Source organism: Onychostoma macrolepis, chromosome 04 (assembly GCF_012432095.1).
Source record: "Onychostoma macrolepis isolate SWU-2019 chromosome 04, ASM1243209v1, whole genome shotgun sequence".
Classification (NCBI taxonomy): Eukaryota; Metazoa; Chordata; class Actinopteri; order Cypriniformes; family Cyprinidae; genus Onychostoma; species Onychostoma macrolepis.
The window spans coordinates 10872064-11016242 of NC_081158.1; the positions used below are offsets into that span (position 1 = coordinate 10872064).

The window sequence follows — 144179 nt, forward strand, 5'->3', positions numbered from 1 at the left end:
GCTTGTATAGAAGTACAAATTTACTGTCCTCTAAATATAACTCAACATATAGCCATTATTGTCCAAATAACTGGCAACAAAAATGAGTACACCCTAAGTGAACATGTCAAAACGGTGTCCAAAGTGTCAATATTTTGTAGGGGCACCATTGTTATCTAGCACTGCCTTAATCCTCCTGGGCTTGGAGTTCACCAGAGCTGTACAGGTTGTTGCTGGCATCCTCTTCCACTCCTCCACAATGACATCACGGAGCTGCTGGATGTTAGACTGAAGAGAATAACTGTTGTGAGAGCGACTTAAGCAAGGTCAGAATAATTGAAAATTTTAACAGAAAACAGAAATTTTCGGTTGTCATTGGTAGCTTCACTGCTTTGTTGTATTCTTTTCCCTAACAGACATCTTTGCAGCTTAGTTCATTATTTGGTTGGTACATCAGAACGTTATTACGTCGAAAATAAAACATCGATTCAACGTCGAAACCACGTTGGCTTATCAACCGACAGCCAATGCATCTGATCGAAATCATAACGTCTGATACAGGTAGAAACTTGGTTATAGGAATTCATTTATATAAATATTTGTAAGATATAATCAGCATATTTTCTTAACTTGTTTTGTATCTTAATTATTTAATCCATGAATTAAAACAAGTTTTTATAATGACATAATCTTGATCAACAACAACTAATGATAAATTTGTAGCGGCATCGGTCCATTATCATTTTAAAACTCAAATAGCTTCAGTTTTAAGTTATAACTGCATCTGTCTCTGGTGTAGACTGGTGAATTATGTTAATAAACCTATAAATGTGTTCTAGTAGGCCTACTGGCCCATATTCAGATGTTTGAATGGAGTGTAGGATGCATGACGGGGCGGCCGCAAGATCACTTGCATTTTTTTTTTTTCCTGATAATGAAACAACATCAGTTCGAAACTCATAATAGGTCTAATTCATATTAATAAATAATTAAAATGTCTGCTTTTTTCCCCGACACATTCATAATCATTTGGCGACTTTTTCCTGTGCTTTGTGGCAAACTTTATGCGTGTGCTTGAGCGCAGAATATATTAAGGCTCACTGTGGATTATAAACTTTGGATAAACATGCGATTAGGCCTAGCTGGCTTAAATGAACAAAGTTGTTTTATATGCGTTTCCATAGTCAGATTAGAACTTTTAGAACTGTCAAGTCCGTAACAGAGAGATCACGTTGACTAGGGCCCATGGATCGCGGAAGCGGGGGGGCCGCCTGGGCCTGGGCCCGGGTAACTTTTGAGGTCTGGTACAAATTATGACATACAAAAATACATAGGCTACAGGCTCATATGGATTACTCATTAAAAGATCGCGATCTCGATTCAAACACAATCAATCTTATTGCTATGTTGATGAGATCATGTCTATTAAACCATTGAAATCACATCGGAATATTTAAACCTGCTTTCGCGCAGCCGCTGATCCAGAGAGAGCAGCGCTCATTATAAACTTTATGTTTGAAACAGCTTTACAAACAGTCTACACAGTAGGCTACATTTCTGTGTTGCAAACATTAAATAATAAAGCTTGCTGCAAAGCACCGGCAAAAGTAATAATTATGAATGCATCGGGGGAAAACGAAGACATTTTAATTATTTATTACTAAACTAGTGCTTTCTCAGTTAGGGTCGGCTGCAAACGCCGGCGCTGACTCTCCATCTCCACAGCAGCAGGCACATTTTCATACGGACTACATAATTAGAGAAGATTTGTTTTTTATTTGAATTAGTTCGTAGTAGACATTTCAAGCTTTCTATAGATTTGTTTCAGTTTAGTTTATGTCTGTGAACCGGTTCATTGTTGCGACGCGCTCCATCCACAGAGACTGCATGAGACGACAGAAAGCACATTTTAGATCTCGTTTCCAGAATCACACATTTAAATTTCCTCTACTGAAAGAAAGACAGGCTAACAAATAAAAGTGTAGTCTGCACAAAATTGTATTTGTTATTTTATTCGTCTTTTTTATTGACAGCAAAACATTTTGCTGCCAACACAGTAGGAAAAAAAAGTGTCACAGAGAAAATAAAAAAGTACAAAAATAGTATTCCTTATTTTTATTCGTCTTGTCAGGATACAATTCGTTTAACCTTTACAACACAATAGGAACAAGTGTCGCAGAGGGAAAAAAATGTAGGTTGTACAAAAACGGGCTATTATAATTTTATTCATCTTGTCAAAATACTAAATTCGTTTAACATCTTGCTGTAAACACAGTAGCCTAGGAAAGGTGTCGGGTAAGAAAAATAAATAAATTCTTACCACTTATCATATAATTCAATAAATCATATTTTTAAACTTTATATTGTTTATCCTTTGCATCATTAATGTAAGTAGAAAAATATGCAAGCAAAAACTATGTCCCCAAAACACTACTTGTATACAGACAGCTGGCCAATTTACACTCAACCCTCCAAGACCATGCTGATGAACCAGCATCACCAGCTCCATTTTGCTTGAGAACAGCATGGATATACTGGTCCACCAGCACTAACCAGCCTGAACCAACACTAACCAGCATCAACCAGCTTGGACCAGCACTATACCAGCACTATACCAGCATCAACCTGCCTGGACCAGCACTAACCAGCATAAAGCAGCATGGAGCAGCTTGGAATCCACGCTGGTTTATGCTGGATTTTCCAGCAGGGTGATCTGTAAGTGTGATGGCAAAAATTTTTAATACATTGACTACAATTGAATGTCTTCCAAAATGAATGTGCAGATGATTGTAGAAATTACTCCTTTATCTAAACCTTGTCACTCTGAGGAAAATGGCAATTTCTTCCCAGAATGAGTTTTCAAATGACGTGTCATGTTGCTTTGACTTGACTTTGAAACTCTTCTCACACTGAAGACACTTGTAAGTCTTCTCTCCAGTGTGAACTACCTTGTGAATCTGAAGGTTTCCTTTAGTCCTGAAACTCTTTCCACACGGTTCACAGGTGAAAGGTTTCTCTTCAGTGTGAATTCTCAAGTGAACCTTGAGGTGTCCTCCTTTTGAGCAACTCTTTCCACAGTAATGGCACATGAAAGGCTTTTCTCCAATGTGAATTTTAACATGATTCTTAAGATGTTTCCTGTCTGTGAAACTCCTTTCGCACTGATGACATTTAAAACTCTTCACTCTTGAGTGAGTCTTCATGTGATTATTAAGGTTTTCTTTATATCCGTAACTCTTTCCACACTGATCACATGAGAATGGATTCTCTCCAGTGTGACTTCTTATATGAGTCTTTAGGGTTCCTTTGTGCCTGAAGCTCTTTCCACACTGAGGGCAGGTGTGAACTCTCAAGTGGGCATTAATGTTTTTTTTCTGTAAAAAACACTTTCCACACTGAGAGCATATTAATGACTTCTTTTCAATGTGAATTATCATGTGAGTCATAAGATTTCCATTTCGTGTGAAACTCTTCTCACACAGACTTTAAGGAATCCTTTTTGATTGAACATTTCTCCGCACTGTTGGCGGGTGTAAGGTCTCTCTCCAGTATGAATTCTCATTTGGGAATTAAGGTTTTGTGTTTTTTTTAGCTTTTTTTGGTGAGGAAGTCTTTTCAGTCAGTGAGCAACTAATTGATTTTTCTTCAGTTTTGAAATCATGATGTTCCTCATTCTGATCTTTCTCTTCCGTTTCATTCTGATCTTGATTCTCCTCTTTCAGTGCCATCAGGTCTGAGGTGAAGAGATACAAATACAAGTTAACACCAGTTTAATGGCATGAAGCAACAAACATCAAAACATTTAGACATGAAAAGCATCAAATCCAAACACGCATCCTGGATCCTATACCTACTAAACTACTGAAAGAGGTGTAACCTGTAATTTCAAAACCTCTTGTTGATATTGTTAATCCTTTGCTTTCTTTAGGCATCCCTAATTCTTATCCCTAATGCATCCCCATTCTTTAGGACCTCCGCTCATCTAGATCTTGATGGAGGGAATGTACCATTACATTGTTTTCCACAATTTATGGACCGTAATGCATTATATTACTTTTGCATTACTTTTCAAATCTGGGCTGGGTTTGCTTGTTTGTTTTTAATATAAAAAGTTTATTTTTGGCAAATGAAAAAGCCCTTTCACACTAAAAAGTGAAATGAATAAGCCTCAGGCTGAAGGAAAAGTAAATTCATGCAGGAGAAGAAAGTTCAACACTCAACACAGCAATAAAAAATAAGCACAAATGTTAGTTTATCTAAAGGAATTTTTGCTTATTAGTATGACTGAATTTGATAATCGAAGCTCAGAAGCAAAGACATTGGTTAATAAAATGGGATTAAATACATAAAAGACATTCGAGTTATTTACCACTTAATTATTGCAGATTTGCATCATCTTCTGAGTTTGCATTTCACTGTTCTTTATTCATTTGGAGGAAAACTGAACCTATTTTTGTGAAAGTGAGATCAGTAAATGCAAGTTCACATTTAGCCAAGAACTAACTATACACGGGACACACAATGAGTGCTCTGTACTTACTCCTGATTTCTCTTAACATGTGGACAGGAGAGCTGTCAGTCAGTAAATGGAAAACAAAGTAACTGACCTTATTTGAAAAAGTAACTCAGATATTTTCATGTAAATTAAAAAGTAATGTGTTAATTTACTAGTTACTTTACTAGTTTATGCATTACGTAACTCACATTACTTATAATGCATTACCCCCAACACGGCTGACCACTGACTGTATTATTCACTTACTGAAGATTTTTAAATGAAGAACAAAGATAAACAGCCTGCAGTGACTCGACCGAGCTGTGTCAGCTCGAGAAATGATTTATTTTATAAGTAGGCTGGTATTTCTGACATATGATTTTATTGCTTGCTGTAATGAACATTTACTGCGAGTTACGTTCAGGTATGTATATGTTAGTACGGCACTTTTGGGGACGAGTTGAAAAAAATAATAATTTACTCAACAAATGTTAAGATAAAAACTCAAGTTATTCTTAAATACTGTTTTCATTTTTTTCTACTCGGAAGTAGATATGTTTAATGATACACAAAATAATTGTTTTGGCTACTTCTGTAATATTTTCATATCTGTAATTCTGTATTTTAATAAGGATAAAATGAGTATCTCAGTATCTTCATGTTTGACTCTGAATGCTTCTTCAATCTTCATGTCTTCACTCTCCTCTTTAATAAACGCCATCTTTATAATAGTGTCACGTGGATCTCAGTCGCTTCAGCAGGAGTTTTTCTGTGTGTTTGGACACTTTCTCCTGTTTAAGATGAGAATAATTAAGAGAAGGAAAAAGAAGCCTAAACTCAGTCAGTCAGTCAGAGTGAGAGTTAATGGCCTTAATAAAAGGACTCAAATTATACACAAGGTTCATATTTGTATTGAGTATTTGCTGATTTGTAGATTATATTTAATATATTCCACTTTCATGAAAACATTTGCAGTTGTTTTGTAAAAGTTACACATGTTAGTGTTTGTTGTTCTTGTTGCATTTACACTGTTTTGAGCAGCAGGTGATTCGAGCGATTCAAAACAGTGAATAAATTATGCATGAATATTTCCAAACACTATGACAGTGCGATCTCTGTGTGAGTTATGTGATTGTTGTCATATTTCAATAAAAATCTAAAATACACGTTTGTATTAAAGTAGAAATGGATGACAAATACTTTAACACTTTGAGTGTCTTGTTCATCATATTCATATTAAAGCAACAGAACTGAAATTATATCATGTTTATCAGCAGCACAGCATATGAGTGAGAATAAGGCGATATCTGCCTTTGATCTCGTAGGTATCTGTTCCACTCCGAGAGCTCAGAACTGTCCGTCTTGACTGCTCTTATTTCACTCCTCCCCTCACTGCAGCCGCCTGCTCTCACCTACATTTCAGGCGAGGCGCATCTCAAACAAGCCTAATATAAATTTACATTAGAAAACGAATATAATTCCTAGTACATAGGATGAATTGAAGGGTTGAACTGCAGAGCTAAAAAGTCCAAAGCTATTGATACTAATTATATCTAATTTTATATCTAATATATCGTATTATATATATATATATATATATATATATATATATATATATATATATATATATATATATATATATATATATATAATTTCTGTCCCCCTCACTTCTGAAATGATGGCTACGCCCCTGGAGATGAGAATGAGGAAAATTATTTTTATTATTATATTTAATTAATAGGAGATAGACAATAGACAGGGTGTGTTATAATTGCTTTCCAATGTTGTGTTACTCATGTTGTGAAGATATAATCACATCATGTAATTGTACATATTTTTTATGTACAATACAGACTTTAAACGTTTGGGATCAGTAAGATGTTCTGATGTTTTTAAAAGAAGTCTCTTACGCTCACCTAGGCTGCATTTATTTAAAATTCAGTAAAAAGAGTATTATTGTGAAATATTATTACAAATATAAATTACAGTTTTCTATTTTAATTTATTTTAAAAGGCAAATTATCCTGTGATGGCAACGCAAAATTTTCAGCAGCTATTACTCTAGTCTTTAGTGTCACATGATCCTTCAGAAATCATTCTAATATGTTGAATTGCTGCTCATCATAGATAAACCTGGTTTTTAGAATGTTATGCAGTAAATATAATGTAAAAGGGCAAACTCACACACGATATATCATGGTATATCTCACCTATAGTCAAGGCTATCTGATCTGCCAGTGAGGGTCCTTCAGGAACGTGGAGCTTACTAATGTCCTCAGAAGACAGCACACTCTGAATCAGAGAACAGATCAGCAGTCAGAGGTTACAGAAGGTGTGGAAGAAATGCACATTTCTGAAAATGCCAGTGAAGGGCATGTACCTGTTTTTTGCTGCTGTTATGAGCAATTACATACAAAGCAACATCCTTCACCAACTGCTGAAATTTCTCATTCCTCGCCACAAAAAATCTGTCTCACAGTTCACCTGAAAAGAAAAACATAGATTTTATCACACTGCATAATTTTGGCGACCAAATTATACATTGTGTGGTAAGACTGACAAGCAACATACCTCAACCATGACAGCTGCATTGTCACCCAAAAGGACACCAATCAGCCCTTCCTTGGCTTTTTGACCTTCCAGTTTACTCGCTTTCCTCCAGCCCTCTTTTTTTGGCTTGTTCATGCAGCCAGCTTTCTGCCTACAGACATCAAATTTTGCAAATCATAATTAGCTCATCCTTACCATGTACAGTTTTGTACATGCACACCCTTACTTTATGCACATCTAAACGGCATGATTATATATAAAAAAAGACGACAACAACTATGACAAAGATGTGAGTTTACTATTTGTGCCTGACTAATCAGATGACTTGTAATTAATACATAGCAACTTGTTAGAAACTATTTAGTTACAATGGGTTTAAAATTCAAGTAGTGAAATTAAAATGTATATATGGGTAGTTGACGTATTAATGTGTCCTATGGTGTGATGGAAAAATGTTAAAAAAATAAATAATAATAATAAAAAAAATAAGATTGAAGATAAACCTCTCTCATGCTATTTATAACTCTAAGAATGAAGATACATTTTTCTCATATTATTTGTATGTTAAGTTTTTTTTCTACATTTTTGCTGTCACACCATAGGTATGGAATGCCAGTCCTGCCATAATTAGAAATAAATAAATAAATAAATGTACAAAGAAATGTAAAAAAAAAAGCAAAAATAAATAATTATGCTTTTATTTCCTTATTTAAGTATTTTTGAATTTTTTATACATTTATTTATTTCCACTTTTATTTATTTTCACATATATGTATGTATTTATTTATTTCCACATTCATTTATTTCTACATTTCTTTGTAGGGTAATGAGGAGGGCGTGTTTTACGGCAGGAAAAGCAATCGAGCCAAAGTAGTCGAGGGGTAAGCTTGAGGCCACAGTGACACCTTGTGGTGCCCAAACGAAGTACCTAAAGCTGTGTCTACACCAAGAGAACCCATTATAATCAGTTGATGTGGTGACTGTCCCCACGGGAAGTGGCGCGAGGCGACAAATCTTCTACAGTAACCTTCTTCTATTCCGAATCTTGGAAACATGCGTTGGATGCGTTGTAAGTGAAACCTAAAAAAACAGCGCACATAAGAGAGCGATTGCACGCTTTCGCAAGCTTCAGCAAATGAACGCGATCACAGATTGCACGCTTCCTAGCCAAAACACCCCCCCCACATAGAACTGAAATAATAACCGTAATAAGATTTTGGCTATATCGCCCATCTAAGTCATTCATCCCACACTATCAACAGGCGCGTCATGTAGGCTACACTTCTTGTATTTCGTTTGGGCACATCAAGCTTACTCCTCGACTTACCTGGCCTCCTCATTACCCTACAGACAAAGAAACGTAGAAATAAATAAATAAATTAGTGCTGTCAAACGATTAATCGCATCCAGAATAAAAGTTTTTGTTTACATAATATACAGTGGTGTGATAAAGTGTTGGCCCCCTTCCTGATTTTTAAGTTTTTTTGCATATTTGTCACACTTAAAAGATTCAGATCATCAAACATTTTTAAATGATGATTTCATTTATTAAGGGAAAAAAGCTGTCCAAACCTACCTGGCCCTACGTGAAAAATTAATTGCCCCCTCCTATTAAATCATGAAAGAACTGTGATTAACCACATTATTTTAGAAAGCTGAGTTAAATTTCACTTGCCAAACCCAATCCTGATTACTGCCAGATCTGTTGAATCAAGAAATCACTTAAATAGAACCTGTCTGACAAAGTGAAGCATGTTTAAAGAGCAACACATCATTCCGCAATCTAAAGAAATTTTTTGCAGCTTCAGAACCTGGATGACTTGCCATAATTGATGGAACCATGAATTCTGCACTCTATCAGAAAATCCTGAAGGAGAATGTCTGGCCATCTGTTCGCGACCTCAAGCTGAAGCGAACTTGGGTTCTGCAGCAGGACAATGATCCAAAACACACCAGCAAGTCCACCTCTGAATGGCTGAAGAAAAACAAAATGAAGACTTTGGAGTGGCCTAGTCAAAGTCCTGACCTGAATCCTATTGAGATGCTGTGGCATGACCTTAAAAAGACAGTTCATGCTCGAAAACCCTCCAATGTGGCTGAATTACAACAATTCTGCAAAGAAGAGTGGGCCAAAATTCCTCCACAGCGCTGTAACAGACTCATTGCATGTTATCGCAAACGCTTGATTGCAGTTGTTGCTGCAAAGGGTGGCCCAACCAGTTATTAGGTTTATGGGGCAAGCACTTTTTCACACAGGGCCATGTGGGTTTGGATTTTGTTTTCCCTTCATAATAAACAACTTCATTTAAAACTGCATGTTGTGTTTACGTGTGTTATCTTTGATTGATATTTAAATTTGTTTGATGATCTGAAACATTTAAAATGTTTTGCATGTGTGACAAACATGCAAAAAAAAAAAAAAAAAAACATCAGGAAGAGGGCCAACACTTTTTCACACCACTGTATGTGTGCAGAAAGTGCATATTTTTTATGTATATATAAATACACACACATGCATGTATATATTTCAGAAAATTTTATTTTTATATATTAAATATATTTATTAATAATAATATATAAATTAAATTAATATAAATATAGACATGTAAATACTTTCAAAATATATACTGTATCTGTGTGTGTTTATATATACATAATAAATATACACAGAACACACACACATATTATGCAAACAAAAACTTTTATTTTGAATGTGATTAATCGCGATTAATCATTTGACAGCACTAAAATAAATACATAAATGTGAAAATGTATAAATAAAAAAATGTAGGAAAAAATGAAAAATACATAAATAAGGAAATAAAATTATAAATAATTATTTATTTTTGCTTTTTTACATTTCTTTGTACATTTATATATTTATTTCAAATTATGGCAGGATTGGCATTCCATACATAGGACACAGTCCAATTTTTTTTTGTCAACTACCCATAAGATCTTTTGCATAAGATCCTCCATTCTTTTTACAGCAATGTTTCAAAAATACTGACCCACACCTGTGTAACGTCGTTGAATTTCTGCAGTGCTTTTTTGCAGTTGATGAAGGTATAGATTTACGTAATTTGAGGAGAAGTGCTTTATCTGCTGCTAAACTCGGGCAACTGGTGTAGAGAGACTGAACGTGCTGCGTGAGACATCCCTATGAACAACACATTATAAATATGACACATGATTTAATGATGCTACAGTACATTACACAGCCGTATGGAAACCGAAAAACAAATACTGTCATCTGTTATTTAAAACACGCCTTTATTTGAATAACAAGCCAAAAAATTCATATCAAAGCAGACTGTCACGCAAAGAGCATCATAACTTCTAAAGCATCCAGTCAAAAACATTAAAAGATTAGAGTGTGAATTATGACAAACGAGACAAAGCCCACCTTGACTACTTCTGTCCTGACAGATCGAAATAAAGAATATGAAGCCATTTCTATACCTTCCTCAGGACTAACACTAGCTACACTGGAACACATCAGTAACAGGAATGTCATTGAAGCACACTTTCTACAGAGAGAGAGAAAGGTCAAACAGAAGAGAATTCAGGAGTCACGTATAGCGCCATCTACTGCACAGGAATTTACACTACCGCTTACTGAAGAACAGAAGGAACAGTTTAATTCATTGTGAAAATGAAAATAACAGTGGCTAACGAAACTGGTATAAAATTATTGTATTAATGGTATACAAAAAATGCATAAACCTGCTCAAATAATAATAATAATAGTATTTTATTGTTGTTGTTTGGGTATACCAGGGGCCTGTTTCATAAAACAAGTTTACCAAACAAGCCAGGCTTATTTCAGTTAGTCTTTATTTATTGTCAGTTTATTTGGTTCAAAATAAGTCTGACTAACTGAAATAAGCTTGGCTTTTTTGGTAAATTTGTTTTATGAAACAGGCCCCAGTCCTAATGAGATAATCTACACATGATAATAGCAACAGCAATGTTTATTTATGAACCACATTTGTGACTGTGGAGCACAAAACCAGTCTTAAGTCGCACAGGTATATTTGTAGCAATAGCCAGCAATATGTTGTATGAGTCAAAATTATTGATTTTTCTGTTATGCCAAAAATCATTAGGATATTAAGTAAAGATCATGTTCCATGAAGATATTTCGTACATTTCCTACTGTAAATATATTAAAATTTCATTTCTGATTAGTAAGGCGATAAAATTTGATTTAAAAAATCGGATTTTTAAATTTGATAAAATCTGATTTAAAAGGCGATTTTAAATATTTTGATTTCTTTTTTTCTTTTTCTTTTTCGCACCCTCAGATTTCAGATTTCAAATAGTTGTATCTCAGCCAAATATTGTCCTATCCATCAATACATCAATGGAAAGCTTATGTATGTAGCTTTCAAATGATGTATAAATGTCAATAATTTGACCCTTATGACTGGTTTTGTGGTCCAGGGTCACATTTAAAAACAACTTGAATTGATTCAAAGTGCTGTACAATATGGGGAAAAACAACTCTACAATTCAAAATAGACACAGGAAGGGCTTGCAATACAAAGTTTCAGGCATTGTTCAGAGTAAATACTAGCTAGACAGGGAGAGGTTAAGGAAAGAAAGCAAAGGTTGTTTTTTTTTCACCAGGTGTTTACCAGTTCTGGACCAGCTGACTGAAAAAGAGGAATAGAGATTCATTCATTTTATTTTATTTTATTTTGTGATTACAAACTTCCTCTTTGTAATAATTTCATCATTCCCAAAATTGCCTTTTTACTCACAGCAACACAGCAAAACATTTGAACCGAGTCACCTTGTGATGTATTATTAAATATTAGTAGTTATTATCACAACAGAATGCATGGGAGGAGTTCCTTAAGCTTTATTGAACTGAGATGGTATAAAAACCGAACTGAGTCTTAATCTGTAGTTTGTGTGTCTAGATCGTCTGAAGTCCATCATGAAGATCATCCTCTTTCTCACCATCACCCTGATCTCTCAGGGCTACAGTGGTAAGTTAATACCTTCAATTTCCATCCTGATTGTTCGTTCAGTTAAACTGAACATGTTCATGTAAGCTACCTTTTGTTCTTGTACAGCATAGTTAGAGTCCTAATGCAAATAGTGTTCCTTCTCTCTCCTTGTCTGGACTTCTGATTTATACCCAAATCTCCTTAATCAAATCCTGTGCCTTACGTCTAATTGTACTTTACTGAGTTCATACTATTGCGCTCTACTAGTACAAATAATAGGTTACTGACATGCCTCTGGGTGGTAGATCTTTTCTTTCACATAAAATGACGCTTTAGCAGTCAGCATGTGAAATATATCTCACCTCCTTCAAGGCTCACTTTCTTGTAAAGGAAGATGTGGAGAGCCCTACAATGCTTCGAACGACTGCCACTGCGATTCACTGCGATGACTATAAAAAGCAGTGTGGTCGTTTAATCGCGAGTCGTCAGCGATGTAACAATTAACTGTGAGCCGGTTGAAAATCGATTCAAATATGTGACGATTCAAATCGGTTGAGATGCTAAACAAATCTCGATTCAGTTAGGGGTAGGAGTTTATATGAATGTATATCTGAGGGGAACTTACTGTCTTTAGAAAGGTTTAGATGGTATTTTTTCTTTTCATCTTGCCTCTTTATATTAAAGTTCAAAGTGCAGCTTAAAGCGCCACCTGCTGGCAGAGACTGAATCTGCGTCTCATTCAGCTCGTCTGCTGTTTCTGTTTCATGCTGATATTTTTTATGTATACAGTAGTTTCACAAAACTGAAGTCAGCCCATTCTGTTTTTGCTTCAAATTTTGAAATTATACAATCTAATTTAGATTAAAAACTGCTGGTGTTGCATGTATGCAGCATCTTTGTTTGGATCATGATTAAAATGCAGTGGTTGCCTCTAATTTTAAATGGAAAGAGCACAGACAAAGCCTTTTTTTGTTTATATGAAGAGATTTCTTTTATTTGTGTTACTTAGTTGATTTGGAGCTTGTTTTAACATTTCAATTTAGTTTTGTTATTTACATTTACATACAACAAAAGAGCAATAATATGCAAGTGCTATATTAGTATAGTGTTATATTTCAATTTCACAAAGAAACGTGCTGCATTTTGTCCAAGCAATAATAAAAGGACACATTTAATTCATAATTTGTCTTAAATCTCATTTTGTAAAAAAAATAAAATAAAAATCGTGACTCGAATCGAATCGTGAGTTGAGTGAATCGTTAAATCCCTGGTGGTCGTCGAGGTGAGCTTCAACATCCGTGATTCTGTAAAACAAAATCACTCTCATAAGAAAAGTACAAAGCTGTCGTTAGGGTGGTACCAGTATAAAGGCAAAATGGTAAATCTTTGTACCTTTTCTGAGAGTGTATAGGTTTAAAAAAAAAAAAAAATGTTTAGTAGCTGGTCTGGTCTTGCACGTTAAAGCTGTAAAACTAATTTTGCTGTTCTGTCAAGTCAAGCTGGACTGAAGTTTGTAGTTTTATGAATAGTTTAATACTCTTTGTCTGTGTTCAATTAGACAAAAGGCACAAACGAATAATGAATCATTCAAAGTAATTCTAAACAAACACAGGTTTTATTTGTCTCTTAAATACAGTACAATGCTCAAGCTCTGTCGAGTCGTGTGGGGCGTATTATAACAGGCATAAAAATAAGAGAAGGATTTAGTTCTAAATATTAGGGGGTTATCTGTGTAAAGTTACTCTTTGATCCTGAGTCCTGTTTATTTTGGATCCCAGAAGTGGCATGAAACTCAGCTGTGCCTACTTCTATAGTTTCACACACTTTCATTAGAAACTGCTAAACACCATATTTCCTATTGTGTAATTAATCAGTTTCATGTTAGTTATTTAATACTATTCAATACTATTCAGACAAAAGGAACTGTCATGATTTATTTATTTTCCTAAAACATAATTTATTTATTATTATTTTACATTATTTTCAGTCTACAAATGCTACTACAGGTTCAGGTAATTGCTGTTACGGTTGTAGCTGTCAACAGCACAAATCTGCACAACACCCAGGATTGTGTCACACAAACTTATAAAAACAAAAACAATAATAAACTTGAATCTAGTTAGATTTACAGTTATGAACACTGAACATGTGCAGACTTTTGACTGATAATTAACATTGTTTTCTTGACTACTAAGACAACAGATTTCCAATTTTAGAAATTGAATGTTGAAATTTGCTCAGGCTTCGTCAGGGTTTTGTTTCCACTTCAGGCGCTAACTCTTTCTTTATCCTTTTCCCATCCCAACCTTCAGCCAGAGTCTCTGACGCTGAGATCAAGTCTCTGTCTGAGACGCTGTTCAAGTTAGACCATAACAGGGCCACAGCCACAGAGCTGGTCATTGATCCTCAGACACTGATCTCTTCATCTGAGACCGGCTCCGAGGATGACCACTCATCTCGCCCGTAAGACACAGACTGCACACACAGATATCCACATTCAGTATTTACATGTATGTTATAATTCCAGTGCTCTCTTTCTCTCTTAGATTGTTCAAGCAAGTGAGTAGTACTTTGCTCTCCAAGCCCACGTATCAAGCTCTGCTGAATCTATTAGACAACTATAGAAGGGTGTCAGGGGAAGCGGAGGATGTGACCTCACAGGAAGAGCAGGAGCAGGACACTTTCCTCCAAGAGACCATGAACACTGATGTGGGCAGGGAGCTTTACAATTTCCTCCACTCTAAAGGTACAGTATATGTGACCACAAAACCCTTTTTCTGAATTTTAGTGACCTCAATGTAATAAAAAATAATGTGATTTTACATATTTTAGTATTTATTAAATAATATTTAAAGAATTACCATTCAAAGGTTTGGGGTCAGTATAATTTTGAGTTTTATCTAGAAAGGATACAATTCTTTGCTCAAAAGACACAGTAATGACATTTATAACGTTGAAAGATTTGTTTCAAATATATATTTTTTTTTCAACAGGAGCTAATTAGCATATTAGAATGATTTCTGAAAGATCATGTGACACTGAAGACTGGAGTAATGTCTGCTAAAACATCAGCTTTGCCATCACAGGAATAAATTATATTTTAAAATATATTAAAATAGGAAAGCGCTTTTGAATTGTAATAATATTCCACAATATTACTGTTTTTTTAAATCAAATAAATGTAGCCATTGTGAGCATGACAATCTTCTTTTAAAACATCTTACCAATCCCAAACTTCTGAACAGTGGTGTACATTTTTTTTTTATATGTAGTATTAATATTTTACTAATATTCGAAATTCTTTACTAGAAGAAAAGAGTTTACTGAGTACTATAATTTGCACCACAAAGTTATTAAAACATAATTTAAATAGATTATGCAAAATATTTGAATTTAAACCGCTGGTTTTCAGGTATATACTCATCACAGAGCGAGTTTATCCAGGATCTGAAGATGATGTGGTTTGGTCTTTACTCTCGATCTAAAGGCAAAAAACTGGACTCCAGCGGGTTTGAGCACACTTTTGCAGGTCAGTCTGTGTGTGTGTGTGTGTGTGTGTGTGTGACCACGTGTGATTCGCTGTCAAACTGCTTTTTATCTCTCTTTGGCTGACATGTATTGTGTCAAAAGGGGAAATTAAGAAAGGAAAGGTGTCTGGTTTCCACAACTGGCTGCAGTTTTATCTGAATGAGAAAGAGGGCCTCCTGAATTACTACAGCCATAGTTTTAATGGCCCTGTGAGTACTACTGAGCGTGTGAATCAGAACAAACCAGTGCTAGTACATGCATTTTAAAAGTCTGGATGTCTACTTGTATTACACGTGTTGATATAGTAAAAGCCAAGTTTCTCCTCTCTCTCAGTGGACCGCATATCCTGATGTATTGGGAATGCAGTTTGAATGGGATGGCTATTTCAAAGAGGTTGGTTCTGCCTTTATTGGCTCTAGTCCTGAATTTGATCTGGCTATCTACAGTCTCTGCTACATCACCCGTCCTGGCAAGAAGTAAGTTGTCGGTTTTTGTTGTCGGCCTATGCATATTTATTCCTCCATCCGGCCATTCATTAAATTAATCTCATTTTGTTTATATGAGTAAATCAAATGTATATACTCATGTGTTTATCTGTATTCTCAGGTGTTATGTGAGTCTGGGAGGAAACACTCTGGGCATTCAGACCTATACATGGGAAAACAGTAGCTATGGGGATGGAAAGAAGTACATTGCCTCCGCTTACCCTGCCACACCACGATCATCTGCCATCTGAACATCAGTATCAACAGACTCACAACCAAAACAACTCATATGTAGTCTTCATTTTTTCTTGGTTGTTCGAGGTTGATGTTGGACCAAATAAAACACAAGAATAGAAAAACACCCTTCCTGTCTGTATTTTTACTAACACATAATATTATTTCACACTCTCATCAGCTACAACTGTCAAAAGTGAACACATCTATTAGTCTGTTATTAAGCAAACTTGTTGGTCACATATGTTGTTTTTTTTTTCTTCACATTTTTAAATTTGATTTAGAACTATTTTCCAGTAATTCGGGATAGAATCACATTCTGTAATTATACAAAAAAATAAAAACATAAATAAAAAACAACGAACTCTTACAAATGGCTTTATTTTCATAAAATTTCCAGTGTATGACAGTGAAAGACCTGATAGAACTATGTGGTGAGCGAGTGACCTCTGGTGGTGAGTGAATGGAAGTTCATAGACCGGATTCGTGACAGTATGACAGTGATAGACCTGATGTTTGAGGTTATGGATCAGCGTCAGCAGCGCAGCGGAAGCCCAGGTTAGAGGCAGAACTGTCCGGAGTATTTTGACTAGCAGTAAGACTACAGAGAGAGAGAAAAATGTGTTAACATGCATGTAAACAAGTTGTATAAAAGCTTACAGATGAAGGTTGTATTTTCCTCTTAGGTGCATATATATATGTGGTGTATGTATTAGGCGTATGTAATATGTGCATACTAGCTTTACACTACTGTTCAAAACTTTGGGGTTGGCAAGACAGTTTTTTTTTTAAGTCTCATGTTCACCAATACTGCTTTTATTTGATCAAAATTACAGCAAATAACTTTTTTCTATTTTAATAGATTTTAAAATGCAATTTCTTTCTGATGGCAAAGCTGAATTTTCAGCAGCCGTTACTCCAGTCTTCAGTGTCACATGATCTTCAAAAATCATTGTATTAAAATTAAGGCCCTAGTCCGGCCCTGGCCCAAGACGCTCAGGCCCTAGCCTGGCCCGTGTCCGACAGCTCATTTTATTAAGTTAATTTAGAAAAATGTTTGGAGCATTTTTTTTTATTCGTTATATGTAAGTTTTTGTTTTTTAAAGTAACAACCAAGCGGCCAGCGACAGACAGCAAGTTGATCATAGCCTATCCTATGTTTGATCAATTTAGCCTTCTCAAATCATCATGACTTCTCTAAAATTAAATCTATAATTATAAAACAGCTCCACAATGTTAGTTTAAAATCTTGACCTAGATAAATGTGCACTGATGCATATCCAGTAGTTTGTGTGGAGAGTGGAAGCTGAAGCGCGCTTTACAGGACATATCACTTGCATTGGAAACATTTAAAAATACGCTTATCATTTTTGCTCATAAAGGTAAGAGTAATAGGCTACGTTGTTCGGAACTGTAAAGTGTCTACTTTTATTTGTGTGCACTCACAATATCAACAAAACGTGCTTTTATAAAATAAAAAGAAGAAAAAAAAGCGGAGCGCTTCTGAAAACCGAAACACAGCATATAGCCTACTTGCCTAACATACTGTATAAAAAAAAAAAGCTTTACATTATTCTGGGGACAATGATGTTCATACCTCAAATGAAATGTTCACAAAAAGTACCTAAGTTGGGAAATTAAGTCCTGCTTTGAGCTCTTCTGAATCACGAGTCAAATGTCAGTTGGTGAGCTGACACACACACACACACACACACACACACACACACTCACACACTCACTCTGTGAACATTGTTAACTGTTAACATTTATTTAGCTCTTACAAGTAACCTTTTGGTAAGGAGACTCTGAAACCAGAATGAAAGATTTTTGTGGCTTCTGATCTCACACAGTTCACCGAAACAACCTGACCTGTGTTGCTGTGACCTTGTTTTGTTCTCAGAGGTTTGCACTTCTCCAATATGACGTAAAAAGACTTCCTTAACTTCTGAATATTGACGTAACTATAAATATACAGAAGGTGAGTCTTCATCTTACTGGTTTCTGCATAAAGTGAACTTTAGCTCCATTAGCCAGAAGTGTGCTGTATAATATTACCCTTCTGTCATGGTCTTGGTCCTCTGCTCATTTAAAAGAAATCATCTCTCATTTTCAAACCACATCCTGTAACAAGCAGACTATACAAAGCTACACGGCACTTTCGAAACAAAACGGTGTTATGTACACATAGCAGTGGCATGTACGAACATCTGCTGGGGCAGGACCAGATGGACAAAAAAAGGGCAAATCAGTCCATCCATCTACATACCCAATTATTTTGATTTAAGTGCATTCAGTGATGACAACTTAGCAATTTAGCAACTTTTCAGACTACCCTAGCAGCTTATTTTCTCAAAAGCACCTACTGCATTTTTAAAATATATTCAACAACTTTTTCAACACATTTTCCCTCTAAATGACACGCACACAAAAACAAATCTAAACGAACACATTTCATGTTCACCGAGATGGCCATTCAATTTGAATAATGAAATAATTTAGCAGCAAATCAACCCCTATATCAGCTTTCAATGACACAACTGGATGCATTTCATTTAAATCTCATTTTACATTTATTCATTCAGCAGATGCTTTTATCCATAGCGACTTACAATTGAGTAATACAAGTGATTCATCATAAAGAGTCAAATAAACACAGGAAGTGATCTTAATACATAGTTTTAGGTATTGTTCAGATCAGTACAAGCTCGACAGGGGGGAGGAGAAAGGAAAGAGAAAGCATTTTTTTAAAAGATGAAATCGAATAGCAGAGGTGGATAAAGTACACAACATTACTTGAGTGAAAGTACAGATACTGCTGGTCAAATATTACTCCATTACAAGTAAAAGTTGTGAAGACAGATTTTACTTAAGTAAAAGTACAGAAGTACCAAAAGTAAATTTCCTTTTCTATGTCAATGCAATGTTTTTGTATTGTTGTACGTAATACTTGCAATACCTCTGAAGCAACTTACAATACACCTACTGAATACACTGACTAGCTTGTAGTATCTTTGGAATAAAGAGCTTTTAGAATGTTAAAACATTTTTTTAATCTAACACCCCTACAGCTCTGACGGTGTGTGCACACGTCTGTGTGTAGCCATTCATCCACATCTGAACAGAGTGGACAGTGAAATCCTGCAAGTACAGAGTGATAAGGAAGAAGAAAAAAATCTAATCTGCTTTAAAACCCAGCAACACTGCTTTAAGAATAAAGCAAAACAGCAAGACTTATTTGACATCAAAAAAAAATTTCAAAAATGCTGTCTAATCTCTCTCGTTGTCACACACAGAACGGTCTGCAGTGCTGCTTCAAGTTCAACACCTGTGTTTTATTAGGACACGCACAACAGTTCTTCTGTGGCTTTATGTGCATAGTATGAATGTATTAATACAGTCATGACAGCAAAATGAATACATCTACGGTTTTCTGCTGCAAAATCAGTAATTTACATATTTATAAAGAACTTGTGTATAAATAAGCACAGAAACAGAAAGATAACTTGAGTATTGTTGTGCGAGTGTAACGAATGGCCTCATTTTATTCAAGGAGAAAAATGTCCAACACACTTTTCTGAAAATCTGAACGAAGGCAATGTCATGTAATACTCAAAGTACTGATTATATGAGTTCCTTAAACCACACAAAGAGTGACTGGATCCATATATAGATTATTTGCAAACAGATAAATGTCATTGCTGGATTTTCAGTAACATTTTAGGGGATATCATGCATAAAACCTGTTAGAAGAGTAACAGGACATTTCAAAGGAGCTTCTCAGCTGAATTTGCTCTCCTGATCTGTCAAACTCTTCTTCTGGATCTGATGTCATAAATCAGCACAGTAACGGTAGCCACGCCCACCAGAACTGAGATGACCAATCGGATCAATGCTTCAGATGAACCGTGGACAGAGTCTAAATAAGAAGACATTTATTCAAAATCTACTTATTATTCTTTTCTTTAACAATAAAACAAACAATCAAACAAAAAAATGACAAAACTATGTCAGCGTTGGGAAGTGAGAATTTGGTTGTTATTCAATACCAGTTCCATAAACAAAGAAAGGAAAAACTAGAAGTGAATCATTTTACTTTCTGTCAGTGACTTATGACTTTCAGTTCTGTTAATGGTTCTCGACATGTGCGCTGTCTTTTTGATGTGGACACTGTATTAATATACTCTGCTTTCTCTCTGGTTGCACACAACAATGACATTCAGACCGATGTGTACGTGAATGATTCTTATGAGCCGACAAGAGGATTTATGTCAGAGCAATACATTCAATAAGCATTGTTTTCCAAATATTTATTCTCATAATTAAAATAAACATTAATGGAATCATGAAGGAACCTGAATCAATAAATGGAAAAAGTATTGGGACCAGAATCAACAAAGTCCTTTTGATTCCTCATCTGTGTTTTACTGGGATCTGACTTCAGTTGTCTCTAGAAACCAACAGACAATCTGGGAAGGAAACAAGTAATCGTTTATACTCACAAATACAGGAACTTTCCTCTGGCTGACAGAAATCAGAGATGTTGAGATGTCTGGACCGGTGACTGATGGGATTGTTGAGCACACAGCTGTAGGTGTTATTATCCTCATATTCCACCTCCAGATGTAGAGAGATGGTGGTGTTGAGCTCCGGGACACTGATGGAGGAGAGTAAACAGTTTCCCTCGAACCAGGACAGAGTCACCTGTGTCACATTCACCACTGAACACAGCAGCACACATCTGGAGCTTGGAGATCTTTCAGATGATGAGGGATTTAATGGAGAGTAACTGCTGATGACAGGAATGGAAAGCTCATATTACTGCTTTTGCAGGTATTTAGTGCAATAGTTTAATACTATTTAAGAAGAACAGGACAAATGACAGTGTACTGCTCTGCTTACCGTAGACTGTAACGCTGAAAGTCTTGATTGAGACCCTGTTTTCAGTGACGATTTCTATTTTATAAGGTCCAGAGTGCTCTGTGCTGGTGTTTGTGATGGTGAGCGATCCGGTCTGATTGTCCAAGTGCAGTCTGTCTCTGAATCTCCCATCAACACCGTCATGAAAGATCTCATTGTGTGCTTTATTGATTTTAGCTATGTGTGTGTCTTTAGGTCCAAATGTCCAGAGAATCAGATCATCACCCTGTATTTCAGTCAGATCAGTGTGTAGAGTGACAGAATCTCCCTCCATCACTTCTGCTGACTTCGTTTTATCTGTCTCAACACCAGACACACCTGAGAACACACAGGAACACATAGTTAGTATACATATTTTTAGTTATTATAGAATAATTTTATAGTTATCATTAGCCGAGTTCCCATCCCAAGTTGCGAATTTAACTTGTGTGCAAAATTGGAATATCGCATTAAATATTTGTGAATAAGCACCGTTTCCATCCAACGAGTTACAGAGAACAAAATCGTCACTTCCTGATAAACTGGCACTAAATATCACTAAGAAAAGTAGGAGAAGCCACTGATTATAATAATTATCAAATATAATAAATGACTTGCACTTCGAGAGCGCAAATTTCTTTTCGAAATTTGGCATTTCCATCACTTGTTTCTGATGCGATACTTAAAAATGTTCATAAAAAGAGGCTGATGGAAACATAGCTACTGTGTATTTATTTAGTTAGATATTCCACTTTAGTTGTTGTTGAACTAATTAATAATTAATGTGAATAAAAATTAGTACAATAATTGAACTAAAAAAAAACAACAACTTACCAACAAGGTACCACAAAAACAGACATAAAAACTAAAGTGTGAGACATTTTCTTCACCGAGATAACAACGCTCCACGAGTGTGAAAATGCAGCTCTGTGAGGTTAATGCAGTTACACGTCTCTCTAAACAAGCACAGCTGCGGTTCCTTGTTTGGTAGTTAGGTTGTGCATAGTAACAGCGTGCGGACATGAAGTACTCTAGTCTGAGCACCTCAGTCAGTGTGTGTTTCACACTTTTAACAATCTTCTGTGAGAAACAGGACCCCTTCAAAGCTGCATGCGTCACGAGACAGAATAATAAATAACATTACATAATCATTCTGGCCTGCGTTTCCTGGAGGTAGTTGATTCAACTCAAAGTTGATTGTGGAGACTATTGGTGGCAATGGGTCTACGATCTACTTAAGTTTACGATGCTTTTGGGAAACGCAGCCCTGTTCAAAACTTGACAAATAGTGTGCCGTCTCTGAGCATCTCCCATACAGAAGTCACATAGATTGAAATATATTTTTAATAAATATATTTTGATATATTTAAATATCTTAAATTCAAATAGAAGAAAATATATTTTATACAATATATGTAAATATATTTTGAAATATATATTAAAAATATATTTAAATATTTGATTTTGGCCGCTTTTTAATATTTTTCACATATATTAAATATGTAAATATATTTTTATCGGAAATTTTCCGCTAACAGCGGGAGCCACAACGGTACGCACAATAGGTCAATATTCACTATTAATGAAACACTTTACACCTGTCTCAACATCTCTCACTCCGATTGACGTGAGTAAACAGACAGTGCAATTCTACACTTATTACAGTACATTTTATTCCTTTCTACACCTGCCTCAATATTTAAAAAAAAAAAAACTGTGCCAATCTATATTTATTTACCCATTTCCACCTACTGTATATATATATATATATATATTATTTCATATTTTAATCCGTTATGGAGCACATGTCCCATGGCACCAAAGCGTCGTGCAAGTCTCAAGATCTCACACTGTGTACAGCCACCCGACACTGCGATTGATGCACATGATTTTTAATATTAATTCACTTTGTCTGTGGCATGTTCTGTGACAGCTCGATCGTTGGTGTGTAGACTCATCTTGGGCAGGCAGAGGAGTAGCAGCATTTTCTGTTTTGTTACGTGCATCAATTGGAGTGTAAACAGACTGAGAGATCTTGAGGCAGGTGCTCTAATAGGTGGCAAATAGGTAAATACGTGCAGATTTGCACTGTCTGTTTGCTTATGTGCCTCAATCGGAGTGCAAACAGTAAAAGATCTTGAGGCAGGTGACGCGCTATATTACTACAGAAGTTCTAAGCAGCCATGCATTTCTTTTTTCCCTTCTTGTTTTCTCGTGATCTCGACATAACAAAAGTTGTTTTCTAGTTATCATGACTTATTTTTCTTATAAACTCAACATAGCAAAAGTTGTTCTCTAAGTTACACAACTGCGCCAGTAGGTGGCAGTATAGAACTACTGATGGGGAGTTGATACTGTATCAACTAAATTTTACTGTACGCGTTTGGGAAAGAGGACCTTCGTGATCGCTATAATTTATGCAGTTCATTACTGACATTTAATTAAACTTATAAATGTTAAATAAATATGATCATTTTGCTTGAAATTGTATATGTTTTTGTTACGTTATTACTGCTGCATGACTCATCACAGTTTCTCATTTGTGACCCTGGACCACAAAACCAGTCATAAGGATACATTTTTTTTTTTAAATTGACATTTATACATCATTGATGTATGGTTTGTTAGGATAGGACAATATTTGGCAGAGATACAAAGTTTTGATGTATTTACAGTAGGAAATTTACAAAATATCTTCATGGAACATGATCTCTACTTAATGTCCTAATAATTTTTGGCATAAAATAAAAATCAATCATTTTGGCTATTGCTATAAATATACCCCAGCGACTTAAGACTGGTTTTGTGATCTAGGGTCACATTTACAACGATGTATTTGTAAAGTGCATCTTTCTTATTTTTAATCTTTATTGTTAATAAATATATATTAATAATAAATGTGATTTGCATATGGGTATAATTTAGTCCAGTAATGTTATATTATATAGCCTAATCCTTTGTATTTTCTACATTTGTAGGAAACCATAACTGTAGAATTGCACTGTCTGTTTACTCATTTGCGTCAATCGGAGTGAGAGAAGCAGTGAGAGATGTTGAGACAGGTGTAAAGCATTTCGTTAATAGTAAATATTGACCTATTGTGCGAAAAAAAATTCTTACCCCATTGGCAGATTATTTTGCTTGTTTCAAGCAAAAACTCACTTCATTTTGACATGTTTTTTCTGAAAACAAGACAATAATTTTTACTTCTCTAGAAAATCCTTCTTGATTTAAGAATTTTTAGATACTTTGGCTGGAAACAAGACTAAAAATCTAAGTAAGAAAAGCATTTTTTGCAGTGTACAACTTGTTTACGTGCATGTTAATGTCATGTGACTCTCATTGTCTGCTATAAGTAGCCATCTTGTTGTCATTGTTCCTTGTCGTGTATTAATGTTGTAACCCGCTGTCGGTGAGTCTAGTCTGTTCATGCCATGCCAAGTCTGTTTCATGTCAAGCCTGTTCATGTCAAGTCAAGTCAAGTCTCGGATTATGTTTGGATTTTGGATTTCACCTTTGTAAATAAACTGCACATGGGTTCTTCACTACGCTTGCATTCAGTGGACTCCTCGTGACAGCGGGATGCGGGAGAATAAAATGACTCGCGGGACTCCTGCAAAATAAAAATATGTAAACATGAAATATCTAAAAACATATAAATTGTTATCCATCTATTTAACAAAAGCAAAAAGAACAACTAATATAACAAAACTGATTAATGTGCAAGCATAGACAGTTTTGATTTATAACACGCGTTTGCAGCGTTGAGCAATGTAGCCAATCACAGACATATCTGTTGATTTCAGGAACGCAATGGCCAATCAAAGGCCAAAGATTAGAATCCACCCACCGCTCAAAAGTTCTTGCGCAGTGCTGAAAATTGCTTGCTCACGAATCCTCTCATTATAACACACGAAGTGTAGACACTATGGGAGATTCATTGTGCATATATTCATTGTGTTATAACATAGCTTTATGAGATTGCGATGAACTGAGATGTCAGCTTTTTAGTGATAATAAAGGGAGCTCTGCTCGCATTCTGCCATGCCAAACCATGCGTGCAGCAGCCCATGCTTGCTTTTCTGTTAAAAATAACAGTGATTTGTGAATGTTTGCTTAGCTTAAATAATTTTATCGGCAGCGTTCATGTAAGCGCTGCAGCAGTCTTTAGGCTCACCCCAAACGCTCTCATTGGTTGAGACGCGTGATAACGCCCGTCCCAAGACAGTACTGTTCAACATCCCACCCCTCCTGTGACCCATGGTTTGTCTGTATGTGTATTCAGAGCCAGTAAGCAACGGACTTTCAAAATAAAAATGATTAAAAAAAAAAAAACTGCGTTAATGCACGATAAAATAATTGTCAGCATTAATTAATGCGTTAACACAATAACAACACATTAACTTGCCCAGCCGTAATATCCATACTTCATATAAACATGCATAGCTAAAATCATCCAAATAGGATTTTAAACATCGAATAAATAAAATCAAAATGATTTAAAGTTTAAGGCCATTTATGGGAATACCAAAGCTGTCAACTGTGATTGGACAGCGGAAAAATTGGGCTAGATTTCATTCCTTTTGAACGGGGTTTGAATCGGCTTTTGGCTGGACATTTTTCTGGGACATGTTGCACAACCTGATTTTGCTGAGTTCGATGTGTTCCTAGGTCAACATCTTTGTTGACCCTGGAACAACGTTGTGATTAGCCAATCAGATTTGAAGAAACAGTTTATAGTTTAGGCTTACAATCAGTGTTTGGTGCTTGGACATCATCTATCATTAAATCTGATTTTAGGTATTACTCACGGGTAAGGTTAGGTTTAGGTGTAGAGATATGGTCAAGACTAAATTTTTGGATTAAAATGTTGTTCCAGGGTCAACATATTTTGTTAGGAACACATCGAACTCAGCAAAATCAGGACGTGCGGCATGGCAACCCTGCCTGTTTTACGTCACTCAAACACAGAACCAGGAAACTAAAAAGAGGAACCAGGAAGGAGAAACTAACTTTAGCTGAGCTGTTGTGTGTTTTTGTCTCCATGCAATAAAATGGCAGAAGCCAGAATTTCAGTGGATCAGGATGAATTCATCTGTCCAGTGTGTCTGGATCTGCTAAAGGATCCAGTGGCTATTCCCTGTGGACACAGTTACTGTAAGAGCTGTATTACAGGCTGCTGGGATCGGGAGGATCATAAGAGAGTCTACAGCTGCCCTCAGTGCAGACAGACCTTCAGTCCAAGACCTGCTTTAGCTAAAAACACTATGCTGGCTGAAGTGGTGGAGAAACTGAAGACGACTAAACTTCCTGCTGACTGTTACGCTGGAGCTGGAGATGTGCAGTGTGATGTCTGTACTGGACAAAAACACAAAGCCGTCAAGTCCTGTCTGCTGTGTCTGAACTCTTACTGTCAAACTCACCTTGAACAACATGAGAATTTCTTTAAAGGAAAGACACACAAATTAACTGAAGCCACTGGACGACTGCAGGGGATGATCTGCCAGAAACATAACAAGCGCCTTGAAGTTTTCTGTCACACTGATCAGAAATGTATATGTGTGCTGTGTACGATGGATGAACATAAAAACCACAATACTGTATCAGCTGCAGCACAGAGGACAGTGAAACAGGTATGAACTTAAAGCAGTAGTTTATCCAAAAAATGAACATCCTGATTTATTCTTCCTTGTGTCATGCCAAATTTCTATGGCTTTCTTTTGCCTGAGAAAGATATTTTGAAGAATGTCCATCTTTCAATACACTGAACATCAATAGGGTTCAAAAGATTAATTCTACAAAAAGGACTTTAGGGTAGCACAAGTGATTTATACAACTCCAAGTATTCTGAAGTGATTTCGTCATTTCTTTTTTTTTTTTCATAAATCAATACTATTGAAAAACTAATTAAATGATGCTTGGTCAATCGCGCAGTAAAGTGTAAAACAATCATCTGGCCGTTGGCACCCTCTGCTGGCATTTGTTATAATGTGCAATGTACGTTAGCTCTATTGTTCATAATACATTTTGTATTTTAACAATTTTGTTCAATAAAACCAAATGATTACTTGCTTTTGATACTTTATTTGAACTAATTATTATTGCCTCATTGCTATTATATATGTATTTTAAGTAATTTTAAAGGCTTTTCGCTTTTTATTGCCACAAAAAAAAATATTATAATTATAAGGCCCTATGAAATCTTGAAATTGAAAATGAATTTTTTCTCCTAAATAATATTTCTGGTACTCCTTAAATATAATGTTTTAATTATAATTTTATTTGTAGTAGTAGTACTACCATTACATTAAGTATTATGTTTCTGATTTCTGTCGCAGTTTCTTTGTTAACCTGAACTTTTATTTTGATGGGTTGCTGTAAAGACCTTCAAGTTTCTGTTTGTAGCCCAGTGCCGGCCCGTCCAACAGGCTGTACAGGCGGTTGCCTGGGGCCCCGCAGCCCCGAGGTTGTCAATTAAATTTCAAGGTGTGTTCGACTTGAAGCAGCGCTGTGCAGACAGATCGGTGGTTGACATCGAAGTACCGCGAGAGTTATATTCTAATGGACAGCTCTGCATGCTTTCATATCCTATTGCGGTACTTTGATGTCAAACACCGATAGATCTGCGCAGCATTCCTTTAAGTCAACACACATACAGATGACGCACCAGGGCTGTACAGTGCATTTAAAAACATTTATTGACATTTTTGCTCAAAATTCATTTCATAACATCAGTCGAGTTTGAAGTAACTTCCTTTTGTGATCTGATGTGGTTTCATATTACAGAATGAGGCAAAATAATTTTATAATATTCTATACAGTGATAAAGGCTATGTCAATTAACATTGCATTATAAATATACATTATTCATATAAAAAAATACCCGAGATGGCTTGAAGAACAGAGATACACCATTTAGTCACAATCGTATGTTTATTGTCTTCATTCTTCATCAGTTAAAATGTCCTATATGCGTTTTAATCAGCAACTGCAGCAATAGCAAATGCCTTTGTCCCCATATTAGGGATTTCCGTGAGTATTTCATTTTATGATTTTTTTTCACTTATGTTTTACTGTACGAGGGCACCCTCCAGCTACCAGTATGAATGAAACAGCTCCAGCTACCTTATTTTGGGCAAAAATAGGGAAAATAATACTTCTTTCTCCAGTGTAGAGGAGTTTCTCTCTCTCTCAGTGGATGCCAAAAGTTTCCTGACAAAAATTAAGAAATTACTGTTAATGATTTTTAATCATAATCATTTATAATAAATCCTTAGACTTTCCTAAACAATTATAGTTATAGGCCTCCTGCAGTTTTCTGTAAAATATATTAATAATAATCATTATCAATAATTATTACTTTGTTTAATGTTTTATTTAGTTATAACTATAATCAGAATTATTAGTACTCGTATTGATATATAAAAAAAAACTTTTTTGGCCAATTATGCAGATCTACAAACAGGCACAGCAAACTTGGTGTTCTTTATAATTTCTGGCAAATAAATAAAAAGTTTATCTGAAAACTTTTCAAGTTACAGTTCAGATTTTGGAATTGGAATGAAAGAATGATAGAGGGATTAAAGTGAAATTGTAGTAGAAATGGAATCCAAACTTATCTTTATGGAGCCGAAAAACAAAGGATGTTCTGAATGCTATACATAATATTTATTGCTGTAGTGTTAATATTTGTTTTATAAATACAATGATGCCCACAATCACAGACAGATTTGTCATATGAGGGAAAATTGAGCATGTTACTTTGACTAATTACAGACCTGGCTCCAGAATCAAATCACTGAGGTTGCTTCTGAAATTAGTGAGGGTGATCTAACCTTATTATTATATATATGACCCAGAGGTCGCGTTAACCGAAAATTCTCCGTCATTGACAGAATTTTTTTTAGCAGTGACGGTAAAATCTGAAGGCCGTCCGTCACTTTGGCAGATTACACAAACTGAGGGTGATCTATTGTAATTTATAACTGTAATTCCCACCCCTGTCCAGTTGGTGGCGAGTGCGCTCCAGTGAGGCAGCAGAGCGCGCGATCGTCTCCAGAACAAAAATAAAGGTCTTTTGTTTTGTCAAATGTCTTTGATTCCGCACAGGTGAGTATAGTAAAGCGAATCGCTTGATCTGAGGTGTCTACACCACGGTATTTATTGCTTGAATTTCCTAATAAAATGGACAGAATTTGAAACCTGAGACTGCGTTTCATATCAAATGTAACAACGCACAAAGCTTAGCTGATTGCCTAACATTACTGTGCATTCATCAAGTGAAAACAGCATCGATTGGGAGTTAAGAAACGATATTGGTTCATAAAAATAAAAATCTATTAAAACAGAGAAATCGGTTTTATTTTATTTTTAATTTTTTTATCCAGCACTAGCATATTTTGTTGTTTTAAGCTATCTGTATATATTTCTCATGTATGTGAGGCACCCCAATTTGATGTTATTTCATTATTAGGAAAAAATTCAAGTGACCACGCGGGCGCCTCCCTGTCATGCATGCGCATTTACTTTTCCGCACAAACATTTAAATATGAATAGGAATAGAGCACATTTATTTTAGGTCAGCGCTACAGTATGGGATCTGCATTAAAATAAATCTAAAGTCTACATCCGAGACAGTTGCAGTTATAACCTGATCCGATCCTCTATGGAGGAGTGCGGTGGGGTATGTACCTGGAATGGTCCGGGTGCATTTTCTGTCCCGTTTATATGTCCGTCTACACCCGCTATCCGCTATGGAGAAGGCCTAATGGGACGCACAGAGAAACGGCGGAGAAGGAGAGGAAAAAGGGCAGGGCGGCAGGTGTATTTTAAAAGACTCCTGAAGTTGGGTCTCTTTTGTGATGGCTCCAGACCGTTGTATCTTCGCTCTGTTTTACCGGACGTCCCCAGGGTTTTGATCCCTCTGCCCCGGAGAAAACTTACATTTGGTCACGGAGTATGCACTGAACACCTGAGGGCGCTGCCGCGAGCCTTGCCTTCTTCATCAGGTGTGGTTTCTGCACCGCTCAGGATGGCTTTGATTAACGCCAGTTCAATTTCAAACAAGTCATTTTTTCTCAGTGAATTATTTACTTCCAAAAACCTGGATTTTTTGTTACTGACATGGCAAAGGAGTATGGAGTACTGTCATCTGATCGAGGTCTGTCCTGTGGATTGTTCTTTTATCAGCACGCCTAGACTCACGGGCCACGGTGGAGGACTTGCTGTGGTTTTTAAAAAGCATTTAATTATTTGCCAGTCAATGACTGCTGGTGGTACGTACTCTTCATTTGAATTACAGATGACTAAGGTTGGTCGCTCAAACTCATTTTATTGTTTTTTAGTTTATCGGCCACCTGGACCAACGGCCTCTTTTTTTGAGAGAAATTAATGACTTCTTATCGTCCATTATTAAATTGGACAGTGATTTATTGTTGGTGATTTTAATGTCCACGTGGATGATGATGCTTGTAACGCTGCTTCTTAATTTTTAAATATTATGGAATCTTTTAACTTTATTCAACATGTCTCTGGTTCTATGCATAATAAGGGTCATACGCTCGATTTAAGCCTAGTTCACACTACACAACTTTGCAGATCGCTGTGGTGTTCACACTACGTGACTCTGTGTAAATGATCCGCAACCAGGGGTTACACACTACACGAGCTGACAACAACTCTGTCACCCAACGATTTGGTCCCTAAACCACGTTTTGTCATGAAAACACGCAAGAATTGACTGTTAGCAAAGAGCTTGATTGACATGCGATCTGACCAATCAGAAGGCGTATATTATGTGCAGCCGCTGCGGCCAGTCTTCATGGTTAAAACGGGGTAAAAAATATCGACTGAATTGAAACTTTGTCAATATAACTAAATATAAATATGTGCGGAGGGTTAAGCTGTGCTGTTGTTGGCTGCCATGGTAACGGCAATAAGCTAAGGTATTCCTTTAAAGTACTTGTTTTGCACACCAGAAAATCTGTCATGTCCGGCGCTGTATGCATGGATGCAGCGCTTAAGTTAAAATACTGAGTGAGAAATAATAAAATAATATGTTTAAACGTGTGCTCTTATCATCCTGTGGACAAAATCCCATGAACTTCGCCCCGAATGGGAGCTTTATATGCACATGTGCGCTCATCTGTTTTCAATGCAGGTTAACCGCGACGCTTCATGTCATCTTCCTACTCATTAAACTATGACAGGTCCTTTATTGCAAAAAGACGGTCACTGCGACACTCTAAAGTGATGAAACTACGACGCCATGTGCTTTTAAAAACCATTTTTATAGGTTTCGCGTTATATTGTTGGCTCGGAAAATATGTAAATGCACATGCCCAGTAGCCGCAGCTGTATCCCTTCTAGCCTTAACCACAAATCAGACAGAAGAGCAGATTAACTTCGGTGGACTTCAATTTGAAAAATGGTGTGTTTCGCGGTTGAAATAAAACACTTTCTGATGTTTATTCATATTCATTTTGTGCATTAAGTAAATATGAAAAGACAATCGGTTCAAGTGTTTGAACTGAGGCAATACAGTGATCTGTCACGACACATTGAACGCCACAAAACAGTATTTATTGTTTGAATTTCTTTCAAAATAACAATTTAAAAGCTGAGAGTCCTGAGATCTTGTTTCATATCAGAAGTAACCTGCTCGGTCTTCTCTGTCGGTGTGTTGTCAGTTTCCTCTTTGATCTGCGATGTATTTTTCACTGTGTGAGAACACGTGTGTAGTGTGAGAGCTGCATTGTTTGTCAGTCATGGCAACAGTAACTAGGGTGGGTGGGTTTTGCGAACGGTCTGCCTTGCTCTTTCATTGGCTGTAGCTCGTCACGACACCTGACACCTGACACCACGTGATTTCGAGTCGGCCGACCGGTCTAGATATTTGGCATGCTAGATATTTGTTTTGCGTCGGCGACGAGTCAGCGAGTGTCTTTGATGCATCGTTGTGTAGTTCACACATAAAGATTGTGGAGCGCCGATCACCCACTGATTTTCCCCCGATTACAGCCCGACCTGTCGGCGAGCTCCTTAATTTGCAAATCGGGCTTAAAATCCTGTAGTGTGAACTAGCCTTTAGTTTTCTCTCACGGTCTAAAAATTGCCACTATTTGCATTGAAGATGTATTTGTTAGTGATCATAAATGCATTTTATTTGATCTTGCTTTTAATGAGGATCCTCTGCCTGTTAAGCAAGCATCTTGTTCTCGCATGATTAACCAGTTTGCTGTTGAGAATTTCTCAGCAACTTTTCATTCAAGCTCAGTTCTTATCTCAAATGACATTGACGCTACTGTACAGTCGTTTAATGAACATTGCACCCTGCTACTGGACAGAGTGGCTCCTTTTAAAACTCGACAAACCCCTATTGTTAATATCACTCCATGGATAATGATGCCATTCACAGTTTTAGACGTGTTTGTTGGAAGACTGAGCGTCTATGGAAAGCGACTCAGCGCGAAGTCCATCGCCTGCATCTTTGTCAGATCTAAATGAGATGATCAAAGATGCTAGAGCATCTTATTTTATGGAACTGATATGTGCCTGCAAAAGGAATCCTAAAACTGTTAACAATATTGTTTCTCCTACTACATCCTTGTACCTGTGTTTTCCAATAATGACTGCAATCATTTTTTGTCTCATTTTGTTGACAAGGTTATGGCTGTTAGGGCAAACACTGGATCATCAGCAAATCCTTTTACAGTTACCCGACAAAGACTGTCAGTTTTGGACTCCTTTAGTCCTATTTCCTTAAATGACATCATTAAGTTAGTGGGTATGATGAAGCCTTCTCAAAGCTCTGTGGATATTTTAGCTACATCTCTGTTTACAAAATCTATTACATATATTGGCCCGTGTTTGGTTTCAATTATAAACCTATCTCTTAGGCTGGGCCAGATTCCTAGGTGTTTTAAACATGCTGTTGTTCAGCCTCTCTTGAAAAAGAGTAGCCTTGATGCAACATCATTTAACAACTACAGGCCTATTTCTAAATTGCCTTTCATCTCAAAATTTTTAGAAAAAGTAGTGGCAATGCAGTTAAATACGGTAAATACCTCCTTAGGGTCTCAAATGACCCTGTGAAATGTGTTGTGGCTCCAAGGCTTTGGATCTCTATCCCCTTGAATCTTTTAAAAGACACCTAAAGACATATCTTTTTGGACAAGCCTTTCTTTAATTAGCAATATGGTCTGGAAGCAAATTTTTTGTGATATTTGGTGGTATTTGTACAGCTGGTACTTTAACTTTTTTTATTTAAATTTTTATTGTAAAGCACTTTGTGACTCTTTGTCTGCTATATAAATGCTATATAAATACAGTTTACTTACATACTGTAAATTGAAGGCTAATAGATGTTTTAAAATGATCTAATGGGTGATGCCGCTCCAATTCGTTGATCATTAGTGTTCTTGATCAAGATTAAATGGATGTCGCAGTCATAAACATGTTTTAATGACTCTCATAAAATTGTTGTAGGCTTTGGCTGATCAGGTGAGTGGCAGGGCGATCTGGACACAGGTGGAGAGGGAAAAACACCAAAAGCCAATGCAAGTCCGCACAGATTTAGTGAGCTAAAATATTTGGGCTATGTGTTGCATGGTTAACTGGCATGATCAGTTAGTGACGCAAACTAAACGCTTAAATATTGTGGCTGATAAGGCAGGAGTGGATAATTGGTGTGAGTGAGGACCTGAAAACTATGAGTAACACTGTTGATGGGTGATAACCTAGGGGGTCATTTAATGACTTAGGCTATTTGGTTTATCAACGTTATTACCAAGTATTTTCTGATGGTTCAAACTCCAGGCACACAAAAACAACCAAAACAACAGTACCAAAATTAATAAAACAGAAAGTTCAAACCTAGAAAGAGATAGTGGGAAATCAAGGGCTTACTACCACCTCTAGGGGCTGTGACAAGGACTGCAGAGCGGGGCTCTCCGGGGTTGTACTGCCTAGGGAGGTGATGAGAGCGAAAGTCCTCTTCAAGTTTCATATTGAGTGAATGGCTATATCTTAGGTGTTGTTAGGCTTTGTTTGTGAGCTGAGGTCACCCGGGTGAACCCCAATGGTTGGGTCATCTCCCTTGACTCTCCCGAGCATGCAACTGCAGGGGCTCCTGATCACTCGCACCCATGGCACCCGGTGGCAACCACTCAAACAGCAATGACTTTTGGCACAATGTTGCGTCACTCAAATGAGGGAGCCATAATTGGGTTTCGCCTGTGGGTCCCAAGTTACATATAAAAATATTTATGTGTGCTGCCGATCTGGGGTTTCTTCGCCAGATATATGGGACTTATGCGGTTGTTGCAACAATTACTTGATCAAGATTTTAAGACTCCCAGTTATCAATCCGACACTGACCTGCAGTATTCTAAGATAAATTTTGCCCCGTGAGCATGCATTAGTTAGCTACGCTAATGGTTAAACCCACAGGAGTAATAGTCTAGTTGTATGGCATCGGAACACCAATGGCATCAATCTAGCTCGCTCGCTATCTTCTTCGTGCTAAAAGAGGGTTTCTTCGCTCAATTTAGGGCGGTTAAAATAGCATTAAGACACACTATAAAAGGTTTAGTCGTTTTATAGGGTCAAATTTATGAACTACAATTAACTTAAGTCATTAACAGAGGCTAGTTTCTCAGCAAGAAACTCGAGAACTGTTAAGGCACAGAAAGTGGGCGTGTAGCCTACATTCATTCACAAAAAGACGCGGTTGGATAGTAGTCTTGGTTTAAACAAACACATAAGAAACACAGCATTGTTACTGAGTCTGCTCACAGAACTAGGTTTAAAACGTTGCCCGCATTCTCCACCATCTGTAGCAAATTTGCTCTAAGTGAGATGAACATAATTAATCTGATGGTTCTTAACATGTTGTAGTTAGCTGATGTGTAAATCCTGCCATTACAGTCTCTCTTGCATGTGAGCGCTCCCCCCCTCCCTCTCTCCCCCTCTCTCCATGCCTTCCTTGCGTTGGCATTGTAACAAATTAGCTTAAAAAGGGAATTATTTATAATTAATTATAACTGGTTATAATTAATAATAAATATTTAGATTAGATCTTAGAATTAACTGTAGCAGAATCGATATTACAATTATTTGATCTGTCCGTCCACCGAGCAGACAATATAATTATTTATCAATTCTAGGAAGATTACTTTCCTGGCCAAGGAACAATAGCCTTCCTACTTATACAGTGCTAGCAGTAGTTTAGCATGTAGCAAGGAGCAACATTCAGTGACTTTGAATTGTGAGCGGAACACAGAGACAATCAATTGTGAATATAAGGGATTTAATAAATGAAACTATAACTAACATACAAACAAACTAAGCAAAACATATATATATATATATATATATATATATATATATATATATATATATATATAGAATGAAGGAAAGTAAGGAAAAGAGAGAGAAGAGCAAAGAATGGCAGTATTTCACATCAATTAACCACAACCTAAATGAGAATCATCAGAGACACAATTCACCTTAAAAGGGGTTCAAACTTAAACACGCATCTAATCAGTTGTAAATGGTTACTTGCATTGGTTTGTTGCTGAATAAGAGTCTTGATGCAGTAGACGAGGTTCTTGATGATTTCTTTAGGAGTGAGCTGAAGAAGTCCACAAAGTTACTTGAAGGTAAACACTGCCAGAAGGTTAAACTCAAGAGGAGAGTTTTGGAGTGTGTTCGTCTCAAGAAGAAGAGTTTTTGAGCCTTGATTAGTCTGTGTTCGGAACTTCTGATAGTTCATTGCCGCACCCATTTTGTGGGTGGAGTGGCCAGTCAGAGGCATGCATTTTGAGCGGGAGAAGCTTCCTTTGTCTCCGTTTATGTGCCATTTACATTTTATTGCTGATCTGGAACGTTAGTGCAGCTTTTAATTCAAAACATAGTAAGAATTGTTTGATGTATTTCACGATCACATAGTGTACATCATTGTGTGAGAAATAAAGAGGAGATCATTTTGATACCAAGAAAGTAACCTCCAGACGATATTAAAGCAGAGATACACTCATACACTTGAATATAGGCATTTAATGTCTAACTAATACAAGTAAAGGGTTTTAACTAAGTTAATACAATAAGGGAATATACATACAACACATGCATATAGCAGATACATTTATAACTGCTTAATTATGGCCTAAATAGAGAAAATGTCTTTAGGTGTGTGTGTGACGTGTATTGTAAATTGTGGAGACAGACAACTGGTCTAGTGCCTGGCGCGGGGGTCATTCCCTCCTCTGTGGAATGTGTTTGAAGCTTGATAGAAACACCTGTTTTAGCATCCTTTTGATAGTAATAAAGACCATCTGCAATTTAGCACCCATATAAATGTAAACGGTTAGGCCAGGTCAGTAATTTATATGCAAATGTCAAAAGGCTAAAAGGGTTTTTTAAAACAAAGTGTAATCAGCCATCACTGATCCTACACAGACGTTACACCCCCGAGCATGTAACAAGACCGGACGATAAAGTGACCTCGTTCTGAGGGCAGCAGACACAGACAACCAAGTGTGAATACATATGGATGTTTATTGAACTACATTACAGGGGAACATGCAACATCGGACTAGACACAGACGTACACACATTAAACATAGATGCCAAGCCAAGAAAGGTATGGAGAGAGAGTGAGAGAGAGAGAGGGAGTGTAATGGCTGGATTTACACATCAGCTAACTATAACCTGTTAAGAACCATCAGAGAATCATATCACCTTAATTAAAAGGTGTCGAGGCCTAGAAGCGCAGCTAAACAGTTACAAAGCAGATACTTGCATTGGTTTTTGGTTGGTGCTGAGTAAAGTGTCCTGGTGCGTGTTCAATACGTAGATTCTGATGAATTCCTTTGGGAGTAGAAGCTTCGTCATTCCAGCCATGGGTTGATTGGTCCGAAGTGAATCGACAAAGTTGCTGAACTTAAAACTGCGTCACAAGATTTCCGAGGTAAGATGTGTGTCTCCCGGGAATCGAAAGTAAAAAGAGCGAGGCGGACCTGTGCGTGATCCCTTCAAGGTCTGAGAAGAGTCACGCCTTTCAGGATGGGCTTGTCCAATGAGAAAGGCTGAATTCCCAAGCGGGAGGTTGGAATTACTGGGGGGTTTTATGACCCTTTGTCTGAGAGCATGGTATTTTGCCCATGTAATTCGCTTGGATGTGTTGATGCAAAACTACAAAAGATTCTTAGAACACTATTATGTTGCATAGGTATCAACATGTAATATACACTCTCGCTTAGATTATCCAAAGACGAATTCATAGATACTGAACAGGGTATAGGTAGGTTACATGAAAGAGTGGTTCTATCATAAGCATGCATAAACAGTACACAATACAAAAGACAATATACAAGAACAGTAACAATATACACAATGACCTGAAGGATATGCGTGTTCATTCACAGAAAGGTTTTTCTATTAATTAATTGGAGGAGAGTCCATTTTTATGGGCATTATGTCTCCCCTAAGGAGAAATGAGAGTTTCTCTGTACGCATTCTTTTGAGCAATAAACTGGTTCCATGGCAACCAATCTGGTAACACTAGAGTCATGTTCTCTTTGGAATGTGTTTGAAGTCCGATGGAGAGAACAGAGAGTCGATCTGTTCAGCATCTTTTTGACAGTGGCGAGACAACTATTGGCGATTTAGCACCCATATAAAGGTAGAATGTGGGGCCAGGCTGTGAATTATATGCAAATGTCAAAAGGCTAAAAGGGTCTCTTAACCCTTTCACACGTGAGTTTAAAATATTCTAGCTGAGCCCCCAGCGTGAGTTTTTTTTAGGCGACCGTTATTTTAGAATGTATAGCCTTATTGTTTCCATGGCAACGCACCATGCTTGTCATGTGACACACCGCAGCCCTAATAGCGCTGTATGACACATGGATGGCTTTTATTTCCTTTTTCCTTTTTTGATTATTAATATTCACAAACATACTCACTATATTATGAAATATCTGATATTCCGATTCTGAAATATGTGCAAGTAAATGTATTTGGTTGTTTAAACACTTTTATAATGATCGTGTTAGTTGATCTATACCGGGTGATGGGCGCCGCCATGTTTGTTCGCGCTGAATCCAGCTGTGGTATTAACAACAAGAAGAGCAGAGTAAACTTTAAAGTTATCTACACAATCTGTATATGATATCAATAAAACATGTCATCAGATTATATTTGTACGGATCGTTATTGCTGCTTCCGTGTATTTTACAAACTATAAATGTATGGTTTTGCTAGTACTTATGTGTATTTAAATGTCTGAAACCTAAAATAAGCATTATATGGTTGAAAACACTGAATTGTGATAATATGACAAGCGCTCGCGCGTCTGATCTGGCTCCGCGCCAGAAAGCAGATTTGAATTTCAGCAGTTGATGACGTGACGCACTGAAAGGTTCTAATCACACCGGTGTGATCGTACGCGTTAAAGGGTTAAGACAAAAAGTCCCAACGACCATCAAGGATCATAAGCAGATGTTACATTGTTTTAATAAATCACTTATATTTATAAATCATTTAATAAAGCGCTCAAAAGCTGCAAATGCATTTTGCAGACGCGGCGGCGGTGCTCACGGCGGTAAAAAGCACGTTCTGGTTGGCCACCTAATGTAACCACTACAACACACCACTTCACAGATATTGGATTCATTCAAATAGTTTTAAGTAGCATGTTTTATGTTTCCTGTTATTTGTTTGTCCTCCAGAACCAGCTGAAGGAGATGCAGAGAAGCTGCCAGCAGAGAATTCAGCAGAGAGAGAAGGATTTTAAGCAGCTGAAAGAGGCGGTGGAGTCTCATAAGGTGAGTCTGGAGAAGAGAAGTTTGTCTCAGTCTCAGTTTGGACTCTCTTCTTTCAGTCCCACATAAGTCCACTGTGTGACTGTAATGTGTGTCTTACAGCACTCTGCACAGACAGCAGTGCATGACAGTGAGAGGATCTTCACTGAGCTTATCCGCTCCATTAAGAGAACCCGCTCTGAGCTGATTCGGCTGATCAGAGATCAGGAAAAGACTGCAGTGAGTCGAACTGAAGGACGATTGGAGCAACTGAAACAGGAGATCAGTGATCTGAGGAGAAGAGACACTGAGCTGGAACAGCTTTCGCAAACACAGGATCACATCCATTTCCTGCAGGTAAGAGAGATCTAGAAGAACAGGATCATAGTGAACTTGAGCAAGATCCCGCTGTGACAGGAGACTCAGAGAAACATTTCATGAGAGCAGGATGAGCCGTTGACTGCAATGTGGTCAGAAATTCTTTCAGTTGATGTCAAGTGTTACGTTATTAAATAATCAGACCATCGTTAAATCTAAATGTATTTGATATCTGTAAAGCTCTTATACACTCACAAACATTTTCATCTCTTTCACATGTAAAATATATTTGCCAGTAATGACAGGATTAAAAGTAGCATACTCATCATATCCTGTCAATTATATCACAACAAAATACAGCCCCATACGCAAATGTAATATATAATGTGCATATATTTCATATATTGATAATTCATTTATGCTCATATAAAGTAAAAACATAGGTTTCATATATTGCTGTGCATATATGTACATATATTAATTTTTTTTTTATAATTTCATATATTGACACACTTACACAAAATAATATATATGGTTATGTATAAATATTTTGACACATCTCATATCTGCTCATATGGAATAAGAACATAAATGTATTAGTACAGACATATATGAAAACTATTAGAAATTGGAACAAACATATATATTATATGGTATAAATCTATATGTATGTATAATACATATTTTGACATAGGTCTCATATATAATTAATAATACACAAAACACGTATGTCTTTGTATGTGTCATATACAAATTACACATACAGATGTTACTCATCCAGAATAATACTTCTACCGCCGCCGTTCCCGCGGCGGTAACATTTAAAAAGTGTATTTGCTGCCTTTTACCGCTAAGTGGCGCTTTAACCACAGACTTTGAAAAGTAAGAATTTGAACGCGTTGGAGCACATTCCCTCGCGTTTTGCATAGCACTCTGCCGAAATTGGTTGCAGTTGGTCTATAATCTAAGATAAACTAGTTAAAATAATTCATATTCACAGAAGCAAATTTAGTACTTTGTTATTCAGAACGAACTCAAGCAGCATAGTAAATGTCAGTGTCACATTACTTAATATTTCTCACAAATACAAATGTTTAAAATCTACATTTAATTCGTACAATAAACGTTACGGTTTCTACATGTCACGAACCTACTTTGTTATCTGTCCTTATGTGGCATGCGTTATGGTTTCGGGTCGTGACGTCAGTAATTAGCGCCGTGTTATGCACGTATATAAGCGTCACATTATATAAGTGGAATGCTCTGTCGAGCGTTGGTTTTCATCTGACCGCCTTGAGTCTGGAGTGTTACATTGTCCATCGAGGCCTCCGGGACATTGGGGGTGGCGGTGTGGTTGAGCCTTGCAGGGCATTTGTTTGTTTAATTTGGTTTATATATTGATATTTGATTTATTTTTGTTTTTCTAAGTTGTTAATCGGTTTTTTCCCTTTTGGTAATCTATTCTTTGTTTTTTGTTGTGCTTGAAATATTATTTGCCGTGGCGGATTTTTCAACGGGTTTTGTAACCTTATGTCAAGTAATTTTGGTTTGTTGATTTAATTTGAGGTGGATGTTGATTGTTTTAGTTTAATTTGAATTTTTCCTGTGTTATAGCCTACTTAATTGTTTGGTTGTAAAATCCAATTTTATTGATTACTAATTATTTATTTTCCTTTTGCGTGTGTGTGTGTGTGTGTTTTCCCAGGAGCTGCAGGTTTACTCGGGACGAGAGTGTGTGGCTAGCCTCTTTTGCGGTGGTGGTGTTTCTCACGGATTGCAGTGCTTTGCCGTGTGCACAGGGTTGTGCGTGTGTATGAATAGGAATTGATCTTTGGCCTAGTCTATCCCGAAGTAAGACTGCAGCCCTGTGGGTTGTCTGTGTGTGTGCTCCAGCTTGAGGGCAATTTGTCTTAAAATAAAATTTAGTAATTTTGTACGGAAGCCTGTGTCTCCCATTACTAGTAACTGCCTTGGGTGGGGAACCTGTGTGTTGCCTTGGGGAATAATTCCTTGGGTGAAACTCCCGAGGTGGCGTAGTCGGTATTTTGGTTGGGTTAATTAGAGTCAGAGTGGGTCGCTACACTTATTTAACAGGAACTAGCTACATTAGACAACTCCTGCACATGACATGCCCGAATTAGGAAATCGTAGAATTTTTTTCTTTTTATTAATTCCTTCCTTAATTTTAGTGAAAATGTGAGCACATTGTATTATTTAATTACCATTATTAAACAAGAAACGAATAAATAAAACCTGGCCAGGATTTAGCCAAAACAATTAAACAAAATAGCCTATACCGGACAAATTAATAAAACGTCTGTAATTTTAAACTCACAAGTTCTTTCATTATTCAACAAATACATTATATAACGAAATAGTATTTGTAATATAAAAACTAATAAAATTGTATTTATTTTTATTCGTCAGGATACAATTAGTTTTTAACAACGAATTTTCGTTTTTAACAAAACATTTACAACACAATAGGAAAAAGTGTCGCAGAGAGAGAAAAAAAGTAAGTTGTACAAAAAAGCCTGTTAGCTATTTTTATTCGTCTTGTCAAAATACTATAAATTCATTTGACATTTTTCTGTTAATACAGTAGGAAAAGTGTCGCAGAGAAAAATAAATAAATAGGACATCTGTCATTTAAAATTATAGGTTAAGCAAAATATAAACAAAACGCATCATCCACACTTTGCTCCATCCTTATTCTGCTGTCACTGATCGACAACATTCCTGTTCTGTCTGAGGGCCGTATATCACCATCGGTAGCCTGCTCTGAGCATCACTGCGCACAGACCCCGCAAACAAAATACATGTTACCGACCGCTACCGCGTTATTCCCGCGGCGCAAGAAATCTGGTCGGTCCCGCAGTTACTGCGTTAATGCAGATAAGATCTACTTTGCAGCCCCTACTTCGGAGCTCAACTCTCCCAAACCCCAACCTTCAACTGGAATTACACAAATGAAAATTCAGTCACACTGCTGGAGGCTATTTCTTTTTGTTTTTTTTTTGCTTAACATAATATAGACATGTTCTATCTAAAATAAAAATAATTATAATGTGTAACATTAAGCAGTGTGTTTTCAGCTGCAGAATACACACACATTTCTGATAAAGATCTTATTTCAAGTTTTTCCGTGCCAGTGATCCTGCTGACCACAACTGGATGAATTAACTTTGGTTTTGTGTCCGCAAAGCAAGAGAATGGTTAGTCATTAATTTCACTTCATAATAATAAAGGCATAATGCACCTCAAAAAATTAAGTTTATGTATATGTAACCATAACAATTACTGTGTATAACATTAAATCAATGTTTAATTTGTTAACCCGCACCTGGACGCCAACGCACTGAACGCTCTCTGTTTGCACACGTCATTGTTTACGAACAGATTAAATGAAACGTGACAAGTCAGTGAGCAGTAATGGCGTCGGCGCGACGCAGTGCGTGCCGCGTGGGGGATGGGAAATGCTGAATGAATTTTCGCGGGATCCACCCTGCTTGCAGCTCGAGGCAGGGCTGCATCTCGCGGTAGTTTGATGTCGTGGGGGATGGGATCTCGTGAGAAAGTTGTTCATGGGTTCACCCATGTGGGCCCCAGATAAAATGCCTATTTTGAGCCCATGCCCACTCTGTACCCCTTTAGCCCATGTGAAACCAAGGTGAATCCAAGGTGTTCAGTGCTTGATAATTACAGACCGGTGTGTTGGAGCAGGTCTATAAAATGCCGCTTGCTACCCGACTCCCGTGACAAACTTTCTCTCTCTCTCTTCTCCTTTACACAGTTGCTGTTGCAGCCATTAAAAAAAAGTTCAGTTTTGGTTTTTAATGGCAAAGTGATTATATTTCGTTTCGTTTCTTTATTAAGTTAATTTAGAAACATGATTGGAACATTTTATGTTTGTTAATTTCAAGTTTTTATTATCTATTTATTATCTTTTTAAATACTATGCGGCCAGTGCCAGACAGTGAGTTGAGCATATGTTTGATCAGTTTAGCCTTCTCAAATAAACAAGATATGGGACATAAAAAAAACGTTATGCATTTCACAATATACATTTAAAAATGTCAGATAAATGTGTGATAAATATAAAATCGTTTGTGCTAAAGGTGGAAGCTGAAGTGCGCTTTGAAGGACATGGAGGCGGTAGCGAGATCACTTGTGTTTTGTTTTTCTTAAGAATGGAAAATTAAAATGCGCTGTAATTTTACATCATTAGAAGCCGCAAATAGTTTTATTTGTGTGCACTCACAATATTAAAAAAATGTGTTGCTTTTTAAAATAAAGAAAACAAACAAGCTCTTGATCTTGAGCAGGAACACTTCACAAATATTGAACCGAAACTCAGCAAATACTTGCCTCACTGACATCATAAATATATTTATAGAATGCTATAAAATACTACTTTACAACGAAATAATTCAAATCGAAAATTAAAAAGTCTTTCATTAGCCTATGTAATCCATGAAGAAGCATTTCTCTCTAAAGGCGCGTCCAGTGAGGAGATATGGGGAGTAAGTGTGGAGCAAAGTGTGGATCTGTCCTTGATCAACTCGGTTTTGTTTAACCTATCATTTTAAATGACAGATGTCCTATTTATTTATTTTCTCTGCGACACTTTTCCTACCATGTTAACGGAAAAATGTCAAACGAATTTAGTATTTTGACAAGATTAATAAAAGGCTATTTTTAACTTTTTTTGTACAAACTTTTTTTCTCTTTCTGCGACACTTTTTCCTATTGTGTTGTAAATATTAAACGAATGACAAGACGAATAAAATAACAAATACAATTTTGTGCAGGCTACGCTTGTATTCTTTCAGTAGCGGAAATTTAAATGTGAGATTCTGGAAACGAGATCTAAATTTAGTGAGAACGGTCGGGTCAGGAAGAAATTATTCTAATTAAGCGGACAGCGGGTGAACAAAGAGGGAATAGCGGGAGCGGGTGGGTGAAGGACAAAAAAACCCCAGCATGTCAACCGTCCCTTTGCGGCACCTGGTGGTGATTTCGCGAACGACTTTCACATCGGAGTAATTTGTATTTGCCGCTGCGGCATTATCGCGGCGGTAATAGGCATTCTGGTTGACTACCTACTGTACATGTGGCACATGTGTCATTAATATATGTGTCAGAGTCTTGGTATGAATTTAACACATGAAAAATTAAATGCATGTTCAAAAATAAACAAATACAAAAATTACACCCATGGGGAAAAATACAGTGCAAACAGGCAGTGGCAGGACTGGAACTCGCATGGCATGACGAGACCATACATAGCAACACCTATCAGAAAACCATCCACAATAAACTAGCTCAGGACTGAGAACACAAGGGTAAAAAATGGGAGCAGGTGGAGCAAATCAACCAATACAGGTAACAAGAAAAGCAGGGTTAAGACAATGGATAGAGGAGCACATGGCACATATAAACAAAACCATGTGTTCACACAAAACATGACACCCAAAAAAGTCGGACCCAGCAGCGCTTTTCCACTCAAAAAAATCCTTTGCCTCCGCTGGTCCCGTCCAGCCCTTCTTCGTCTCCTGTTCCCCCGTCTGGCCCAGAGAGGGTCTCAGATCCCGAGTCTAGCCCAGAGAGGGCTCCTGTTTCCATGTCCAGTCCAGAGGGGGCTGTTGTTCCCACATTTGGCCCAGGGAGGGCTTCAAATCCCAAGTCAAGCCCAGGGAGGCCTCCTGTTTCCATGTCCACCCCAGAGAGGGCTGTTGTTCCCACCTTTGGCCAAGGGAGGACCTCAGATCCCAAGTCAAGCCCAGGGAGGGCTCCTGTTTCCACATCAAGCCCAGGGAGGCCTCCTGTCCCCATGTCCAGCCCAGAGAGGGCTGTTGTTCCCACGTTTGGCCCAGGGAGGGCCTCAAATCCCAAGTCAAGCCCAGGGAGGGCTCCTGTTTCCACGTCCAGCCCAGAGAGGGCTGTTGTTCCCACGTTTGGCCCAGGGAGGGCCTCAAATCCCGAGTCAAGCTCAGGCAGAGCTCCTGTCCCCACGTCCAACCCAGAGAGGGCTGTTGTTTCCATGTCTGGCCCAGGGAGGGCCTCAGATCCCGAGTCAAGCCCAGGGAGGGCTCCTGTTCCCATGTCAGGCCCAGAGTAGGCTTCTGTTCCTGAGTTTAGCCCAGAGAGGGCTTCTGTTCCCGAATGCAGCCCAGAGTGGACTTCTGAGCCCAGCCCAGAACCAGTTCCAGCCAGGGGATCCGGAGTGTTCCCCAAGAAAGTTTTTGTGGGGCTATACGTCTCCGGCCGTAGGGACCACGGCCACGGAGGCCATTCCGCCATGGCACCCTGAACTACCCGCTCCGCCATGGCCCCCGAACTACCTGTTTCACCATGGCCCCTAAACTGCCTGTTCCGCCATGGCCCCCTAAACTGCCTGTTCGGCCATGGCCCCCTGAACTGCCTGCTCCGCTATGGTTCCCAGAACCGGTACCGCTCGGGAAGGGGAGGTAATTGAACCATTGGTTGGTGCCCACCCCCCCTCCTTCCGGGAGGGGAGGTAATGTTAGAGTGGTGTTCCTGTTTTGTTGTTTTCTGTCACCATTTGCTCCCATGACCCAGTTTCTCTCTCTTGTTGATTAGTCATTTGGTTCAGGTGTGTACTGTCAATTATGCTTGTTTAGTCCTGTAATTAAAGTGTTGTTTGCCCTATGTTCCCTTGTCCGATGTTAAACGTCTAGTGGTGCTACATGTCTCCTGCCTCCCTGTGTTTCCCCTTGGATGTTTATTAAAGACTGTTATTTGAGATTATCCCTCGTCTCCACGTTCCTTGCTCCTTGCTCCTCACAGTACGCAACCGTGACAGTTATATTTTACAGTTTGCTAACTGATGCAAGATTTTGTAGGCTTTGCATACAAATGTGCACCCCTCAAAAACCGAATGAAACCACAGTGCCCCCAATTTAACCCCCGATTAAATGTCTGTAGTAGGATATTTCTATATATTACTATATAGACCTATTTGAAAAACTTGTGGCAGCTTCTAGTTTTAAGGAAAAAGACTGTTTGCGAACATCTTTGCGGGTCAAAAACAGTAAATGTTTTTCTTTCTTTTTGTGGAAAAAATAAAAATCCTTAGCGTTTAACCCTGAAGCCCATGTCCACACAGTGGGAAAAAAAAAATCTTATTTTATGTATATAATAATTATTACTAATTATTGCTTTTTACTGTGGTAAATATAATTATATGCAGGTGTGGCTCATCTATATAGGCAGGCAAGAAAAAGCCCTACCAAAATATTTATCAGTTTGAAAACATAGATTCATACAATAAACTACCATTATACTATGGGGCTATTAAGTGCTTGAATCTGATTGGTTGATGAACATTCAAAGGTGTGCAAGGCAGTTCTTAACCGCATTACATGTCCATACCACTTTGCCAAATGATTTCCGTTATTTCAAAGGTCCTTACAGCTGACTCTGAACTATGTCTCAATACATAAATGAAGTCAGCCATAATTTCTGTCACTTTAAGTTTGCTGAGCAGAACACAAATTATGAGATGATGTGAAATCAAAATGGCAAGATGCAATACAGTTTTTCTTTTGTTACATTTAAATTGACATTGTCTTCTAGTTGTAAAGATTAAAACAAGGTTAAGATACTGACAAACAGTTTCATTGGACTCGACTCAGACCTTTTGGACTCGAACTTCAGTCCTACTCGGCCCATTTTGGACTCGGACTTGATTGGTTAAAGACTCGGACTCAACTCGGACACAACTTAGGTGGACTTGAACCCAATGCTACGAATCGCAATCGTGATTTGAGACGTTGCGATTTGCTAATTGCAAAGCCTGCGATGTGGACGTGATATGACTCAAATACATGACTGAAAGCCTTCAGTGGCAGTCTTACTAACCAACTGAGTGAACGCACCTCCATTCTCCCCAATCAGCAGTGCTCTAGCCAACTGCATAAACACCCACCATTAAAAACCCCCAAAAACAAACAGAAAGCGAAGAGAGAGTTGGGTTATACTACTGGGTCAGATCGATAGTCAGGCAAATTAATACTAAAGAAAAACTTGTGTAATATGAGATTACTTTGGCTTCGAAATGACAGACACCGAACAAAAAAAGGTTATTTGCAAGAGCTGTGTCACGTATCAAGAGCTCCCTTATCAGTTCTGCTCTCTGATAAGGGAAGTCCGCTTTTAGCTATTTTGCCGCCCGCAGTTGGAACCAACTTCCAGAAGAGATCAGATGTGCTAAAACATTAGCCACATTTAAATCCAGACTCAAAACTCATCTGTTTAACTGTGCATTTGTTGAATGAGCACTGTTCTATGTCCGAACTGATTGCACTACGTATAATCATTTTCTATTCTTAAATGTTTCAAATTATTTTTCAATCAATTTTTAAATCACTTTGTTTTTATTGTTGTGATTATTATTATTTTTAATTCCTTGTTATTATTAATGACTCTTTCACTTCCTTTTATGTAAAGCACTTTGAATTACCACTGTGTATGAAATGTGCTATATAAATAAACTTGCCTTGCCTTGCCTCAGTACTGGAGAATAAAAGATACATTTTTAGATATTTTTATTAGTACACGAATGTTATCTTACAGATTTTATCTCCCCAACCGATTCTAATTTGAAATAAGTTTATAATGCATGTTCGCTAGACCACACACACAGCCTGTGTCTCTGAATGCTTCTCTGCCTCACGCGGCACGTATCCCGTGTCTCATGGACGAGCCATTTACACTTGCCACACATACATACTCCCCACCGCAAGTCTCTATAGCGCATCTGGCAATATGGACAAGTCTTGACGCACATGCGCAACCTGTGTCAACTCGCGCCTGGCTCAGCTTTTAAAACAAATGTAAATTCAGTCAAACTGCTTTGCTAATTTCACTTGGATGAAATGAAACATTCAGCACATTTTCCACTTGTTCTTAAAACTTAATACTTAAATACTTGAAACTTAATACTTAAAAATGAATAAATCAGTCTATGTAACCTACAGTATGTAAAACTTTAATCATTGACTAAATACAGTTCTTTATTTACAAAAAATAAACAAATCTTTCCTGTGAAATTCAGTAATTAAGTAAAGTCTGTAAAATTAGTAATACCCTTATAAATGTAGTCCGGGGTTAATGTGAAACAGTCTGTGCAATGTGAGAGTCAATGTGATGGAGGAGTGACCTCTGGTGGCGAGCGAATGGAAGTCCATGGACCGGATTCATGACAGCTGCACACTTTTATTGAGCTGAAGCTTGACTTTACAAATTAGAATCACAAATCAAATCGCAATATCTGTCAAAAAAAAATAAAAAAAAATAAATCTTGCTACTGTTACGAACCCCATTTATGAAATGCTCGTTGAGGAAGGGGTTAAGTAACATAGAAAGGACACGAGAGGCAAAACATCAATTTCACCATTTATTAATGGTCAAACAGCTCACGAGTCACATTCAATCAGCCGGCAACAAATATAATAAGGAATTAAATCAACTAAAACAAACAAAACATAGATCAACACACACACACAGACCAAACACAGAATAAGCACCGCTTCTCAGCGGCAGACTTGACCACAAAACGCGCACGAAGCTCACTGGCTGCACTCATCATCAACGCTGACTAGACGAAAGGAGCTTCTCAACGAGTGTGGGTCATGCTCAAAGAGCGTAGTAGTGACTGTGGCGGTACACGCGCTGAAGCGGGGAGAGCCGCCAACACAACCGCAACTTCCACCTTATATTCGGCCCAGGGCGTCGTTTGCCAAACAAGCCGCAGGTGTGCAGGGGTGGAGCTCAACCTCGGGGAAAGAGAACGAACCAAATCAATACAACAGTAAATTTAAAAAAAGAAATACCAATACCATTAAAATAAAGACTACAAACTTTGTCCGTAACACTACATGCTAAGCTACTGCTAGTACTGTATACAGTAGGAAAGCTATTCATTCTTAGCCAGCAGCAGAATTGCAGATCAATTCTGCCAAAACCAAATACTTTCATGTTTTTTAGGAGGAGAGGATGAATTTGTGTGTTGTAAATCCGGCAGCTCAATCAGCGCAAACTAACACGGCGGCACCCATTGCCCATTATAGATCAACTAACATGATCATTATAAAGGTGTAAACAACCAAATGCATTGTCTTGCACATAAATGAGAATCTGAATATTAGACATTTCAGAATATAGTTATAACTCATTTGGAAATATATTGAAACAAGAAAAATGAAATAAAACGATGCATCACACATACAGAGCTGTAGTGGCTGTGGTGTATCATGTGGCAAGCATGACACATGGCCAAGGAAGTCAACAAACCTTTAGTGGTAGTGCAGGAAATTAACTGAAGTGTGGATGTGATGATTTTTTTTCCTTTGTTTTCTGTAGAGTTTCCAGTCTCTCTCAGCACCTCCTGAATCTACAGACGTAACTGACAATCCCTTCAATTCTGTCTTCTCTTTTGATGGCATGAGAGAATCTGTCCTTAAGCTGAGAGAAAAATTAGAGGATTTCTGCAAAGAGGAGTTTAAAAAGATCTCTGACAAAGGTAAAATCCTGGAGATTCTCTGCTCTCAGAAATTAGCCCTCCATCATTTAATGTTTTGTAGAACATCATATTAGAACTGTATTGGGAATGGATGCAGAGAGCATTTTATACTGACAAATCAATAACACTTTTTTGTATGTGTTGATTTCCACAGTCACTTTTACCAACATTGTTCTCAGGACCAGGAATGACTTCCTACAATGTAAGTCACTAAGACAATAAGCAGAAAGGCATCTCAGGTTATGTATGTAACCCAGTTTGATGCTATGGGAATGCATTTGTGTGAGAATCTGCATGTGCGTAATCAGGCCTTGAGTGCATTATGCATTATAACTTTGACCAGTACAAGGGCAAAATCTAAGCAGAAAGAACTGAGAGAGTCTGCAAATCTTCTTTTGTTCAATGTTGTTCTTGTTGACTTTTAAGCAAAGTCAAATCCAGTAACAGAGCCACCTTAAGAATCAGAAAATACTGTGAGGCTGACTTCAAGGGCTCCAGCAGAGCCTGTAATAAACCTTCCAGGACTACAGAAAGATCCCAGGAAGGAACTTGCATTCTGCACATAGGCCTTAGCCATCTGGCATCACACAGAAAATGAGATGATAGGGAATGCTTTATCACAGGGAATGTTCCATTCACACAGAAGATTCATCAATGTGGACGTGCGATCCCCGACAGTGGCCACACAGTGGGTGGAACCTATAGTAAATATGGACTAGACCCAAGCATGATGTCCCACATCACCCCAAGAAAAGTTGTTCTCTGACTCAGAGACATTCTTTTTGTTGTGTAGTCTTAATTCTAAGCACTTTAGATGTGTGAGAACAATATTCTGATGGCGAACCGCTAACTTCTGCGATAGGACTAATATGATCCAGTCATCAATTTAACTGAGTACTACAAGAATGTCCTGGAGTCAAAATGAAGCCAATGTGGCATGCACTTCATTAAAGTGCAGGGTGACAAGGCCAGGCCGAAAGGGAGAACAGAATACTGGAAAGCTTTGTCCCTGAAAACAAACCTGAGAAACTTACTGTGTTGTGATGGAATTTCTACATGAAAATATGCATCCTATAAATCTACTGTAACAAAACAATCCTTAGATTGAATTTGAGATGCAATGAGTTTGAGCTTTAGCAATCTGAACCTGTAGGTCCCCAGAGTATGGTTCAGGGCCTGCAGATCTATGATCACAAACAACTCCCTGTCCTTATTTGGAATCAGAAAGTAGCAGCCATAAAAACCTAATTCTCTTGAGGGAAGAGGAACATGTTCCATGACCCCTTTTGCCAAACGAGAACACAATTCTTGAATCAGGAAAGGAAAATTCTGCTTCACGAGGGTGGGAAGCATGTCATTGAAGTGAGTATGTTGAAGGCCAAAAGGAATTCTCTAACTTTTCTGTAAGGTTATAAGGGGGAGGGAGTAAATATTCTGTTGCCCTGAAACAGCGCACTGGAACTCCTGAACTAATTTTTATTTGTGACTCATTGAGAAGGGAGTGTCCAACCTTTTCCAGGGGAGCAGACACCTTGTGGTATGGAGGAGTAATTCTGTGGCCCAGCAGATTTCCCGAACTAACTATCAAATACCTCGACAGCTGATCGAGCATGCTCTGCTCTTAAACACATAACACAAAGATTGCTTGTCATCTTTCATTAAGAAGTGAGGATGTGGCAGAACACACTTCTTATAATTCTTTTTGAAGAGAAAGGAGCTGTTGACATTTGTTTAAGTGCCTATTTATGGTCTCAGTGACACATTTATAGCCTCACCTGACCGCACATTTGGCCAACAGAATTAGCATGTTTTTGCACATGCTTCCGACATGAGCTCACCTAGAAGCATTCCCATAGTATCAATGTCATGATGCAACATTGATGTTCATGTTCTTCCTGTAGAAGGTGAAAGAAAACATAACAGTTTTAGATTTGATTATGTTAATGATTATTTGAACAGGATATCTGGTGAGCCATACTGAGACACTGCTAGTACTTTGAACACACTATGAAGACTTCAAATACATTAAAAGATCCAACAGATTCATAATTCATGATTGTCATTTGTTGTATCTCCATCAGATTCCTATCACCTCACTCTGGATCCAAACACAGTGAATAAACATTTGCGTCTGTCGAAGAAGAACAGAGTGATTACTGGTGCTCGCAATGTCCTGCTAAGTCCTGATCATCCAGACAGATTTGATAGATATATTCAGCAAGTGTTGTGTAGAGAGAGTGTGTGTGGACGCTGTTACTGGGAGATTGAGTGGAGTGGGATATTTGGTGTAGATATATCAGTGTCATATAAGAGCATCAGCAGAAAGGGAGGCAAAGAGTGTTTGTTTGGACATAATGATCAGTCCTGGAGTTTGTCCTGCTCTCCCTCGAGATACTCATTCTGGCACAATAACATAGTGACTGATCTGTCAGTAGTGTCCAGTTGTAGAACAGGAGTGTATGTGGATGAGAGTGCAGGAACTTTGTCCTTCTACAGCGTCTCTGACACAATGAACCTCATCCACGCAGTCCAGACCACATTCACTCAGCCGCTCTATCCTGGGTTTGGTGTTGGTAATAAATCATCAGTTAAACTATGTGACTTATCAAAAGTAGATTAGAGAGATTCAACCCATAATACTTTGAGCTGCATGATAAAACAGTAACAAGGTGAGTCAGATTTATTTATACAGTGCTTTATACAATACAGATTGCTTCAGCTTTACAGTAGTAAACAGAAATTCAGCAGCATCACAACTTCTGTTTAAACTGTACAGCAGCTCTGCAGAAGATGATATATCAGCATTATACAGATTCAGTTCAATTATTTGATTGTTTCAAGCATAGCTAGCATAGCTAAGGTGCAGTTTCTCTCTGTAGTATCAAAACAGTCTAACTGTTATTCTAATTTACTGCATAAGTCAATGTTTTTGTAAAAAGATATTAAAATGTAAAGCAACCCCTTCTCCTTGGAGACTGGCATGAAAATTAAAGGCTGAGATCACAGAATTAGGGATTGTAGTCTATGTAGCAGGCTGAAATCATGGAGGTTCAGACTGTAATACAACCAGCAAAAGTCTGGCTTATGGACAAGAGTGTCTGCATGATGATTTTGCACCTCCATGAAGTTGTAACCCCATAAAATGAAATAATCACCAAAACGATGCCATTCATTTGTACTATGTTGGGGAACTATTTTATTATTTTGTGACATTTATGTCACTTTCATTCACAAGTTAATTCCTTAATTCATAAATAATTCCTTTCTGTATATTATACTGCATAAACAGAACATACACATCTTATATGAACTATAATTCAAGTCTTTTGAAGTCATTCAGTTAGATTTAAGTCATGTCATCTGTCCTATATTTGCCATGTTCAGTTATTGCTATCCGTCTTTTAATTAGTGAATGTACTGTTCTTTCGAGCTGGATTTTTTTTATTCAGTTCACAACATTATTTCAGTAAGTCTTACTTAATGAGTGTGACTGATATATACATTGGAGATCAAAATGAAAGAACAACCTACAATTTCCTAAATTTCAAGGTCACTGCTTAGTAGGGTTGGGTATCGTTTGAATTTTATTGATTCCGATTCCGATTCCGCCTCTTTTCGATTCCCAGTTTCGATTCCAATGTGATTAAATAATGATATCAAACATTTATCCTGTGTCTCTTTTTTGCAAACCATTTATTGGAGCTGAATACCATGAACAAAAACAACAGGCTACATAAAAACTGGACTCTTTAAGAGCTGTTTGTGTTCAAAATAGAACTGCATGATTCCGGATAAAAAAAATTTTTTCCCACCAATGGAAGTTGTGGTTCTCCCATGATTCTGAAGAAAAAAATATTAGACAACTAAACAAAATCACATGTAATTTATGAATGACTCACTCAAGATGTACTTTCATTACTGGATGAATCAGCGTCCTTGAACGAATCTCTTGTATGTTTCAAAGACATTTTAACAGACCCTTTTCGCTACCTACTGGCATAACAATGTAATCGATAAATATTCATTTGAAGTGTCAAATTACTTTCCAAAGGAGATTTACTCTATTTTAATCGCTACCGTACATATCAGAGTTTATATCTGAACTATAAAATTTTATAACAGTGCTTCTGTGATTTGAATGTTTTAACACAGAAATAATGTGTGGTTGAAAAGACTGTGAATCTGTTTCATTCATGACAGCTGCTCTCTTTAGGGCAGCGGCAGCGCGAACGCAGATTTAAATGCTCAAATCACACTGGTGTAATTGTACGCTGCACGGACGAACCAAGTGATCACAACATTGTGATTGCACACGTCAAAGGTTGAGGAATGAAACAGATGAATCATTTTAATTTAGGAATAGAATCACGTTGGTGTTTGAATCATGTTCGCAATCTTTAACGATCTATTAAATTAATGTCATGATGGTGGTGACACCTCTCTTGCAACATGTTTAGCTATCACAGATATTATACTTAGCTTTTTTGGCTTCTGATCGCAAATGTAGCGAAACTTTGGAGCGCTTAGATTAGCGAGCAAGGTCCTGGGTGATCGTTAGGTCACACCGGTCTTCACAGATTAATTTTTAAAAAAGCGCATAGGAATTGATAGGCGGAATCGAAATTTTAATTTGACAAGTATCCGATTCCTGACCTTAAGTATCCTATTCTGGAATCGGAATCGATTTTCGATTCCCAACCCTACTGCTTAGTCACTTCTTCACTGCTTAACTTGAAGTTACACTAACAGGAGTAGAATGACAGTTTAAATCATATTTTATAAATTAATTGTATTATAAAGCACAGTATAAAAAAAAACTTAAATGAGATATTTAAAAAAATAACTGATCAAAATTAGAGAACACTTACAGATGGTGCTAATTTCCTTAATTATATGACAAACCCTATTTAACTGGCAGCATTCCTCTAATTTTCACTAAGGTTGCTAGATGGCAGGCTGCTCTAATGTGATTGAAATCCTGTGACAGGAGGCAGTCCAGATGAAGGCCAAAGGGTTTGCCCTTTCAGCCATTACAAGAGAAGTTGGTTGTTCCAAATCTGTGATTTCTAGAATATTGCAGCTTTACAGTGACACTAATTCATTCAAGTCCCCCAAAAAGGCTGTTCATGCACGTAAGACAAATGCAAGAGAAGGCAGTGTAATATGGACACTCTCAATGGGGAATCAGTTCAGTGCTGAAAAGGGTAAGGATCTATCTCAGCGAGTTTAAGAAAAGTTGGACTGAAAGCCCACTCTGCAGTGACGAAGCTTCTCATCAGCAAAACGAATCAGAAAGTTAGGCTCAATTTTGCTGAAGGGCATGTTGTGTGGAGAAAGGAGAACTGGTCCAAAGTTCACTTAGTGATGAGAGCAAGTGTAATTTATTTGGGTCAAATGGCAAACATTTTGTTCGCCATCAAACTGGGGAAAGACTGAAGCCCAAGTGTGTTAAGAAGTAAGTGAAAGGTGGAGGAGGACGTGTCATGTTTTGGGGGATGTTTTCTGCAGCAAGTGTTGGGCCTCTTATACAGCTACATGGCAGAGTGAATGCAAATGTTTATCAGAACCTCCTTCAGCAACATGCTGATCCTTCCCTGCAATCATCTCCCAATTAGCCTGCTAATTTTGTGCAAGACAATGCCCCTGTCACAGCAAAACAGGTAAAGCAGTTCCTTGAAGCTAAGAACATTGAAATAATGAAATGTCCAGCCCAGAGTCCTGATCTAAACCAGATTAAAAATCTCTGGAAAATCCTTGGCGAAAAAGTTATAGCTAAGAAACCCACTACAGAGAAGAGACTGGAAGAAGAGTGAACCAACATCACACCAGAACGGTGTGAGAGACTACACTGCAAAAAATGGCTTATCTTACTTAGTATTTTTGTCTTGTTTCTAATTAAAATATCAACAAAAAAAAAATCAAGATCAAAATCTTTTCCTAGATAAGCAAAATGACAAAATATTTAGTCTTGTTTCCAGGGGCAAAAGACTAAATTAAGTACATTTTGCTTAAAGAGTATTTTACTTACCCCACTGGCAGATAATTTTACTTGTTTTAAGCAAAATGCACTTAATTTAGTTTTTTTTCCCTCCTGGAAACAAGACTAAATATCTTATGTAATTTTGCTTATCTGGTAAAAGTATCTTGATTTAAGAATTTTCTGATATTTTGACTAGAAACAAGACAAAAATACTAAGTAAGATAAGCCATTTTTTGCAGTGTAGTGATGTCCTGCAGCCATCAGATATGCTGAAGTCATTCAAAGCGAGGACCTCTACACTTCCTACTAATTTCCGACAGCTGTAACCCTCCAAAATTTTAGTTGAAATCTTCTTTCGTGCTACAGTGGTTACTGTTCTCTAATTTTGATCACTGTGTTTTCCACAAAATGAAGGTTTTTGTTGAAATGCATTGGTTATTTTGTCAAACATGTTAGTGGAACAGTGATATACTTACAGCTAATATTCCTTCAAATTTTGAGCGATGAAGATTATCAATATTTCAGTAAAAATAAAGTATTTATAAATTGTTCTCTAATTTTGATCTCCACTGTATTGTTCTGCGTTCACTGACTTTTTAAGTAACTGAAAATATTGACAATTCAGTCACACAATGGAACACAATTTTTTTTTTTTTTTTTTGTCATTTTGGAGATTGGTGGGTTACTTTACATAACATCTTGCCTTCATTGGCATGAAAAGTACATTGCTGTGCATATTAATGTGTAATAATCTCATACCCTTATTAATGTGACCAATAAAGTATAATTTGGACATGATTATGTTTTTTTTTAAAGTATATTCTGTAAACTATCCTGACCTTCACATGCTTTTATGTATAACATATCTTTATTGAGTTTTTACAAAGTTTTCAAAAACACAACACCCTTCCCCAGAACATACCCCAGGCAGGATTTTAAAAAACAAATACACCCTTCTTACATTCCATAACTTCACACGTCTAACGATTCTTCTATATCTCCATTTTTAGCAAAGTCCAAAAACACCTCCCAAATCTAAAAAAATTCCAAAGGTTTCGTTTTTATTACATATGTAAGCTTTTCAAGAGACAAACATGATATTGTCTTTCATCCATAGACCAAGGGAAGGGCACTTGGTATTTTCCCAAAACAGGGCAATAATAGATACAAATCCACCAGCTTTCTTTCTTTAGTAGACAAAGAGCAATTGTCCACATACATACTCAGTACACACAATACAGGACATAAAGGAATTGAAGAGGAAGTAAATTGAGAAACATATTTAGTCACCCCAACCCAAAACTTCTGCACCTCCTCACATTCCCACACACAATGGAAAAATGTACCTTGAAGCTTATTTTTCATTTAAAACAAAGATCCGGGATATTAGGGTTAAATTTATTTAATCTGACAGGGGTTATATAAATTCTAATTACCCAGTTATATTGTAAGAGTCTCAATCGAGTGTTCATAGTTTGTGTTTGTGCATTTAAACAAATAGTATTCCAGTTATCTAATGAAATATCCATATTTACATCATGTATCCATGCTTGTCTTTTATTTTCAGAGCTTTCTTTATGTTTTTCTCTTAGTATGTTATATAGCTGGGTAATCTGCCCTCTAATGTAGCAGTCTTGCAGTGTGAGTGTTTCCAATATTGACACTGGGGGAGTTGCACAGAATTCTTTAAACATGAAAAAATAAAACTTTGCAGTTTCAGATACTTAAAAGTGTTTCTGAGGTATGTGAAACTTTGTTGCAAGATTAAAATATTATCTTCATACAAATCCTCTATCAATCTAACCATGACTTTATTCATCCACAATTTGAACCCCATATCATTTTTAGCTGAGCTGAAGTGATCATTGCCCCAGATTGGAGAAAAGCAAGATAACACTGGGAGGTCTCCAAAATATTTATGGGCTTCGTACCAGATTATTCTTTAACTCTTTCCCCGCCAGCGCTTTTTTAAAAAGTTGCCAGCCACTGCCAGCATTTTTGATGATTTTCACCTAAATTTGACGGCCCTCAGAATATTTTCTGCTATGAATATAAGAACATATTATATATCAAAATAAAGAACCAAGCTAAAACTATTATTATCTCTATAAAACTATTTTATTCTATCTTCATGTGTTCATGTTTTATCACCATTTGAATGCAGATAGGTTTAATCAAAAATACAACATTTTGGACAAAAAACTGAGAAAAATGCATTTTTATCAAAGTAGTGCATTTTCAAGCAAAATACATTCAGATGTCATATTCTTTCACCTGTAAATAATTATATGAATAATTTAAATTGCATTCAATAAACAGAACAAACAGACACACACACACACACACACACACACACACACAAACATATACATACATATGATTATACACACACACACACAGGCTGCATACATATACCGTGCACGCACACACACACACCACACACACACTCACACTCACTCACACACACATACATACATACACACATGCAGATAGATAGATATATAGATCGATCTATAGATAGATTGTGCCCACACACACACACACCCCTATTCAGATCGACGAATAGGTTACAACTACAGATGTTTCTGTGTCTGTAAATGTCTGTAAATCACTGACTACTTCATCCCGATCAGATTCAAAATGGTCAAAACATGATCTACATAGGCTATATGATCTATATATGATCTACATTTTCTCTAATCCTTCTATTTATGCCGATCGTCTTCTATTCTCACCCTAAAGACCCGGAAGTCCCGTAACTCATTCAGGACATGCGCTAGGGCTTTCCTTACCGTAATACACCTAGAACACGGATTGCCGTAAAAACTCGTCAATGGTGGGGAAGCGTTGTCTCTTAATTGACGAGATATCTCGTCAATGGCGGGGAAAGAGTTAAGGGGTGCTGAATATAAAAGCTGTCAAGTGTCAAGCCTTTTGCAGCTAACTTTTCAGCCTGTAATCATTGCAAATTGGCTTCACTAGAGAACCAGAACATTGCAGCCCTCAACTGAGCAGCCCAATAGTATCAAAATAAATTTGGTAGTTGGAGCACCTCCCCTTTCATAGGGCAGATATAGTAAAGAAAGTCTCAGTCGTGGCTTCCTATTACTCCAAATAAAATTAGAGAGAAGCTTTCTTATTCTTAGAAAAAATGAAGGGGGAGGAGGAAGAAGTATTAATTGAAAACGTAAAAATTTTGGCAAAATGTTAATCTTAATCACATTTATTCTTCCCATTAAAGAAAGAGGCAGTGTCATCCTGTAACAGGGCAAACAAGACGTGAGACGTGCGGATCCATTTGCAGGCTTTTATTAGACAGAGACGTGGTCATAAAAGGTGTAGTTCAAACAGTGGCAAACAGATATGTTGACGACAAGACACAAGAGAATTCCGAGGGCATATGTGGCTCGTAGATCGGCGAACAATATCCCAAAGGGTTTAGACAAGAGGGGTAATCTAATATACACAGGCAGGAGTCAGGGAACAGGAAACAAGGCAACACGAGATGACAAGACTAACATGAACAGGAGACTAGACTCAGTAAAGCAGTCTCTAGGTGAGTGATAAACGCAGAACAATACACTGAGCTAAACATGAACACGGAATGGCTCGGTAAGGCAGCTAACACTTGGAGAGTGCTAAATGCAGAACAATACTCGGCGATCTGACTGAGGAAGTCCATGGCTTAAGTAGAGCCTGTGATAGGAATCAGCTGTGTGATCGAGGATCGTGACGAGGATTGATAAGTGGATACCACTGACACCTCTGGAGGTTCTGCAGCAGTTGCCGCCACTTCTGGAGGTTCTACAGTGGTAAACTCAGGACACAGGAAGAGTTCAGTAACGGTCTCTTTGACCGCAACACGACAGGCTGAAAGTGCGTTGATGGAGCTGAAGTGAGCACCGCCGCTTTGGGAGGTTCTGCAGCATGTACCGCCACCTCTGGAGAAACTACAGCAGGCACTATCGCCTTGGGGAGCACAGCAGCGAAGCGCCACTACCTCAGGAGGTTCTGCAGCGTCAGTCGCCACCTCTAGAGACATCATAGTGGACACCGCCACTTCTGGGAGTTCTGTGGTGGTGTATGCAGCCCAAACACACTAAAAAGCGATCCCCATCATGGGAAGCACTTCAGACAGGGGAATCAGTTCAGGAACAGGAGGGCTAGAGTGAGTGGGTTCGGGGATGCCAGCTGCGCGTGTAGACACCAGCAGTGCATCCCTCACACTGGATACCAGACTAGGATAGTAAAGAACTGACCTTGCATCTCTGGGTGTGGCAGACAGGACGTGACAAGACTTTGGATGATCAGCTGAGACGTGACGAGACTCTGGATAAACAGCTGAGACGTGACGATCAGCTGAGACGTGACCAGACTCATGACGATCAACGGTGACTTGGCTTGACTCATGAAGATCAACTGTGACTTGGCTTGACTCATGAATGGCAGTAATAATGTGACAGGTTGCTGTGGCTGCCATTTTGTGAGTGCACTCTGGTGCAGCCACTATTTCAGTCATAGATGCGGTGTCGCGATCCTCATCCGCAACACCCACAGTAAACAAAGAGCCAGCACACAGCAAAGCATAGTCCATAAAATCTGTTAAACTACAATTAAACTTCCCCTCAGGTACACATGACTTAATGGGCTCACTTAATCCGAAATGGAAAATGTCTTTTAATACGACCTCATCAAATGGTATCCTATAAGCTAGCTCACAGAATTGAGTGACGTACTCTTCAATAGATGAACCCCCTTGTCGCAGATCGAGCAGCTGGTCGAATGGGTCCATACCTGGCCAGGGTTCTTTAGAAAAGCTGCTGTATCCTTGGGTGTCCGAGTATTCTGTAACGGGGCAAACAAGACGTAAGACGTGAGATGTGAGGATCCATTTGCAGGCTTTTATTAGGCAAGGCAAGGCAAGTTTATTTATATAGCACATTTCATACACAGTGGTAATTCAAAGTGCTTTACATAAAAGGACGTGAAATAGTCATTAAAAATAATAATCACAACAATAAAAACAAGAAATAAAAAAAAAATTATAATAATCACAACAATAAAAACAAAATGATATAAAAATCGATTTTAAAAGAATTTAAAACAGTTAAGAATAGAAAATGATTATACATGCAATCAGTTCGGACGTAGCACAGTGCTCATTTGACAAATGCACAGCTAAACAGATGAGTTTTGAGTCTGGATTTAAATGTGGCTAATGTTTTAGCACATCTGATCTCTTCTGGAAGCTGGTTCCAACTGCGGGCGATATAATAGCTAAAAGCGGACTCCCCTTGTTTTGTGTGAACCCTTGGTATTTCTAACTGACTCGATCCTAATGATCTGAGTGGTCTGTTAGGTTTATATTCAGTGAGCATATCTGCAATGTATTTAGGTCCTATGCCATTGAGTGATTTATAAACGAGTAAAAGTACTTTAAAATCAATCCTAAATGTAACTGGAAGCCAATGTAAGGACCTGAGGACTGGTGTGATATGCTCAGATTTTCTGGTTCTAGTCAGAATCCTGGCAGCAGCGTTCTGGATGAGCTGCAGCTGTCTAATGGTCTTCTTTGGAAGGCCGGTGAGGAGACTATTACAATAATCCACCCTGCTGGTGATAAAGGCATGAACAAGTTTCTCCAAGTCTTGACTGGAAACAAAACATCTAATTCTTGCAATGTTTTTGAGATGATAGTATGCTGATTTAGTTACTGCTTTGACATGACTACTAAAACTAAGGTCTGTCTCCAGAATCACCACAAGATTTTTGACTTGATTTTTAGTTGTTTGACCCCTAGAGTCAAGGTATGCATTCACCTTGAGAACTTCATCTTTGTTTCCAAATGCAATGACTTCAGTTTTCTCCTTGTTTAACTGAAGAAAGTTCTGGCACATCCAACTGATAATTTCATCAATGAATTGTCAGAGGGAGTCAATGGGGCTATAGTCATTTGGTGATAAGGCTAAGTAAATCTGGGTATCATCAGCATAGCTGTGATAGGCAATTTGGTTCTTTCTCATTATTTGACTTTGTTACGTCCTCCCCTTTCTCGTCTAGGGGTGAGGGAACGACAAACAATAAATATGTGGAGAGACCTTGAGGATCTCCCGCTCTCCAGGCCCAAAAATCACAAACAACCACAAATTTCAATTTGAAAATGGCTTGGGTGCCTTTTAATTTTTAACTCCATCAAAGAATTCAAAAACAGGAAAGAATACAATCAAAGAAACATTACCTCGGGAGGAGGGCCCAAACAAAGGAAAATCAAAACAATACCTCTACCTAAGAAAGGGAAAAATATTAAATTACCTATACATTAAAGAAAATAAACAAAACAACATAACTTCCCTCACTCCCTAACTAACCATTAAACAAGAGAAAACGTATGGGTATCCTCCACCCTACCTTCCCAATCACTTAACTAATTATTAATCAACTTATTAACTCAGAAATCATTATGACAACCCAACCAAGAGCACAATAAGCACTCAAATGCTGCGATGTCTCTCTCCTTCCTCCACGCTCCCTCTGCCCTTTTATACTGGAAGCCGCCGAACACGCACCAATTAGGGCGTGGACAGCGCACACAGGTGGATGAGCGCAGATGATCATCATTAGCCTATTAAGCACAAACACACAAAAAGAGAGAGAACGGGAGAGAACGAGGGCAGGAGTACAAACACCAACAACATTCTTTATATCAATAATAGATAAATACGTCTTTAGACGTAACACCCCCACCAATAAACTTTTCCCTATATTCCCCTTATTAAACCTTTATGGTTCCTCGCCCACTACCCTAGACAGTGCATCCACAACCACGTTATCAATGCCTTTCTGATGCCTAATATCCAAATTGTACTCTTGTACAATTAAAGCCCATCGCATCAATCGTTGGTTGGCATTACGCATACGGGATAGGAATATTAGAGGGTTATGGTCGGTAAATACTATAATGGGCACACTACTACCTCCCACATAAACTTCAAAGTGCTGGAGCGCTAGCATCGCCAGAGCTTCTTTCTCAATTGTGCTGTAATTACTTTGGCACTTTGTGAATTTTTTAGAAAAATAACACACGGGATAATCAATACCCATATTGTCCTCTTGTAGCAATACAGCTCCTGCTCCAACTGAACTCGCATCCACATGCAATTTGAAAGGACAATGAAAGTATGGAGCTTTAAGAATGGGAGCATGACACAGAAGATCTTTAGCGGACAAAAAAGCACGCTCACACTCAGTAGACCATATAAATTTCCTTTTATCACTGAGTAAATCAGTCAGTGTGGTTACAACACTAGAGAAATTGACAGAAATTTCTGTAATACCCACACATTCCAAGAAAACGTCTCAACTCTCGTTTGTTAGAAGGAGCCGAATAATCCATTATCGCAGAAACCTTCGCTTCTATAGGTCTTACACTTCCATGACCCACTTTCTTTCCCAAATAGGTTACCTCTGCCTTCGCAAATTCACATTTTGCGAGGTTTACAGTCAGTGAAGCGTCGGACAATCGGGTAAATAATCTGCACCCACCTGATCAATACAATCCTCGATACGAGGCAAAGGGAAGGAGTCAGGTTTGGAAAGACCATTAACCTTCCGATAGTCCGTATAAAAAGGATATGTGGAGTCTGATTTGGGAACTAGCAAACATGGAGAGCTCCATGGACTCTGACTTGGTACAGCTAATCCATGTTTTAACAGATATTCTATCTCGGCCTTCATAATCTCACGCTTTTCGGATTCACCCTATAAGGATGCTGCTTCACAGGGGATACACTTCCCACCTCAATATCATGACATAATACCGACGTTCTGCTAGGTACATCAGAAAACAGAGATTGAAAAGACTGGATCAAATTATACACATCCTCATACTGTTTTTCAGATAGATGTACAAGATAACTGCGTAAGGCACCCAAAATGCTAGAATTATTCAAATGAGGGTGGACATTTGAGCCTCACCATCATTTTTCAGCACAAGAAGTAGTTGCAGTGACTACAGGAAAAACTAATGGAGCATCTACAGACGGAGCAATTTTCGACTCTCTCTCCACATAAGTCTTCAGCATGTTCACATGACAAACTCTAGTTTTACGTCGACGATCAGGGGTTTGAATAACGTAATCAGTCTCACTGAGCTTTTGCTCAATGACAAATGGCCCTGAAAATTTTGCTTGTAAAGGAGCACCAGATACAGGCAAAAGCACAAGAACAAAATCACACAACTTGCAAATTCCTTTTCACACTCTTTTTATCAAACTGCTGCTTCATTTTCCCTGAGCGACAGATAGATGAGCCTTAGCTACTTCACACGCTTTTATGAAGTCGCTCTCTAAAGGAACTCACATAATCCAAGAGAGATACAGAGGATAGATTTTTCGTCAACAAATGTTCATACAGCAGTTTTAATGGACCCCTAACGGTGTGCCTGAAAACCAATTCCGCGGGACTAAATCCCAGGGACTCCTGAACTGCTTCTCTGGCCGCAAACACCAATAAAGGCAGCCCCTCCACCCAGTCCTTTCCTGTCTGCAAGCAGTATGCACGAATCATAGTTTTAAGGGTTTGATGGAATCTTTCCAGGGCTCCCTGTGATTCCGGATGGTAAGGACTAGAAACTCGATGCTCAATTCCTAATTCCTTCAAAACTTGCGCAAAAGTCTTGGAAGTAAAATTAGTTGAAGTGATCAGATAGTGCTACATCCTTAATAACAATGGATGAAATGTTTAGACCTCTACTGATGAGTAAATCTAAATGTGTTCACGATTGCAGGGTCCATGCACATGCTGAATCAGGTCAAAAGTGTTTAAACAACATAACTTCCTCACTCCCTAACTAACCATTAAACAAGAGAAAACGTATGGGTATCCTCCACCCTACCTTCCCAATCACTTAACTAATTATTAATCAACTTATTAACTCAGAAATCATTATGACAACCCAACCAAGAGCACAATAAGCACTCAAATGCTGCGATGTCTCTCTCCTTCCTCCACGCTCCCTCTGCCCTTTTATACTGGAAGCCGAACACGCACCAATTAGGGCGTGGACAGCGCACACAGGTGGATGAGCGCAGATGATCATCATTAGCCTATTAAGCACAAACACACAAAAAGAGAGAGAACGGGAGAGAACGAGGGCAGGAGTACAAACACCAACAACATTCTTTATATCAATAATAGATAAATACGTCTTTAGACGTAACACCCCCACCAATAAACTTTTCCCTATATTCCCCTTATTAAACCTTTATGGTTCCTCGCCCACTACCCTAGACAGTGCATCCACAACCACGTTATCAATGCCTTTCTGATGCCTAATATCCAAATTGTACTCTTGTACAATTAAAGCCCATCGCATCAATCGTTGGTTGGCATTACGCATACGGGATAGGAATATTAGAGGGTTATGGTCGGTAAATACTATAATGGGCACACTACTACCTCCCACATAAACTTCAAAGTGCTGGAGCGCTAGCATCGCCAGAGCTTCTTTCTCAATTGTGCTGTAATTACTTTGGCACTTTGTGAATTTTTTAGAAAAATAACACACGGGATAATCAATACCCATATTGTCCTCTTGTAGCAATACAGCTCCTGCTCCAACTGAACTCGCATCCACATGCAATTTGAAAGGACAATGAAAGTATGGAGCTTTAAGAATGGGAGCATGACACAGAAGATCTTTAGCGGACAAAAAAGCACGCTCACACTCAGTAGACCATATAAATTTCCTTTTATCACTGAGTAAATCAGTCAGTGTGGTTACAACACTAGAGAAATTGACAGAAATTTCTGTAATACCCACACATTCCAAGAAAACGTCTCAACTCTCGCTTTGTTAGAAGGAGCCGAATAATCCATTATCGCAGAAACCTTCGCTTCTATAGGTCTTACACTTCCATGACCCACTTTCTTTCCCAAATAGGTTACCTCTGCCTTCGCAAATTCACATTTTGCGAGGTTTACAGTCAGTGAAGCGTCGGACAATCGGGTAAATAATCTGCACCCACCTGATCAATACAATCCTCGATACGAGGCAAAGGGAAGGAGTCAGGTTTGGAAAGACCATTAACCTTCCGATAGTCCGTATAAAAGGATATGTGGAGTCTGATTTGGGAACTAGCAAACATGGAGAGCTCCATGGACTCTGACTTGGTACAGCTAATCCATGTTTTAACAGATATTCTATCTCGGCCTTCATAATCTCACGCTTTTCGGATTCACCCTATAAGGATGCTGCTTCACAGGGGATACACTTCCCACCTCAATATCATGACATAATACCGACGTTCTGCTAGGTACATCAGAAAACAGAGATTGAAAAGACTGGATCAAATTATACACATCCTCATACTGTTTTTCAGATAGATGTACAAGATAACTGCGTAAGGCACCCAAAATGCTAGAATTATTCAAATGAGGGGTGGACATTTGAGCCTCACCATCATTTTTTTCAGCACAAGAAGTAGTTGCAGTGACTACAGGAAAAACTAATGGAGCATCTACAGACGGAGCAATTTTCGACTCTCTCTCCACATAAGTCTTCAGCATGTTCACATGACAAACTCTAGTTTTACGTCGACGATCAGGGGTTTGAATAACGTAATCAGTCTCACTGAGCTTTTGCTCAATGACAAATGGCCCTGAAAATTTTGCTTGTAAAGGAGCACCAGATACAGGCAAAAGCACAAGAACAAAATCACACAACTTGCAAATTCCTTTTCACACTCTTTTTATCAAACTGCTGCTTCATTTTCCCCTGAGCGACAGATAGATGAGCCTTAGCTACTTCACACGCTTTATGAAGTCGCTCTCTAAAGGAACTCACATAATCCAAGAGAGATACAGAGGATAGATTTTTCGTCAACAAATGTTCATACAGCAGTTTTAATGGACCCCTAACGGTGTGCCTGAAAACCAATTCCGCGGGACTAAATCCCAGGGACTCCTGAACTGCTTCTCTGGCCGCAAACACCAATAAAGGCAGCCCCTCCACCCAGTCCTTTCCTGTCTGCAAGCAGTATGCACGAATCATAGTTTTAAGGGTTTGATGGAATCTTTCCAGGGCTCCCTGTGATTCCGGATGGTAAGGACTAGAAACTCGATGCTCAATTCCTAATTCCTTCAAAACTTGCGCAAAAGTCTTGGAAGTAAAATTAGTTGAAGTGATCAGATAGTGCTACATCCTTAATAACAATGGATGAAATGTTTAGACCTCTACTGATGAGTAAATCTAAATGTGTTCACGATTGCGTGTGGGTCCATGCACATGCTGAATCAGGTCAAAAGTGTTTAAAACAGTTATAATTTCTTTTGCAGTTTTGATTTCTGCATTATCTATGTGAATATTAAAATCCCCTGCAATAGTAAAACAGTCAAACTCTGAGGAAATCATTGATAACAGTTCTGTGAACTCTTCAACAAAGGCTGGAGAGTATTTTGGAGGCCTGTAAATAATGATAAACAGAATGCGTGGAGCACCTTTCAGCACAATACCTAGGTATTCAAAAGACAAATACTGACCAAATGACACTTGCTTGCATTGATAAACATCTTTAAATAGAGCAGCTACACCTCCACCTCTCCTAACAGTCCTGCATACACTTATGAAATTAAAGTTAGGAGGGGTTGTTTCATTTAAGACTGTTGCACTGCAGCTGTCTTCAAGCCATGTTTCATTTAGAAACATAAAATCTACGTTGTTTGTGGTTATTAAATCATTGATCAGAAATGATTTATTTTTTAGTGAGCAAATGTTTGACCCTCTGGGGTCTGAGGCAATTTTGGGGCCTTTGAGATGTTTTGACATGCCCTGATATTTGTGCTTATTTCAGCTACCTAAAACATAGTATTGACCAACATGTAATTTTTTTGTATTCAGCACAAACTGTTAGTAAATTTTGGGGCAATAAATGTAGCTGAAATAAGGCCATAAAACCCACACTAAATAGTTCTGAATAAGACTTTTGAGTAATCAGTCTTGTAGGCTAGAATATTTACTTCAAAATTATGTGAAAATAATTCTGCTTACTCGTTCACAGAAAACAATATATTGATTTAAATTTTTCAAGACATGTTTTGTGATCGAGGGTCTATATGCGAGGGAGTGGCAATGGCCATGAATATTAAGTGAGTCTCACCTGAGAGACAAAGGGCCCTCCCCTAATGGCCCATCAGTGTGACTGTGACTTTGAGGCAGGTAAGAGAGAATGTGAGGAGATTGAAAAAAAGTTTTTTTTTAAATTATTTGTATTTTATTGACAACACAGTATAATCAAAACATACATAATGAAGGTCAAAGACATTATTGTGCACACTGATCTACGCTGCAAAAAAATGCTTTTCTTACTTAGATTTTTTTGTCTCGTTCCAGCCAAAATATCTAAAAATTCCTAAATCAAGAAGGATTTTCTAGACAAGTAAAAATTATTGTCTTGTTTTCAGCAAAAACAAGTCAAAATTAAGTGAGTTTTTGCTCGAAACAAGCAAAATAATCTGCCAATGGTGTAAGCAAAATAAGATTATTTTAATAGATAGATTTGAATCTATTTTATTGTAATTGCTCTATGTTTAGGAACTAAATGTCTCACAGGACCAGTGCTACATACGTGAAAATATATGAAAAAATAAAACGAAGATATATAACCTATATAATTCTACATATACCTATATAATCTATATTGACATCCTATATATAACTGAATAATCTATATGAACTACATACGCATAGTATAAGTCAACTGACATACTTTACAAAATTAGTTTACATAAAAGTTTTAAGTAGTGGTACAGAAGACTGTTCAACTGAAGACATCGCACTGAAAACTGAACGACACCCGCGTTTCCCTTCGCGACGTGCTGATGAAGGCAAGCGTGATGCAGCCACATGCCTAAATAAATAAATAAATTTTTAAAATCTGTTAGCGTACTTTGTCCAAAGCACACCAATGGCCAATCTGCTGTTGGTCCATAGGACGGACAAATATCTGTTGATTGGCTGTAGACCACGCGTATTTACAACATTTCAAACATTTACACCTGAGACATATGTGAACGCCATCCACCGGACATATCTGCACGTAGCAAACATTTACACCTAAGAACAGATATTTGTAAGTTACGTTGAAACTACCCCAGACAGGGCGAAATACATTACAAACACAAATATATTCAGAGCAGATATTCCAAAACATATACATTAGGCATGATAGTGTTATAAGCTAGCCAAAACTGAACAGAATATATTATAAATTCATTTAGAAAGTCACATGGCTCCTCTATCATATGTTGCTGCCTTCATTACTGTGCTATACATTTAAAAAAAAAATGTTTTTTTTTTATTTGTAATATTTATAAATAAATACATTTACTTGTTTTCATTAATGTGTTTTACAACAATACAAAGAGCAATGTGTAACATTTTACCAGGTTTAGTCCTTCACATATTCACTTTTATTTGTTCCCCACTAAATAATATTATTTCACTAAATGTTTAGATTTGATCAAATTGTGCACTCATGATTTTTCTAGAATAACTTTTGCTGCTAAATTATCCATTAATCTAGTTTATAAAAGCCTAGTATTTTTGTCATATATTATGAATGGGCCTGTTTACACCTGGTCATTTCATGCGTTTTAGCTGATCAGATATCTAGGCTATCTGATTTGTTAAAACGTATTTACACTTGGCCACATAAATGTGTCGTTGCAAAACGGATATAAATCCGATCTTCAGTTCCCGCGCTATATTTAAATTTAACGAAGTTCACGTCAACGAAATCAAAAGCGCTGCATTTTATTAATTATCAGCTCATTTCGAGATCAAAGACTGCAACAGGAGAGCGCGTGACATCTGCACTGGAAAGTTTGCCTTACTACTTTTAATGAAGATGATTGTGTGTTGACCATCTGCATCTTACTTCTAAGTTTCTAAATCTAAATGATGTTTCATTAACAAAGTTCGGGAGGAGCAAGTCAGATACTTAGCTTAATTAGACACAAGTGGTACGCCATCAAGCTAATCAACACACGGGTATAAATACAGCTGACATACCTCTATTCATTTGACGCATTCATCAGCATCCCTCCACCACCCCTTCTCCACTATCATCACTAAAGTTCTCAACACACTAGGGGGGTACTCTGGGTTCGGGCAATTCCTGAGCTCGGAGCCCTTCCCCAGGACAGCATGCCAACAACGTATTACCATACTCGCCAAATACGCATTATGTTACTCGTGCTAAATATATGTAAGTGTGAACTTTCAGTTTCGCGGCAGTTTGCATGTCGGCTTTCTGATACTCAGCTACTCATCCGCTGTGATGCTTGTTGCATTAGCGCAGTCATATCTGACTATAATGTCATACCCTGTAACACAGTCTCACACATTTATTATTTTTTACAATGTGGGAGGAGTAAAATTTACATATGTGGTTTCAACAACCAGATGCATTTACACATGTCCAGTTTAATCTGAAATGCGGCCCAGACCACCTCCTGAAGTGGTTTGAGCAATTGGATTTATTTTACAAAATGAAGTGACAAGGTGTAAACAACCCCTTTATTTTTTGTAATTATTTTTCATTAAAATTAAGTTGTCTAGTAGATTGTGTTTAACACTCAAAAGAGTGACACACAGAAGTATAGAAATTCTACATTGATTGATTAAAAAAAAAAAAAACCTGCGCTGGTATTGGATCGGATCGGAATTGGCCGATACTCAGAATTTTCTGGATCGGATCGGATTTGAAAAAATGGTATCGTTGCATCCCTATGCTGGTCCAAGCTGGTTAGTGCTGGTGTAGCTGGTGGACCAGTATATCCATGCTGTTCTCAAGCAAAATGGAGCTGGTGATGCTGGTTCACCAGCATGGTCTTGCAGAGTTGAGCGTAAGTTGGCCAGCTGTCTGTATGCAAGAAGTGTTTTGGGGACATAGTTTCTGCTTGCATATTTTTCTCCTTAACACATTAATGATGCAAAGAAAAAACAATATAAAGTTTAAAAATATGATTTATTGAATTATATGATAAGTCGTAAGGACCAGCATAAAGCTGAGCGAGGGAAAGAGAGAGGACCAGTGGGAGAAGAGGCAGCGCAGACGGCAGAGAGTCAGTACCCACAGAAGCAGTCACAGGTAGAGGTCTGCAAGATTTCTTGCGACGCGGGATTAAATTCCCGAATAAAACGCGGTTGCGGTCGGTAACTCTGGTGCAATTTGAACGAGAGCGGGCGGTCTAACAATATCCCGTTCCCGACGTCTTTTCAGAACAACATGTCTGCACTCGACTGTTATGCACGTGCTGCACGCATGAACCAGTGCTTCGTTTTATTTGCGAGGTCTGTGTGCAGCATGTGCATAACGATGCTCAGAGCAGGCTAGCCTACCAGTGAATATACGGCCCGCAGACAGAACAGGCAGGTTGTTGATGAGTGACAGAGCAGAATAAAGATGGAGCAAAGTGTGGATACACTGTCCTTGAAGAACGCTCAACTCGGTTTTGTTTATATTTTGCTTAGCCTATAATTTTAAATGACAGATGTCGAATTTATTTTTCTTACGTGTCACTTTTCCTAGGCTACTGTGTTTACAGCAAGATGTTAAACGAATTTAGTATTTTGACAAGACGAATAAAATTATAATAGCCCGTTTTTGTACAGCCTACATTTTTTCCCCTCTACGACACTTGTTCCTATTGTGTTGTAAAGGTTAAACGAACTGTATCCTGACAAGACGAATAAAAATAAGGAATACTATTTCTGTACATTTTTATTTTGTCTGTGACAAAAAAAAATGTCGTTTAACATTTTGCTGTCAATAAAAAAGACGAATAAAATAACAAATACAATTTTGTGCAGACTACACTTTTATTTGTTAGCTTGTCTTTCTTTCAGTAGAGGAAATTTAAATGTGTGGTTCTGGAAACGAGATCTAAATTTAGCGGGAACGGTCGGGTCGGGAAGAAAATTATTCAAAGCGGACAGCGGGTGAACAAAGAGTGAATATATCGCGGGAGCGGGTGGGTGTGGGATATAACCTCGCGGGAGCGGGACTTAAAAAACGGTCCTGCGCAGACCTCTAGTCACAGGCTTCACCTGTAGTAACTGCAACAGAGTCTGCCGCTCTTGTATTGGACTGTTCAGCCACAGCAGGCACTGCAATTCCACAACAGATTGACTTGGGCGCAGATACATTGTCTCCCGAGACAGAAGGATGCCAATATTAATCAGTGTCACTGGTAAACTGGTAAAACATTTCAAAGCATCAATGGAATTGTCTCCTGTTTCAGAAGATCTGTACAAAAATGTGTACATTGGATAACAGGGTTTATGAGAAGAGCTTTTTCAATGGGACTTGATAATTTTCTCCAATTTATTTTTTATCCTGCTAAGCTACTAAAATTATCAAATTCCTTAATTATACTAGAGACTGAAACATCAAAGTGGTCTAAATATAGAATAATATCATCAGCGTATAACGAAATACTATGATTATGATCATGAATGGAGGAGATTCGACTCAGCATCACACACAGCAAGAAACTTTTGAACTGTAACGTCCTAATCTTCACGGAAACCTGGTTAAACAGCGGAATACCGGACACCGCTATTGAGCTAGCGGGACGCCACACACTCCGGGCTGATAGAACATTAGATGGCTCCGGTAAGACCAGAGGTGGTGGATTGTGCATTTACATTTACAAAGCTTGGTGCACAAACTCTGCTATTGTTGGGAGTCATTGTTCAGCTAACCTTGAGTTTCTCATGGTTAAATGTAGACCGTTTTATCTACCGCGGGAGTTCACTTCCACCATTATAACTGCAGCCTATATTCCCCCGGATGCTGATGCCAAGCTTGCTATGAAAGAACTTCACGCAGCCATCAGTAAACAACAGACTGATCACCCGGAAGTGGCTTTTATTGTTGCAGGTGACTTTAATCACTCAAACTTAAAGTCAGTGCTACCCAAGTTTCACCAGCATGTTTCCTGTCACACCAGAGGAAACAAAACCTTAGATCATGTTTACACAAACATGGCTGGAGCTTACGTTGCGACACCCCTCCCCCACCTGGGACAGTCAGATCACCTTTCTTTGTTCCTCACCCCCAAATATGCACCCCTCATCAACCATGTGAAGCCATCAGTGAAGACCATCCAGGTGTGGCCTGCGGGGGCAGATTCCACACTCCAGGAAAGGTTTCTACACACAGACTGGAGTATGTTTGCTTCTCAAGCCACCAGTGGCGCTCACACAGACATTGACTCTTACACCTCCTCTGTATTGGATCATATCAATATCACCATTGACAGTGTTACAACCCAGAAACAGATCACCACATATCCAAATCAGAAGCCTTGGATGAACAAGGAAGTGCGACTCCTGTTGAAGTCACGCAACACTGCCTTCAGATCAGGAGATGCACAAGCCTACAGCACATCCAGAGCAAACCTGAAGAGGGGCATCAAAAAGGCCAAGCACTGCTACAAGCTAAAGATAGAGGGACACTTTTCCAACTCTGACCCTCGACGCATGTGGCAGGGCATTCAGGCCATCAGTGACTACAAACCCACCCACTCCACCCCCGCAGCCACTGATGTCAACTTCCTGAACGAGCTAAATTACTTTTATGCTCGCTTTGAAAGAGACAACAGAGAAACTGCCACCAAGCTCAATCCCTCAGCTGACCACCCACCAATCATACTCTCCTCCACAGATGTCTGCAAGGCACTGAGCCGGATCAGCGCGCACAAGGCTGCTGGGCCAGACAACATCCCTGGTCGTGTTCTCAGGGCATGTGCGGTGCAGCTCGCTGGGGTTTTTACAGACATTTTCAACCTGTCTCTTGCCCAAGCAGCCGTACCAACATGCTTTAAATGCACTTCCATTGTGCCAGTGCCAAAACACTCTAGTCCGAGGTGCCCTAATGACTACCGCCCTGTAGCACTCACACCCATCGTCATGAAGTGCTTTGAGCGGCTGGTCCTGGAACACCTAAAAGACTCTCTACCATCCACATTGGACTCACACCAGTTTGCCTACCGTAGCAATAGGAGCACAGAGGACGCAGTTTCCATGGCACTGCACTCTGTGCTCACTCACCTGGACAATAAGAACACTTATGTACGTATGCTGTTTGTTGACTTCAGCTCAGCATTCAACACTGTCATCCCAACCAAGTTAATAGCCAAACTTGGAGACCTGGGCATCAATACCTCAATGTGTAACTGGATTTTGGACTTCCTGACCAACAGACCCCAGAATGTTCGATCAGGATTCACCTGCTCCACATCCATCACACTTAACACTGGTGTACCACAGGGCTGTGTGCTAAACCCGTTTCTCTACTCCCTCTTCACCTCCGACTGCAAGCCTGTGTATGGATCTAATTCCATCGTCAAGTTTGCAGACGACACCACGGTGATTGGCCTCATCAGTAACAACGATGAGACTGCCTATAGGAGGAGATCCAGCACCTGGCCACATGGTGCACTGAAAATAACCTGCTCCTCAACACCACCAAAACGAAGGAGCTCATCGTGGACTTCAGGAAGGAGTCAAGAGGCACACGACACCATCCACATCAATGGAATGGCTGTTGAGCGTGTCTCCAGTTTCAAGTTCCTGGGGATCCACATCTCGGCGGACATGTTGTGGAAAACCAACACCTCCAGCCTGGTCAAGAAGGCTCACCAGCGCCTCTTCTTTCTGAGGACACTGAGGAAGAATCAGCTCTCCTCTGCTATCCTGGTGAACTTCTATCGCTGCGCAATAGAAAGCATCCTGACCAACTGTGTCACAGTATGGTATGGGAGCTGCTCTGTTGTGGAGCGCAAGGCACTGCAGCGGGTGGTGAAAACTGCCCAGCGCATCACAGGGACTCCACTACCTGCCATCGAACACATCCAGAGGAAACGCTGTCTGCATCGAGCTCGCAGCATCCTTAAGGACTCCTCTCACCCAGCCCACAGACTGTTTTCTCTCCTGCCCTCCGGCAGGCGTTTCAGGTGCCTCCGGACCAGGACCAGCAGACTAAAGAACAGTTTCTTCCCCAGAGCTGTCTCTTTACTGAACTCTAACCCCCGTTGATCCACTTCCTCATATATTATTAACTCTTCTCTCCTACCTCACATCTGCCTTATTTGCACTACTGAATGTAAATTTTATTACAGTAACAACTGTTTACTTTTGTATCTTGCACTACCATACCTAAATTGGACTATGCTCATTTGCACTGCCGACTGTTGTTTACATTATCAATGTTTACATTAACATTTTGCACCGTATGTCTAATTGTAATATGCAATCACTTCCACTGCACTTTTACACCTTGTTTATAGTAATAGTCATCTGTATATCTGTATATATATATTATATTGATAGTACATATCACCTGTAAATTCTGTTTATAGTAATAGCCATCTGTATATTTATTCACTATACATATTCACCTGTAAATTCTGTTTATATTAATAACCATCTTTCTATATATATTTATACATATATTCAGTACATATCCTTGTCCTTCACTTATTCAACCATTGTATATACTGCACTTGCTGCTATTGCACTTCTGGTTAGACCTAAACTGCATTTCGTTGCCCTGTACCTGTACTTGTGTAATGACAATAAAGTTGAATCTTTATCTTTATCTTTATGAATCTTAATCGATACTTCAGATTTCCTGATGGCTTGTGCTAAGGGTTCAAGAGATAGACAAAACAATAAGGGGGAAAGCGGACATCCCTGCCTTGTTCCCCGCTGCAAAGGGAACGGGGGGGAAATAATATTACCAGTTATGACTAATGCTGCTGGTGTGTGGTATAATGTCTTAATCATAGAAATGAAGTGTTCACCGAAGCCGAAACATTGCAGAACTGCCCACATATAATTCTACTCTAGCATGTCAAAGGCTTTTTCTGCATCAAGTGAAAAGACCGCACAAGGGGTCGGGTGGGAGTCTGCAAAGTCAAGAATATGAAGGAGTCTACGCATATTTTCAGATGCATTGCGCCCCTTGATAAAACCGGTTTGGTCCTCCTTGATCAGACTATGAATTACCTTCTCCATAAGAAAAGCAAAAACTTTAGCATAGATTTTAAGATCACATGGGATAAGCGAAATCGGTCTGTAGCTGGAACAATCTAATGGATCTTTCCCTTTTTTAAGAAGTAATGAAATCAGTGATGTTTTTTGATCTCTATGAAATAGCCCATTTTCAATTGCAAAATTAAATGAATTAAGCATAAGTGTCCCTACCAAATCCCAAATTTCCAAATATAATTCAGGGGGGAGACCATCTAGACCCGGCGATTTGCCCTTTTGAAGGCTTTTTAGAGAGACGTGAAGCTCCTCCAAACTTAATGGGGCCTCCAAAGATTCCTTATCCATCTGTGAGATCCGAGGCAGTTCCAATTTATCTAAATACTGCTTACAAATTGGTTCATCAAAATCTGTTTCAGCTTAATACAGATTCATGTAAAAACCTTTAAATATGTCATTAATTGCCACAGATTTTATTGCGCTAATATATGCCTTAGACTCGTATTCTTTCAACCTAAGGGCCAATAAATGACTAGGTCTCTCTGATTCAAAATAATATTTTTGCCTAGTCCTATGTAAAATAAATTCCGCCTTTGAGTGTGAAAGTAAATCATATTCTTCTTTTAAAGAGGTGTAGAACCTGGTCGAAAAGAACGCACACGCATAAACTTAACTCAAGAACATTCCTGAGTCCTTCCTCCATCAGCTCGTAAAAGTTACAAATGACTAAGCTTCCTGTCTGTTCTCCTTATCATCTCATGAAGCTGGGAGGAGAACATCTGGCCATTCTTTGAAGCACAGGATTTTCAATGTTGGTCTTGACCAGTTTACCATAAATAAAGTCAAATAAACAGACAGTACAAAGCACGTGGGATCTGGACTTGTTCGAGCTCAGGCCCTCCCTAAATCCCCTGAGTGCTTTTGACCATAATTCAATGATGGTATCAACAAGGAAAGACAGATATATGTTAACCAGACTTGAACAAACCTACAGCACAGACATCCTGGTGACCCCAGAGCAAACCCCCTTTTCCAAGTTGCATTCCAAGACGATGCAGCCTCTTTTGCTCGGACAACAAAGAAACTCTAGTCACACAGAGTTTCTTTCAAAAGCACAATTTGGAAAAGACTGCTGCTATTAAAAGCAATATATCTAAGAGACAATACATATACGAATGTGGTATTTTATGTTTCATATATCTGACTGTAGTTATCAGAATTTAGGATATTTTTAATCTATGACTTAACTCGTTTAGTAGATAAAATTATAGGTATTCAATATAAGTATCTCATGTTTGATATTAAATTACACGTTATGCTGAGTCCAGTATATTGAAATAGATGAATGTTGACTTTTAGCATCACAAGGTATGATTATAACACTTTGTAGAAATCTGCTAGGATATTGTGGCTCAGGTGACATATTTATGAGCAGATAATGTATGCACGAAATATTAGTCCTGTTGGGCGGAGCTCCGCCCTACAATGACAATGTGATTGGGTCAGACAGTGACTAGGATGGACTTAATTCTGTCCGATAAAACAGACACCCCAACTTTGAACAGTGCTCAGAACAAAGAACGGGGTGAAACAACTGGTGCAGCTGCAAGAAACGTGGCTGAAAGTCTGGGCGTTGCCCCTCGATCGTGCTGTGGAACATCTGGCTGATCATCAAAAGACTTCGACACCCTGGCCACGTCTGACCAAAGAAAAACTTGCAAGCTGCTGCGTAAAAGAACTTCAAACTCGCTATTCGCGCGCTACCAGGAAGCCATCAAATCCAAAGGAGGAATCCCGAGTGACGTCACGCGACAACAACACGTCCCTCCAGCAACCCCTAAATACAGCCTTCAACTCCCACGCACGATAAGTAAACAAACAAATCTCTTATTCGCTGCAACTGGTTGAGTTGAATGAATCGTTAAAAGATAACAATAACTGAGTCTTCCGTTTGTGACGTCCCAATAAGGTCGTCCTTAATTCTCAAGAAAAGAGAATAGTTACCTTCCTTCAAACTGCTTTGATCTTGCCATAATATGTGTATGTGTGTGTGTATGTGTTTTGGTTATTTGTATTGTGCCTTAGAATAGTAAATAAACGCTCGATTCATTTTTAATGAATAGTCTGGTGCCTTGATTTTCAAATCGTTAAATTATTTGCCATAGATCGTGTTACCTGTTGCTCAGGCAAATTTCCCAATCAATTCTGTATTCTTATCAACAATAAGAAGCATTGCTGATTTATACTATATTAATACTCGCGGGACGAGTTGTTAATAGGGTATAAATTATACAATATTGATTAATATCAATTAATCAGATCAAAACCGAATTTCTACGATTTGGTTCTCTGAAGCTAAAATTGATAAATAAAGGATAAAACCTTTCATAACGTTACAGAGGACAGCAGTGTAGCCTGTTGCTCAGTAAAATGTTGTTTTTGTAGGTTTTGCAATGATTGGATTTTATTTTCTAATTGTGTAAACTGGTGAGTTTTTGCTTTGGCAAGAGTAGAAGAAAAAGATATACAGAATCCTCGTATAGCACACTTAGTCGATTCCCACATTATTTGAGGATCCACATCAGGGCATATTGATTTCAAGAAATTCCTTAATATATTATTTTAGTGAAGTAATGAAAGTCTGATTACTTAATAATGATATGTGAAAGCGCCATCTAGGGGACTTGGCTTTACAATAAGAACATGAGGACATGCTAAACTATTGCTACTGACTATGAGAGCAAACTGAATGAAGCTGGATGATGATCGTCTTCTGTAGAGCTGCTAGCATCACCAACTCTCACGTTATGAGTGAAACTCACCCAACTGAGACTCTCACACTCTCATGCCACACGTCCATTTTCAGCAGCTACAAACGAAAGAGCATCCACAGGTGAGGCTGTAATTATAGGAAATTAACAAAACAGATTTGGCAAACGTTCCAGTGAGTATTTTTATTTGTACTGTGGAGAGCATTAAAAGTGTTTGTTTACAGCATGTTTTGGCAACCAAAATAAGTTCCCAGTAATGATCACACTTGTACCACAATTTGAAAGCTAACCATATTTGACCTTTCCTTCAGCACTGTACTTTGTATGTAGATGTTAGAAAGTCAGTTCTTCCAAATGACCAATGACTGCAACAAGACTTTTTAAATGAGTAAATTTATTGATAGACATTGTACATTTGGTAATATATTCAACTGATATATAACTTTTTATTTCTTACCACTGAACTGAAAGAACGTCTGGTTCTGTACATAGTATGAATGTACAGTCATGACAGCAAAATGAATACATCTACGGTTTTCTGCTGCAAAGCCAAATCAGTAATTTACATATTTACAAAGAACTTGTGTATAAATAAGCACAGAAACAGAAAGATAACTTGAGTATTGTTGTGCGAGTGTAACGAATGGCCTGGATGCTGGATTTTCAGTAACATTTTAGGGGATATCATGCATAAAACCTGTAAGAAGAGTAACAGGACATTTCAAAGGAGCTTCTCAGCTGAATTTGCTCTCCTGATCTGTCAAACTCTTCTTCTGGATCTGATGTCATAAATCAGCACAGTAATGGTAGCCACGCCCACCAGAACTGATATGACCAATCGGATCAATGCTTCAGATGAACCGTGGACAGAGTCTAAATAAGGAAGACATTTTTGTCAAAGTCTACTTATTCTTCTTTTTTATTTAACAATAAAACAAACAATCAAACAAAAAAAATGACAAAACTATGTCAGCGTTGGGAAGTGAGAATTTGGTTGTTATTCAATACCAGTTTCATAAAGAAAGAAAGGAAAAACTGGAAGTGAATCATTTTACTTTCTGTCAGTGACTTATGACTTTCAGTTCTGTTAATGGTTCTCGACATGTGCGCTGTCTTTTTGATGTGGACACTGTATTAATATACTCTGCTTTCTCTCTGGTTGCACACAACAATGACATTCAGACCGATGTGTACGTGAATGATTCTTATGAGCCGACAAGAGGATTTATGTCAGAGCAATGCATTCAATAAGCATTGTTTTCCAAATATTTCTTTCTCATAATTAAAATAAACATTAATGGAATCATGAAGGAACCTGAATCAATAAATTGAAAAATTATTGGGACCAGAATCACCAAAGTCCTTTTGATTCCTCATCTGTGTTTTACTGGGATCTGACTTCAGTTGTCTCTAGAAACCAACAGACAATCTGGGAAGGAAACAAGTAATCGTTTATACTCACAAATACAGGAACTTTCCTCTGGCTGACAGAAATCAGAGATGTTGAGATGTCTGGACCGGTGACTGATGGGATTGTTGAGCACACAGCTGTAGGTGTTATTATCCTCATATTCCACCTCCAGATGTAGAGAGATGGTGGTGTTGAGCTCCGGGACACTGATGGAGGAGAGTAAACAGTTTCCCTCGAACCAGGACAGAGTCACCTGTGTCACATTCACCACTGAACACAGCAGCACACATCTGGAGCTTGGAGATCTTTCAGATGATGAGGGATTTAATGGAGAGTAACTGCTGATGACAGGAATGGAAAGCTCATATTACTGCTTTTGCAGGTATTTAGTGCAATAGTTTAATACTATTTAAGAAGAACAGGACAAATGACAGTGTACTGCTCAGCTTACCGTAGACTGTAACGCTGAAAGTCTTGATTGAGACCCTGTTTTCAGTGACGATTTCTATTTTATAAGGTCCAGAGTGCTCTGTGCTGGTGTTTGTGATGGTGAGCGATCCGGTCTGATTGTCCAAGTGCAGTCTGTCTCTGAATCTCCCATCAACACCGTCATGAAAGATCTCATTGTGTGCTTTATTGATTTTAGCTATGTGCGTGTCTTTAGGTCCAAATGTCCAGAGAATCAGATCATCACCCTGTATTTCAGTCAGATCAGTGTGTAGAGTGACAGAATCTCCCTCCATCACTTCTGCTGACTTCGTTTTATCCGTCTCAACACCAGACACACCTGAGAACACACAGGAACACATAGTTAGTATACATATTTTTAGTTATTATAGAATAATTTTATAGTTATCATTAGCCGGGTTCCCATCCTAAGAATTTAACTTGTGCGCAAAATTGGAATATCGCATAAAATATTTGTGAATAAGTACCGTTTCCATCCAACGAGTTACAGAGAACAAAATCGTCACTTCCTGATAAACTGGCACTAAATATCACTAAGAAAAGTAGGAGAAGCCACTGATTATAATAATTCTCAAATATAATAAATTACTTGCACTTCGAGAGCGCAGATGAAACACAATAAATGCGGTCTTGCTTTCGAGGGTGAATGTCAGCTGTTCGGGAACGCAGTCGTGGCAGAACGATCTGGGAGGCAATTATACACAAATACTTTGAAGACAGACGTTGCTTGGGCACTTCAGAATGACCATAACAACATTTTTGCAAATTAAGGAATTTCTTTTCGAAATTTGGCATTTCCATCACTTGTTTCTGATGCGATACTTCAAAATGTGCATAAAAAGAGGGAGATGGAAACATAGCTACTGTGTATTTATATAATTAGATATAATTAGTTTTTTTTTTCCACTTTAGTTGTTGTTGAACTAATTAATAATTAATATGAATAATAAATACAATAATTAAACTAAAAAAAACAACAGCTTACCAACAAGGTACCACAAAAACAGACATATAAAAACTAAAGTGTGAGACATTTTCTTCACTGAGATAGCAACGCTCCGAGTGTGAAAATGCAGCTCTGTGAGGTTAATGCAGTTACACATCTCTCTAAACAAGCACAGCTGCGGTTCCTTGTTTGGTAGTTAGGTTGTGCATAGTAACAGCGTTCAGACATGAAGTACTCTAGTCTGAGCACCTCAGTCAGTGTGTTTCTCACACTTTTAACAATCTTCTGTGAGAAACAGGACCCCTTCAAAGCTGCATGCGTCACGAGACAGAATAATAAATAACATTACATAATCATTCTGGGCTGCGTTTCCCAAAAGCTGTTTGTGATTGTGAAAGTTGATTGTGGAGACTATTGGTGGCAATGGCTCTACGATCTACTTAAGTTTACGATGCTTTTGGGAAACGCAGCCCTGTTCAAAACTTGACAAATAGTGTGCTGTCTCTGATCATCTCCCATACAGAAGTCACATAGATTGAAATATATTTTTAATAAATATATTTTGATATATTTAAATATCTTAAATTCAAATAGAAGAAAATATATTTTATACAATATATGTAAATATATTTTGAAATATATATTAAAAATATATTTAAATATTTGATTTTGACCGCTTTTAATATTTTTCACATATATTAAATATGTAAATATTTACATATATTTATTTCCTTTATATGTAAATACATTTAGATATCAGACTATGTAAATATATTAATTTGCGATATTTGTCCATATATTAATTTCTAATATTTCTTAACATATTACATTTCTGTACATGCAAATATATTAGATTTCTATAAATGCAAATATATTTTAAAACATTAAAATATTCAATTAAATAAACTTAAACATGTTTCATAGAATATATTCCCATTTACTCAAACGCCCAGACTTTAAATCTCCACACATGTAAATGTTTTCATTATCGAGATTATAATTTGCCCCTTCATAATAAATAGAATACAAACAACATTTGGACACTGAAAAACTGTGAATACTATGACAACGATATCACTTTATGGATATACAGCAAATGTGGGGGGAATTATGATTCACACTGGTGCACTTCTGAATAGATGTATTATAGCAAACCAAGTTTAATGAATCTCACGCCTAACGTACAGCATTATGGTCATTTCACACTGCCACAAATTTAGTTTTGTTTTGTTGTGTTCATCCTGTTGGAGTATGGAAGGATTTTCCGGACTATTTTCAAAAGCAATTGCAAATTGTATTTTCAATTGCGTTTTCCACATGTGGGCGCATAAATTGTGACATAATCCAAATGCAATTGCAAATCTTTCATTATCATTTGCATTTTCGCTTTCGCGAACGCATAGTGACTGCTACATTACAAATGAAAAGGCAAATTCCATTTGCAACTGTATTTCCCATGTCTTACGAGTTATGAGCCTGTCATATTTAAATATCAATATTAATTACCACATTTGGTTTTTCACTTTCTCTGCGTCGTGCATGTAACCTGCCAAAACTCAAATGAAATCGCAATTCCTTTTGCATTTGAATTTGCGATGTCTACACGGAAAGCTGTCAATCATTGTGAGGGGGCGGGACTATACTAGGGGGTGTGTTTGTATTGGGAAGTGACGTCACTCACAGACGACCGTGCTGAACGCTTTGATTAATGGAGGTAATCGTAAAGGCTCCGCTAAAGGCAGCTGCCAATCAGGTCGTGCCTGTGTGAACAAACAGACCCCAAATGCAGCGATTATCCCCTGCTAACAGCGGGAGCCACAACGGAACGCACAATAGGTCAATATTCACTATTAACGAAACACTTTACACCTGTCTCAACATCTCTCACTCCGATTGACGCAAATGAGTAAACAGACAGTGCAATTCTACACTTATTACAGTACATCTTATTCCTTTCTACACCTGCCTCAATATTTTGAAAAAAAAAACTGCCAATCTATATTTATTTACCCATTTCCACCTATATATATATATATATATATATATATATATATATATATATATAATTTCATATTTTAATCCATTATGGAGCACATGTCCCATGGCACCAAAGCGTCGCGCAAGTCTCAAGATCTCACACTGTGTACAGCCACCCGACACTGCGATTGATGCACATGATTTTTAATATTAATTCACTTTGTCTGTGGCATGTTCTGTGACAGCTCGATCGTTGGTGTGCAGACTCATCTTGGGCAGGCAGAGGAGGAGTAGCAGCATTTTCTGTTTTGTTACGTGCATCAGTTGGAGTGTAAACAGACTGAGAGATCTTGAGGCAGGTGCTCTAATAGGTGGCAAATAGGTAAATACGTGCAGATTTGCACTGTCTGTTTGCTTGTGTGCCTCAATCGGAGTACAAACAGTAAAAGATCTTGAGGCAGGTGACGCGCTATATTACTACAGAAGTTCTAAGCGGCCATGCATTTCTTTTTTCCCTTCTTGTTTTCTCGTGATCTCGACATAACAAAAGTTGTTTTCTAGTTATCATGACTTATCTTTCTCATGAACTCAACATAGCAAAAGTTGTTCTCTAAGTTACACAACTGCGCCAGTAGGTGGCAGTATAGAACTACTGATGGGGAGTTGATACTGTATCAACTAAATTTTACTGTACGCGTTTGGGAAAGAGGACCTTCGTGATCGCTATAATTTATGCAGTTCATTACTGACATTTAATTAAACTTATAAATGTTAAATAAATATGATCATTTTGCTTGAAATTGTATATGTTTTTGTTACGTTATTACTGCTGCATGACTCATCACAGTTTCTCATTTGTGACCCTGGACCACAAAACCAGTCATAAGGGTCAATTTTTTTTTTAAATTGAGATTTATACATCATTGATGTATGGTTTGTTAGGATAGGACAATATTTGGCAGAGATACAAAGTTTTGATGTATTTACAGTAGGAAATTTACAAAATATCTTCATGGAACATGATCTCTACTTAATGTCCTAATAATTTTTGGCATAAAATAAAAATCAATTATTTTGACCCATACAATGTATTTTTGGCTATTGCTATAAATATACCCCAGCGACTTAAGACTGGTTTTGTGATCTAGGGTCACATTTACAACGACGTATTTGTAAAGTGCATCTTTCTTATTTTTAATCTTTATTGTTAATAAATAATAAATGTGATTTGCATATGGGTATAATTTAGTCCAGTAATGTTGTAGCCTAATCCATTGTATTTTCTACATTTGTAGGAAACCATAACTGTAGAATTGCACTGTCTGTTTACTCATTTGCGTCAATCGGAGTGAGAGAAGCAGTGAGAGATGTTGAGACAGGTGTAAAGCGTTTTGTTAATAGTAAATATTGACCTATTGTGCGAAAAATTATTTTTCTTACCCCATTGGCAGATTATTTTGCTTATTTCAAGCAAAAACTCACTTAATTTTGACATGTTTTTTCTGAAAACAAGACAATAATTTTTACTTCTCTAGAAAATCCTTCTTGATTTAAGAATTTGTAGATACTTTGGCTGGAAACAAGACTAAAAATCTAAGTAAGAAAAGCATTTTGTGCAGTGTACAACTTGTTTACGTGCATGTTAACACATTTTTCTCTCTCTCTGTAGTCTTACTGCTACAGATACAGATACAGATGTGCAGCCCGTAGTCAAAATACTTCGGACAGTTCTGCCTGTCACGAATCCTGTCCATGCACTTCCGTTCACTCACCACCAGAGGTCACCCGCTCATCACATGTTGCACTTCACCGTCTAACTACATTTCCCATCATCCATCGCACAGATCACACAGCTGTCACAGATTACACATTGCACTGATTACACAGCTGAAACCCATTAGACACGTTTTATAAGCCTTGGACTTTCTTTCCCTCACTGCTGAGTATTGTATGCATTTATTGCTGCCCTACAGAGCCCTGTTAGTTTTCCTAGTCTTGCCTATGTCAGATTGTGTTTTCCCCTGCCTGGACTATCGCTTATGTTTTGGATTACCTCTCTTGTCAAGCCCCTTTTGATACTGTTTGCCGATTGTCGACTCACGCTTGTCTTTGTTTACTCTCTGTCTCACCCATGTTATACCTGTCTGCCACTGTTCGACCCTGCCTGTTATGACCACGTCTCTGCTCATTAAAAGCTTGCATATGGATCCGCACGTCTCACGTCTCGTCAGTCCCGTAACACTGCCAGGTCTTTCACTGTCATACACTTGAAATTTTATGAAAATAAAGCCATTTGTAAGAGTTTGTTGTTTTTTATTTATGTTCTTTTATTTTTTTGTATAATTACAGAATGTGATTCTATCCCGAATTACCGGAAAATAGTTCTAAATCAAATTTAAAAATGTGGGAAAAAAAACAACATATGTGACCAACAAGTTTGCTTAATAACAGACTAATAGATGTGTTCACTTTTGACAGTTGTAGCTGATGAGAGTGTGAAATAATATTATGTATTAGTAAAAATACAGACAGGAAGGGTGTTTTTCTATTCTTGTGTTTTATTTGGTCCAACATCAACCTCGAACAACCAAGAAAAAATGAAGACTACATATGAGTTGTTTTGGTTGTGAGTCTGTTGATACTGATGTTCAGATGGCAGATGATCGTGGTGTGGCAGGGTAAGCGGAGGCAATGTACTTCTTTCCATCCCCATAGCTGCTGTTTTCCCATGTATAGGTCTGAATGCCCAGAGTGTTTCCTCCCAGACTCACATAACACCTGAGAATACAGATAAACACATGAGTATATACATTTGATTTACTCATATAAACAAAATGAGATTCATTTGATGAATGGCCGGATGGAGGAATAAATATGCATAGGCCGACAACAAAAACCGACAACTTACTTCTTGCCAGGACGGGTGATGTAGCAGAGACTGTAGATAGCCAGATCAAATTCAGGACTAGAGCCAATAAAGGCAGAACCAACCTCTTTGAAATAGCCATCCCATTCAAACTGCATTCCCAATACATCAGGATATGCGGTCCACTGAGAGAGAGGAGAAACTTGGCTTTTACTATATCAACACGTGTAATACAAGTAGACATCCAGACTTTTAAAATGCATGTACTAGCACTGGTTTGTTTTGATTCACACGCTCAGTAATACTCACAGGGCCATTAAAACTATGGCTGTAGTAATTCAGGAGGCCCTCTTTCTCATTCAGATAAAACTGCAGCCAGTTGTGGAAACCAGACACCTTTCCTTTCTTAATTTCCCCTTTTGAGACAATACATGTCAGCCAAAGGGAGATAAAAAGCAGTTTGACAGCGAATCACACGTGGTCACACACACACACACACACACACACAGACTGACCTGCAAAGGTGTGCTCAAACCCGCTGGAGTCCAGTTTTTTGCCTTTAGATCGAGAGTAAAGACCAAACCACATCATCTTCAGATCCTGGATAAACTCGCTCTGTGATGAGTATATACCTGAAAACCAGCGGTTTAAATTCAAATATTTTGCATAATCTATTTAAATAACATTTTAATAACTTTGTGGTGCAAATGATAGTACTCAGTAAACTCTTTTCTTCTAGTAAAGAATTTAGAATATTAGTAAAATATTAATACTGCATATACCGTTCAGAAGTTTGGGATTGGTAAGATGTTTTAAAAGAAGATTGTCATGCTCACAATGGCTACATTTATTTGACCAAAAAACAGTAATATTGTGGAATATTATTACAATTCAAAAGCGCTTTCCTATTTTAATATATTTTAAAATATAATTTATTATGGCAAAGCTGATGTTTTAGCAGACATTACTCCAGTCTTCAATGTCACATGATCTTTCAGAAATCATTCTAATATGCTAATTAGCTCCTGTTGAAAAAAAAAAAAATATATATATTTGAAACAAATCTTTCAACATTATAAATGTCATTACTGTGTCTTTTGAGCAAAGAATTGTATCCTTTCTAGATAAACTCAAAATTATACTGACCCCAAACCTTTGAATGGTAATTCTTTAAATATTATTTAATAGATACTAAAATATGTGAAATCACATTATTTTTTATTACATTGAGGTCACTAAAATTCAGAAAAAGGGTTTTGTGGTCACATATACTGTACCTTTAGAGTGGAGGAAATTGTAAAGCTCCCTGCCCACATCAGTGTTCATGGCCTCTTGGAGGAAAGTGTCCTGCTCCTGCTCTTCCTGTGAGGTCACATCCTCCGCTTCCCCTGACACCCTTCTATAGTTGTCTAATAGATTCAGCAGAGCTTGATACGTGGGCTTGGAGAGCAAAGTACTACTCACTTGCTTGAACAATCTAAGAGAGAAAGAGAGCACTGGAATTATAACATACATGTAAATACTGAATGTGGATATCTGTGTGTGCAGTCTGTGTCTTACGGGCGAGATGACTGGTCATCCTCGGAGCCGGTCTCAGATGAAGAGATCAGTGTCTGAGGATCAATGACCAGCTCTGAGGCTGTGGCTCTGTTATGGTCTAACTTGAACAGCGTCTCAGACAGAGACTTGATCTCAGCGTCAGAGACTCTGGCTGAAGGTTGGGATGGGAAAAGGATAAAGAAAGAGTTAGCGCCTGAAGTGGAAACAAAACCCTGACGAAGCCTGAGCAAATTTCAACATTCAATTTCTAAAACTGGAAATCTGTTGTCTTAGTAGTCAAGAAAACAATGTTAATTATCAGTCAAAAGTCTGCACATGTTCAGTGTTCATAACTAGATTCAAGTTTATTATTGTTTTTGTTTTTATACGTTTGTGTGACACAATCCTGGGTGTTGTGCAGATTTGTGCTGTTGACAGCTACAACCGTAACAGCAATTACCTGAACCTGTAGTAGCATTTGTAGACTGAAAATAATGTAAAATAATAATAAATAAATTATGTTTTAGGGAAATAAATAAATACATGACAGTTCCTTTTGTCTGAATAGTATTGTGTTTTTCATACAAATAACTAACATGGAACTGATTAATTACACAATAGGAAATATGGTGTTTAGCATTTTCTAATGAAAGTGTGTGAAACTATAGAAGTAGGCACAGCTGAGTTTCATGCCACCTCTGAGATCCAAAATAAACAGGACTCGGGATCAATGAGTAACTTTACACAGATAACCCCCTAATATTTAGAACTAAATCCTTCTCCTATTTTTATGCCTGTTATAAAACGCCGGTTTGCCCCACACGACTCGACAGAGCTTGAGCATTGTACTGTATTTAAGAGACAAATAAAACCTGTGTTTGTTTGGAATTACTTTGAATGATTCATTATTCGTTTGTGCCTTTTGTCTAATTGAACACAGACAAGGAGTATTAAACTATATTCGTAAAACTACAAACTTCAGTCCAGCTTGACTTGACAGAACAGCAAAATTAGTTTTACAGCTTTAACGTGCAAGACCAGACCAGCTACTAAACATTTATTTATTTTTTTTAAACCTATACACTCTCAGAAAAGGTACAAAGATTTACCAGTTTGCCTTTATACTGGTACCACCCTAACGACAGCTTTGTACTTTTCTTATGAGAGTGATTTTGTTTTACAGAATCACGGATGTTGAAGCTCACCTCGACGACCACCAGGGATTTAACGATTCACTCAACTCACGATTCGATTCGAGTCACGAATTTATTTAATTTTTTTTACAAAATGAGATTTAAGACAAATTATAAATTAAATGTGTCCTTTTATTATTGCTCGGACAAAATGCAGCACGTTTCTTTGTGAAATTGAAATATAACACTATACTAATATAGCACTTGCATATTATTGCTCTTTTGTTGTATGTAAATGTAAATAACAAAACTAAACGGAAATGTTAAAACAAGCTCCAAATCAACTAAGTAACACAAATAAAAGAAATCGACGAGCTGAATGAGACGCAGATTCACTCTATGCCAGCAGGTGGCGCTTTAAGCGTTTCCTTGGTTTCAGCTGTAAACAAAGGAGCGCTGCACTTATGAACTTTAATATAAAGTATACCATCTAAACCTTTCTAAAGACAGTAAGTTCCCTCAGACATACATTCATATAAACTCCTACCCCTAACTGAGTCGAGATTTGTTTAGCATCTCAACCGATTTGAATCGTCACATATTTTAATCGATTTTCAACCGGCTCACAGTTAATCGTTACATCGCTGACGACCACAGAATCACGGATATAAAAGAATCACTATAAAAAGCAGTGTGGTCGTTAGGGATGTAACGATTAACCGGCTCGCGATTAAATGACCACACTGCTTTTTATAGTCATCGCAGCAGTCCTCGTGCTGCTGGCATTGTGAATCGCAGTCGTTCGAAGCATCGTAGGGCTCTTTACAAGAAAGTGAGATATATTTCACATGCTGACTGCTAAAGCGTCATTTTATGTGAAAGAAAATATCTACCACCCAGAGGCATGTCAGTAACCTATTATTTGTACTAGTAGAGCGCAATAGTACGAACTCAGTAAAGTACAATTAGACGTAAGGCACAGGATTTGATTAAGGAGATTTGGGTATAAATCAGAAGTCCAGACAAGGAGAGAGAAGGAACACTATTTGCATTAGGACTCTAACTATGCTGTACAAGAACAAAAGGTAGCTTACATGAACATGTTCAGTTTAACTGAACGAACAATCAGGATGGAAATTGAAGGTATTAACTTACCACTGTAGCCCTGAGAGATCAGGGTGATGGTGAGAAAGAGGATGATCTTCATGATGGACTTCAGACGATCTAGACACACAAACTACAGATTAGGACTCAGTTCGGTTTTTATACCATCTCAGTTCAATAAAGCTTAAGGAACTCCTCCCATGCATTCTGTTGTGATAATAACTACTAATATTTAATAATACATCACAAGGTGACTCGGTTCAAATGTTTTGCTGTGTTGCTATGAGTAAAAAGGCAATTTTGGGAATGATGAAATGATTACAAAGAGGAAGTTTGTAATCACAAAATAAAATAAAATAAAATAAAATGAATGAATCTCTATTCCTCTTTTTCAGTCAGCTGGTCCAGAAATGGTAAACACCTGGTGAAAAAAACAAAACAAAAAAACTTTGCTTTCTTTCCTTGACCTCTCCCGGTCTAGCTAGTATTTACTCTGAACAATGCTTGAAACTTTGTATTGCAAGCCCTTCCTGTGTCTGTTTTGAATTGTAGAGTTGTTTTTGCCCATATTGTACAGCACTTTGAATCAATTCAAGTTTCATAAGGGTCAAATTATTGACATTGATACATCATTTGAAAGCTACATACATAAGCTTTCCATTGATGTATTGATGATAGGACAATATTTGGCTGAGATACAACTATCTGAAATCTGAGGGTGCAAAAAAGAAAAAGAAAAAAAGAAATCAAAATATTTAAAATCGCCTTTTAAAGTTGTCCAAATTAAGTTCTTAGCAATGCATATCACTAATCAAAAATTAAGTTTTGATATATTTACAGTAGGAAATTTACAAAATATCTTCATGGAACATGATCTTTACTTAATATCCTAATGCTTTTTGGCATAACAGAAAAATTTTGACTCATACAACGTATTGTTGGCTATTGCTACAAATATACCTGTGCGACTTAAGACTGCTTTTGTGCTCCACAGTCACAAATGTGGTTCATAACTAAACATTGCTGTTGCTATTATCATGTGTAGATTATCTCATTAGGACTGGGGCCTGTTTCATAAAACAAGTTTACCAAACAAGCCAAGCTTATTTCAGTTAGTCTGACTTATTTTGAACCAAATAAACTGACAATAAATCAGACTAACTGAAATAAGCCTGGCTTGTTTGGTAAACTTGTTTTATGAAACAGGCCCCTGGTATACCCAAACAACAACAATAAAATACTATTATTATTATTATTTGAGCAGGTTTATGCATTTTTTATATACCATTAATACATTATTTGTATGCCAGTTTCGTTAGCCACTGTTATTTTCATTTTCACAATGAATTAAACTGTTCCTTCTGTTCTTCAGTAAGCGGTAGTGTAAATTCCTGTGCAGTAGATGGCGCTATACGTGACTCCTGAATTCTCTTCTGTTTGACCTTTCTCTCTCTCTGTAGAAAGTGTGCTTCAATGACATTCCTGTTACTGATGTAAAGAAGCTAGTGTTAGTCCTGAGGAAGGTATAGAAATGGCTTCATATTCTTTATTTCGATCTGTCAGGACAGAAGTAGTCAAGGTGGGCTTTGTCTCGTTTGTCATACTTCACACTCTAATCTTTTAATGTTTTTGACTGGATGCTTTAGAAGTTATGATGCTCTTTGCGTCTGCTTTGATATGAATTTTTGGCTTGTTATTCAAATAAAGGCGTGTTTTAAATAACAGATGACAGTATTTGTTTTTCGGTTTCCATACGGCTGTGTAATGTACTGTAGCATCATTAATCATGTGTCATATTTATAATGTGTTGTTCATAGGGATGTCTCACGCAGCATGTTCAGTCTCTCTACACTAGCTGCCCGAGTTTAGCAGCAGATAAAGCACTTCTCCTCAAATTACGTAAATCTACACCTTCATCAACTGCAAAAAAGCACTGGAGAAATTCAACAATGACGTTACACAGGTGTGGGTCAGTATTTTTTGAAAGATTGCTGTAAAAAGAATGGAGGATCTTATGCAAAAGATCTTATGGGTAGCTGACAAATAAAAATTGGACTGTGTCCTATGTATGGAATGCCAATCTTGCCATAATTTTAAATAAATATATAAATGTACAAAGAAATGTAAAACAGCATAAATAAATAAATATACAAAGAAAAGTAAAAAAGCAAAACTAAATAATTATTTTTAATTTTATTTCCTTATTTATGTTTTTTTTTTCATTTTTTATTTATACATTTATTTATTTCCACTTTTATTTATTTTCACATTTATGTATTTATTTACGCATTTACTTCTTTATTTATTTTCACATTTATTTATTTCTATATTTCTTTGTCTGTAGGGTAATGAGGAGGGCAGGTAAGTCGAGGTACAAGAAGTGTAGCCTACATGACGCACCTGTTGAAAGTGTGGGATGAATGACTTAGATGGGCGATATGGCCAAAATCTTATATCACGGTTATTATTTCAGTTTCACGTGGGGGGTTGTTTCGGCTGGGAAGCGTGCAATCTGTGATCGTGTGCATTTGCTGAAGCTCACAAAAGCGTGCAATCACTCTCTTATGCGCGCTGTTTCTTTAGGTTTCACTTTCAACGCATCCAACGCATGTTTCCAAGATTCGGAAGAGAAGAAGGTTACTGTAGAAGATTTGTCGCCTTGTGCCACTTCCCGTGGGGACAGTCACCGCATCAACTGATTATAATGGGTTCTCTCGGTGTAGACACAGCTTTAGGTACTTCGTAAATAAATGTATAAATAAAATTGAAAAAATAAATAAAAGTGGAAAAAAATGAAAAAATACATATATAAGGAAATAAAAGTATAATTATTTATTCTTGCTTTTTTACTTTTTATATTTATTTATATATTTATTTATTTATTTTTTCTTTTTTTTAACATTTATTTGTACATTTATTTATTTATAATTATGGCAGGATTGGGGTTCCATACCTATGGTGTGATATAGAAAAAATTTAGAAAAAAAACTTAACATACAAATAACATGAGAAAAATGTATCTTCATTCTTAGAGTTACAAATAGCATGAGAGAGGTTTATCTTCAATCTTAGAATTTTTTTAATTAATTATTTATTTATTTATTTTTCCATCACACCATAGGACACATTGATACGTCAACTACCCATATATACATTTTAATTTCACTACTTGAATTTTAAACCCACTGTATTTTTTTTTAACTAAAAAGTTTCTAACAAGTTGCTATGTATTAATTACAAGTCATCTGATTAGTCAGGCACAAATAGTAAACTCACATCTTTGTCATAGTTGTTGTTGTCTTTTTTTATATATATCATGCAATTTAGATGTGCATGTACAAACCTGTACATGGTAAGGATGAGCTAATTATGATTTGCAAAATTTGATGTCTGTAGGCAGAAAGCTGGCTGCATGAACAAGCCAAAAAAGAGGGCTGGAGGAAAGCGAGTAAACTGGAAGGTCAAAAAGCCAAGGAAGGGCTGATTGGTGTCCTTTTGGGTGACAATGCAGCTGTCATGGTTGAGGTGTGTTGCTTGTCAGTCTTACCACACAATGTATAATTTGGTCGCCAAAATGATGCAGTATGATAAAATCAATGTTTTTCTTTTCAGGTGAACTGTAAGACAGATTTTGTGGCGAGCAATGAGAAATTTCAGAGTGTGCTGTCTTCAGAGGACATTAGTAAGCTCCACGTTCCACTATCAGATCAGATAGCCTTGACTATAGGTGAGATGTACCATGATATATCGTGTGTGAGTTTGCCCTTTTACATTATATTTACTTTTGCATAACATTCTAAAACCAGGTTTATCTATGATTTCTTGCTACTTAAAGTGACCCAAAAGCCACAATTAAAAATCCAGTTCAGAAACATTTACGGGTCAGAATTTTTTTTAAAGCAATTAATTTTTTCTTAAATGAAATTTTATTCTGTAAGGATGCATTAAATTAATCAAAGTTACAATTAAGGTATTTACAATATTACATACAAAATCAGTTTCAAATAAATGCTGTTTTTTTTTTCTGTTCATCAGATAATCCTGAAAGATGTTTGAAAATATTAGGCAGAACAACTGTTTTCACCATTAATAATAATAAGAAACGTTTCTTGAGCAGCAATTCAACATATTAGAATGATTTCTGAAGGATCATGTGACACTAAAGACTAGAGTAATAGCTGCTGAAAATGTTGCGTTGCCATCACAGAATAAATTGCATTTTAAAATAAATTGAAGTAGAACACTGTCATTTATGTTTGTAATAATATTTCACAATAATACTATTTTTACTGAATTTTAAATAAATGCAGCCTAGGTGAGCATAAGAGACTTCTTTTAAAAACATCAGAACATCTTACTGATCCCAAACGTTTAAAGTCTGTATTGTACATAAAAAATATATACAATTACATGATGTGATTATATCTTCGCAACATGAGTAACACAACATTGGTAAGCAATTATAACACACCCTGTCTATTGTCTATCTCCTATTAATTAAATGTAATAATAGCTTTGGACTTTTTTTTTTTTTGCTCTGCAGTTCAACCCTTCAATTCATCCTATGTACTAGGAATTATATTCGTTTTCTAATGTAAATTTATATTAGGCTTGTTTGAGATGCGCCTCGCCTGAAATGTAGGTGAGAGCAGGCGGCTGCAGTGAGGGGAGGAGTGAAATAAGAGCAGTCAAGACGGACAGTTCTGAGCTCTCGGAGTGGAACAGATACCTACGAGATCAAAGGCAGATATCGCGTTATTCTCACTCATATGCTGTGCTGCTGATAAACATGATATAATTTCAGTTCTGTTGCTTTTATATGAATATGATGAACAAGACACTCAAAGTGCTTGCTATTTAATTCCATACGAAAGGCGTATTTATCATCCATTTTTATTTTAATTCAAACATGTATTTGAGATTTTTATAGAAAATATGACAACAATCACACACAGAGATCGCACTGTCATAGTGTTTGGAAATATTCATAAACAATTTAAATACATAATAGCATGAAATCAGATAAAAAAAATAAAACATTTTTAGAAGAGAACACAGCATCACGGTTGTCTGAACCAATGAGCATTAAGCGGTGTCGTCAGTCAGTCGTTTCCCATCATGCTTTTGATCAGCGCAGTCGGTGGAGAGCAATCAAATGCTTCACAAAGTGATTCACTGTTTCGAATCGCTCGAATCACCTGCTGCTCAAAACAGTGTAAATGCAACGAGAACAACAAACACTAACATGTGTAACTTTTACAAAACAACTGCAAATGTTTTCATGAAAGTGGAATATATTAAATATAATCTACAAATCAGCAAATACTCAATACAAATATGAACCTTGTGTATAATTTGAGTCCTTTTATTAAGGCCATTAACTCTCACTCTGACTGACTGACTGAGTTTAGGCTTCTTTTTCCTTCTCTTAATTATTCTCATCTTAAACAGGAGAAAGTGTCCAAACACACAGAAAAACTCCTGCTGAAGCGACTGAGATCCACGTGACACTATTATAAAGATGGCGTTTATTAAAGAGGAGAGTGAAGACATGAAGATTGAAGAAGCATTCAGAGTCAAACATGAAGATACTGAGATACTCATTTTATCCTTATTAAAATACAGAATTACAGATATGAAAATATTACAGAAGTAGCCAAAACAATTATTTTGTGTATCATTAAACATATCTACTTCCGAGTAGAAAAAAATGAAAACAGTATTTAAGAATAACTTGAGTTTTTATCTTAACATTTGTTGAGTAAATTATTATTTTTTTCAACTCGTCCCCAAAAGTGCCGTACTAACATATACATACCTGAACGTAACTCGCAGTAAATGTTCATTACAGCAAGCAATAAAATCATATGTCAGAAATACCAGCCTACTTATAAAATAAATCATTTCTCGAGCTGACACAGCTCGGTCGAGTCACTGCAGGCTGTTTATCTTTGTTCTTCATTTAAAAATCTTCAGTAAGTGAATAATACAGTCAGTGGTCAGCCGTGTTGGGGGTAATGCATTATAAGTAATGTGAGTTACGTAATGCATAAACTAGTAAAGTAACTAGTAAATTAACACATTACTTTTTAATTTACATGAAAATATCTGAGTTACTTTTTCAAATAAGGTCAGTTACTTTGTTTTCCATTTACTGACTGACAGCTCTCCTGTCCACATGTTAAGAGAAATCAGGAGTAAGTACAGAGCACTCATTGTGTGTCCCGTGTATAGTTAGTTCTTGGCTAAATGTGAACTTGCATTTACTGATCTCACTTTCACAAAAATAGGTTCAGTTTTCCTCCAAATGAATAAAGAACAGTGAAATGCAAACTCAGAAGATGATGCAAATCTGCAATAATTAAGTGGTAAATAACTCGAATGTCTTTTATGTATTTAATCCCATTTTATTAACCAATGTCTTTGCTTCTGAGCTTCGATTATCAAATTCAGTCATACTAATAAGCAAAAATTCCTTTAGATAAACTAACATTTGTGCTTCTTTTTTATTGCTGTGTTGAGTGTTGAACTTTCTTCTCCTGCATGAATTTACTTTTCCTTCAGCCTGAGGCTTATTCATTTCACTTTTTAGTGTGAAAGGGCTTTTTCATTTGCCAAAAATAAACTTTTTATATTAAAAACAAACAAGCAAACCCAGCCCAGATTTGAAAAGTAATGCAAAAGTAATATAATGCATTACGGTCCATAAATTGTGGAAAACAATGTAATGGTACATTCCCTCCATCAAGATCTAGATGAGCGGAGGTCCTAAAGAATGGGGATGCATTAGGGATAAGAATTAGGGATGCCTAAAGAAAGCAAAGGATTAACAATATCAACAAGAGGTTTTGAAATTACAGGTTACACCTCTTTCAGTAGTTTAGTAGGTATAGGATCCAGGATGCGTGTTTGGATTTGATGCTTTTCATGTCTAAATGTCTATGTTTTGATGTTTGTTGCTTCATGCCATTAAACTGGTGTTAACTTGTATTTGTCTCTTTTCACCTCAGACCTGATGGCACTGAAAGAGGAGAGTCAGAATGAAACGGAAGAGAAAGATCAGAATGAGGAACATCATGATTTCAAAACTGAAGAAAAATCAATTAGTTGCTCACTGACTGAAAAGACTTCCTCACCAAAAAGCTGAAAAAACACAAAACCTTAATTCCCAAATGAGAATTCATACTGAGAGAGACCTTACACCCGCCAACAGCGGAGAAATGTTCAATCAAAAGGATTCCTTAAAGTCTGTTTTCACACGAAATGGAAATCTTACGTCTCACATGATAATTCACATTGAAAAGAAGTCATTAATATGCTCTCAGTGTGGAAAGTTTTTTACAGAAAAAAAAACCTTAATGCCCACATGAGAGTTCACACTGAGAGAAACCTTTCACCTGCCCTCAGTGTGGAAAGAGTTTCAGGCTCAAAGAAACCCTAAAGACTCATATAAGAAGTCACACCGGAGAGAATCCATTCTCATGTGATCAGTGTGGAAAGAGTTACAGATATAAAGAAAACCTTAATAATCACGTGAAGATTCACTCAAGAGTGAAGAGTTTTAAATGTCATCAGTGCGAAAGGAGTTTCACAGACAGGAAACATCTTAAGAATCATGTTAAAATTCACATCGGAGAAAAGCCTTTCATGTGCCATCACTGTGGGAAGAGTTGCTCAAAAGAAAGAAGCCTCAAGATTCACTTGAGAATTCACACTGAAGAGAAACCTTTCACCTGTGAACCGTGTGGAAAGAGTTTCAGGACTAAAGGAAACCTTCAGATTCACAAGGTAGTTCACACTGGAGAGAAGCCTTACAAGTGTCTTCAGTGTGAGAAGAGTTTCTGAAGTCAAAGCAACATGACACGTCATTTGAAAACTCATTCTGGGAAGAAATTGCCATTTTCCTCAGAGTGACAAGGTTTAGATAAAGGAGTAATTTCTACAATCATCTGGAAAACATTCAATTGTAGTCAATGTACTAAAAACATTTTTTGCCATCACTCTTACAGATCACCCTGCTGAAAAATCCAGCATAAACCAGCATGGATTCCAAGCTGATCCATGCTGCTTTATGCTGGTTAGTGCTGATCCAGGCTGGTTGATGCTGGTTAGTGCTGCTTAGTGCTGGTATAGTGCTGGTCCAAGCTGGTTGATGCTGGTTAGTGTTGGTTCAGGCTGGTTAGTGCTGGTGGACCAGTATATCCATGCTGTTCTCAAGCAAAATGGAGCTGGTGATGCTGGTTCATCAGCATGGTCTTGGAGGGTTGAGTGTTAGGGTGAATCCCATTTCTCTGTCTTACCCCTTCCCCTTACCCCTTCCCCTTAGTTTTGTGCGTTCACGTGAGAGTAAGGGCTAACCCAATTCTCGTTTTGATCGAGGGGTAGGGCTAAGGGGAAGTGGTAGATACCCCTTAAAACCAAGCATTTTCGCGAGCTTACTTGAAACCGAGGGGTACCCAGAACACACTGCGCAACCGGCAACAATCAAGTATTTTCGGCTTAAATAATTTATTTACTGATCTCACTTTCACAAAATAGGTTCAGTTTTCCTCCAAATGAATAAAGAACAGTGAAATGCAAACTCAGAAGATGATGCAAATCTGCAATAATTAAGTGGTAAATAACTCGAATGTCTTTTATGTATTTAATCCCATTTTATTAACCAATGTCTTTGCTTCTGAGCTTCGATTATCAAATTCAGTCATACTAATAAGCAAAAATTCCTTTAGATAAACTAACATTTGTGCTTCTTTTTATTGCTGTGTTGAGTGTTGAACTTTCTTCTCCTGCATGAATTTACTTTTCCTTCAGCCTGAGGCTTATTCATTTCACTTTTTAGTGTGAAAGGGCTTTTTCATTTGCCAAAAATAAACTTTTTATATTAAAAACAAACAAGCAAACCCAGCCCAGATTTGAAAAGTAATGCAAAAGTAATATAATGCATTACGGTCCATAAATTGTGGAAAACAATGTAATGGTACATTCCCTCCATCAAGATCTAGATGAGCGGAGGTCCTAAAGAATGGGGATGCATTAGGGATAAGAATTAGGGATGCCTAAAGAAAGCAAAGGATTAACAATATCAACAAGAGGTTTTGAAATTACAGGTTACACCTCTTTCAGTAGTTTAGTAGGTATAGGATCCAGGATGCGTGTTTGGATTTGATGCTTTTCATGTCTAAATGTCTATGTTTTGATGTTTGTTGCTTCATGCCATTAAACTGGTGTTAACTTGTATTTGTCTCTTTTCACCTCAGACCTGATGGCACTGAAAGAGGAGAGTCAGAATGAAACGGAAGAGAAAGATCAGAATGAGGAACATCATGATTTCAAAACTGAAGAAAAATCAATTAGTTGCTCACTGACTGAAAAGACTTCCTCACCAAAAAAAGCTGAAAAAAACACAAAACCTTAATTCCCAAATGAGAATTCATACTGGAGAGAGACCTTACACCCGCCAACAGCGCGGAGAAATGTTCAATCAAAAAGGATTCCTTAAAGTCTGTTTTCACACGAAATGGAAATCTTACGTCTCACATGATAATTCACATTGAAAAGAAGTCATTAATATGCTCTCAGTGTGGAAAGTTTTTTTTACAGAAAAAAAAAAACCTTAATGCCCACATGAGAGTTCACACTGGAGAGAAACCTTTCACCTGCCCTCAGTGTGGAAAGAGTTTCAGGCTCAAAGAAACCCTAAAGACTCATATAAGAAGTCACACCGGAGAGAATCCATTCTCATGTGATCAGTGTGGAAAGAGTTACAGATATAAAGAAAACCTTAATAATCACGTGAAGATTCACTCAAGAGTGAAGAGTTTTAAATGTCATCAGTGCGAAAGGAGTTTCACAGACAGGAAACATCTTAAGAATCATGTTAAAATTCACATCGGAGAAAAGCCTTTCATGTGCCATCACTGTGGGAAGAGTTGCTCAAAAGAAAGAAGCCTCAAGATTCACTTGAGAATTCACACTGAAGAGAAACCTTTCACCTGTGAACCGTGTGGAAAGAGTTTCAGGACTAAAGGAAACCTTCAGATTCACATGGTAGTTCACACTGGAGAGAAGCCTTACAAGTGTCTTCAGTGTGAGAAGAGTTTCTCAAGTCAAAGCAGCATGACACGTCATTTGAAAACTCATTCTGGGAAGAAATTGCCATTTTCCTCAGAGTGACAAGGTTTAGATAAAGGAGTAATTTCTACAATCATCTGGAAAACATTCAATTGTAGTCAATGTACTAAAAACATTTTTTGCCATCACTCTTACAGATCACCCTGCTGAAAAATCCAGCATAAACCAGCATGGATTCCAAGCTGATCCATGCTGCTTTATGCTGGTTAGTGCTGATCCAGGCTGGTTGATGCTGGTTAGTGCTGCTTAGTGCTGGTATAGTGCTGGTCCAAGCTGGTTGATGCTGGTTAGTGTTGGTTCAGGCTGGTTAGTGCTGGTGGACCAGTATATCCATGCTGTTCTCAAGCAAAATGGAGCTGGTGATGCTGGTTCATCAGCATGGTCTTGGAGGGTTGAGTGTTAGGGTGAATCCCATTTCTCTGTCTTACCCCTTCCCCTTACCCCTTCCCCTTAGTTTTGTGCGTTCACGTGAGAGTAAGGGCTAACCCAATTCTCGTTTTGATCGAGGGGTAGGGCTAAGGGGAAGTGGTAGATACCCCTTAAAACCAAGCATTTTCGCGAGCTTACTTGAAACCGAGGGGTACCCAGAACACACTGCGCAACCGGCAACAATCAAGTATTTTCGGCTTAAATAATTTATTTAAAAATTACGACAGTCTTGTTTTGTGCTCTAGACAGTCCTGTACATATATATTTGCAACCATGTTCTTAATTGAAACGTTTTTAAAAAATCGCTAGTTTGCGACGCTAACGTTACATTGCTGATTTGCACAACAGTCCCGCAGACTAGCCTTGAATGGACTCCATGCATGTCTACAGTTTTAACAAGTTTGTAAAACGATCCAAAGTTCGTGATCAACACTTGTCGGCTCTGGTGACGTAGCAGCCTGCTAGCGACGGTGTATGATGACGTAACCGTAACCAAGTGGTGTCTCATTTCATAGGGCTATGTTTTCACCCCTAGCGCTTACCACTCGGTTTCGAGGGACAAGGGCTAGGGGTAAGACGTAGGGGAAGGGGTAAGACAGAGAAATGGGATTCACCCTAAGTAGGCCAGCTGTCTGTATGCAAGTAGTGTTTTGGGGGCATAGTTTTTGCTTGCATATTTATCTACTTAACACATTAATGATGCAAAGAAAAAACAATATAAAGTTTAAAAAATATGATTTATTGAATTATATGATAAGTCGTAAGGACCAGCATAAAGCTGAGCGAGGGAAAGAGAGAGGACCAGTGGGAGGAGAGGCAGCGCAGATGGCAGAGAGCAGAGTCGGTGCCCACAGAAGCAGTCACAGGCTTCACCTGTAGCAACTGCAACAGACTCTGCCGCTCTCGTATTGGACTGTTCAGCCACAACAGACTGACTCGGGCGCAGATACTCCATCGTCTCCCGAGACAGAAGGATGCCAATATTAATCAGTGTCACTGGTAAACTGGTAAAACATTTCAAAGCATCAAAGGAATTGTCTCCTGTTGTTGTGAGTAGCCAGAGGCTGTAGTTTCAGAACTGGATTTCTAGGACCCTATAGTTTTTTGTTTGTTTGTTTGTTTTTTTTAATTATTTTATTTATTTATTTTTTGTATGTATGTATTGTGTCAGGTCTTCCAGCCAGTTCTATCAAACCTTTACAATTAATCCAGAACGTGGCAGCAAGATTAATTTTTAATTCTAATTCTTTAAAAAAATAATAATAATAATAATAACACTAGCTTTTCTAATCTTTTTGTATTCTGTTTTCTTTTTATTTATTATACAAATAACAAAAGCAAAAAAGGCCTCTAAAACTAGCTTGCTCTATTCTTTTTCTATTCTATGCTTTCTATTTATTTATTATATAATAAAAAAAAATCTCTTGCCACATGTACTGCGTTAGGCTAAATGAGACTTGTTATAGCACTTGCATATCATTGCTCTTTTGTTGATTTGCGGATGCTTCCATTGTCCTCATTTATAAGTCGCTTTGGATAAAAGCATCTGCTAAATGACTGAATATTAGTGGCTTATGCTATTTTATAGCACTTGCTATTCAATTCTGTATATTATTATTTTTAAGGAATTATGTAGTTATTTAATTGTATACACTTAATTATTGTCCTAACCAACTCCTAACCCTAAACATACCCGTTGGCAACCCTCTTGAAATATTTAACCTAATTTATTTCAATATTCAATATATTCTGAATATTGTTTAAAATTCAAGAAGATTTTAAAGAAGACTTGTGTCTGTGCGAGACTTCAGTTAATTAGCTGCAGCGCCTCACGTCTGATGTGCTGTTTGTTTACATCTGTTTGTTTGATGTTTGAATCAGGTCTCCTCTGTTGGAATAGATGGTGCTGTCCCAAAAAATAGGGTCCTATGCAGTCCTAGAACTGCAGCCTCCAGTATTGCAGGAACATTGGGTTGTTTTTGTTCAGACCAATGCAAAAATCGACCCATGTTTTTACCCTGCAAACACGCAGAGCTGTAAATGTGAACTGGTGGATCGATAAGGAGCAGTGGCGGCTGCTGGTCTTTCAAAGAGGGGAAGCTCATTTTTAGCCTACATCATAAAAATTGTCCATTTATTTATATGTAAATCCTGCCCTATGTTCCTTTTCTAGAAAATGCTCTGTGACCCTTTCGTACCAACTAGGCGTCTTTTCCAGTGACGCTAGCTTAGCCTACTGTATGAATGAATGAATGAACAAACAATCTAAAAAAAAAAGATATTAAACTCGACGGAGGAAATGTGGGAATTAGGTTAAACTGAAACAAGGAATGTGGTGTATAATAGGGTTGTCACGATACCATAAAAATGTCTTACGATACTTAATGCCTTACGATAGCTTAATTTATAATTCAATTCTACAAAATTGATCAAAATTTAATAAATAAATAGATGTAAGTGAAAACAGACAATATTATTCTCTGAATACTTAATTAATGTGAATGAATGACTGGCTATTGTTATCCATGAAATGATCTAAACAAAACTCATCTTAGCACTGCACAGAAGCTGCATGAAGTGACATTTAGATGTGGCATTTATTCATTTAGACTGTATTTATAATTGCATAAATAATGTTATGAGATTAATGTTTTAAATACTAAATTCTGAATATAGAAATATGTTGGAAAATAATGTAATATGCCTACTTTTAGATGGGAAACTTAAAAACGGCCAGCAGGTGGCAGAAGTTAGTGATTGAATCACTGAGTCATTCAAATGAATCTTTCAAAATGGCTGAATCCTTCAGGAGTGAATCAAATGACTATTTTTATGAGTGGCTCAGTGAATCAGCGATTCGCCCAAGACAAAGCAGATTTGGATTCGTACAAACGAAACAAAAACAGCACTCTTGCTCGTGTCAGGAGCATTTTTTGCTCGCATATCTTGAAATTTCCGAGTTAGCAGCATGTATATTAAAATATAATATTATAAATGAATAAAAAAATTTATATAATGATTGATAAGAACCAAGTGCAAAGCCGCGATGGGACTGAGCTCCAATAGCTTTAGCGTCAGTGACTTTTTATAGGACAAAATCGCTGTCAATCAAAAGGAGATGCAGTCTTTCGACAGACCCTCCAATCATCACGCAGAAGCCCAGAGTCCAGGCCAGCCCACTCCTCCATTCACCCCCAGAGACGCTGAGCGTCCGTGGGCGGGACATAATCGCAGCATTTATTCAATGACCGTCTAGTTTGGAAGCACTGAAAAAAACTGTTCAAAGCAGCCCCATTGAAGTCAATGGATGCTCGGCTTCAACGGGGAAATGCACTGACGCTACGGGAATGTATGAGAAGGAAATCGAGTCAGCCGACCTGCTATATGTAGCTGATTCTGAACGAACTCGTCTTCGAGATGAACGTGTTCTAACGCATTTTTAGTCAATAAAATGTTGACACAATAGTACATATTTGACCATTAATTTTTTGACATTATAGGGGAAGCCGAGCTTCCCTTGCCGTCTTAAAGAAACCCCCACTGATAAGGAGATAATTCATTATAAAAATTTAAACACTAAAATGTGTTTGTATGTTATTTAATTAATATGTGACCCTGGACCACAAAACCAGTCTTAAGTGTCAATTTTTCAAAATTGAGATTTATTTATATTATACATCATCTGAAAGCTGAATAAATGAGCTTGTTAGGATAGGACAACATTTGGCCGAGATACAACTATTTGAAAATCTGGAATCTGAGGGTGAAAAAAAATCTAAATATTGAGAAAATCGCCTTTAAAGTTGTCCAAATGAAGTTCTTAGCAATGCATATTACTAATAAAAAATTTACTTTTGATATATTTACAGTAGGAAATTTACAAAATATCTTCATGGAACATGATCTTTACGTAATGTCCTAATGATTTTTGGCATAAAAGAAAAATCAATCATTTTGACCCATACAATGTATTTTTGGCTATTGCTACAAATATACCCCAGCGACTTAAGACTGGTTTTGTGGTCCAGGGTCACATATAATAATTTATTGATAATTGTTTAAATTAATATAATTAATACTTTTGACTCATCAATTTTCTTAAAAAATGGTTTAAAGGTTGAAATGTTAAGTGTATAATTTTATAAAACTTTTTGTTTTGTGAAAACTTCTATCTGAACTGTAAATCATGCTTTTTACATTCATTTTACAGTTTACCATAGACATTGCCCTACCCTGCTCATATGGTATTCATTTTATCTGTGCAGGTCTTAAAAAGTCTTAAATTTTAGCTTAAAAATCCTGCAGCAACCCTGATTTCTCAGAGGTCGGGTTTCAAGAATAATTAGTTCGAAGTAATGGTGCTTCATATAATGTTATCCAAAGAAACAAGTATTAATGATAAATCCCCTGTGATGTTTGTACTGGCTACTGTATACAGGCCACTAGGGCACCATACAGACTTTATTAAAGAATTTGCTGAGTTAGTGCTGGCTACAGATAAAGTAAATTGTTGGTGATTTTACAGTTTTTCTCGATTGCTTAAACACATTTCTTGAAACTACGCCTCGTATTCTCAAAACAGTAAACACGAATCCATAACTCTCCACTCAAAACAACTCAATCTTGCTGAAAAACCAAACTTTGCTCTCAGACATGACACACAAACAGTCAAAAACACACACACTACAACACAGTTTTACACACCGATGAGATAAATTCAAAACAATACTACAAAAACCGGTAATAAGTGTGGTACTCCCCAAATGTTTTATTTCTTAATTTAATGTACTGTAGAGTACAGTACAGTACAATACAGCAAACAACAACAAAAATAATCATTCTGCCCCACCATCTCGTCTTTGGTCTGGAACAGGGCAGAGAACCTCGTCAACATCACAGGCTACTGGCCAGGCAGCGGGGGTAAAATCCTCTTGCATGCCTGATGTCCTTGTGCCATTGTTCACAAACAAGATAGGCAAAATGCTTAGTCATGTTGTCGATATAACACTGCACTCTTTTAGTATTACCTGATGTAAACTATGGCAACAGTTTGGATGACAGTTACTGTACTGAAATGCAGAAGACTGCACTTCTTATGTATGCCATACAGTATATCCATTTCAAAAGTACAAATGTACACATTACTGTATGAGGGATATTGATTGAAAAAGACTTGATATGATTCACAGTTACAGTCTGACCAAAAAAAAAACACACACATTACAACGTCATTGTGAAATAAAATAAAAATAAGAAAGTCCACTGCCAGAATTTGTAAGAAAGTCCACTGCCTCTTGTGTTGTCCTCTTTCTACACTGTAAAAAAGAAAAAAAGAAGTTGAGCCAACTTACAGTAAATTTTTAAGGCAACCAACTTCAGCAGATTTTTTAGATTTCTCAACTTGTTGTTTTAAGTTTATACAACAAAAAGTTGAGACAATTCAAAAATCTCCTACAAAAATACTACCCCTCAAAACCTCAAGTCATTAGTTCATCATTTAAGTCATTACGGTAAATGCAAAATGGTTGATCTAGTTGTCATAAACTGTCAAGCATATTTTCTACACATTTCTATTAGACTTTTTATAAATTTACCATGAATTGTTCAAGTGAATCTTGACTTTCACTAATGAAGAGAATATAGATCAACCAATCATATACCAGTTCTCTGAAATAGCTCAAAGGTACATCTCATGAACCTTCGGTTGGAAAGCATATATACCCTGTAAAAAAAAGTTGAGCCAACTTAAAATTTTAATGCAACCAGTTTCAGCAGATTTTTGAGTTTTCTCAACTTATTTTTTCATACTAATTCTATTTTTGAATACTATTTAGGACGGATAGTATGCAAATTTGGACGCAGCATTTGCTACTCAGTATTTAGAAAATGCAATGTTGTTCTCTTTGATATAGACCAATTTCGTGTAGACGTCACAGTTACGTCACTCGCAGCTGCGCGCGCATTGTGGTGGCAGAAACACATGGTAACAAGCGGAGTGAAACGGGAAAAATCCACAGAATAAGAGATAAAATGTACTGTTGTGCCTTTGGATGTCAGAATCGGAATGCAAATAATTTTTTATAGAATACTGTCGTCAAAAACGCCATTTGAAGCTAAACGCAGATGTTTAAAGACAGACTAATGAATGAAACATGCTATGATTATTCTACTTTTAAAGCATGAATTTGATTTAAACAATTGGTCAACATAATATTCACATAATACAGTTCAAAGGGAATATATTATATTTGTCCTACAGTTACAGCATGAAATACTATTTAAACCTATACCAATTTACATCACGTTACCTATTTTATTCTTTTACTAATTATACTAATTATTCTTTTAATAATAATACTAATTCTTTTTTGAGACTTTTTTTTTCTCGCAACTTTATATTTCGTATTTCGGACTTTAGAACTCAATTTAACTCAACAATAGTGAGTTTGTCCATTCTGAGGGGAAAAAAAGCCAGATGTGTGAAATATTGAGATTTAAATTTCAACGCTGCTGCCACTGCCAGACAAAAATAAATAAATAAATAAAATAAACGACGACAGCTGTGGTTAAACGAGATAAAGAGCGGACTGGACAGAATCGATCGTCAAAAATCGATTGTTTAAGTTAACCTTTTCAAATAACGTGGTCCCGAACAGTATGCAGGTATGCAGCCCTTACATATGCGGGTAAAATCGGAATTTCTCAAGTTATTGTTAAAAAAACAAGCAAACAGACTTCATAGCTAGCGTTAGTGAAGCAGTCAGGGGGATCTTTCTGCCACCACTGAAGCTCCACCCACAGAAAAACGTCACAATGTTTAGTAACAGGAAATTGGTCTATACACTCATGATAATATGTTACTTATATAAATACATAGGAATACACATGTAAATAATAAATAAAATATATAGTCAATTCAATTTTCCTGTGACCTGAACTCCATGTGAGGGTCACATTAATTTACATTAAAAACTATTCAACAGTTCAGTATTTAACAAGTTTACATTTAAACAAAAAAAACAAAAGGGCAATGTTTAAGATTTATCAGTTCACTCGGTTAATGAGTAAAATGCACAACATCTGACCAAACCTGTTCATGTTAAATTTGCAAACTTAACAGAATATAGATGAAAATTATCAACATATGCCGTGAAAAGGTTTTTGCCCCCTTCCTGTGGTGCTAAAACATGAACACATGAAGATAGAATAAAATAGTTTTGGTAACACTTTATTTTGATGGTCCCCCTATAGATAGTCTACTGATTATTAGTTACTTTTCAAGTGAATATCTACTTACTCTCATCAGAGTAGCATTGTCTATTAAACGTTTTGTAGCAATCAATACAATGTCTATAACATGTAAACAGCTATTAAAAATTTGGCCAGGAAAGTGTTATCAGCATGTTATTAATTTAAGTTGTAGATGTTCAACAGCATATTAGTAGACAAGCAACAAATCCTCAGTAAGTTCTGCGTACTTTTATACAGCAAAGTAAGAGCATTTTAGTAGTCAGCATGTAGCTGTTAACCAGTGTATCAACAGACTTTCAGAACACATTCAGTTGTCTTTAAGTAGCAACACAAAATCATTTTAAATGAACTCTAAACATATATAAGGTGACTTACTCCTGATCTTTTGCTTTTGAAAGTATTTTTAAGAGTGCTCTACTAACTGTTTGTTGCATATAAATTACCTTTCAGTAGACAGTCATTTTACTTTGAGGTACATTCATCTATTCATCTGTTGTCACATTAGGCCCATCAAAATTAAGTGAAAATCTAAGAAACGCTGTTGAATGGCTCTTATGGCCAACATCACGGCTACTAGTCAGTTGATGTTCAGCAGACAGTCAACAGACAGTTAGTTCCGACACTGGCAAGTATCTGATTTAAGATTAAGAAAACAATAACACCACACTACAAGTACATATCTGCCAAATGGGAAAGAAATAACAGAATCATCAGTTTGTCCAACCAACTGCTTTTAATGAACTGCTGTCAAACATTTCAATAAACACTACTGTGGACAACATGAAATGAAAAAGCCTCCTTTTTACATTGCAAGATATTTGTGAATCTGTGAAAAGTACAAAAACTAAAATAAATAAATAAATATATATATATATATATATATATATATATATATATATATATATATATGAAAACACATGGGAATTTTGTATGGACAAGTTAACACAACAAGTTTAGAAACATGAACTTAAAATAAATAAATAAAAAAAGTCAGTTATAGAACTGACTGATGTCATGCAAAAGCCTTCCGAGAATCCCCCGTCTGTGTCTCCTGCCTAACCAGTAAGTCCATTCTATATATATTAGATGGTTTTTGAGAGCCTTCTCTGACCGGTTTGCACGCAACCTCCACACTTCCCTTTTGAAGTTTGCCCATGCCCTTTCAATGTTTTGTGTATGTACCCCTGTCGATGGATTAACAAAATTAATGCTGTGGTTCACTGTGTGGTGTTGGTATCCTCTCTCTGAAAGAGCTGAGTATGCACGCCACACATCACTATTGTCACAGATCCGCCCACAGCTTCTTCCACACCAACCACCTACACCCGTTCGCAATCACCGGAGTACTGATTACCACCTGTCATCACTTACCTGCTCGCTATATCAAGTCACTCACCACAATCCTGCGTTGGTTGGTCGCGAGGTCGTAAGCCTGACTCACTTCCCTACTCACCTCTTGGATTGCCTGGATCCTCCGTCCCGTAAGCTTCACCAACCGACCTATAACAGAAGTGTTACTTTGAGTTGGACGAATTCGCTGAGTTAAAGGACCCCTTTGTTTTAAGTTGTGTTCTGTTTGAAATCCTTCGGGATCAGTTTATGTTTGTGGAAAGGAAATAAAAGAAGAAGAGTGTTTCCACTAACCCTGTGTTTGCCTCTCCGTCCAAACCTGACAGAAGACCAACCCCTCAAAAAGAAGTATTGAGACGTGGGTAAACCGAGATGGAAGACCAAGCTCTCCCAACACCAGACCCATTCACCGAACTAGTTCATGCTCTCCGCGAAGCCCTCCAGCCACCTCCGGCCCTTCCATCTCCTTCCGGATGCCCAATGGCCAAACCTACCCTCTACTCCGGCGATGCGGCCACCTGTAATGGCTTCTTGCTTCAGTGTTCCCTGTACTTTGAGTTTCAACCTCACCAATTCCTGAACGATCGGGCAAAGATAGCCTTCATCATGTCCCTGCTGTCCGGAAGAGCCCTACAGTGGGCTGAGGCGCTCTGGAATTCACACAGCCCCATCGTGCGGTTCCTGGATGCCTTCACCGACCATTTCCGCGAAGTGTTCAGCTCTACAGCCTCCTCCATCTCCGTTCACGAAGAGCTCTTTCAGTTACGACAAGCCAACATGTCCATCCATGATTACACCGTAAGATTTCGCACTCTAGCCGCCAGCAGTGGGTGGAACGAGACAGCACTTCTCGCCGCCTATCGACGGGGTCTCGAACCCTCCATAAAACAGCAGATGTCTGTTATTGAAGACTCAGTGGGCTTGGAGGGCTTTCTCCAGAAATCGTTGCACATTTCACAACAGTTAAATGCTTGTCGTTCGGAGACTACCCCAGCGACCACCTTACAAGGATCGGTCCCACCTATACCGGAACCCATGCAAGTGGACCGGTACCACCTATCTCCGGAGGAACGGGCCCACCGGAGAACCCACAATCTTTGTATGTACTGCGGCTCGGGAAGTCACTCCTTGGTATCCTGCCCTGTTCGCCCCGCGAACTCAACGGTGAGTACGGTCCATCTTCACCCTGATGTTTCCAAGATTCCACATAATGATGCTCTAATCCTTTACCTGAACCGATCCTTCCCAGTTAAAATCCTCATTGACTCCGGAGCCGCAGGAAATTTCATCTCTTCGGCCAGCCTTCTTCAACTTCAACTACCCCGGCTCCGGAGTACCACATCCTACCGGATTTCCACCATACAAGGCAAACCGTTGAGCAAAGGGCTGGTACGCCACCACACTCCAGAGGTTACGCTCCGCGTTGGACACTTTCACGAGGAACAAATCTCCTTTCTCATCTTGGAGGAAGCCATTGTGGATGTGGTGCTGGGTCGTCCCTGGCTCGCAAAACATCATCCAGACTTGCATTGGAGTTCGGGAGAAATCCTCCGTTGGAGTACTTCCTGCCTTGAAAAGTGTCTCACCCATCTCCCGGTACCTCGCCAGTCCGTACCATCTCTCCCACTCAATTCCACCACCGTAGAGAGCCCTACCACCCTTACCTCAGTCAAGATTCCCAGAGCCTACCTCCTTTACCAAGACGTGTTCAGCAAAGCGGCCGCTACTCGTCTTCCTCCGCACAGACCCTGGGACTGCACCATTGACCTGTTACCCGGGGCCAAACTGCCTAAAGGTCACGTCTATCCCCTCTCAATCCCGGAACGCATCGCCATGGAAGAATATGTGAGAGAGGCGCTACAGCAAGGGTTCATCCGTCCCTCCACATCTCCCGCAGCTTCCAGCTTCTTCTTTGTCGCCAAAAAGGACGGGGGCCTCCGCCCATGTATAGATTACAGAGCGCTCAACGCACAAACAGTCAAGTTCGCCTATCCCTTACCACTGGTACCAGCTGCCTTAGAAGAACTTCGTGGGGCCCGAGTTTTCACCAAACTCGATCTCCGCAGCGCCTATAATTTAATCCGAATACGGAAAGGAGATGAGTGGAAGACGGCCTTTATCACGCCCACCGGGCACTACGAATATCAGGTTATGCCGTATGGCCTTTCAAACTCCCCATCAATATTCCAAAACTTCATGAACGAGATCTTCCGGGACATGCTCAACCGATTCACCCTCATTTATATCGATGACATCCTGATCTACTCTTCCACCCTCGAGGAGCACCAAAATCATGTCACCCAAGTTCTCCAACGCCTCCGCCAGCATCAACTGTATCTCAAGCTCGAAAATGTGAATTCCATCAAACAAAGATCCATTTCTTGGGATACATCATCGACGGATGGAGTACAAATGGATCCTGCCAAGGTGGAGGCCGTAAAAATTGGCCACAACCATCTTCCATCAAGGAGCTCCAACGGTTCCTCGGGTTCGCCAACTTCTATCGGCGTTTCATAGCCCATTATAGCCATCTGTCAGCTCCTTTAACCTCTCTCCTCCAAGGAAAACCGAAATCCCTTACCTGGACGCCTCAAGCGAAACAAGCCTTCCAAAAGTTAAAGTCCTCCTTTTGTACCGCCCCAACACTCATCCATCCGAACCCCAATCAAAGCTTCGTGGTGGAAGTGGATGCTTCGACGGTGGGAATTGTCGCGGTCTTGTCGCAGCAAAAAGGCGAACCTCCAGTGCTTCACCCCTGTGCCTACTTCTCCAAGAAGATGTCCCCGGCGGAACAAAACTATGACATCGGGAACCGCGAATTACTGGCAATCAAACTAGCACTGGAAGAGTGGCGGCACTGGCTAGAAGGCGCACAACATCCGTTTGAAGTGATTACTGACCACAAGAACCTCCAGTACCTTCGAGAAGCCAAACGCCTAAACCCCCGACAAGCCCGCTGGGCCCTTTTCTTCACTCGATTCAAATTCACTATCACCTATCGTCCGGGCCACAAGAACTTCAAGGCCGATGCTCTGTCCCGTCTGCACCAGCCCGACCCATCACCCGAACACCCAGAACCAGTCCTGCCACCCAAAATATTCGCTTGCCCCATCATATGGAAAGTGGATGACCAGATCCGTGCCGCCACTCAATCGGAGCCTGCTCCGCCGGGAGTTCCAGAAGGGAAGCTGTACATACCGACCACCTTCCGTCTCCCCCTTCTGGACTCTCTACACACGTCTCCGGGATCCGGCCACCCGGGCCACAAACGCACTCTCTCGCTCCTTCGGAACAAGTACTGGTGGCCCAACATGAACCAGGACCTTGCCCGTTATGTCATAGGCTGTACCGTCTGTGCCATCACCTCGACCCCCCCGTCACTTGCCCGAGGGAAAACTGGTTCCCCTGCCGATCCCACGCCGGCCCTGGTCCCATATCGGAGTTGACTTTGCCACAGACCTACCACCCTCCAACGGATCTACCACCATTCTCGTTGCAGTCGACCGGTTCTCTAAGGCCTGCAAATTGATCCCATTACGAGGATTACCCACTGCCCTCGAAACTGCGGAAACTCTCTTCCAACATGTCTTCCGGAACTTTGGCCTACCCGAAGATATTGTCTCCGACCGAGGGCCTCAGTTTATCTCCAGGGTCTGGTGTAGTTTCTTCCGGCTACTAGGAGTCTCTGTCAGTCTGTCCTCCGGGTATCACCCACAGACCAACGGCCAAACGGAAAGGAAAATCCAGGAGATTGGGCGCTACCTGCGCGCCTATTGCCATCGCCACCAGGACCACTGGAGCAAGTACCTACCCTGGGCCGAGTACGCCCAAAACTCACTGCGGCAAGAAACTACCGGTCTCACCCCATTTCAATGCGTGCTTGGATTTCAACCTCAGCTCTTCCCCTGGACCGGAGAGCCCTCCGAAGTCCCGGCAGTTGACTTCTGGTTTCGAGAGAGCGAAAGAGTGTGGGACACGGCGCATGTCCATCTCCAGCGGGTAGTACGGAGGCACAAGGAACATGCAGATACCCATCGCGCCGCCACGCCCCTATACCAACCCGGCGACCGAGTCTGGCTCTCCACTCGGGATATTCGCCTCCGTCTGCCCTGCAAGAAGCTAAGCCCTCGCTATGTCGGTCCCTTCCCTATAATAAGACGGAGCCCTGCCCCAAGAGGACGTGGTCGCCCTCGCCGTCAGGTCCCGGGCGCCAGGAGACGCCCGTGGGGGAGGGGGTACTGTCACAGATCCGCCCACAGCTTCTTCCACACCAACCACCTACATCCGTTCGCAATCACCGGAGTACTGATTACCACCTGTCATCACTTACCTGCTCGCTATATCAAGTCACTCACCACAATCCTGCGTTGGTTGGTCACGAGGTCGTAAGCCTGACTCACTTCCCTACTCACCTCTTGGATTGCCTGGATCCTCCGTCCCGTAAGCTTCACCAACCGACCTATAACAGAAGTGTTACTTTGAGTTGGACGAATTCGCTGAGTTAAAGGACCCCTTTGTTTTAAGTTGTGTTCTGTTTGAAATCCTTCGGGATCAGTTTATGTTTGTGGAAAGGAAATAAAAGAAGAAGAGTGTTTCCACTAACCCTGTGTTTGCCTCTCCGTCCAAACCTGACAACTATGAATGATGCTGCCTCTTTTTACATGTTTTTCAATGATTGGTAAAAGAGTTGTCTTGTCCCTTTTGTCCACCAACCACAATACTGGTTTCCGGGAGGGCAAAATCTCAACCATGCCAAATACCCAGCTTTTCCTTCTCCATGCACCTCCAAAACGCCCTCTGGCATACTGAAAATAGAATAAATGAAATTTATTTCACACATTCATATATTATAGTTTGGACAGGACCCTTTTCGATTCTAACATGACAATGCCTCTGTGTTTAAGACAAGGTTCAAACAGGGTTCCCACGGGTCCTTGAAATCCTTGAAAGTTTGTGAATCTGAAAAAAAATGTCAAGGTCCTGGAAAGTTTTTTACAATAAACGTACATAGATACAGGTCCTTGAAAGTGCTTGAATTTATTTTGTGCAAGAAGTTTTCTGGAAAAAAATCCATATTATTCCGGCCCGGCTAATGTGTTATTTCACCAACACTTAGTGGCCTGTGCATACTAGCTTGCTTGATTTACGTTATGCACATTTACGCGTTACGTTAAGTGTTTCTTGCGTGAGGTACTTTGTGTTGTACGTTGCCATGACGTTCACACACACACACACACACACACAAAACTACTATGATGGTACCTCAGCGTTTCACAGAAACACCATGTTCAATAAACATAAATAAACATAAAACAGTTGTGATAACCTGTTGCCCAAACATTTTATTTTCTGTAATGTTGAATTGCTTTGCTTGTTAAGATAATGTAAACTTAAAACTTAAAAGCATGTTCGTATATATTAAAACTTCTGGTTACAGGATCCTAAGTTCTTTTCAGTAAAAGCCATGCAAAAGTTAATATCAGATCATTTTAGAATACAGTATAGGATATACTGAATATTCTTCAGTTTTATGCAAAACAGAAATATGTAAAATAGAATATCAGATCTCTGTCATATGGCCAAAAATAAATGTAAAAAAATGCTGTGTTTGACACTTGAAAACTGTAACGATGTATCTTACAAGGTAACACAATGTAACCTTGCTCTCACTTAAAACTTCCAAAACTTTAGCAAAAGAGATGAATTATGTTTCCATCTTTGTTGCCACAGTTTTGGAAGTGCCTTTTTCTGTTCTAAAGAAGTTTTTGGCTCAAGATCTGCATTTAAAGTCACAGCAGAGGTGTTCAGCTTGGATTAGGACTTGGCTTTCTGCAGACCAGTCACGTTCTTCCACACTGACTCAATCAATCATTTCTTTTTGAACCTTGTCTTGTACACAGAGACACTGACATGTTAGAATAGAAAAGGGTCCTGTCCAAACTGTTGCTTTAAAGTTAGAAGCACACAATTCCCTAGAATATCATTATATGCTTAAATATATGCTTCTATACTTTACTCGTTTATAAATCTCTAAATGGCCTAGGACCTAAATACATTGGAGATATGCTCACTGAATATAAACCTAACAGACCACTCAGATCATTAGGATCGAGTCAGTTAGAAATACCAAGGGTTCACACAAAACAAGGGGAGTCTGCTTTTAGCTATTATGCCGCCCGCAGTTGGAACCAGCTTCCAGAAGAGATCAGATGTGCTAAAACATTAGCCACTTTTAAATCCAGACTCAAAACTCATCTGTTTAGCTGTGCATTTGTTGAATGAGCACTGTGCTACGTCCGAACTGATTGCACTGTGTATAATCACTTTCTATTCTTAAATGTTTTAAATAATTTTTAAATACAATACAATACAATACAAATTTTATTTTTATAGCACATTTAAAACAACTGCCATTGACCAAAGTGCTTACCAGCATCAATACATACAGTCACAAAAACAAAATTCTATAAAAAAATCAGTTTTTATTGTTGTGATTATTATTATTTTTAATTTCTTGTTATTATTATTATTTTTAATTACTATTTCACTTCCTTTTATGTAAAGCACTTTGAATTAGCTTTCCTGTAGCTCAAATAGTAGAGCATGGCGCTAGCAACGCCAAGATCATGGGTTCAATTCCCAGGGAAAGCAAGAGCTGATAAAATGTAAAAAACTGTAACTTGAATGCAATGCAAGTCGCTTTGGATAAAAGCGTCTGAAACGTGCTATATAAATAAACTTGCCTTGCCTTAAACATTAAGATTTGTACTCATGGAAATGACTAAAGTAGTCAAACCTGTTCATTAGAAGGGGGTGACCCAATACTTTTGGCAATATAGTGTGTGTGTGTGTGTATGTATGTATGTGTGTGTGTATATATATATATATTTATATTTATATTATTATTTATTATTATTTTTTATTTTATTTTATTTTTTGCAATGCAGATACTATTCTTCTATATTGTTCCAGACAACCGAAAATGAAATGATAATACATTCCAGGACGGAAGTCATTTGCATTAGTCAAGATATATTTGTGCATGAAAAGAAAGTAATTTATGTCATTAAGTAACCCATCAATTAGGTTTAGGGTAATTCATATGTTCCAAGTGATTGAACTCAGGTTATGCATTAGTACACTGACAAGTACTGACAGGTTTCCTGTCAGAACAAAAGTCAGAAATCTTTCTGTACAAGGAAGAGTTTGGTTAAGCAGATGGTCTCATATCAAGAGCAGTATACTTTTTTTCTTCTCTTAGTACCCCACTTTTTAACTAGTCTGTAAAAATAAACCACACAAAATTAAGAAAAATATCCTTGTCAATAAATTATTTGAAGGCGGGCTAAATGTTCTTGACTGTTAAAATTAATTTGGCTTGAAAACATTTGATAAAAAACAAAGGAACATATGGCCCTGTATTATTTTAGTAAATTGGTTGGGGGATATCTTTGTCATTGAGGTATTCACTTTAGTTTGATTGTTTTTCAGCTAACAATGTTCGTGATGTCATACATCGCTATAAAAGGCTGCTGAAGCTGACAAGACATGGAGCAACCATGACCAAAGCCTTCCAAAGAGAAGGTGTCTCACGGAATGCAGTGGCCCAGCTCGCTCCAATCGCAGAGCTGTACTTTGCAGACAGAGAGCAGTTTAACAGCATCAGCTTCACACCAGGGAAGTTAGCCGAGTTTGCTCAAAAGTGCAGAGAACACATAGTAGGGGATGTATACAAAAAAGTGCTGTTGATGAAAAAGAAAGGATCACTTTTGCCTTTCTGTTTAAATAAGTAATATATATATATATATATATATATATTCACTATTCGCTAAGAGCATGTTTGCATGTGTTTTTATTTCTTTGTTAACAGTTATTTGCAACAGTGTTTGAACTAAAGTGAAGATTTTGTTACAAAAACATTTTTAGTTTTCTGAAACTGTAACTGTGTGTTTTTCATGTTTGATTCTCTCTGTGGTCTATTATTTTTTTCTTGACATCAGTTCATTAAAAGCAGTTGGTTGGACAAACTGATGATTCTGTTATTTCTTTCCCATTTGGCAGATATGTACTTGTAGTGTGGTGTTATTGTTTTCTTAATCTTAAATCAAACACTTGCCAGTGTCGGAACTAACTGTCTGTTGACTGTCTGCTGAACATCAACTGACTAGTAGCCGTGATGTTGGCCATAAGAGCCATTCAACAGCGTTTCTTAGATTTTCACTTCATTTTGATGGGCCTAATGTGACAACAGATGAATAGATGAATGTACCTCAAAGTAAAATGACTGTCTACTGAAAGGTAATTTATATGCAACAAACAGTTAGTAGAGCACTCTTAAAAATACTTTCAAAAGCAAAAGATCAGGAGTAAGTCACCTTATATATGTTTAGAGTTCATTTAAAATGATTTTGTGTTGCTACTTAAAGACAACTGAATGTGTTCTGAAAGTCTGTTGATACACTGGTTAACAGCTACATGCTGACTACTAAAATGCTCTTACTTTGCTGTATAAAAGTACGCAGAACTTACTGAGGATTTGTTGCTTGTCTACTAATATGCTGTTGAACATCTACAACTTAAATTAATAACATGCTGATAACACTTTCCTGGCCAAATTTTTAATAGCTGTTTACATGTTATAGACATTGTATTGATTGCTACAAAACGTTTAATAGACAATCTACAGATGCTACTCTGATGAGAGTAAGTAGATATTCACTTGAAAAGTAACTAATAATCAGTAGACTATCTATAGGGGGACCATCAAAATAAAGTGTTACCCAAATGTTTTTAAAAAGGAAAAAGTATCGGTATCAGTATAGGCGATACTTGCCCTGTATTTACTTGGTATCGGATCGATACCAAAATTTGCAGTATCGCACACCCCTACTAGATAAGTACAGTTCTTGGAGAGTAGGGAGGGTTGTACCAATGATTCGCTCAGCAGTCCGGACTACCCTCCGTAGTCTTCTGAGGTCAGATTTGGTAGCTGAGCTGAACCAGACAGTTATAGAAGTGCAGAGGACGGATTCGGTGATGGCGGAGTAGAACTGTTTGGTAACACTTTACTTGAAGGGGTACATAAGACTGACATGACACCTTCATAATCATGACATGATACATGTCATTAATATGAAGGAGATTTTATGCATGTTTATGACAACTGTCATTAAGTGTAATTCACTCATTTATGTCATTTTTAATGCAGAGATGACATTGTTTGAGATTTTTGAGATGACGTTGTTTGTCTTTATGACAACTTGACAAAACCAACACATCATAACCTGTCAGTGTCTTTGTCATGACAACTTGACATTACCAAGACAACATAACCTGTCATAAATCTGTCATAAACATGACTGATGAGATTAATTATCAAACTTAAGAAATTACTTAGCTTTATGGGTTAGGATTACATTAAACTGTCATGTGGTTGGTTTTGCCATTGGCTGTCATGAGGCCATTATAGTTGTGTCATGAATATTTTTCTGACCACTTTTATTCAGTGGTACAAATTGAATTTGTCATTAAAATGTCATTAAGTGTTAATACTCCATCAAATTGTTTTATGAAAGCGAAAGCGACTTATCCAAAGCGACTCACAAATGAGGACAACAGAAGCAATCAAAACCAACAAAAGAGCAACAAAACATGCAAGCGCTATGACAAGCTTTCAGTTGTTTGTCTTAATTTAATGGTTTGCATGCATTTGTAAAAAAAAAAAAATAATAATAATAATTTTATATAAAGTGTCACCCATAATATATATATATATTACGGTGACGCATTGCTGCCGCACACATATTATTTTTTCCACTCAATTATGTCGTAATAACGAGATCTTATGTCGTTTTAACGACATCTTTTCCCGTTTTAACGACATCTTTTCTCGTAATAACGAGATGTTTTCTCGTTAAAACGACATCTTTTCTCGTAATAACGAGATGTTTTCTCGTTAAAACGACCTTTTCTCGTTAAAACGACATCTTTTCTCGTAAAAACGAGATGTTTTATCGTTAAAACGACATCTTTTCTCGTAATAACGAGATGTTTTCTCGTTAAAACGACATCTTTTCTCGTAAAAACAAGATGTTTTATCGTTAAAACGACATCTTTTTTCTCATAATAACGACATATTATGTCATAAATATTTTCCCGTTATAATAGATGGTAGCCTACATTATGTGAGCAAGCTGATTGTCCGTGCTACTGTCCTGACATAATCTGCACGCTGCTGAAGTTATGAAATACACTGTTTTAAATGTATTTTAATGTAATGGTTTTAATTTGTGGCGGCATGTTTATTAGGATTAATCTCCAATCTGTCTACAATATAGTGCTATTAACTGCACTCAGACCCATGACTCATTTAGGCTATATGATCAGATCAAAACAGCTATTTTTGAATATCCACTCTGGGCTTGGAATATTTCTTTATTTTAATGACTGAAGTTTGATTTAACAACAAATCGAAATACGAACAAAAAGAAATAAAGGCATTTTCTAATAGGCTAATAATAATAATAATAATAATTCAATTATTATTATTATTTCGTTCTGTTTGGCAAACGGGAAAGCTTTTTCGTATTTTTTGTTCCTGGGTTAAAAAAAGAGCTTATGCTATAGGCTATTTGTGCATGGGCCAGCCTAAAAACGCCACTTTTCAGAGTTCATCTGATGTACCGCTCTGCAAATTAGTCACAATAACGTTTCTTCACACTGTCTGGCTGTTTTATAGGCTATATTTCTTGCAAATATACGTTTCATATAAAGCACAGTAGGCTATACTGCTCTTCTTGGTTCGGCGGCGCCAGCGCGATTAGCTAAGTTGTGATAATAGAGGAAAGAAATATAAATGTCTCCTTTATTTTCTATACTTCTACAATAACAACAAAACTTTACAAATTGCTTTTGTAAAATAACAGGGTGCGCTTTCTGGCGCACCTATGTCTAAAGGTCTAAATAAAAAAAAATAGAAAACAAATTTGTGTTTATTTAATTCCTATAGCCTAAATCCAACAAGAGGTTCTGTACAATCTTTCCCGTCTGAGCTCATCTGTACTATTGTGCTCACACACCCAGGCGCAGCGCAGCCTATTCCTTCAGTAGCCAATTGCCGTGTGTCCACCAAGTTTTAGCCGAGACTGGCATATTTTTTCAATTGTTCTAAATGGGAGCGCCTCGTTTTTTAAAACGCCAGGAGCGTGCCAAGCGCTGAGCGTCTTTTCGCTGAGAGTTCGGGCGTGTTTTTCTCGGCGCCTTGAGTTGAAGAATGTTCAAATTTGGATTAAATGCTGCGCTCATCACTGTCACTTTCTAGTCAGTCAACCAATCAGAGTGGAGGAGGGGCGGGACTACCGACTGTACTAAGGCTGAACAACAATAGAGAAGTTAATATTGCTTGTCTCCGAGTGTTTATTTCTTTAATAGATCGAATTGCAGGACTACCATAATAGTGTTATGAAATATAATGTTTGGAGAAATATATTATATATATTATTTCTTTTTGTTCGTATTTCGATTTGTTGTTAAATCAAACTTCAGTCATTCAAATAAAGAAATATTCCAAGCCCGGAGTGGATATTCAAAAATGGCTGTTTTGATCTGATCATAGCCTAAATGAGTCATGGGTCTGAGTGCAGTTATTGGATAGCACTATATTGTAGACAGATTGGAGATTAATCCTAATAAACATGCTGCTACAAATTAAAACCATTACATTAAAATACATTTAAAACAGTGTATTTCATAACTTCAGCAGCGTGCAGATTATATGTCAGGACAGTAGCACGGACAATCAGCTTGCTCACATAATGTAGGCTACCATCTATTATAACGGGGAAATATTTATGACATAATATGTCGTTATTATGAGAAAGAAATATGTCGTTTTAACGAGAAAAGATGTCGTTTTAACGAGAAAACATCTCGTTATTACGAGAAAAGATGTCGTTTTAACGAGATAATTATGTCGTTTTAACGAGAAAACATCTCGTTATTACGAGAAAAGATGTCGTTTTAACGAGAAAACATCTCGTTATTACGAGAAAAGATGTCGTTTTAACGAGATAATTATGTCGTTTTAACGACATAAGATCTCGTTATTACGACATAATTGAGTGGAAAAAATAATATGTGTGTGGCAGCAATGCGTCACCGTAATATATATATATATATATATATATACACACACACACCGACTCCAAGCTTTTGGTATAGTGCATGTATAAAGTCACAAAAGCTTTTTATTTCAGATGAATGCTGATCTTTGGATAATAATAATAATAATAATAGTAATAAAAATGTTTCTTGAACAGCAAATGAGCAGATTTCCCGGCCTGAAATTGCATCTTAATTCAGTCCAGCTGTGTTTTAGTCTTTGTCTGTTAATTAACCTGTGTATTTAGTTCCTGCCTGTTCAGTTCCTTTTTGTCTGGTCTACTTGTTACTCCCCGGTGTTCCTGTGTGTCCCAGCCTTGTCTTGCCCTGTCTGTTTTGGATTTATTAAAGGTTAATGCTCTATCGTGTTGGAAATATGCCCTACACCAAATCCAGTCCTAAACCTACCCGATAGTGTTAACAAATGCAAAACTAATATAAAAACGTATTAGCTGATGCAATTGTGCCTTTTGAACTTCCTTTTATGCAGATTTTAACTGCTTTCTCGAACCCTAGTTACACGGGATTCGAACCGGTGCTTCTCGTCTCCTAAGTCCGTCGCCGTACTCCGTGAGCTACCGAACAAACTCACCACCTATGAAAACCCATAGATATGAAGCTGGATGTGTGCGATGCTAACGTTCAAAAGCATCAGTTTTCAAATCTCCCAGCATATTAATATTGTCATAGCATGATATTCTTCAAGTAATTGTGCGAAAATTACGCTTTATTAATCGCAACTCTGTAAATTTGTGTTTTTATTTTGGAAACTGCAGTGATATGTACTTATTGGTACGTATTTCATGTCACGCTAAAAAGTGCACCCAGGTACGTAAATGCCATGAGACCAGGTAGCCTAATATTCAGCAATATTATTGACTTGACTGCACTGACACCATTTGATAAGAACTGAACTGAATTATGACACAATGTTTTATATTTGAAGAGTTTATTTGCAAAAACAGATAACTCATGTTTTTTGTTATCATGTTTTTGTGTTTTATTGTGTTAGTTAGCTAGAATTTATTAGTTATTCTTTACCTAATCAAAATAACCAGTTTGATTGAGATTAATTGGAATGCACAATGAAAAAACATGAAAAAACATGATTTTTAAAAATTGTTAAAAATGGAGTTCTGTTTTTGCAAATGAACTCTTCATACACACACACACACACACACACACACACACATATATATATATATATATATATATATATATATATTAAAGTATTTGGTAATTTTATAATTAAAGCCTTTTAATGTTTTTAAATGGTTGTATTTGGAGAAGCCGAATATTCACCAGAAGAGACGGACAGCAGCTCGTCACCAGAAGAGACGGACAGCAGCTCGTAAGTGTTGCGATACTTAGTCATAGATCTGTTGTTTAAATTATTTACTTGCTGTTGGGAAGGAATACTTTCGTTTCCCTTCTATTTCTATTCTGCATTTTCGTTGAGGTTTCGCTGTTTGATTGCACTTTCTGTTAATTATAATAATTTGCACCTCGGCTAAGAAGGAACCTGGATCATTTTCAGTGCTCCTTGCTAGCGAAGTGTTAGTTTCGTCTTGAGTTATTTGCACAAGGCTATTGGCTGGGCCAATCAGAAGCCGGCCACAGCGACTGTAAAAGTATTTAAACTGCCTGTTCGCTATTACAAGTCGGGAGAAGCCGAATATTCACCAGAAGAGACGGACAGCAGCTCGTAAGTGTTGCGATACTTAGTCATAGATCTGTTGTTTAAATTATTTACTTGCTGTTGGGAAGGAATACTTTCGTTTCCCTTCTATTTCTATTCTGCATTTTCGTTGAGGTTTCGTTGTTTGATTGCACTTTCTGTTAATTATAATAATTTGCACCTCGGCTAAGAAGGAACCTGGATCATTTTCAGTGCTCCTTGCTAGCGAAGTGTTAGTTTCGTCTTGAGTTATTTGCACAAGGCTATTGGCTGGGCCAATCAGAAGCCGGCCACAGCGACTGTAAAAGTATTTAAACTGCCTGTTCGCTATTACAAGTCGGGAGAAGCCGAATATTCACCAGAAGAGACGGACAGCAGCTCGTAAGTGTTGCGATACTTAGTCATAGATCTGTTGTTTAAATTATTTACTTGCTGTTGGGAAGGAATACTTTCGTTTCCCTTCTATTTCTATTCTGCATTTTCGTTGAGGTTTCGTTGTTTGATTGCACTTTCTGTTAATTATAATAATTTGCACCTCGGCTAAGAAGGAACCTGGATCATTTTCAGTGCTCCTTGCTAGCGAAGTGTTAGTTTCGCCTTGAGTTATTTGCACAAGGCTATTGGCTGGGCCAATCAGAAGCCGCCACAGCGACTGTAAAAGTATTTAAACTGCCTGTTCGCTATTACAAGTCGGGAGAAGCGAATATTCACCAGAAGAGACGGACAGCAGCTCGTAAGTGTTGCGATACTTAGTCATAGATCTGTTGTTTAAATTATTTACTTGCTGTTGGGAAGGAATACTTTCGTTTCCTTCTATTTCTATTCTGCATTTTCGTTGAGGTTTCGTTGTTTGATTGCACTTTCTGTTAATTATAATAATTTGCACCTCGGCTAAGAAGGAACCTGGATCATTTTCAGTGCTCCTTGCTAGCGAAGTGTTAGTTTCGTCTTGAGTTATTTGCACAAGGCTATTGGCTGGGCCAATCAGAAGCCGGCCACAGCTGTTTTCACGGTAGTGTGTTAGGCTGTATTTATCAGAGGTCCGAGCGCTGACGCGGAAGCATCAGCGAAGCGTTCAGCCTCCTCGTGTGAAGACAGACGAGGGTAAAGACCATCGACTTTTCCTGCGCGACTTTAACCGAGCAACGACTCCGAGCGACACACTTAAGTATCTTTCTTTTTCCCCTTCCCTTACACACTCTCCGTTTCCATCCTCTTTCCTGCCACCTCTATCATGTGTTTCCAAACTATTCCGGTTCTCTCTCAACCACGCCTAACGTCCCACGCAGACGGCAACGTAATCCTGCTAACCTGCGCCTTATCTCTACCTCCTTCACTACACCTCTTTCCTTCTCTGTGGGTCTCTGGAATTGTCAGTCAGCTGTCAACAAAGCTGACTTCATTTCTGCTTTTTCTTTAAAATCCACGCTCAGCATCTTGGGCTTGACTGAGACCTGGATTCGTCCAGAAGACTCAGCAACCCCAGCTGCTCTCTACTAATCTCTCTTTCTCTCACACCCCCGGCAAGTTGGCGGGGTGGAGGCACTGGTCTGCTCATTTCTAACAATTGGAAATACTCAACCCGCTCTTCCCTATGCAATTACAACTCATTTGAATCTCATGCCATTACTGTATCAGCTCCGATAAAACTCCAGATCGTGGTCATTTACCGTCCCCTAGCCAAATTCTAGCCACCTTCCTAGAGGAGCTGGACGGGCTGCTGTCCTCTTCGTGGAGGATGGCACTCCACTCCTAGTCTTTGGTGATTTCAACATTCACCTAGACAAGCCTTATGCTACAGACTTCCATGCACTCCTAGCTTCGCTTTGATCTCAAACGCCTTACCACTACTAGCACGCACAAATCAGGCAACCAACTTGACTTAATTTACACACGCAATTGTACTGCAGATAACATTCTGGTACAACCGCTACATACTGGACCATTTCTTCATTACATTTACATTACACTTTGCTTCTCCTGTGCCACCAACCCCTACCAGTTACTTTTAGACGAAACCTGCGCTCCCTTTCTCCTTCCCATCTTTCCTCTGTGGTATCCTCCTCTCTTCCTTCACCCACCCATTTCTCATCTCTGGATGTAAACGCAGCTACTGAGACTTTATGCTCTACCTTAACCTCTTGTCTAGACGACATTTGTCCTCTCTCCTCTAGGCCCGCACGGGCTGCTCCTTCCAACCCCTGGTTATCCGAGGTTCTTCGTGAACATCGGACTACACTCAGAGCGGCAGAGAGAAAATGGCGCAAATCAAACGATCTGTCGGACCTCAGTAGGTACCAGTCTATGCTCACATCCTTCTCTGCTAAAGTCCACACTGCCAAATCCTCACATTTCCGCAACAAGATCGACAGCGCTCCAGACATGCGTAATCTCTTCAGAACATTTAATTCCCTCCTCTGTCCCCCTCCACCTCCTCCCTCCACCTCTATTACAGCTGATGACTTTGCCACTTTCTTTACAGACAAAACTAGATCAATCAGTGGTCAGTTTTCACCTCCACGCACACAGGACCCTCACCCTACCACATCCACTGCTAAAACTCCCATCTTTTCTTTCTGTCCACTCACTGAAGCTGAAGTATCCAAGCTTCTCCTCTCCAACCATCCTACAACATGTCCTCTTGACCCAATCCCCTCACACCTTCTCCAAGCAATCTCACCCACACTCTTACCTGCACTCACACACATCATCAACACATCCCTACTCACAGGTAACTTCCCCATTGCGTTCAAGCAGGCTCGGGTAACCCCACTGCTCAAAAAACCTACATTAAACACTTCTCTTATAGAAAACTACAGACCTGTCTCTCTCCTTCCGTTCATAGCGAAAACACTTGAACGAGTTGTCTTCAACCAAGTCTCACTGTTTCTTTCACAGAACGACAAACTGGATGCTAAACAGTCAGGTTTCAGGAGGGGCCATTCAACTGAGACTGCGCTTCTCTCGGTCACTGAAGCCCTGCGAATTGCAAAAGCCCATTCCAAATCATCAGTCCTCATTCTGCTGGACCTATCTGCCGCTTTTGACACTGTCAATCATCAGATACTCCTGTCCACCCTCTCATCACTGGGCATCTCTGGCATTCCACTTCGCTGGTTTGAATCCTATCTCACTGGTAGGTCTTTCAGGGTGGCCTGGGAGGTGAGGTATCCAAAGCACATACACTGGTCACTGGGGTTCCTCAGGGATCAGTTCTTGGACCCTCCTCTTCTCCACATACACTACATCACTGGGTCCCATCATACAGGCACATGGATTCTCATACCATTGCTACGCTGATGACACACAGCTCTACCTCTCTTTTCAACCAGATGATCCAACGGTAACTGCAAGGATCTCAGGTTGCCTGGCGGACATCTCGGCATGGATGAAAGAACATCACCTGCAGCTCAACCTGGCAAAGACTGAGCTTCTTGTCCTCCCTGCCACTCCGACTCTACAGCATGACTTCACGATCCAGTTAGGTTCATCAACAATAACCCCATCAACTTCGGTCAGAAATCTTGGTGTAATCTTTGATGATCAGCTGACCTTCAAAGACCACATTACAAAACTGCTCGATCTTGCAGGTTTGCACTATATAACATCAGAAAGATCAGGCCCTTTCTGACAGAGCATGCTGCACAACTTCTTGTCCAGGCCCTTGTCATTTCTAGGCTGGACTATTGCAATGCTCTTCTGGCTGGACTTCCGTCTAATACAGTCAAACCTCTACAAATGATTCAGAATGCAGCGGCACGACTGGTCTTCAACGAGCCCAAAAGAGCCCATGTTACACCTCTCTTTATCTCCCTGCACTGGCTACCAATCACGGCTCGCATCAAGTTCAAGACACTGATGCTTGCATATAGAACAACCACTGGCTCAGCACCCGTTTACTTGCACTCTCTATTAACAAACTACATCCCTCCAGAAATCTGAGATCTGCTAGTGAGCGCCTCGTGATACCATCACAGAGAGGCGCAAAATCACTCTCTAGATCATTCTCATTCACCATTCCTGGCTGATGGAACGATCTTCCCACCTCTATCCGGAATGCTGGATCCCTGTCAATCTTCAAGCAACAACTGAAAACTCATCTCTTTCGACAGCACTTGACTTCATCCTAAACTTAAAAAAAAAAAAAAAATTATCTTTACTTATTCCTTCCTTTGGTAGTTTGTATTTATTTGAACAATGTCTGAGACTTGGTGTTGCAAGCACTTCGTATGTCTGATTGCCTCTTCAAGATTAATCGCTCGATGTATTCCCCAATTGTAAGTCGCTTTGGATAAAAGCGTCTGCTAAATGACTAAATGTAAATGTAAATGTAAATGTATTTGTGTTTCACTGCTGAATTACATTTAGCAGTTTCTGGGCCACATTTGGCCCGGGGACCAAGCCGAGTCTCAGCCAGATCTGGTTTAAAGTATGCGGGCCAGAGGAAATTGTTTGAGTCGGTTTTCAGTGTGTGGGCCAGTTTTGGGCCGGGGACCCAGCCAGAATTGGGCCAGAACTTAAGCAAGGTTGTGGCCCAGAGGTAGGCCAGACAAATTTTGCTATCTGGGGAGTTACTATCATTACCATTAGTTACTACAGCCTACAGTTTGCTAGCTAGCTTTGCCTTCATCACTTAAAGGCATAATACCTGGTTGCGATTATTTACAAAACAGCTCGGTCTCCTTATTAAATAAGCTGCTAGAGGAAGACAGTTGAGAGAGATGGCAGCTTTTCCGCGAGTGGGCGTGGTTTCAGTGCAGCCAGCATTTGAGAGCAGAGAATGCTACTTATTTTTTCAAGATTTTGATACCTTATTGTATTTACTTGGCGTTTTTTTTTTAGCATTTAAATTTTTCTGTGGTGTGACAAACTCAGAACACACATTTAAATGCAAAGTTGACTGAAAGGAAGAAATTGTGTAGGAAAAAGTGCACAAGCAACGGGGATGACCACAAGCTTGAGAATACTGTCAAGCAAAGCTGATTCAAACACTTGTGAGAGCTTCACAAGGAGTGAACTGAAGCTGGAGTCAGTGCATCAAGAGTCACCACGCTCGGACATCTTCAGGAAAAGGGCTACCAAGCCACTTCTGAACCAGAGACATCAGAAGCATCTTACCCCGGTGTTCCTGTGTGTCCCAGCCTTGTCTTGCCCTGTTTTGGATTTATTAAAGGTTAATGCTCTATCGTGTTGGAAATATGCCCTACACCAAATCCAGTCCTAAACCTACCTGATAGTGTTAACAAATGCAAAACTAATATAAAAACGTATTAGCTGATGCAATTGTGCCTTTTGAACTTACTTTTATGCAGATTTTAACTGCTTTGTCGAACCCTAGTTACACGGGATTCGAACCGGTGCTTCTCGTCTCATGCTATCGAAAGCTAAGCCAGGCTAGTTGTATGGCTGGACAGAAAAGTGCACTCAGTACTCTAAATATAAGGACATAATATATACATTTAAAGATGTTTACTTTCAAATACGAAGTAAAATCATTCACTGGCTTACCTGGTGACTCGATGAGGTAACGTTACGAGTAAATGTCCGGTTAAGATAACTCTGGCCACTGGGTGGGGTTGTTACACCAATTTGACGCTAGGAGAATGAAGGGACATGTTTTTAAATTGACCAAATTAAGTTTGTGGATCTTTCACGCTCTATGGCAGGCAGGGTGGATATATAATTACTTGACACGTTTAATCTTAGTGATTTCTTAAGTTATTCACGCCTGCCGGCCGTGTACGGATGTTTGTATTGAAGTCTATGGGAAGTCTAGTTTATTTTCCCCTAAAAAGTGGCGGTGACGAAATTGACAGTTGAGGACCCGGATGTGCCAGTAGTACGTATCCTGTTATCCCTGGGAGACTAGGGCTGTCAATTTTTTTTTTTTAGAATTTCGAATATTCGTCGAATTTAAAATAAAAATCCACATTAGAATGCAAAAACTGCTGATTTTGTCTGGCCAGAGGAGAATGACACTATTTTGACACACTATTTCCCCGTCTAAATACTGTAAAGCTGATATAAAGTCACCCAGCTTTAATGCACTTTTTTCAAAGATAGTCGTTATTGTATTGCTTAGTGCATTAGTAATATTTTGCTCGATGCTTGTGGTCGCAGGAAGAATAGCCAAAAGCTTTTTTCCCCCTAACTAAAATTATGCCTTTTGAATTCGAATATAATTTGAATATTGATCACATTAAAGTCCAAAAGTCCATTTTGACATCCCTGTGGGAGACAGTTTGAAATTTGATCCATTGCAGAATTCTGTTTACCAAAATAACATTGTGAGTCATGTTGAATGAGAACAAGATTGGGTGACCAAGCTGAACAGACAGTTTGATTCAAACAGACACATTACACAATACGATTTGTTGATTTGATCCTAAAAGGTTTGAGAATGCGGGGATAGATGTAATGAGTAATAAAATACTATGTATGCCCACTGGGACAACCAAGGGGGCAACTCAGAATGAAAGGTTGCGGTTTTCTAGAAAAAAGAAAAAAACAAGGAGCATTACGACATTTTTTTTCTGTCTCTTGCTCAGCATAATATAAATCCAAAACACCTTTTTAATATCTTTCTCATCAAGCAGGGAAAATACATTCAAGTACAACAGAAATTATAGTAGATCTATAACAATTAAATTTTATTGCATTTTATTCCAGTTTATTAATTTTTTTTACTATTGTTGATCGGCATAGATGAAAAGCCAAGCAACCAGTAGGTTAAAAATTTACTATCAGTTGTATAACAAAATTTTTATATGACCAATTAACATGTACACTGTGTGTTTACACAGATATTCATAAATGATAAGGTCTGATTGCATGAAGTTTCTTCAAATTTTTTACAGCATAGCATTCACAATCATCGTTTCTGGTCAAGATCAGTCATTCTCCACCACCTGCCTCGTTCTTTCCAAAAGGGTTTCAGTTTATATTCAGCTGAAGAAAGCATATGAAGCTGTCTATGGCTTCGGCAGCAAGGGACGCACATGGCTGGCCACATCATTGAAGGAGAGCGGCACATAGCTGGGAACTTGATTCCCAGGAAATGACACGAGCTGGGCACCCTGGCGATTGATGTGCTCGTACAGCACCCAGACACCACCTTTCACTTTGTGAGAAGAAGCGATGTCACTGAAATCAATGTTGTGAAGATTGCTTTCTCTGTGTAGGGTCACGGTCCTTCCTTTATAGTTGACGTGCTCAAACAGCTGGATTTCAGGGTTGTCCAGGTCATCTGTGATAATCCTGAGGGAAGAAAACCTTCCTTTGTCTTGAAGGGTAGCGTGCTCTCCTTCCTCAAACACCCGGTGCTTTCCAGTGAAATTCTTGTCATAATATGCTACCCATGGTGCGCCAATGACTTTTATGGATGAGATGACGTCGTTGAAGCCCTTTTCTTCTAAGTTGTGGACATTGTTCTTGAATTCAGCTGTTCTGCCCTCGAAGCCCTCTTTAGAAAAAACAACAATCTTGCTCATTTTGAATATGATGATTGGAGGAGAAAGGCTGGAGGATGCAAGTGCTTCTTATTCAGCTTCCTGTGGATTTGCTGGGAAAAGTGAACTACTCAGGCGTAGAGTTGCCCTTTAAATAACAGATACACCAAAGTGGGCGTTGACAAGTTCATGGAAGTACATGTAGGTGTGGAAGCTATGAAACATGTCAAATCTCAAACTCTTCAGTCTCTACATAAATATAGCCTAATATTACAAGCTTCTGGGAGGAGAAAGGGGGGAAAAAAAGAAACATTGGATTGTGTTCATTTTATTGTGTTGTCAAATGTGCTCAATACAAGTTGTTAACGTTAATGGTTAAAACCAAAATACTGTAAATTGACCCACTTCATTATGTTCTTTACATTTTATATATTTATATGTGTATATATATATATATTATATAAAAAAAAAAAATATATATATATATATATACACAATATATTTTAGTACTGTCAAAATTGGCGCGTTAATGCAGGTGATTATTTTTTCAGTTTAACGCATTAAAAATATTTACTGCAGGGGCAGGGCTGTGGTTGGCCACCCCACTCACAACTGTTGCTTCATAAGAACTATTGTTTATTACTGTAACGGAGCCGACGAGGTGTAAGGATCCATGTGCAAGCTTTTATTTTAGAAACAGTCAAACACAGGCAGGGTCAAACATCAGTAAACAGATATGTTGAGGGCAAGACACAAGAGTATTCCGAGAGCATGCGTGGGACGTCGATCGGCGAACAATATCCAAAGGGAATGTCAAGCGGGGTAATAAGAGTACACGAGCAATAGTCCAAGCAGGGGCAAACAGAGTCCAAACGGCAAGACGATAGGGCAATCCAAAAATACAAAAGCAAGAATCAAAACACAGGTAAACAGGCTAGGCAAGACTAAGACTATGAAACTAGGAGTGGCTTCGTAAAGTAGCTGTCAGCTATGACTGTGATAAATGCTAAACAATACTCGGTGATCAGAACGAGGCAGTCCAAGGCTTATAAAGTGTGTCTGATTGGTTACAGCTATGTGTGTGTAATTGAGTGCAGATGAATCCAATCAGTGCAGTAGAACATGGGAAGCGTAGCCCAGGGTGATATGTAACAGTCTGTGTGGTGTGAAAGTCAATGTAATCGGAGGGCAACCTCTGGTGGCAAGTGGACGGAAGGCCACGGACAGGATTCATGACAATTACAACTGCATCAAACTGGAGAGTCAAATGAGCGCGGAAACAGTATTGTGCTCGGAGCCGTGCTCTTCAATTTCACACACAAAGGTGCCGGCGTGTGCTGTAGCCCCCCATCCCTACTCTAAATCAAACATCTCAATTTACAAAAATATTTCAGTTATACTTCTTCTGCCTGTTGGGATCCAGGTAAATCAATCCTGCTGCTTTTCTTCTACAGCCATACGATGACATTGTGCGCCACATAGTCATGTGATACGCGAGAGCCAATGGGATTTCACGATTAAACTGACATAATGTCTCTTTGGGTGGCAATTTTTGAATGTGTATGAGATTTGAGCATTATGTTGGATGATGATCAATTTTGGGTCTGTTCCTTAAAACAATAATTTTGGCATTGAAAACTCAAAATATTTTTTGTATAAATTACTGTAACTACTTTTATTTGCCTGTTGCGTGTTTTATATTGAGAAATGGCCAGGTTTAGGGGTAAAGGTCAGGTTAGGTGCTCAAAAACACCTAACTAAGACTATCATGTGATGATGACAAGATTACAGCACAATATATCATTTTATGATGCTCAAAATCACCAGTCACTGGTCGTGTCACAATAAAGATCCTAAAGAGTGCTTTTGGCACTTGTATTGTCACACGCATTTGTCTCGAACACGTGGTGGGATAGAATACCTTGGGAATAACAAGCTGTTGTCTCACACCCTTTTTCCAGTGAACCATGTGCAATCTCACAAGAATATAGGTTCCTTATCAATTCTCATTTAAAATAAATGGCACCCTTTTCCAGATAACCTACAAATAAAAAAATAAAATGTATCAATCATTTACATGAATGTTGGCATTGAAAAGGTTTTAGTGGAATTGAATAGATCTTTATTGTCAGTTAGCACCATAAATGCAGTGCTTTTGGGCTTGAATATTAATTTTGATATTTAGTCAGACATAACTTAAGGTAAATGTGAGAATGTAAGATAATTCCTTCCTATATTATGGGGTCCCTTGTGAAAAAGAAGTGCACTTAAGTATACTTTTATAAAGCGTACTTATTGCAGAAATAATACACTTTAAAAGAACACACATAAGTGCAAATTAAACATGTTATTTTCGATGCTTAAATGCATTGTATTTGTAATTAACTTCAAATGTATCACATTTTAAAGTGATATTAAATGCAATTTAGTTGAACTTTTGAGTGATTTTTTTAAACCACTTAAGTGAGACTTTTTAGTACATCTTTATATGTTCTTTCATAATTGCTTATAGCGTCTTTAAAATATGGTTATAGTGTACTACTAATGTACTGACAAGCAATTAATGTTAACTAAAACATGCTTTAATGTCAGTTAACAATACACTTAAGCATTAATTAAATGTAATGTTTTTGACCACCTAAATGCATGATATTTGTAATTGATTTAAAATATATTACAGTTTAAAATGACATTAAATGCAATTAGTTGAACTTTTGAGTGATATTTTTGAACCACTTAAATGGGACTTTAGTATATTTTATATGTACTTTGAAATATGGTAAATATTTACTTCTGAATAAGCAATTAATGTGAACTAAAATATACTTCAAAGTCATGTCAATGTATTACTTACCTAGTTACAATCAACACAAACACAAAATGGAAAACCTTCTACATTTATTGACAAAACAATCTCTAAAACAAATACACAAAAATGCTTTTTGCTTATGCACAAGAAAAACCCAACACTATTATACACAGCTGCAACACTTTAACTCACTTATTAGAAAGAGTCTGGAGAAAAATGCAAAATCACTTACATACAAAAGTTCCTAATCTCGCCATCATATAAAACATTCTGTATGATGTAAAAGCCTGTTTCCTCATTGGGGACCTAAAAATGTCCACAAGGTCAAAATTTACTGGTATTACTATCCTTGTGGAGTCATTTGGTCTCCATAACGTATAGGATTACTAACACACACACACTTAATACAAAAAAATAAAATAAAAATTATCATTCCATGTACAACAAATGAGACCTTATTGTAAAACATTACCAAACTGTGTTGATGGTAGCCCCGGTTTCACAGACAAGGCTTATGACCAGCCCCAGACTAAAATGTAATTCTATAATTATGCTTTGGTAATACTGTGCAAGTCATGCCAATAAAGCTCATTTGAATTGAATGTAATTCTGAGCTGTTTCAACTGAAAGAAACTTGCACTGACTGATTTTTAAAAATATCAGTGCCTTTGTTTTGTCTCAAGATGCACACCAGTAATGTTTTTTCTAAGGCATGTTAATGAAAATGACTTAAATGTCCTAATTGAACTATGGCCTAATCTTGGCTTAGTCTAAGCTCTGTCTGTGGAACCAGGCCATACATTTTCAAACCTTTACTAGCACCAACATTAAACAGCACCCAAAGGTTTCTTCTAAAATCTTACTCCAGCATTGGTGAATGCAAGTTTGACTAAATAAAAACAAAAACAAAAGAACTCCAAATGAACTTGCTGGAAAATGGTGTTTGTCAGTGTCCCAGAAGCTCTCCATCGGCAGTAAACTTCACATGTCATGAAGCTGTACACCATCTCTCCACAGTTTCTGTGAACGGAAATGTTCCAAAGAGGCAGGAAAGTCAGAAAAAAATTTCTAGAGGAAAGAAAGAACAACAACTGTTATAAAACATATCCAGTCATTATAAATGGTTCAGTTGAGTGAAAGCAATAGACACAGTTGCAGTCCAAAGTTTATATACACCTTGCAGTCTCTGCAAAATGTTAATAATTTAAGCAGTAAGAGAGTAGAGGGGTAGAATCATAAAAAAATTGCAATTTCTGCTCTGATGAAGCAGTTTATTCTGCAAGGTGTATGTAAACTTTTGACCACATCTGCATCACCTAAGAGGTGAATTACCTCAATCATCAGGACAACATCGTAGTAGAACGCTGGGAGATGTTCCTTCAGATTTCCCACAAACACCAGATTTCCTGATCACACCATCTTCACTGACACTGGGCTTTAAAAATAGATAATAATTTTACAAGCATTTTTTATTCCTACTTTACAGGGAATAATAACTACCAATTACCCAAATATAGATATCCTCAAATCTATGAAAATGAAGAAAGGTACCTTTAATTTTTCCCCTCATCTTGCCTGCAAGCTTCTCTCGCACATCTTCATGAAGAATGTTCCTGTATTTACCACGACTGACACAAAGCTGCTGTCCTCTTTCTTTGGTTTGTTACCTGTAAAATATATGATTATTAGAGGAGGATCTGTAAATGCAAAGGTGGGAATATATTACTTGCAAATGGAAAAGATTCAAAGCATTTAAAATCCATAGGGATAGGGACTCAATATAGCACTTTTAGCTTGTCATGTGTGATCAGGGTGAGCTGACTGGGCAACAATTCATTAAAAACTTCTAACATCACCTCTTCAGTACTGGTCTGTGTTTCCACACTGTATCTCCAGTAACAAATCTGTACTGATACTGCAAAATGAATAACTCCAGATAAGTACAAAAATATACCATATTACAAACACAACCAGTAATGGAACATCTCGCTCTTCAAATGCAAAAAGAAAATAAAAATATAACACAACAACAACAACAACAACATTTCTAGAGGTGGCTGATATATTGAATATTACTGGTGGTTATAATATCAATTATATACATAAATATTACAAGATCGGATCTTTGAATTTTGTTCAGTAGCGTTAAATTGAATTTTAAATCATTTAGTTAAAAATACAATATTGTATTTTCAGCAGCCAAATTTCTTGGTCCACACACGCGATAACATTCCGATATCAGAATGCATTCATAGATAAATTATAGGCCACGATTAATTCCCCTCAGAGTAGAAAGAACTGCCGGTGAAAGCCGCAGGAATGGTAAAACTAAATTAGGAATAAAGAAAGCTTATATCAGGATACTTACTTGATTCATTATCTTGTAATGTAATGTAAACAGGTGAATTTAGCTCAAAGGGAATCCTTTATGATTTTATAGGGAATTTGAACAGACTCACTGTTTCACGGCTGATCACTGAGTCAGCAGCAATTCACTGAACGAGCCGTATAACATCAACTCTGCAATAGACATTAAAATCCAAAATATAGTGAAAACACTATTAAATAGCACATTAACTTGTAAGCACAAAACACAAGATACTTCTCTTTTTAATATAAATAAGACTTTATTTATAAATCTAAGACATGTAAACTAATCTAACACATGAACACATTCACACAAATTGCAGAAAGAGAGAAAGTGAGGAAAGGATGAGTTTAAGAGAATGAAAATGTGAAATCCCAAGTTTACAGCAATATGTGCAATTGCATAGACCTGAACAACCATCAATAACTTATTTAACCCTCGCATTGAGTTTCTCAACGAGGCTAAAATTGATATTAAATGCACCAGCTCAGCAAAAAACTTGCTTGCGTTGCCTTTGTGTCAAGGGATTCCCTTTTGTGGAAGTCTTTGTAGAAAGGGGGTTTCCCGAGGTTGCAGATTGGCTGACAGTTCAGTGGTTGTTTGTAGTGAATTCTTGGGAAGCCAATCGTTGGGCGTAGGCTGACGAATGGTTTCGGACGAATGGTTTCACCATTTGATGGTGTCCTAAGTTTTTAAACTCGGCTTTTGGACACGTCTCAATGGGTTATTGACCAATTAGATATGATCAAATGTTCTCGCTCTTGTAGAATATAATTTTGGACATGATTTCTATAACAAGACTATGATACATTTGACAAAGAATTGACTGGAAGAAATGTTTAAAGCATGATTTTTCAAACTCATACATACCAAACGAATATGAACTCTTAAGCTATTCAATAGTTATTAAAAAGACATACACAATATGTGATTAAAACATGATCGTCAATTGTGTGGGTTACATACATGATATGGATTCATGCATAAAAATGATAAGTTGCTCATAAGTCCTTTTAGGATGATTTTAGGTGCATATGGAAAAGACAGTCTCTGTGAACAAAGGAATTTCAGTTTGGTCTGTGTCTCGGGTGGGGGAACCCGCCCAAGAAAGTCTGTAGCTCGTGATTTTTATCACAGATTTACATGTGACGGTCACGCCGTGCATCTCTTTGACCATTAATCTTGATTACTTGTCCCCAAATTTGATGATCTCCTTCCTGGTTGGACTTATCAATAAGTATTCTTTTGTCTTAATGTTGCAAGCTGTTCTGTGAAAGAGGCTTGTTGGTTAGGCTTGCTCCAGACTCATGGCGCCAGGGTACCGTGGACAGATTTATGATGTTGTCTTGTTACCTGGGGCCTCTCTGTGGAATTTGGCTCTTTGGGTTGTTCGATCCGACCGAATCTTAATTTGTCTGATTCGTTCTGATATCCTACAATCTGCAGTACATAAAGTCTCATAATCATCCAAACACGCTGCTCCTCTGTTCTCGTTTGATCAGCGAAGCTCCCTCACGTGTCGCGATTACAGAAACATAGCGCACAGCATCATGACGTAGTATTTTGGCGCATGCGCATAAAACAAAAGAGATACTTCGAGCGTGGTTATGTGTTATTTCAGGCTTTTCATTTCTGTTCAAGTTCAAGTTGTCCTAATTCATTGTGTAGTTAGACCAAAGACTATTGTTAAACTCATTCATGACTCATTCACCTAACTAAAAGTCAGTCATTTTTTACAGTGCAGTGTAGCCTAGTCTAATTAAAATCAAATGTATTTAAATGCAAATTAATTTTGTTTAGATCTGTTAAACTTTTGCTTGCAATTAATGCAATTAAATGTGTTTAAGTGACTTAGAACAACATAATGATATTGAAAGAATTCTGTACAAAGATGTAAAGTACGGTACTATTACATACAAATACAGTACTCTCATAAATGACACTGTATGTCAAATATTATGTCGAAAAATAAACTTCATAGAGTTCATAGTGCAAGAGCTAGTGATTTACGTGTATTTAAGAAAGTGTATTTACGTTTAGAAGAAATATACATTTCAAGTGCATTAATGCACATAGTATATACAGGTGCATCTCAATAAATTAGAATGTCGTGGAAAAGTTCATTTATTTCAGTAATTCAACTCAAATTGTGAAACTCGTGTATTAAATAAATTCAATGCACACAGATTGAAGTAGTTTAAGTCTTTGGTCCTTTTAATTCTTTTAATCTCAACAAATTAGAATACTTCATAAGACCAATAAAAAAAACATTTTTAGTGAATTGTTGGCCTTCTGGAAAGTACATTCATTTACTGTATATGTACTCAATACTTGGTAAGGGCTCCTTTTGCTTTAATTACTGCCTCAATTCGGCGTGGCATGGAAGTGATCAGTTTGTGGCACTGCTGAGGTGGTATGGAAGCCCAGGTTTCTTTGACAGTGCCCTTCAGCTCATCTGCATTGTTGGGTCTCTCATCTTCCTCTTGACAATACCCCCTAGATTCTCTATGGGGTTCAGGTCAGGCGAGTTTGCTGGCCAATCAAGCACAGTAACACCATGGTCATTGAACCAGCTTTTGGTACCTTTGGCAGTGTGGGCAGGTGCCAAGTCCAGCTGGAAAATGAAATCAGCATCTCCATAAAGCTTGTCAGCAGAAGGAAGCCTGAAGTGCTCTAAAATCTCCTGGTAGATGGCTGTGTTGACTGTGGACTTCAGAAAACACAGTGGACCAACACCAGCAGATGACATGGCAGCCCAAATCATCACAGCCTGTGGAAACTTCACACTGGACTTCAAGCAACATGGATTCTGTGCCTCTCCACTCTTCCTCCAGACTCTGGGACCTTGATTTCCAAATGAAATGCAAAATTTACTTTCATCTGAAAAGAGGACTTTGGACCACTGAGCAACAGTCCAGTTCTTTTTCTCCACAGCCCAGGTTCGACGCTTCTGACGTTGTCTCTGGTTCAGAAGTGGCTTGGTAGCCCTTTTCCTGAAGACGTCTGAGCGTGGTGATTTCCTACCCAAATTCTTCCTTCCAGTCAACTTTGCATTTAATATGCTTTGATACAGCACTCTGTAAACAGCCACACCTTTCAGTAATGACCCTCTGTGACTTACCCTCTTTGTAGAGGGCGTCAATGTTCGTCTTCTGGATCATTGCCAAGTCAGCAGTCTTCTCCATTATTGTGGTTTCAAAGAACGAGAGATACCCGGAATTTATACTGTAGGGATGGTCATTAATTGAAACTCAAATAATATGTAAATATTCTAATATTTTGAGATACTGATTTTTGACTTTCATGAGCTGTAAGCTCTAATCATCAAAATTAAAACAAAAAAAACTTTTGAAATGTTTTACTTTACATGCAATGAATCTAAAATATATGAAAATTTCACTTTTTGAAATAACTTACAAGAAAAATGAACTTTTTCACGACATTCTAATTTATTGAGATGCACCTGTATTATAGACTAAATACATTTAAAATACATTAACACGTAATTTTGGCGAACACACTTAAGTTGAAATTAAAATTAAATTATTTTACGTGTGCTTTAGTACACTGATAAATATATAAAAATAAGTGTACTTATTTAAAACACAATAAAATCATAATTATGTAAAATGTATGTTTACATAATACTTAATTAGACATCATTATAAAGTACATTTTAAAAAAGTGCACTTGAGTATGTTAAGACCTATTGTCATTAAAGTGTACTCTCTTTAAGTACACTTAAGTGGCCATTAATTTAAATTATATTATCTGCAAGTTCACTTTTTAAAAAGTATATTTTTAATAATTGAAGTACACAAAAAGTACACTTTTACTGCAATTAAGCATACAGAACAATCATGTAAGATTGTTAAATAAATTACATAAATTGGAGGAAGTTTGTTATCTGACCGGTCTGAAGGATTTGTTAAATATATCATGAACTTGCAGAGCCACTTACTGTATTATCAACACAAGGACAAAACAAGTGTAAATAAAGGGATTTTATTAACCAGGGTATATGCAGGATTTTTAAGCTAAAATTTAAATGAATACACTGGCTGGGAGGGAAAAGGAAGCGGCGTGCCCGGAGACAGAGGAGGGGTAAACGAGCTGCAAAACTAAAAGCCAACAACACATTTCACTTTTCAGACACCTTTTCTGGCTAATGTACATCGTTATTGTTATACTATTTTACTATCATTTTTAATTAAAATAAATAAAAATTTTATGCAGTTAACCCTCAAAAACCAAGACAGCCGCCCGCAGCTAAAAAATAGCTATTGTTCTTAAACATTTAATAGCTTTGGAACCGCTAATCCTATCTGAATGCTTTAAAAAAGTGCCGTAAAGCAGATTCTCCGCTTTTTGGAGATATCGCAGTCGTCTCATTTGATGCTTAGTCCCACCCCCGTGGCCAGATTGGTTCAAACCGTCACATATTCAACCAATAAACAAAGGTTTTGGTCTTTTGAATCATTATTTAGCATGTTTCTTTTGAAACTTGAACAAACGCAAAGTGAAAGTAAAGTGTGCTGTGCGTGCATGAAAACAAACACAAAATAACACATTTGCATGAGAGCACTCTCTGAAAAAGTCCAGAAAAACACAGGACAGAGCAATTTGGCATAAAGAAAACCAAAATCAAGGATGAAAAAGCAGTACATATTGGATAAAACACTGGAATTTAGGTATTCGCATCGCTAGGCGATGTCCCGGTAAAATCGATTCTGACGCAGAGTACAGCCAGCAGATCGATTCATTTCGCTGTTATATTATGTAATTAATTTTTGTATAGTATAATATATTTAGTATAGTATATTTCCCAGTTTGTAAATCATTTGCACTGTTTGTATTTTTGTTGCCCAAGACCATTTTTTTTTCACAACTTGCTGCACCGTTTGTGTTTATTGTTCATACTCGGATTGAAATATATTTTTCTGACAAAAGTCACCTTTTTACTGTATTTTGTTATTATATAACACGGTTTCCATTCTCTTTACTCCGTAAATGTTTTTGGACACATCTATATTGTTACTAAAGTAAATAGACCTGTTTTTCAAAAATGAGTCTGAATGATTTTATCTTTGTTATTAAAAATAAGAACAAAGATGCAAATAAACAGTAGTTAAATAAAGAGCAGCGAGTGACTCCATCTTTTCTTTTAATGTTTGATTAACATTGAGATAGATCTATATTAGGACCTACTGTAATGCACGGATCTAGTATAATGTTACACATCAGATTTTTCCCCAACCATTTACTAAAAATTAATGTAAGACACAACAGATTATGTTTGTGTGAATCTCAGCAAGACATATTTCGCAATAATGTACTTTATAGGGAGATTGGAAGAGGAAGAGGCAGGTGCTTTGCAAATGTCAGTCAGCACAATTGTTTTGTTTTTTAATCAGATTGGGTTTGAAAATCATATTTCACTGGTTTGGACTTCAATATGAATATTCACAAAGCTTGAATACAGCGCTTTGCCTTGAGTCAGTTGTGGTGAGTCGCCCAGAAGTCAGCAGCGAAGGTACTCCTCTCAAAAATCATACAAATAAAGATCATTTTAGTTGCTTAATTACTATTTGGAGCATTGGGATCGCTAGAAGAGGACTTAATTAACTCATTTTGTGTAAATCTCAAATTCGACCAAAACTGACATTTTTCACTTCTTTTGCCTGCAACTCAAAAGTAGACTATGTGCTAGGGTCACATATACAGTTGATCTTATTTATTTAATATAATGGATTACAGATGATTATTTTCATTTTCCTCCTATAAACTAACAATGTGTGATTACATGATTCAAAGCAGCTTTACACTAATTAAGAGCAAAATAACCGCATCATTGTTGCAAAATTGTTCAGTTATGAACAATTCATAATAGGCTAAGTCAAAATAAATCATTACTTATGGGAAAAAAAAAAAACCTGTTTTAATTTCACATACAAGCAGATCTACATAAGATCAATTTAAATAGTTCCAGATTGAGCCAAAGTAAATTAAGCACAAGTCTCCATGCTGTGTCATTTTTAGAACCACTTGTTTTTCTTGAATGTGATAATTTCCTGTTCCAAGTGTGGGGGCATAAATAAATACATTTGTAAGTAAATAATTTTAAAAAACAAAAGTTAAGTGAACTTGACAATTTTTAATTATCATTTACTTAAAAATTACTTAAAAAAAATAAAGTAAAAAAATACTTAAAAAGGCAACGGGTTTCCTAATTTTTTTTTAAGTCAAGTCAACTTTTTTACACTGTTTTACAGTTGTTCACTTTTTACAGTGTAGATATGACGCTCTGTTATTTATTGTGCGTAAATGATTTTTCTAATTATTCTGTATTTTCGTTGTATGCGATTGATATCGAGTAGCAATTTGACGATTTCATGTTAAATTAGTAAATAAAAGATTGCTCTGATCTGTCATGGCTATTAGGGCTTAAACGGATCGCAGTTGATCCGTGATATACGGACCAGGACCAGACCCCACCGTTCGATTCGCAGATTAATTTGCCAATTTACACGTTCAAGCTATTTAAAACTGAACTCAGTTCGTTACTTGCGCGCTGTACTCGCACACACAAGCATAGAGACGTGTTTCAGACAGTGCGGCTTACCGAGTTGATTCTTTCATGGACCCCTGCGTTTAAGATATATATGCAGGGGGTTTGCGGTTACGTCGCAATACTGGAAATATTTCTGTTTTAAACCATGAAGGCGAGCCAATGGATATCACACAAGCAACGTGCAAACTTTGCACAATAGTTATTCCGGTGAACGTCTTAACTTCAGTCATACAGAAAGTGAAAGTAAAAAAAACAGTTTTCTAACGCTGCATATTCTAACAGCGCATATTCTCTCAGAGACAAGAGACGAATCTACTTCATGTGCTGATAACAGTATAAATGAATAGGGCTGTTTTAAAGACCCAACCCCCAGATTTATTTCAAACCGTAACCGGTCCGCGGTGTAAACAAGATCTACATCATCTGCGGATTTCATTTTTATCCACTTCACGAGGACGCGTCTGAGCTCAGCTGATCACTGTGACAAGATCTCCAGACTTCAGCTGCTCATCACATATGCAGGATGAGAGGATCCATACTGGGAATACTTGTAGGCCTACTTTTGAAATACGGCATTTGCGATGATGTGGTGAACTTTGATGGAGACATCAAGGACTTTGTAGTTGCTAACAGTACGTTATTTGTTCTTACTGACCATCGACTACATCAGATGAGATACGATCTGTATGAGGAGAAGAGGAAAGACATCACTGATGCCCCTCACCATAACAGAGTCAACATTCTGGTGCCTTTCGACGCCAACGGCACCCTGATAACGTGTGGGACTTTTGAAGATGGATATTGTGAAATTCTTGATATAAATGACATTACAAACAGCATTTACTATGAAAATAATATATTGGTAGGGCCACAACAGAATGAGAAATCTGTTGCCTTCATAGCCGGTATGTACCTTCTGGTTGGGAAAAAGGACGATGATCCAAAACCTCAAGATACCAGATATTCTGTTGTTAGCTTGTGGAACACTTTACAGTCTCAACCAGGAGGGACTTTCTCAAGAGCAGCAGAAGGATCAGATGCCATCATTCAGAGCACAGTGAGAGATGTGCAGTTTGTTGACGGATTCCAGAGAGTTTCACCCTCAGAATCCTACTTATTTCTCAACGCAAAGACTGACTCCGAGAGGAAAGTGCTCGTCCTGTGGATGAACAGCTCTAAAGTAAAAAAGATAGATATCATCAAATCCCTACAGGCTGCAACGATACGATGCTGCGGTGATAAAGTGCGTCCAGTGCTCGTCGCCTCCACCGTTATTCCCTCAGTGAACGGTGTTATTTGGGCAGGTGTGTTCAGTGCGCAGAATCAGCAGGATCCGGAGAACAGCGCGCTGGCTCTGTACGACATCAGTCACGTTCGAGGCCGAGTGAAGGGCTTCTGCTCTGTTGGTGAAAAGTTGTGCGATTCTGAGGTTGGAAAGTGTATTCAATATACATGCTTTTTAAAAATGAGAATCGTATAAAATTTGTAATAAAGTACCTTGAATCTGTTGCATGAAAACGTACTGGGCTACTCACTGAAGTCATATAAAGTTGAATTGTGTTGTTTGTGTTTCAGAGTGGAAGTGAACTTCAGCCGCTCTCTCTGGTGTTCAAGTACAGCTCAATGTCAGCAGTGGCAGCAATGAGGATTGAATCCTGGATTGTGCTGTTTATAGGAACCAGTGATGGACAACTCATAAAGGTCTCCTTCACCTCTCTCTCATACACAAATATCTTTTTTTTTCACTAGACTCAGTCATTTCTGAATACCTAACATCTACTTTCACTTACACCATAGCTCTTAAGTTGTTGTTTGATTCTGCATTTGAAATGCTACAATCATTTGTATTTCTGTTCTATTTGTTTTTCTAGCTTGTGTTGGATGAGAAATTCACACCAGGCTGTCCAACAGTGCTGTTCAAATCTGATGATGAACGAGCAGTGC

General features: G+C 38.0%; 4 protein-coding genes, 1 long non-coding RNA gene and 2 pseudogenes across 5 annotated transcripts; 5 read left to right on the plus strand and 2 right to left on the minus strand.

The window, feature by feature from the left end:
• Positions 1-485: 485 nt before the first annotated feature.
• LOC131538305 (uridylate-specific endoribonuclease A-like) lies at positions 486-16353 on the plus strand. Its single transcript, XM_058772113.1, has 8 exons — positions 486-540; positions 11953-12021; positions 14295-14445; positions 14529-14728; positions 15395-15511; positions 15613-15719; positions 15844-15986; positions 16117-16353. The coding sequence occupies exons 1-8, from the start codon at positions 507-509 to the stop codon at positions 16244-16246; spliced, it is 951 nt and encodes a 316-aa protein (XP_058628096.1). The 5' UTR covers positions 486-506; the 3' UTR covers positions 16247-16353.
• On the minus strand, positions 3540-10603 carry LOC131538306 (elongation factor Ts, mitochondrial-like; annotated as a pseudogene).
• Positions 16354-26122: 9769 nt separating the features above from the next.
• On the plus strand, positions 26123-57106 carry LOC131538700 (tripartite motif-containing protein 16-like). The gene is made up of 6 exons (XM_058772737.1): positions 26123-26758; positions 38855-38950; positions 39050-39283; positions 49631-49790; positions 49945-49992; positions 51872-57106. The coding sequence occupies exons 1-6, from the start codon at positions 26180-26182 to the stop codon at positions 52408-52410; spliced, it is 1656 nt and encodes a 551-aa protein (XP_058628720.1). The 5' UTR covers positions 26123-26179; the 3' UTR covers positions 52411-57106.
• Positions 57107-85954: 28848 nt separating this feature from the next.
• LOC131539302 (uridylate-specific endoribonuclease A-like) lies at positions 85955-90879 on the minus strand. Its single transcript, XM_058773789.1, has 7 exons — positions 90093-90879; positions 87826-87976; positions 87543-87742; positions 86781-86897; positions 86575-86681; positions 86308-86450; positions 85955-86177 (listed from the first exon to the last, which is right to left on the minus strand). Exons 1-7 carry the CDS (start codon positions 90142-90144, stop codon positions 86048-86050), a joined length of 900 nt encoding a protein of 299 aa, XP_058629772.1. The 5' UTR covers positions 90145-90879; the 3' UTR covers positions 85955-86047.
• Positions 90880-91572: 693 nt separating this feature from the next.
• On the plus strand, positions 91573-94053 carry LOC131539207 (elongation factor Ts, mitochondrial-like; annotated as a pseudogene).
• Positions 94054-97356: 3303 nt separating this feature from the next.
• LOC131538486 (gastrula zinc finger protein XlCGF26.1-like) lies at positions 97357-100214 on the plus strand. Its single transcript, XM_058772358.1, has 4 exons — positions 97357-97365; positions 97449-97869; positions 98051-98148; positions 99708-100214. The coding sequence occupies exons 1-4, from the start codon at positions 97357-97359 to the stop codon at positions 100212-100214; spliced, it is 1035 nt and encodes a 344-aa protein (XP_058628341.1).
• Positions 100215-124124: 23910 nt separating this feature from the next.
• Positions 124125-125972, plus strand: LOC131538303 (uncharacterized). The gene is made up of 3 exons (XR_009270528.1): positions 124125-124207; positions 125214-125329; positions 125938-125972. It is a non-coding gene; the product is annotated as an uncharacterized LOC131538303 (long non-coding RNA).
• Positions 125973-144179: the final 18207 nt, after the last annotated feature.

What these genes read in the sequence shown, in the direction of transcription:
- LOC131538305 (XM_058772113.1), top strand. Translation starts at nt 507, where the DNA reads ATGCATCTGATCGAAATCATAACGTCTGATACAG. An exon ending in GATGACCACTCATCTCGCCC is followed by an intron (nt 14,446 to 14,528) that starts GTAAGACACAGA and finishes TTTCTCTCTTAG; the next exon opens with ATTGTTCAAGCAAGTGAGTA. An exon ending in GCCATAGTTTTAATGGCCCT is followed by an intron (nt 15,720 to 15,843) that starts GTGAGTACTACT and finishes CCTCTCTCTCAG; the next exon opens with TGGACCGCATATCCTGATGT.
- LOC131538700 (XM_058772737.1), top strand. Translation starts at nt 26,180, where the DNA reads ATGGCAGAAGCCAGAATTTCAGTGGATCAGGATGAATTCATCTGTCCA. An exon ending in ATCACATCCATTTCCTGCAG is followed by an intron (nt 39,284 to 49,630) that starts GTAAGAGAGATC and finishes TGTTTTCTGTAG; the next exon opens with AGTTTCCAGTCTCTCTCAGC. An exon ending in CAGGAATGACTTCCTACAAT is followed by an intron (nt 49,993 to 51,871) that starts GTAAGTCACTAA and finishes TATCTCCATCAG; the next exon opens with ATTCCTATCACCTCACTCTG.
- LOC131539302 (XM_058773789.1), bottom strand. Translation starts at nt 90,144, where the DNA reads ATGAAGATCATCCTCTTTCTCACCATCACCCTGATCTCTCAGGGCTAC. An exon ending in GATCTCTCAGGGCTACAGTG is followed by an intron (nt 87,977 to 90,092) that starts GTAAGTTAATAC and finishes CCCAACCTTCAG; the next exon opens with CCAGAGTCTCTGACGCTGAG. An exon ending in GATGACCAGTCATCTCGCCC is followed by an intron (nt 87,743 to 87,825) that starts GTAAGACACAGA and finishes TTTCTCTCTTAG; the next exon opens with ATTGTTCAAGCAAGTGAGTA.
- LOC131538486 (XM_058772358.1), top strand. An exon ending in GCCTTACAAGTGTCTTCAGT is followed by an intron (nt 97,870 to 98,050) that starts GTGAGAAGAGTT and finishes TCACTCTTACAG; the next exon opens with ATCACCCTGCTGAAAAATCC. An exon ending in ATCCAGGCTGGTTGATGCTG is followed by an intron (nt 98,149 to 99,707) that starts GTTAGTGCTGCT and finishes ACCTGCCCTCAG; the next exon opens with TGTGGAAAGAGTTTCAGGCT.